At 39.8% G+C, this 144,179-nt stretch overlaps 7 protein-coding genes, 2 long non-coding RNA genes and 1 other non-coding gene across 11 annotated transcripts; 5 read left to right on the top strand and 5 right to left on the bottom strand.

Moving 5' to 3' along the window:
* Positions 1–10,723: 10,723 nt before the first annotated feature.
* Positions 10,724–13,116, bottom strand: LOC140751011 (uncharacterized). Its single transcript, XR_012103263.1, has 3 exons — positions 12,724–13,116; positions 12,498–12,624; positions 10,724–12,161 (listed from the first exon to the last, which is right to left on the bottom strand). It is a non-coding gene; the product is annotated as an uncharacterized LOC140751011 (long non-coding RNA).
* Positions 13,117–22,875: 9,759 nt separating this feature from the next.
* app (Palmitoyltransferase app) lies at positions 22,876–28,280 on the bottom strand. Its single transcript, XM_073084719.1, has 6 exons — positions 27,955–28,280; positions 24,405–25,201; positions 24,162–24,283; positions 23,931–24,085; positions 23,303–23,404; positions 22,876–23,224 (listed from the first exon to the last, which is right to left on the bottom strand). Exons 2-6 carry the CDS (start codon positions 25,152–25,154, stop codon positions 22,953–22,955), a joined length of 1,401 nt encoding a protein of 466 aa, XP_072940820.1. The 5' UTR covers positions 25,155–25,201; positions 27,955–28,280; the 3' UTR covers positions 22,876–22,952.
* Positions 28,281–28,667: 387 nt separating this feature from the next.
* Positions 28,668–31,073, top strand: TPT (triose-phosphate transporter-like protein). The gene is made up of 2 exons (XM_073084720.1): positions 28,668–29,579; positions 30,137–31,073. The coding sequence occupies exons 1-2, from the start codon at positions 29,258–29,260 to the stop codon at positions 30,766–30,768; spliced, it is 954 nt and encodes a 317-aa protein (XP_072940821.1). The 5' UTR covers positions 28,668–29,257; the 3' UTR covers positions 30,769–31,073.
* A 2,055-nt stretch (positions 31,074–33,128) lies between these two features.
* Gp93 (heat shock protein 90 Gp93) lies at positions 33,129–45,414 on the bottom strand. Its single transcript, XM_073084718.1, has 10 exons — positions 45,029–45,414; positions 44,554–44,631; positions 40,125–40,285; positions 39,707–39,961; positions 37,383–37,579; positions 36,942–37,304; positions 36,195–36,545; positions 35,122–35,290; positions 34,617–34,773; positions 33,129–34,257 (listed from the first exon to the last, which is right to left on the bottom strand). The coding sequence occupies exons 1-10, from the start codon at positions 45,072–45,074 to the stop codon at positions 33,707–33,709; spliced, it is 2,328 nt and encodes a 775-aa protein (XP_072940819.1). The 5' UTR covers positions 45,075–45,414; the 3' UTR covers positions 33,129–33,706.
* Positions 40,293–42,157, top strand: LOC140750956 (uncharacterized). The gene is made up of 3 exons (XM_073084721.1): positions 40,293–40,610; positions 41,095–41,236; positions 41,919–42,157. The coding sequence occupies exons 1-3, from the start codon at positions 40,451–40,453 to the stop codon at positions 42,037–42,039; spliced, it is 423 nt and encodes a 140-aa protein (XP_072940822.1). The 5' UTR covers positions 40,293–40,450; the 3' UTR covers positions 42,040–42,157.
* Positions 45,415–49,470: 4,056 nt separating the features above from the next.
* Positions 49,471–50,454, bottom strand: LOC140750965 (uncharacterized). Its single transcript, XR_012103258.1, has 2 exons — positions 50,264–50,454; positions 49,471–50,092 (listed from the first exon to the last, which is right to left on the bottom strand). It is a non-coding gene; the product is annotated as an uncharacterized LOC140750965 (long non-coding RNA).
* Positions 50,455–52,885: 2,431 nt separating this feature from the next.
* Positions 52,886–55,625, top strand: LOC140750597 (uncharacterized). The gene has a single exon (XM_073084243.1). The coding sequence runs from the start codon at positions 53,165–53,167 to the stop codon at positions 53,567–53,569; it is 405 nt and encodes a 134-aa protein (XP_072940344.1). The 5' UTR covers positions 52,886–53,164; the 3' UTR covers positions 53,570–55,625.
* Positions 55,626–60,074: 4,449 nt separating this feature from the next.
* On the top strand, positions 60,075–62,938 carry LOC140750858 (uncharacterized). The gene is made up of 2 exons (XM_073084581.1): positions 60,075–60,294; positions 60,533–62,938. Exon 2 carries the CDS (start codon positions 60,533–60,535, stop codon positions 62,570–62,572), a length of 2,040 nt encoding a protein of 679 aa, XP_072940682.1. The 5' UTR covers positions 60,075–60,294; the 3' UTR covers positions 62,573–62,938.
* Positions 62,939–65,226: 2,288 nt separating this feature from the next.
* vg (transcription factor vestigial) lies at positions 65,227–119,011 on the top strand. 2 transcript variants are annotated; one of them, XM_073084884.1, is made up of 6 exons: positions 65,227–65,512; positions 74,954–75,151; positions 95,984–96,260; positions 96,981–97,139; positions 107,419–107,742; positions 118,096–118,227. In XM_073084884.1, exons 2-6 carry the CDS (start codon positions 75,044–75,046, stop codon positions 118,143–118,145), a joined length of 918 nt encoding a protein of 305 aa, XP_072940985.1. In that variant the 5' UTR covers positions 65,227–65,512; positions 74,954–75,043; the 3' UTR covers positions 118,146–118,227. The 2 variants fall into 2 exon arrangements, with proteins under 2 accessions (XP_072940985.1, XP_072940984.1); XM_073084883.1 differs by lacking the exon at positions 65,227–65,512 and having other exon boundaries at positions 75,011–75,151; positions 118,096–119,011.
* Positions 119,012–123,156: 4,145 nt separating this feature from the next.
* On the bottom strand, positions 123,157–123,229 carry TRNAK-UUU (transfer RNA lysine (anticodon UUU)). Its single transcript has one exon. It is a non-coding gene; the product is annotated as a tRNA-Lys (tRNA).
* Between the last annotated feature and the right edge of the window lie 20,950 nt (positions 123,230–144,179).

Raw genomic sequence — 144,179 nt, 5'->3', positions numbered from 1 at the left:
CAACCAACCAACCAACCAACCAACCAACCAACCAACCAACCAACCAACCAACCAACCAACCAACCAACCAACCAACCAACCAACCAACCAACCAACCAACCAACCAACCAACCAACCAACCAACCAACCAACCAACCAACCAACCAACCAACCAACCAACCAACCAACCAACCAACCAACCAACCAACCAACCAACCAACCAACCAACCAACCAACCAACCAACCAACCAACCAACCAACCAACCAACCAACCAACCAACCAACCAACCAACCAACCAACCAACCAACCAACCAACCAACCAACCAACCAACCAACCAACCAACCAACCAACCAACCAACCAACCAACCAACCAACCAACCAACCAACCAACCAACCAACCAACCAACCAACCAACCAACCAACCAACCAACCAACCAACCAACCAACCAACCAACCAACCAACCAACCAACCAACCAACCAACCAACCAACCAACCAACCAACCAACCAACCAACCAACCAACCAACCAACCAACCAACCAACCAACCAACCAACCAACCAACCAACCAACCAACCAACCAACCAACCAACCAACCAACCAACCAACCAACCAACCAACCAACCAACCAACCAACCAACCAACCAACCAACCAACCAACCAACCAACCAACCAACCAACCAACCAACCAACCAACCAACCAACCAACCAACCAACCAACCAACCAACCAACCAACCAACCAACCAACCAACCAACCAACCAACCAACCAACCAACCAACCAACCAACCAACCAACCAACCAACCAACCAACCAACCAACCAACCAACCAACCAACCAACCAACCAACCAACCAACCAACCAACCAACCAACCAACCAACCAACCAACCAACCAACCAACCAACCAACCAACCAACCAACCAACCAACCAACCAACCAACCAACCAACCAACCAACCAACCAACCAACCAACCAACCAACCAACCAACCAACCAACCAACCAACCAACCAACCAACCAACCAACCAACCAACCAACCAACCAACCAACCAACCAACCAACCAACCAACCAACCAACCAACCAACCAACCAACCAACCAACCAACCAACCAACCAACCAACCAACCAACCAACCAACCAACCAACCAACCAACCAACCAACCAACCAACCAACCAACCAACCAACCAACCAACCAACCAACCAACCAACCAACCAACCAACCAACCAACCAACCAACCAACCAACCAACCAACCAACCAACCAACCAACCAACCAACCAACCAACCAACCAACCAACCAACCAACCAACCAACCAACCAACCAACCAACCAACCAACCAACCAACCAACCAACCAACCAACCAACCAACCAACCAACCAACCAACCAACCAACCAACCAACCAACCAACCAACCAACCAACCAACCAACCAACCAACCAACCAACCAACCAACCAACCAACCAACCAACCAACCAACCAACCAACCAACCAACCAACCAACCAACCAACCAACCAACCAACCAACCAACCAACCAACCAACCAACCAACCAACCAACCAACCAACCAACCAACCAACCAACCAACCAACCAACCAACCAACCAACCAACCAACCAACCAACCAACCAACCAACCAACCAACCAACCAACCAACCAACCAACCAACCAACCAACCAACCAACCAACCAACCAACCAACCAACCAACCAACCAACCAACCAACCAACCAACCAACCAACCAACCAACCAACCAACCAACCAACCAACCAACCAACCAACCAACCAACCAACCAACCAACCAACCAACCAACCAACCAACCAACCAACCAACCAACCAACCAACCAACCAACCAACCAACCAACCAACCAACCAACCAACCAACCAACCAACCAACCAACCAACCAACCAACCAACCAACCAACCAACCAACCAACCAACCAACCAACCAACCAACCAACCAACCAACCAACCAACCAACCAACCAACCAACCAACCAACCAACCAACCAACCAACCAACCAACCAACCAACCAACCAACCAACCAACCAACCAACCAACCAACCAACCAACCAACCAACCAACCAACCAACCAACCAACCAACCAACCAACCAACCAACCAACCAACCAACCAACCAACCAACCAACCAACCAACCAACCAACCAACCAACCAACCAACCAACCAACCAACCAACCAACCAACCAACCAACCAACCAACCAACCAACCAACCAACCAACCAACCAACCAACCAACCAACCAACCAACCAACCAACCAACCAACCAACCAACCAACCAACCAACCAACCAACCAACCAACCAACCAACCAACCAACCAACCAACCAACCAACCAACCAACCAACCAACCAACCAACCAACCAACCAACCAACCAACCAACCAACCAACCAACCAACCAACCAACCAACCAACCAACCAACCAACCAACCAACCAACCAACCAACCAACCAACCAACCAACCAACCAACCAACCAACCAACCAACCAACCAACCAACCAACCAACCAACCAACCAACCAACCAACCAACCAACCAACCAACCAACCAACCAACCAACCAACCAACCAACCAACCAACCAACCAACCAACCAACCAACCAACCAACCAACCAACCAACCAACCAACCAACCAACCAACCAACCAACCAACCAACCAACCAACCAACCAACCAACCAACCAACCAACCAACCAACCAACCAACCAACCAACCAACCAACCAACCAACCAACCAACCAACCAACCAACCAACCAACCAACCAACCAACCAACCAACCAACCAACCAACCAACCAACCAACCAACCAACCAACCAACCAACCAACCAACCAACCAACCAACCAACCAACCAACCAACCAACCAACCAACCAACCAACCAACCAACCAACCAACCAACCAACCAACCAACCAACCAACCAACCAACCAACCAACCAACCAACCAACCAACCAACCAACCAACCAACCAACCAACCAACCAACCAACCAACCAACCAACCAACCAACCAACCAACCAACCAACCAACCAACCAACCAACCAACCAACCAACCAACCAACCAACCAACCAACCAACCAACCATCCAACCAACCAACCAACCAACCAACCAACCAACCAACCAACCAACCAACCAACCAACCAACCAACCAACCAACCAACCAACCAACCAACCAACCAACCAACCAACCAACCAACCAACCAACCAACCAACCAACCAACCAACCAACCAACCAACCAACCAACCAACCAACCAACCAACCAACCAACCAACCAACCAACCAACCAACCAACCAACCAACCAACCAACCAACCAACCAACCAACCAACCAACCAACCAACCAACCAACCAACCAACCAACCAACCAACCAACCAACCAACCAACCAACCAACCAACCAACCAACCAACCAACCAACCAACCAACCAACCAACCAACCAACCAACCAACCAACCAACCAACCAACCAACCAACCAACCAACCAACCAACCAACCAACCAACCAACCAACCAACCAACCAACCAACCAACCAACCAACCAACCAACCAACCAACCAACCAACCAACCAACCAACCAACCAACCAACCAACCAACCAACCAACCAACCAACCAACCAACCAACCAACCAACCAACCAACCAACCAACCAACCAACCAACCAACCAACCAACCAACCAACCAACCAACCAACCAACCAACCAACCAACCAACCAACCAACCAACCAACCAACCAACCAACCAACCAACCAACCAACCAACCAACCAACCAACCAACCAACCAACCAACCAACCAACCAACCAACCAACCAACCAACCAACCAACCAACCAACCAACCAACCAACCAACCAACCAACCAACCAACCAACCAACCAACCAACCAACCAACCAACCAACCAACCAACCAACCAACCAACCAACCAACCAACCAACCAACCAACCAACCAACCAACCAACCAACCAACCAACCAACCAACCAACCAACCAACCAACCAACCAACCAACCAACCAACCAACCAACCAACCAACCAACCAACCAACCAACCAACCAACCAACCAACCAACCAACCAACCAACCAACCAACCAACCAACCAACCAACCAACCAACCAACCAACCAACCAACCAACCAACCAACCAACCAACCAACCAACCAACCAACCAACCAACCAACCAACCAACCAACCAACCAACCAACCAACCAACCAACCAACCAACCAACCAACCAACCAACCAACCAACCAACCAACCAACCAACCAACCAACCAACCAACCAACCAACCAACCAACCAACCAACCAACCAACCAACCAACCAACCAACCAACCAACCAACCAACCAACCAACCAACCAACCAACCAACCAACCAACCAACCAACCAACCAACCAACCAACCAACCAACCAACCAACCAACCAACCAACCAACCAACCAACCAACCAACCAACCAACCAACCAACCAACCAACCAACCAACCAACCAACCAACCAACCAACCAACCAACCAACCAACCAACCAACCAACCAACCAACCAACCAACCAACCAACCAACCAACCAACCAACCAACCAACCAACCAACCAACCAACCAACCAACCAACCAACCAACCAACCAACCAACCAACCAACCAACCAACCAACCAACCAACCAACCAACCAACCAACCAACCAACCAACCAACCAACCAACCAACCAACCAACCAACCAACCAACCAACCAACCAACCAACCAACCAACCAACCAACCAACCAACCAACCAACCAACCAACCAACCAACCAACCAACCAACCAACCAACCAACCAACCAACCAACCAACCAACCAACCAACCAACCAACCAACCAACCAACCAACCAACCAACCAACCAACCAACCAACCAACCAACCAACCAACCAACCAACCAACCAACCAACCAACCAACCAACCAACCAACCAACCAACCAACCAACCAACCAACCAACCAACCAACCAACCAACCAACCAACCAACCAACCAACCAACCAACCAACCAACCAACCAACCAACCAACCAACCAACCAACCAACCAACCAACCAACCAACCAACCAACCAACCAACCAACCAACCAACCAACCAACCAACCAACCAACCAACCAACCAACCAACCAACCAACCAACCAACCAACCAACCAACCAACCAACCAACCAACCAACCAACCAACCAACCAACCAACCAACCAACCAACCAACCAACCAACCAACCAACCAACCAACCAACCAACCAACCAACCAACCAACCAACCAACCAACCAACCAACCAACCAACCAACCAACCAACCAACCAACCAACCAACCAACCAACCAACCAACCAACCAACCAACCAACCAACCAACCAACCAACCAACCAACCAACCAACCAACCAACCAACCAACCAACCAACCAACCAACCAACCAACCAACCAACCAACCAACCAACCAACCAACCAACCAACCAACCAACCAACCAACCAACCAACCAACCAACCAACCAACCAACCAACCAACCAACCAACCAACCAACCAACCAACCAACCAACCAACCAACCAACCAACCAACCAACCAACCAACCAACCAACCAACCAACCAACCAACCAACCAACCAACCAACCAACCAACCAACCAACCAACCAACCAACCAACCAACCAACCAACCAACCAACCAACCAACCAACCAACCAACCAACCAACCAACCAACCAACCAACCAACCAACCAACCAACCAACCAACCAACCAACCAACCAACCAACCAACCAACCAACCAACCAACCAACCAACCAACCAACCAACCAACCAACCAACCAACCAACCAACCAACCAACCAACCAACCAACCAACCAACCAACCAACCAACCAACCAACCAACCAACCAACCAACCAACCAACCAACCAACCAACCAACCAACCAACCAACCAACCAACCAACCAACCAACCAACCAACCAACCAACCAACCAACCAACCAACCAACCAACCAACCAACCAACCAACCAACCAACCAACCAACCAACCAACCAACCAACCAACCAACCAACCAACCAACCAACCAACCAACCAACCAACCAACCAACCAACCAACCAACCAACCAACCAACCAACCAACCAACCAACCAACCAACCAACCAACCAACCAACCAACCAACCAACCAACCAACCAACCAACCAACCAACCAACCAACCAACCAACCAACCAACCAACCAACCAACCAACCAACCAACCAACCAACCAACCAACCAACCAACCAACCAACCAACCAACCAACCAACCAACCAACCAACCAACCAACCAACCAACCAACCAACCAACCAACCAACCAACCAACCAACCAACCAACCAACCAACCAACCAACCAACCAACCAACCAACCAACCAACCAACCAACCAACCAACCAACCAACCAACCAACCAACCAACCAACCAACCAACCAACCAACCAACCAACCAACCAACCAACCAACCAACCAACCAACCAACCAACCAACCAACCAACCAACCAACCAACCAACCAACCAACCAACCAACCAACCAACCAACCAACCAACCAACCAACCAACCAACCAACCAACCAACCAACCAACCAACCAACCAACCAACCAACCAACCAACCAACCAACCAACCAACCAACCAACCAACCAACCAACCAACCAACCAACCAACCAACCAACCAACCAACCAACCAACCAACCAACCAACCAACCAACCAACCAACCAACCAACCAACCAACCAACCAACCAACCAACCAACCAACCAACCAACCAACCAACCAACCAACCAACCAACCAACCAACCAACCAACCAACCAACCAACCAACCAACCAACCAACCAACCAACCAACCAACCAACCAACCAACCAACCAACCAACCAACCAACCAACCAACCAACCAACCAACCAACCAACCAACCAACCAACCAACCAACCAACCAACCAACCAACCAACCAACCAACCAACCAACCAACCAACCAACCAACCAACCAACCAACCAACCAACCAACCAACCAACCAACCAACCAACCAACCAACCAACCAACCAACCAACCAACCAACCAACCAACCAACCAACCAACCAACCAACCAACCAACCAACCAACCAACCAACCAACCAACCAACCAACCAACCAACCAACCAACCAACCAACCAACCAACCAACCAACCAACCAACCAACCAACCAACCAACCAACCAACCAACCAACCAACCAACCAACCAACCAACCAACCAACCAACCAACCAACCAACCAACCAACCAACCAACCAACCAACCAACCAACCAACCAACCAACCAACCAACCAACCAACCAACCAACCAACCAACCAACCAACCAACCAACCAACCAACCAACCAACCAACCAACCAACCAACCAACCAACCAACCAACCAACCAACCAACCAACCAACCAACCAACCAACCAACCAACCAACCAACCAACCAACCAACCAACCAACCAACCAACCAACCAACCAACCAACCAACCAACCAACCAACCAACCAACCAACCAACCAACCAACCAACCAACCAACCAACCAACCAACCAACCAACCAACCAACCAACCAACCAACCAACCAACCAACCAACCAACCAACCAACCAACCAACCAACCAACCAACCAACCAACCAACCAACCAACCAACCAACCAACCAACCAACCAACCAACCAACCAACCAACCAACCAACCAACCAACCAACCAACCAACCAACCAACCAACCAACCAACCAACCAACCAACCAACCAACCAACCAACCAACCAACCAACCAACCAACCAACCAACCAACCAACCAACCAACCAACCAACCAACCAACCAACCAACCAACCAACCAACCAACCAACCAACCAACCAACCAACCAACCAACCAACCAACCAACCAACCAACCAACCAACCAACCAACCAACCAACCAACCAACCAACCAACCAACCAACCAACCAACCAACCAACCAACCAACCAACCAACCAACCAACCAACCAACCAACCAACCAACCAACCAACCAACCAACCAACCAACCAACCAACCAACCAACCAACCAACCAACCAACCAACCAACCAACCAACCAACCAACCAACCAACCAACCAACCAACCAACCAACCAACCAACCAACCAACCAACCAACCAACCAACCAACCAACCAACCAACCAACCAACCAACCAACCAACCAACCAACCAACCAACCAACCAACCAACCAACCAACCAACCAACCAACCAACCAACCAACCAACCAACCAACCAACCAACCAACCAACCAACCAACCAACCAACCAACCAACCAACCAACCAACCAACCAACCAACCAACCAACCAACCAACCAACCAACCAACCAACCAACCAACCAACCAACCAACCAACCAACCAACCAACCAACCAACCAACCAACCAACCAACCAACCAACCAACCAACCAACCAACCAACCAACCAACCAACCAACCAACCAACCAACCAACCAACCAACCAACCAACCAACCAACCAACCAACCAACCAACCAACCAACCAACCAACCAACCAACCAACCAACCAACCAACCAACCAACCAACCAACCAACCAACCAACCAACCAACCAACCAACCAACCAACCAACCAACCAACCAACCAACCAACCAACCAACCAACCAACCAACCAACCAACCAACCAACCAACCAACCAACCAACCAACCAACCAACCAACCAACCAACCAACCAACCAACCAACCAACCAACCAACCAACCAACCAACCAACCAACCAACCAACCAACCAACCAACCAACCAACCAACCAACCAACCAACCAACCAACCAACCAACCAACCAACCAACCAACCAACCAACCAACCAACCAACCAACCAACCAACCAACCAACCAACCAACCAACCAACCAACCAACCAACCAACCAACCAACCAACCAACCAACCAACCAACCAACCAACCAACCAACCAACCAACCAACCAACCAACCAACCAACCAACCAACCAACCAACCAACCAACCAACCAACCAACCAACCAACCAACCAACCAACCAACCAACCAACCAACCAACCAACCAACCAACCAACCAACCAACCAACCAACCAACCAACCAACCAACCAACCAACCAACCAACCAACCAACCAACCAACCAACCAACCAACCAACCAACCAACCAACCAACCAACCAACCAACCAACCAACCAACCAACCAACCAACCAACCAACCAACCAACCAACCAACCAACCAACCAACCAACCAACCAACCAACCAACCAACCAACCAACCAACCAACCAACCAACCAACCAACCAACCAACCAACCAACCAACCAACCAACCAACCAACCAACCAACCAACCAACCAACCAACCAACCAACCAACCAACCAACCAACCAACCAACCAACCAACCAACCAACCAACCAACCAACCAACCAACCAACCAACCAACCAACCAACCAACCAACCAACCAACCAACCAACCAACCAACCAACCAACCAACCAACCAACCAACCAACCAACCAACCAACCAACCAACCAACCAACCAACCAACCAACCAACCAACCAACCAACCAACCAACCAACCAACCAACCAACCAACCAACCAACCAACCAACCAACCAACCAACCAACCAACCAACCAACCAACCAACCAACCAACCAACCAACCAACCAACCAACCAACCAACCAACCAACCAACCAACCAACCAACCAACCAACCAACCAACCAACCAACCAACCAACCAACCAACCAACCAACCAACCAACCAACCAACCAACCAACCAACCAACCAACCAACCAACCAACCAACCAACCAACCAACCAACCAACCAACCAACCAACCAACCAACCAACCAACCAACCAACCAACCAACCAACCAACCAACCAACCAACCAACCAACCAACCAACCAACCAACCAACCAACCAACCAACCAACCAACCAACCAACCAACCAACCAACCAACCAACCAACCAACCAACCAACCAACCAACCAACCAACCAACCAACCAACCAACCAACCAACCAACCAACCAACCAACCAACCAACCAACCAACCAACCAACCAACCAACCAACCAACCAACCAACCAACCAACCAACCAACCAACCAACCAACCAACCAACCAACCAACCAACCAACCAACCAACCAACCAACCAACCAACCAACCAACCAACCAACCAACCAACCAACCAACCAACCAACCAACCAACCAACCAACCAACCAACCAACCAACCAACCAACCAACCAACCAACCAACCAACCAACCAACCAACCAACCAACCAACCAACCAACCAACCAACCAACCAACCAACCAACCAACCAACCAACCAACCAACCAACCAACCAACCAACCAACCAACCAACCAACCAACCAACCAACCAACCAACCAACCAACCAACCAACCAACCAACCAACCAACCAACCAACCAACCAACCAACCAACCAACCAACCAACCAACCAACCAACCAACCAACCAACCAACCAACCAACCAACCAACCAACCAACCAACCAACCAACCAACCAACCAACCAACCAACCAACCAACCAACCAACCAACCAACCAACCAACCAACCAACCAACCAACCAACCAACCAACCAACCAACCAACCAACCAACCAACCAACCAACCAACCAACCAACCAACCAACCAACCAACCAACCAACCAACCAACCAACCAACCAACCAACCAACCAACCAACCAACCAACCAACCAACCAACCAACCAACCAACCAACCAACCAACCAACCAACCAACCAACCATATCGGCATATCACTTGATATGTTGAAAATGGCATTACCTAACTGCCTTGCTACGATAACAAGCATAATTAACAAGTCGTTTGAAACAAGTGTCTACCCTGACGCATGGAAGCGAGCTCTTGTAAAGCCCATACCAAAAATAAACAATCCAGCTGTCCTATCCGATTTACGACCCATCAGCATCCTTCCATGCCTGTCGAAGGTGATTGAACGTATTGTTTCTAATCAAATAATCCGCTACCTCGAGTTGAACAATATTCTACCTCTCAGGCAGTCTGGATTTAGGAAGAAGCATAGCACCACCACAGCATTAATTGAGGTAGTGGACGATATTTTGACAGCGCAGGACAAAGGCGATGGTACAATTTTGGCCTTATTAGATTTTTCACGTGCTTTTGAAACACTAAATATTTCATTACTGCTTTCTAAGCTTGCGTTTTATGGCATTAGCATTAACACCGTAAAATGGTTTGATAGCTATTTTAGGAATCGGTCTCAGATGGTCGAACTTCGAAAAGGTAGTGATAGTTCAGAAAATCTTTCATCTTCCAAGGATATCAATCAAGGTGTGCCTCAGGGTTCTATATTGGGTCCTCTCCTTTTCATTTTATATAGTGCAGATATAACAGAAAATATAAAGTTCTGCAAATTTCATATGTATGCAGACGACATACAAATATATATATCATTTAAACCGAGTGACACTGATGTTGCAGTGGCGAATCTAAATTCTGACCTTAATTGTATTGCGCAGTGGTCAGAACGGAACGCTTTAATACTAAATCCGAAAAAAACAAAATTTTTGATTATGGGAACACCTACCCAGGTCCGCAAGATTAGTGCAAAAAGTCCGGCTATTATTTTAAATGGAGAAGCAATCGATAGAGTGCCAGAGGCACGTAACCTTGGGGTGGTCATCGATGAACACCTCAGATTCGAGAAGCATAACTTAAACATTGTACGTAATTGCTATTATAGACTAAAAACTTTATACCGCATAAGAAATTACCTAAGTGTAACCTTGCGCATTAACCTTTGTGAAGCCCTTGTTCTTTCTAAGTTCAATTACGCGGATACTCTCATTGGGCCACGGCTTCTTGCACGTACTAAAAAAGTCATCCAACGAGTACAGAATGCCTGCGCACGTTTTTGTTTTAATATCCCACCTCGCTGCCATGTTACTCCGTACATCAATACCGCTAACATATTAAAAATGGACCTCCGCAGGCAATTACACCTTGCCACACTTATATTTGGTATTATAAAAAATAAAGAACCTTTGTATCTATTTAGTAAGCTGGCGTGGGCTAGAGATCACTTAAAAGATGGAACCCGATCAGCTCCGGATAAATTGTGGTACCCGTCCTATTGCTCAGCTGCTTTCAGGGGCAGCTTCAGGTACAGCGCCACGAAGTGTTGGAACAACCTGCCTCCTCCTCTTCGTAGCCTGAAATCATTAGGGAGTTTTAAATATAAACTTAAAAATTTACTACTTAAAGAACAAATAAAATAATATTGACTATTTGGCTTATCTATTAGAAGTACAGTAAAGAACAATAACATTATATATTCACTCACACACACATGCACGTAAATAAAATATCAATACATTCATACATATTTCCCTACATTTCATTTTAGAACTTTTACTTCATTAATTAATTGAGGATACTACTTGTTATTATTGTTTACTTATGTAGGCTATTATTGAACAATACAATGAGACCATATAATTTTTAATATAATTATCTCAAAGCGTAGTCTAATTTATATTTTAACTTACCTATAGATTGTGGCTCATAGACAGGGAGGCAGGGTTCCAATGTTCGACGTGGTACTAGTATGAACTGGCAGCTCATCATGTTATCGTCGATACTGTAGGTACGAGTACATCTGGCTCGATTTGTTTCCTGGAAATAATGATAGGTAGTGTTCCATGACGCCTTGTATAATTTTTCGTTACACACAAATTTAAAATTTACCGTTAATAATAAAATGGAGGTACTTACCGCGATACCTGAGTGTCTCACGTGTCGGAAATACACAGTAAATCGTGTTAATACGGCACCATTAGCAAGCACGCGGACAGCCGTCCGATCAACATTACGCCACGGGGCTAACTGAAAATCAGAGCCAAGACGCAGTCTACCTGCTCATGGCATTCGCTGAGTTTGTCCCCTTTCACGTTTGTTGCAGCACATAGAAGTTTAGTTATGTATTGTATTTTTATTATTGTTATTTTTTTTTACTCTTACATTTTTATAAGGATTCTTTCTTATTTACATACTTATACATATTGTCTTATTTTTAGTAACTAGTTTTATAACCGTGCTTTTTTTAATTATTTTGTCTATTTGCAATTGTACTGTGTGTTGCAATATGCTTGAATAAAGTATTTTCTTTCTTTCTTTCTTTCTTTCTTTCTTCTTTCAACCAACCAACCAACCAACCAACCAACCAACCAACCAACCAACCAACCAACCAACCAACCAACCAACCAACCAACCAACCAACCAACCAACCAACCAACCAACCAACCAACCAACCAACCAACCAACCAACCAACCAACCAACCAACCAACCAACCAACCAACCAACCAACCAACCAACCAACCAACCAACCAACCAACCAACCAACCAACCAACCAACCAACCAACCAACCAACCAACCAACCAACCAACCAACCAACCAACCAACCAACCAACCAACCAACCAACCAACCAACCAACCAACCAACCAACCAACCAACCAACCAACCAACCAACCAACCAACCAACCAACCAACCAACCAACCAACCAACCAACCAACCAACCAACCAACCAACCAACCAACCAACCAACCAACCAACCAACCAACCAACCAACCAACCAACCAACCAACCAACCAACCAACCAACCAACCAACCAACCAACCAACCAACCAACCAACCAACCAACCAACCAACCAACCAACCAACCAACCAACCAACCAACCAACCAACCAACCAACCAACCAACCAACCAACCAACCAACCAACCAACCAACCAACCAACCAACCAACCAACCAACCAACCAACCAACCAACCAACCAACCAACCAACCAACCAACCAACCAACCAACCAACCAACCAACCAACCAACCAACCAACCAACCAACCAACCAACCAACCAACCAACCAACCAACCAACCAACCAACCAACCAACCAACCAACCAACCAACCAACCAACCAACCAACCAACCAACCAACCAACCAACCAACCAACCAACCAACCAACCAACCAACCAACCAACCAACCAACCAACCAACCAACCAACCAACCAACCAACCAACCAACCAACCAACCAACCAACCAACCAACCAACCAACCAACCAACCAACCAACCAACCAACCAACCAACCAACCAACCAACCAACCAACCAACCAACCAACCAACCAACCAACCAACCAACCAACCAACCAACCAACCAACCAACCAACCAACCAACCAACCAACCAACCAACCAACCAACCAACCAACCAACCAACCAACCAACCAACCAACCAACCAACCAACCAACCAACCAACCAACCAACCAACCAACCAACCAACCAACCAACCAACCAACCAACCAACCAACCAACCAACCAACCAACCAACCAACCAACCAACCAACCAACCAACCAACCAACCAACCAACCAACCAACCAACCAACCAACCAACCAACCAACCAACCAACCAACCAACCAACCAACCAACCAACCAACCAACCAACCAACCAACCAACCAACCAACCAACCAACCAACCAACCAACCAACCAACCAACCAACCAACCAACCAACCAACCAACCAACCAACCAACCAACCAACCAACCAACCAACCAACCAACCAACCAACCAACCAACCAACCAACCAACCAACCAACCAACCAACCAACCAACCAACCAACCAACCAACCAACCAACCAACCAACCAACCAACCAACCAACCAACCAACCAACCAACCAACCAACCAACCAACCAACCAACCAACCAACCAACCAACCAACCAACCAACCAACCAACCAACCAACCAACCAACCAACCAACCAACCAACCAACCAACCAACCAACCAACCAACCAACCAACCAACCAACCAACCAACCAACCAACCAACCAACCAACCAACCAACCAACCAACCAACCAACCAACCAACCAACCAACCAACCAACCAACCAACCAACCAACCAACCAACCAACCAACCAACCAACCAACCAACCAACCAACCAACCAACCAACCAACCAACCAACCAACCAACCAACCAACCAACCAACCAACCAACCAACCAACCAACCAACCAACCAACCAACCAACCAACCAACCAACCAACCAACCAACCAACCAACCAACCAACCAACCAACCAACCAACCAACCAACCAACCAACCAACCAACCAACCAACCAACCAACCAACCAACCAACCAACCAACCAACCAACCAACCAACCAACCAACCAACCAACCAACCAACCAACCAACCAACCAACCAACCAACCAACCAACCAACCAACCAACCAACCAACCAACCAACCAACCAACCAACCAACCAACCAACCAACCAACCAACCAACCAACCAACCAACCAACCAACCAACCAACCAACCAACCAACCAACCAACCAACCAACCAACCAACCAACCAACCAACCAACCAACCAACCAACCAACCAACCAACCAACCAACCAACCAACCAACCAACCAACCAACCAACCAACCAACCAACCAACCAACCAACCAACCAACCAACCAACCAACCAACCAACCAACCAACCAACCAACCAACCAACCAACCAACCAACCAACCAACCAACCAACCAACCAACCAACCAACCAACCAACCAACCAACCAACCAACCAACCAACCAACCAACCAACCAACCAACCAACCAACCAACCAACCAACCAACCAACCAACCAACCAACCAACCAACCAACCAACCAACCAACCAACCAACCAACCAACCAACCAACCAACCAACCAACCAACCAACCAACCAACCAACCAACCAACCAACCAACCAACCAACCAACCAACCAACCAACCAACCAACCAACCAACCAACCAACCAACCAACCAACCAACCAACCAACCAACCAACCAACCAACCAACCAACCAACCAACCAACCAACCAACCAACCAACCAACCAACCAACCAACCAACCAACCAACCAACCAACCAACCAACCAACCAACCAACCAACCAACCAACCAACCAACCAACCAACCAACCAACCAACCAACCAACCAACCAACCAACCAACCAACCAACCAACCAACCAACCAACCAACCAACCAACCAACCAACCAACCAACCAACCAACCAACCAACCAACCAACCAACCAACCAACCAACCAACCAACCAACCAACCAACCAACCAACCAACCAACCAACCAACCAACCAACCAACCAACCAACCAACCAACCAACCAACCAACCAACCAACCAACCAACCAACCAACCAACCAACCAACCAACCAACCAACCAACCAACCAACCAACCAACCAACCAACCAACCAACCAACCAACCAACCAACCAACCAACCAACCAACCAACCAACCAACCAACCAACCAACCAACCAACCAACCAACCAACCAACCAACCAACCAACCAACCAACCAACCAACCAACCAACCAACCAACCAACCAACCAACCAACCAACCAACCAACCAACCAACCAACCAACCAACCAACCAACCAACCAACCAACCAACCAACCAACCAACCAACCAACCAACCAACCAACCAACCAACCAACCAACCAACCAACCAACCAACCAACCAACCAACCAACCAACCAACCAACCAACCAACCAACCAACCAACCAACCAACCAACCAACCAACCAACCAACCAACCAACCAACCAACCAACCAACCAACCAACCAACCAACCAACCAACCAACCAACCAACCAACCAACCAACCAACCAACCAACCAACCAACCAACCAACCAACCAACCAACCAACCAACCAACCAACCAACCAACCAACCAACCAACCAACCAACCAACCAACCAACCAACCAACCAACCAACCAACCAACCAACCAACCAACCAACCAACCAACCAACCAACCAACCAACCAACCAACCAACCAACCAACCAACCAACCAACCAACCAACCAACCAACCAACCAACCAACCAACCAACCAACCAACCAACCAACCAACCAACCAACCAACCAACCAACCAACCAACCAACCAACCAACCAACCAACCAACCAACCAACCAACCAACCAACCAACCAACCAACCAACCAACCAACCAACCAACCAACCAACCAACCAACCAACCAACCAACCAACCAACCAACCAACCAACCAACCAACCAACCAACCAACCAACCAACCAACCAACCAACCAACCAACCAACCAACCAACCAACCAACCAACCAACCAACCAACCAACCAACCAACCAACCAACCAACCAACCAACCAACCAACCAACCAACCAACCAACCAACCAACCAACCAACCAACCAACCAACCAACCAACCAACCAACCAACCAACCAACCAACCAACCAACCAACCAACCAACCAACCAACCAACCAACCAACCAACCAACCAACCAACCAACCAACCAACCAACCAACCAACCAACCAACCAACCAACCAACCAACCAACCAACCAACCAACCAACCAACCAACCAACCAACCAACCAACCAACCAACCAACCAACCAACCAACCAACCAACCAACCAACCAACCAACCAACCAACCAACCAACCAACCAACCAACCAACCAACCAACCAACCAACCAACCAACCAACCAACCAACCAACCAACCAACCAACCAACCAACCAACCAACCAACCAACCAACCAACCAACCAACCAACCAACCAACCAACCAACCAACCAACCAACCAACCAACCAACCAACCAACCAACCAACCAACCAACCAACCAACCAACCAACCAACCAACCAACCAACCAACCAACCAACCAACCAACCAACCAACCAACCAACCAACCAACCAACCAACCAACCAACCAACCAACCAACCAACCAACCAACCAACCAACCAACCAACCAACCAACCAACCAACCAACCAACCAACCAACCAACCAACCAACCAACCAACCAACCAACCAACCAACCAACCAACCAACCAACCAACCAACCAACCAACCAACCAACCAACCAACCAACCAACCAACCAACCAACCAACCAACCAACCAACCAACCAACCAACCAACCAACCAACCAACCAACCAACCAACCAACCAACCAACCAACCAACCAACCAACCAACCAACCAACCAACCAACCAACCAACCAACCAACCAACCAACCAACCAACCAACCAACCAACCAACCAACCAACCAACCAACCAACCAACCAACCAACCAACCAACCAACCAACCAACCAACCAACCAACCAACCAACCAACCAACCAACCAACCAACCAACCAACCAACCAACCAACCAACCAACCAACCAACCAACCAACCAACCAACCAACCAACCAACCAACCAACCAACCAACCAACCAACCAACCAACCAACCAACCAACCAACCAACCAACCAACCAACCAACCAACCAACCAACCAACCAACCAACCAACCAACCAACCAACCAACCAACCAACCAACCAACCAACCAACCAACCAACCAACCAACCAACCAACCAACCAACCAACCAACCAACCAACCAACCAACCAACCAACCAACCAACCAACCAACCAACCAACCAACCAACCAACCAACCAACCAACCAACCAACCAACCAACCAACCAACCAACCAACCAACCAACCAACCAACCAACCAACCAACCAACCAACCAACCAACCAACCAACCAACCAACCAACCAACCAACCAACCAACCAACCAACCAACCAACCAACCAACCAACCAACCAACCAACCAACCAACCAACCAACCAACCAACCAACCAACCAACCAACCAACCAACCAACCAACCAACCAACCAACCAACCAACCAACCAACCAACCAACCAACCAACCAACCAACCAACCAACCAACCAACCAACCAACCAACCAACCAACCAACCAACCAACCAACCAACCAACCAACCAACCAACCAACCAACCAACCAACCAACCAACCAACCAACCAACCAACCAACCAACCAACCAACCAACCAACCAACCAACCAACCAACCAACCAACCAACCAACCAACCAACCAACCAACCAACCAACCAACCAACCAACCAACCAACCAACCAACCAACCAACCAACCAACCAACCAACCAACCAACCAACCAACCAACCAACCAACCAACCAACCAACCAACCAACCAACCAACCAACCAACCAACCAACCAACCAACCAACCAACCAACCAACCAACCAACCAACCAACCAACCAACCAACCAACCAACCAACCAACCAACCAACCAACCAACCAACCAACCAACCAACCAACCAACCAACCAACCAACCAACCAACCAACCAACCAACCAACCAACCAACCAACCAACCAACCAACCAACCAACCAACCAACCAACCAACCAACCAACCAACCAACCAACCAACCAACCAACCAACCAACCAACCAACCAACCAACCAACCAACCAACCAACCAACCAACCAACCAACCAACCAACCAACCAACCAACCAACCAACCAACCAACCAACCAACCAACCAACCAACCAACCAACCAACCAACCAACCAACCAACCAACCAACCAACCAACCAACCAACCAACCAACCAACCAACCAACCAACCAACCAACCAACCAACCAACCAACCAACCAACCAACCAACCAACCAACCAACCAACCAACCAACCAACCAACCAACCAACCAACCAACCAACCAACCAACCAACCAACCAACCAACCAACCAACCAACCAACCAACCAACCAACCAACCAACCAACCAACCAACCAACCAACCAACCAACCAACCAACCAACCAACCAACCAACCAACCAACCAACCAACCAACCAACCAACCAACCAACCAACCAACCAACCAACCAACCAACCAACCAACCAACCAACCAACCAACCAACCAACCAACCAACCAACCAACCAACCAACCAACCAACCAACCAACCAACCAACCAACCAACCAACCAACCAACCAACCAACCAACCAACCAACCAACCAACCAACCAACCAACCAACCAACCAACCAACCAACCAACCAACCAACCAACCAACCAACCAACCAACCAACCAACCAACCAACCAACCAACCAACCAACCAACCAACCAACCAACCAACCAACCAACCAACCAACCAACCAACCAACCAACCAACCAACCAACCAACCAACCAACCAACCAACCAACCAACCAACCAACCAACCAACCAACCAACCAACCAACCAACCAACCAACCAACCAACCAACCAACCAACCAACCAACCAACCAACCAACCAACCAACCAACCAACCAACCAACCAACCAACCAACCAACCAACCAACCAACCAACCAACCAACCAACCAACCAACCAACCAACCAACCAACCAACCAACCAACCAACCAACCAACCAACCAACCAACCAACCAACCAACCAACCAACCAACCAACCAACCAACCAACCAACCAACCAACCAACCAACCAACCAACCAACCAACCAACCAACCAACCAACCAACCAACCAACCAACCAACCAACCAACCAACCAACCAACCAACCAACCAACCAACCAACCAACCAACCAACCAACCAACCAACCAACCAACCAACCAACCAACCAACCAACCAACCAACCAACCAACCAACCAACCAACCAACCAACCAACCAACCAACCAACCAACCAACCAACCAACCAACCAACCAACCAACCAACCAACCAACCAACCAACCAACCAACCAACCAACCAACCAACCAACCAACCAACCAACCAACCAACCAACCAACCAACCAACCAACCAACCAACCAACCAACCAACCAACCAACCAACCAACCAACCAACCAACCAACCAACCAACCAACCAACCAACCAACCAACCAACCAACCAACCAACCAACCAACCAACCAACCAACCAACCAACCAACCAACCAACCAACCAACCAACCAACCAACCAACCAACCAACCAACCAACCAACCAACCAACCAACCAACCAACCAACCAACCAACCAACCAACCAACCAACCAACCAACCAACCAACCAACCAACCAACCAACCAACCAACCAACCAACCAACCAACCAACCAACCAACCAACCAACCAACCAACCAACCAACCAACCAACCAACCAACCAACCAACCAACCAACCAACCAACCAACCAACCAACCAACCAACCAACCAACCAACCAACCAACCAACCAACCAACCAACCAACCAACCAACCAACCAACCAACCAACCAACCAACCAACCAACCAACCAACCAACCAACCAACCAACCAACCAACCAACCAACCAACCAACCAACCAACCAACCAACCAACCAACCAACCAACCAACCAACCAACCAACCAACCAACCAACCAACCAACCAACCAACCAACCAACCAACCAACCAACCAACCAACCAACCAACCAACCAACCAACCAACCAACCAACCAACCAACCAACCAACCAACCAACCAACCAACCAACCAACCAACCAACCAACCAACCAACCAACCAACCAACCAACCAACCAACCAACCAACCAACCAACCAACCAACCAACCAACCAACCAACCAACCAACCAACCAACCAACCAACCAACCAACCAACCAACCAACCAACCAACCAACCAACCAACCAACCAACCAACCAACCAACCAACCAACCAACCAACCAACCAACCAACCAACCAACCAACCAACCAACCAACCAACCAACCAACCAACCAACCAACCAACCAACCAACCAACCAACCAACCAACCAACCAACCAACCAACCAACCAACCAACCAACCAACCAACCAACCAACCAACCAACCAACCAACCAACCAACCAACCAACCAACCAACCAACCAACCAACCAACCAACCAACCAACCAACCAACCAACCAACCAACCAACCAACCAACCAACCAACCAACCAACCAACCAACCAACCAACCAACCAACCAACCAACCAACCAACCAACCAACCAACCAACCAACCAACCAACCAACCAACCAACCAACCAACCAACCAACCAACCAACCAACCAACCAACCAACCAACCAACCAACCAACCAACCAACCAACCAACCAACCAACCAACCAACCAACCAACCAACCAACCAACCAACCAACCAACCAACCAACCAACCAACCAACCAACCAACCAACCAACCAACCAACCAACCAACCAACCAACCAACCAACCAACCAACCAACCAACCAACCAACCAACCAACCAACCAACCAACCAACCAACCAACCAACCAACCAACCAACCAACCAACCAACCAACCAACCAACCAACCAACCAACCAACCAACCAACCAACCAACCAACCAACCAACCAACCAACCAACCAACCAACCAACCAACCAACCAACCAACCAACCAACCAACCAACCAACCAACCAACCAACCAACCAACCAACCAACCAACCAACCAACCAACCAACCAACCAACCAACCAACCGTGGGATTACCGGGATAAAAACGATCCTATGTCCTTTCTCGGGTCTCAGACTATCTTTCTACAAAATTTCATTAAAATCGGTTTAGTGGTTTAGGCGTGAAGAAGAGACAACCAGACAGACAGACAGACAGAGTTACTTTCGGATTTATAATATTAGTAAGGATAGTAAGGATTTGCTATCATCATCAACCCATTACTGTCCCATTGCTGGGCACGGGTCTCCTCTCAGAATGAGAAGGATTAGGCCATAGTCCACCGCGCTGGCCAAGTGCGTATTGGTAGACTTCACATACCTTTAAGATTTTTTATAAATCTCTCAGGTATGCAGGTTTCCTCACGATATTTTCCTTCACCGTTTAAGCAAGTGATAATTAATTTCTAATACGCACTATAATAAATACACGCATATATAATTTGAAAATCAGAGGTGCGTGCCTGGGATTTGAACCTCGGACCCCTCGATCGAGAGGCCGCGTTTCTTAACCACTAGGCTATCACTGCTGCTTAAGGATTTGCTAAAATTATTTTAGTTCAATAGATATACACGTAGGTAGATCCGTGAAGTCAGTAAGTAAAGTAAGTCGATAAATGAAAGATATTAATAATCGAAAAGTAATTTATTGCAACGAAAGGCATCAGAGGCTATGTACAAGAGGCACTCGGGGGCGGCGCGGTAACGTCAGAGCGGCGTGGCGTCGCGCAGGTGCGGCGGCGGGTCGGGCTCGTCCAGGTCCAGCGCCGCGTCGATCATGGTGGTGTCGTGCAGCAGCCGCAGCCGCGACGCCGACAGCGCGCCGCCGCCCGCCACCGCCGCGCCGCCCGCCCCCACGCCGACGCCGCCCGCCCCACCGCCCGCCCCGACCGCCGCCGCGCCGCCCGCCCCGACCGCCGCCGCGCCGCCCGCCCCCGCGGCGCCGCACGCCGCGCCGTTGGACCCGCCGATGCAAACTTCTACCGATAATAAAATATGCGATTAACTTATTAATTTCCCAACACAGAAAGTGTAACTCGACAGCGATGCAAACTTACCTTGCAACGGTACGGGGTCGAGGTCGAGGCTGTGATTCATGTACGCGTGGCGCGCGGTCTCGCCACCCTCGAACAGGTTCGTGTAGCTCCCACCCAACACGCCTAAAGGCAAATAGATGTTTTAATAATTTGTGTCTTTGCGACCCGACGAATATTTCATGATCGAAGGAATGAATCGATGAATATTTCAACCCAATTCCTGATAATAAAAATATGTTAAAAAATACACATATATTAAAAATATAAAAGAACATGTGTGTTATATATATTATTATAATATATAAAATAAATTATGAATAAAGAAAATAATGTTTATTCTATACTCAGCACTACAATATAATACAAATTTCAATTTGAATTAAAATATATGTGCTTAGGTAATGAATAGCCACAGTAAATTATTCACATTTTCCTTATTTTTGTCACTTTGCAAATGTACTGCGACTATATTATTAGACTGCTTAAATAATAACTAAGGTAAAATGTAAAGTGTAATACAATTTTGTATTCCAATTTTTCAGCCTTGTTCGTGCACCATTACAGTATGCCAAAAACAGTAACTCAACAACAAATACTTTCTCGTAGATTTACTTCTGCCGTGATAGTTCTACCGTGGAGCTCCACTCACCGTCGCGGTGCGGGCGGCCCGTCGGCGGCTGCAGCGCGCGCGCGGCGGCGGCGGGCGCGGGGGGCGGCGCGCCCGGCGCGGGGGGCGGCCCGCCCAGCGCCGCCGCGAAGCTGGGCGGCAGCTCGTCCTTGCCGTCCGCCGAGAACACGCCGCGCCTGCAACCGACCGCCGGTTAGCGAGGATCCGGGAGCTCGCAGGGAGGTGGGGTCCTCGGTGGGGTCCTCGACTCACCTGTCGATGAGGCTGGGCGCGAGCGGGCCGCACAGGACGTACCAACAGTTGGCGCAAGCGTTGCCGCGCGAGTAGGGATTCGGGTTGGACACGCCGCGTCGCGTCGAAAACGAACCCTTGATCTGAAACGAAAACTCGTTTAGTGTGGTAGAATGAAGCCTGTAACCCGGGGCGGGAATGGTGCGACGATATGTTAAATGCTTAAAACGATCGAACGAATTAAAGAGAGATGAGAGCGCTCACGTCCTCGTTGGTGGTCTGGTCGGTGGAGGCCAGGTAGGTGTGGAAGCCGGCCAGCCCCAGCACGGACCACACGGACAGGAAGCACACGGCCGCCACGACGGCGGAGGCGGGCGACGCGCGCAGCGCCGCCGCCAGCCCCGCGCCGCGCGCCAGCAGCGCCAGGTGCGCCACCGCGCACGCGAACACGAACACCGCCAGGAACGACAGCGACACGACGAACGCGTAGAAGTAGCGATAGTTGCGCTTGCCGACGCAGTTGCCCACCCACGGGCAGTGGTGGTCGAAGCGGTCGACGCAGTTGTCGCAGAGCGAGCAGTGCGAGGCGCGCGGCGGGCGGAACATCTTGCACGTGAAGCAGTACTTGAGCTTGACGGGGCGGCCGCGCACGAGCACCTCGCGCGCGCGCGGCGGCGGGCGGCCCGCGCCGTCGGCCGCGTCGGGCGCGCCCAGCGCCGCCGCCTCGGCCGGCGCCGCGCGCGGGATGATGCCGGGGTCCGACAGCGCCGTGCGCAGCAGCGCCGCCAGCGTGCAGCCGCACAGCGCCGCGCCCGCCGCCGGCACGGCCGCCGACACGCGCGCCGCCAGGAACGGGCAGTCGAACGCGAAGTGCAGCGCGCACGTGCCGCAGATGAGCGCCAGCGTGAGCGCGAACACGCCGGGGTGCGGCGCCGTCATCAGCCGCCCGTCGCACCAGAAGCGGTTGCGGCCCGCGAACACCTCCCACTTGCGCGTCACGCGCCGCGACGCCATCGCCGCATCACCGCGCCCCGCCGCCGCCGCCGCCCTCGCCCCCTCGCCTGTCATTACCAAATTGTTCTTTACATAAAGTTAATTTTATAGCAGATTTAAACCTTTTCTCGGATAGATCGATAATGACCTTTGGTATTTTATTGTAGAAAACGAATACAGTTCCCCATTAAAGAATTACACACCTTGCTTAATCTAAATTGTGGTATGGCCAAATAAAATGTGGTTATCTTTATTTCTAGTGTTATAACTATGCCTATTATATTTTTTTTCCAAAGAAGAATATTTTTGCGAGCATATAAGATATTTTCGTAAATATAATTACTAGGCACTGTCAAAACATTTATAGATTTAAACAGTTCACGTAAGGACTCACGGGGCGAAGACCGTAAATGGCTCTAATTGCACGTTTCTGTAGTATAAAAACGACATCTATGCTTACTACTAGCATTACCCCACAACAGAATATCATAAGACATAATGCTATGAAAATAACTAAAGGAAACGAGCCTAGCAGTACTAATCTTCTTTACGCTATAAGTTGCAGAACTAAGTCTACTACATAACTTTGCTATCTGAGGGCTCCATTGTAGTTTAGAATCAAAATTTATCCCTAAGAAAACTGTTTCATCTACAAATTCGAGGTGTTCATTGTTAAGGGTAACATTCATCGTCAGCTTTTTAACATTAGGCAAAGCAAATCGGAAACATTTACTCTTTATATTATTTAATACAAAATTGTTTGCGCTAAGCCAGTTGAAGATTATGTCAAGTGCTTTATTGACATCGTTGACGTCGTTAGTGTCTTTTAACTTTAAATATTAAGGAAGTTATCGTCAGCAAACAACACAACCTTTGATAAGTCCTACATTACATACGGTAGATCATTAATGTATACCAAAAACAAGAATGGCCCTAAAATAGAGCTTTGTGGGACGGACTTTAACACTGGAACCTAACGATTTGTGTCCCTTAACCTGAACTCGTTGTACTCTATAATCTAAATAAGACCTAAGCAGTTTAAGAGACGCACCGCATATACCATAATATTCCAACTTTAACAAAAAAGTTTAATGTTCTACACAATCAAATAACTTAGAAAGATCAAAGAATACACCTATAGTATTGTGCGCATCTTCCCAAGCGTCAAAAATGTTTTGCATTAATTCAACACCCGCATCAAAGGGGAGTTGGTCGCTCAAGTCCGTAGGCAGATGACCCAAGGTAACCCTACACGTGTTCCCTGGGTGGTGCTAACGAGCGACAATATATCACCTAATAAAGATAGTGTGAAACCAAAGCGGCCATCACAGGCCTAGGAGGTGCTCAGCACTCTCCACAAAGAGTGAACGTATGCCGGCAGCAGGGCATATAGATTGAATGACAATTGTGGTGCGAAAGGAAAGGGGAAGCCATCGCAATATTATTCCCGTGAAAAACTGTAATGGAAAAGTCTCGAAGAAGTGTATATAGTAAGGCCCTTTCATTATACAAGTCAAAAAGAGTTTCTCGACTTATACAAATACCCTGACTTCGTTGAATTTAAAACCAGTTGATTTCTGATAATTTTTAAGTATAAATATTTTTTTAAATTCTGTATTTATTATTTTATTATTATTATAATTTTAAACTATTTAATAGCTGTTGGTTAAACTTTTTTAGACACATTTTGTTATAAGTTTATATTCCAAAAAAACTTTATCATCTGTGTGTTTATTACAGAGAATATGAACACTTTGGCCACTGTGATCTGACTGAATGTATTTTATTATGACTTATCTATAATATTACAGTTACAAAAAATATTGTCAATACATGTAACTGAAGATGTTCTTACCCTTGTAGGTTCACAAAATACATTGTTTAAGTTATATAGATAATTACATTACCGAGATATTTACATTAAAATCTCTACATATTATAATTATATTAATTAATTAATGAATTAATTATAATTATATTAATTAATTAATTAATTAATTATAATTATGTTTACAACATCCTCCATAACAGTTTCAAAACAATAATAGTTACAAGGGGGCCTGTATTAGCAAATCACGATATGTTTCTCCAGCTCAACACAAGACAAAAGAAAATAGTCCTTAGGGGAATCTCTGGTTATAAATGTCCATGGGCAGCCATATCCATTTACTAATAACAATTTCAAGCTTATAAAGAAAATACATCAGTCACCATGAAGTTTATAGGGAATACTCGATACAACAAAATTTCTTAACATGCAACTAATACAAGTAAATATCACTTAATATTGATAATTTTAATACACACAGTATTGATCAATTTAAATGTTATTTAAATTTATTTTACACTTAGTACTAGAGAAAGGTGAGTCATATATGCTCTGAAGTAACGGATAACTAGACCCATATAAGTCACATCACAACCAATTAAATTTAGCAACTGTAATATGTTAAAACACTACTACTATTGAATTTATTATTGGCAAATCATTAAAAAAAATGGAAACCTGCATGGCAAGATTTTATAGGAAAATTTATTTTATTGAATAATAAATAATAAATATTTAATAAAATTATAAGTATGCCTAGTCTATATTTTTTTATTGACACACCAGCCAACTCATACATTAGATTATTTCAGTACATTTTTATGACGAAACCCACGTAATTAAATGGTCAAAATTTAATTGTGAAAAGGGTAGTATACGAAGAAGAAATCCTTTACACCTAGTGATACACAGTGAGTAGCAAAGTCTTTAGTGGCCACGGTTGGCCAGGGACCAGCGCCGGAAACGCCGGGCGCCCGAGGTGTGTGCACTTACTGGTCGCGAGGTTCCAGGTGGCTAGGTGATAACGCGAGCGCTGCGGACATCCATGTAGAAAATGAAGAGATAAGTGACTTCACCACTGATAAATTCGCTACTGACAATTGTATTAAACTTATTTCCTTTAATTTGTACGCAAACTTAACAACCCGTCTTAGCTTCTCTTTCACTTTAGATTCATTAATTTAGATATTACAATATTTGTTTAAGAGTCAAAAAAGTTAACAAAACTTTCTCTGCTTTGCTAAGTTTGACAATTTATTAGTTTGACATCACATCATCCTATCAGATGTCCTATCTGAATGCGAACATTGTTGCCAGATGTCCTGAATGTCGATGTCGATTGTGAACAAAAATAAGATTTTAAAACTTAATATAGTTTTTATTGTAATATTCTAAATAAATATGTATACATTAAAAAGTACTTGGCCAAAAGTCAAAATATATTGATATTAATTTATAAATGTGGAGGATGTTAACTAGAAATTTTGTAGATCATTACTAATCATGCTGTAGATAAAATCAATCATAGACATTTAATTTTTATAGCAGAAAGCACAAATGATTAATAAAGTAATGATCGGTACATTATTATAATATACTCTGCATTTTTTAAATATACTTTTGTGATAATAAATTGGTATATTTTATTTATTAGGAAATGGTTTTATGTCAAGCTCCATAAACCATTGCATCTATAATAAATAAATAATATTGCTATCTTGGCAATTTTATACTTTTTTACATGCATAATGCATATTGCCTACTGTCATAAGTTACATAAAATGATAGACGTATCATGTAGACGTCAGTTAAACAGTCTTACTGTTCCAATAGAAATAGAAATAGAAAGTAAAATATTTTGCTATAGTGACTAGAGTAAAGTGATTATAGTTCACTGTGACCTCGGCCCTAAATAAATTATAACCTCATGGGAATACCAAAAAACATTGATTAATGTTTTAAATTTAAGAGTTAATTTGAATATTCTCCTTAGTGGTCAAGTTTCATAAGTATTATTTAGGTACTGTGATAAACGTATAATTGCTTTGAAAATATTGCCATCTGTTCTCTGGTCGGCCTCGGAATTTCATAATCTTTACGATTTACGTTAAAAATTGACTTCGAATCAAGATTTTCACGGTACAATTCTTATCGTCACTAGTAATTCCTCGATCGAAGGAAAATCGCACCATCGGCCGCGCCGTCGACAGACGAAGTAGGGAAGAAAGGCGTAAAATGACAGGACTCAGGCGAAAGAAATGAGCATAGAGGGAGACAACTCGGCGAGAGAGTCGAAATGCGCGCAGGGTCGCGGCGCGAGGCGGCGGCGGTGGCGGCGCTGTGCGCGGCGTGGTACGCGCTGAGCTCGGCCAGCAACGTGGTGGGCAAGCTGGCGCTGGGCCAGCTGCCGCTGCCGCTGACGCTGACGCTGGTGCAGCTGCTGAGCACGGCGGCGCTGAGCGCGCCCGCCTTCGCGCTGGCCGGCGTGCGGCGCGCGCCCGCCTTCCCGCGCCGCTACTACTGGCGCACGCTGGCGCCGCTCGCGCTCGCCAAGTTTTTCACTACCATGTTCTCGCAAGTCTCCATCTGGAAGGTGCCCATCTCCTATGCCCACACAGGTTTCTGTTCCCTATATACCTGTGGACTTGCCACTTTATACTTTACTTGCATTCAATTTCATATCTTTTGTATAATTTATTAAATTTTACAGCATATACAGTGGCCCCCCGATAATCCGGCGCCCCCTGTAATCCGACATGACTTTGAATATGTATTACAGATGTATTTGACAATTTTGGTACATATGTATGTGTATTTATGCTTAATTTTATAATAAAACGTAAGCTCTCTATTGTTATTTAATTTATTAAATTCGAAATACATAAATTCAGTATGATTTGTACTTCAAATTATGTACATATGTACATATAACATAGAGAATCTTATCATTGGATATGTAGTTTGTCAGATTACAAGGTACTCTTTTGTAAAAAAATCTGGACGATAGGGGGTCTTAGGCAGTGCTCTATAATCCGACAAATTAGATAGTCCGACACTGCCCTGGATAATGTTTGTTGGATTACCGGAGGTCCACTGTATTTTTTCCATATTATAGTTAAGTATTTTATAAATATTCAGAAATAAGAGTGAAATAAAAGGGATATCGACTGTGCAGTGAAGGCGACGACCCCGCTGTGGACGGCGGCGCTGGCTTGGGCGCTGTTCGGCGAGCGCGTGTCGCGGCGCGTGGCGCTCGCGCTGCTGGTGATCGCGGCCGGCGTGGGCGTGGCCTCCGCCACCGAGCTGCACTTCGACACGCTGGGGCTGGGCGCCGCGCTGGCCGCCGCCGCGCTGCTGTCGCTGCAGCACATCTTCTCGAAGCGCGTGATGCGCGACACGGGCGTGCACCACCTGCGGCTGCTGCAGCGGCTGAGCGGCATGGCGCTGGCGCTGGTGGCGCCGGCGTGGCTGGCGCTGGAGGCGCGCGCGCTGGCGGCGGCGCGGCCGGCGGACGGCTGGGCGCGCGCGGCGGCGCTGCTGGCGGCGGACGGCGCGCTGGCGTGGCTGCAGGCCGTGGCCGCCTTCAGCGTGCTGTCGCGCGTGTCGCCGCTGGCGTACGCCGTGGCGTCGGCGGCCAAGCGCGCGGCCGTGGTGGCGGCGTCGCTGCTGCTGCTGCGCAACCCCGCGCCGCCGCTCAACCTGGCGGGCATGGCGCTGGCGGCGCTGGGCGTGCTGCTGTACAACCGCGCCAAGCTGGCCGACCGCGACGCGCGCGCCGCCGCCGAGCGCCCGCTGCTGCCCGTCTGACGCCCGCGCGTTGCTAGTTGTTTTTCCTATAGACTTTGCCTAGTTTGATTTAATTTAAAAAAGGATCGTAGTCGTTAATCTACTACACATTAATCCCTGCCGAGAAACGGTTCAACGAGTGAGTGAAGTTAAGAAATAAGGGCGAGCTGTGATAATGTTGTCCTTCTAATGTTATAGAAACACCTGAAATAACCTTTACCTTGTATTATATTATAAAATAATAATATAATTATAGTACAATATCCAGCCAAGCTGGATTAGTAAAATTGTATTTTTTTTTATCTAAATATATTTTTCTATTTGTACATGTTGTTTTCTATTATGCTATGTAATTTAGTAGTGCCTTGACCCATTTAAAAAGCAATGGTAAGTTATAATAAAGGCCACTTATCCCCCAAGGCTGGCCACCAATGGGCTACTGTTGTTTGAGGAACTGGTTGCTTTAGCGTTTTCCCTGTATTAATAACGAATCTATTCAATGTTGGCCTACGAAAGATCAAAATTCTAGTAGGTAGGAACTGTCACAGTCTCACAGTAGTTGGAAAGCAAATAAATTTGTAAATTTATCACTTATTAATAGTGGGGCCAGAAAGTCTTCATATGACTATCAAAACTGCTATCAAACTGATTGGTGACTAGTGACTACACTATTACAGTAGCATCTGTACGGACGCATAAACAATCGACTCCTCACAGATTAAAATATATTTTGATAAAATCAAATCCCAACTAGTGTTGTGTATATGTGTGTGTCTGTGAGTTGGTAAATGTTAAGATTTGCCGGCAAATAGCACGATTTACCCAACTTCTGACTTTTACAGTATCCTGTATACTATACGTGTAAAAGTCGGTGAGTTTTTCAAGTAGGCATTTAAGGCCAAATCCGAAGTTGTATAGATTAGCGAAAATTTCTGAAAGGAGTACGAGGCCGATTTTGATAAAAATTAAAACTGCCACATTCGATTAAAAAAAAAACTATTTCCCTATCCAGGAATCGAACGAGTTCTGCTTGGAAAAAAGAACAGCCTGTATTATTCCACCATTGAATAGTGTCGCTTGTCAGGATTTTTTTATTTTTTATACTTTAACCTAACGATTAGGCAGACGTGCTACCTGATGGAAAGTAGTCAACGCCGCCCATGGACATTTGCAACACCAAAGGAGTCGCCAATGCATCGCCGGCTTTGTATGAGAGCTCTTTTTGCACCTTTTTTGAAGAGCCTTAAAGCCTTTTTAGAGGCCTTGGGGCAACAAAGGAGTGGAGGCCCCTGGCCCCAAATTATTTTCGGAATAAAATGAAAAATTTTTTCAGTTGAGTTTTTCAATAAATATTTTATTGTGAAACGCAGATAGATTCTTCTAGTATTAATGTTAGTACAAAGTACTGTAGATAAAAGTAAAACAGCAAAAAAATATATCAAAGGAAATATTTTTTTGTTAGTATTTTTTTTAGTAGTGTTTACTAGTCAGAATAAAAAAAAATCCGACGTCTCTATTGTGGAGGCCCCGGTTGTCCTCCCTTAAATCCGGCCCTGCGTCTGCGGCAAGAACGTCCGTGCAAACCGAACCGTGGAGGACCGCCACGAGTCCAGTTGGTGTGGATGGAACTTCATCCTTCGGCGAGTGGTGCGATGGAGGAATGGTGACGTAGGCACCAGGTCAAATAGTTCCTCGAAACATTGTTGTAAGGAATAAAATAATTAATCAGACATTTGTTATAATATGCGATATGTTTAAATTTCTAAATGGCGGGAACTTAGCTGCCAGCGTAATATGAAAATATGAATTTTCTTAAAATGAGCCTTTTCTTTAGTTTCGCCTTCCCAAAACTTGATAACCCTATAAGCGACACTATCCGATGGTGGAATAATACAGACTGTGTTTTGTTAGTTATGTATTTTTTTTCAAAATAAACTCATTCGATTCCATGGTGTGGAATAGGTGCTACCATGAAACAGGGTGCTACTATCCGGTATCCGGCCGGATAGTGTTTAGGTCGCCGGAAACCGGATAGTTGCCGGATATTCGTTGCATCACTAGTCCCAACTACTTAAGACGCCCGATCTGCAGTGTCTCACCAACTCTCTTCAAGTTTCGCAACTATCCCTCCAGGTAGAATGTCTTGACCTTCACTAAAATAGTTTTAAATAATTACACAAAATATGTCATTTCGCTAATCCTTAGTTTTAAATTTGGCCCTGAAGGTCCATTTGAAAAATTTACCTTGCAGGGATGTATATTTTTTCAAAACTTGAGGCTACCTTCTGAGGTTTCAGAGATACAATTGTATTAGATTATAAATTATAATTATATTTATGCTTATATTTACTTGAACAAGGTTATTAATAAAACAAATACAATAATATTAATAAATATTAAAATTTATTTACATTCACTTGTCATGCACTTATGGTTCATGTACACCAAATATAAAAATAACAGTCTTTTATGTTCGTCATTCATGCTCGCGGCAAACCGCTTCGTAAAGCGATCCTTCACACACACAGTACCGACTGCAGTTCTATAGTACCGTAATAAAACTTAGTTCATTCTGTAAGCAAAAAAAAAAGACTATGGATACTATTTTATCAGGCGGTAGAACAAGGAAATCTTAGTAGCGGTGAAGATATTATAATGACCAACTTACTCAATTGTGACACATGGCAGCTATTGCACTGCGCTACTGTCTTAGAACTTACTTTAAGTAACGAAATAGACTCCTACTGAAAGACAATTTCTGATATTCTCACTTAAACAAAAAACAAAAGCAACTCGTTCCAAAATATCGTAGGTCCTCTCGGATTATCTTTCCGGTTAAAACATAGAAACACCGGAGAAACAACATCGGCCGCTCGGCAAACATGAACATATTAACATGCGGGAGATTAAGTTCCGTCCGGCGAGAAACGATCGCTCATCAGGAGTCTACCCGGGCGGCCTACAGCTCCTCGTGGTCCTCGGCGGGCACGTCCTCCTCGTCGGCCTCGGGCGCGGCGTCGTCGAGCGCGAAGTCCTCCTCCTCGGGCGCGGCGTCGGCCGGCAGCCCCAGCGCCTGCTGCAGCATGCCCTCCACGGCCTCCGCGAACTCGACCGCCTGCCCCTCCTGCAGCAGGAAGCCGGAGCGCAGCGCGGCGGTGCGGTGCAGCGCGAGCGCCGCGCGCGCCGCCGCCGGGTCGTCGGGGTCCTCGCGCACGCGGCGCAGCAGCTCGCGCACGACGGGGTGCCGCGGGTTGATCTCGAGCATCTTCTTCTGCGACAGGTGGTGCTTGCGCTGCGCGTCGTCCGCCTTCTGGTGCGCGTTGGACAGCGCGAGGCGCTCCATGTTGCCGGTCCAGCCGAACACGGTGGCCACGAGCGCGGCGGGCGAGCGCGCCAGGCGGCGCGACACGGCCGCGCGCGTGATCCAGGCGCCGAGCTTGTCGCCGAGCCAGCGCGTCAGCGGCTCGAACTCCTTCTTGTACGCCTCCAGCCGCTCCTTGCTCGCCTCGCCTGCGAACCGCCCGCCCGTTACTTTCCGTCTATACATTCTATCTCCCTCTAACTAATTATCGAAACGAACGTCCATTTCTGATAACTCGTAATATATTTTATACATACATTAGGGCCTCGTGGTTCTTGTATACATAATATTATAACCGTAATTTCATATATAGATTTACTTATAATAATTGAGTTAAGTTTCCCCGTTTAGTTAACTTATAAATGATGTGCCAGGAGCCTGTCGTTGTCCCTTCTATACTTACTTAAACGGAAAGCAAATATAGCACTCAAAATATATAACATTTAAATATAAAATCTTATATGAAATTAAGACAAACAATGAAATGCAAAAACAAACAGATACTTACTCTCATCGAGGTCGAAGATCTCCTTAGCGACGTTCTGGAACTTCTTGCCGTCGTACTCGGGCAGCGAGGACAGGCAGTACTCGTCCACGGCCTCCGTGAGGTACAGCACCTCGTAGCCCGCGCGCACCAGCCGCTCCACGAACGGAGACTTCTCCACCTGCACACCAGGGTTAAGCAGTTAATAACGCCTGATACAAGGCGTTACTTTGCGGAAATCCATGCTATTAAGTTAAGATTAAAACTACTTCGCAACAATCCGCTACAAACGCTCTTTATTCCGCTTTTTTCTACACTTACAGCTCCACACTAGGATTCCCCGTGTCGTGGGTGCCATGGACACACAGAGACAAATACACAAACACCCTGACCCAGAAACAGAAATCTAAATTCATTATTTAGATATCTGTCTGGCCGGGGATCGAACCCGGGACCCTTTGCGCGTCTGACCGGTATGGTGACCGCTCCGCCACGCGGGTCGTCACCCAAATAACAATGAAACACCAACCTCGGCGCGGCTGGAGCCGGCGATGTAGTAGATGTGTGTCTGCTTGGGCTTCATGCGCGCCACGTAGTCCGCCAGGAACGTCATCTGCTCCGAGCGCGACGAGTGGAAGCGCAGCAGCTTGGCCAGCCGCGAGCGGTTGGACGGGTCCTCCATCACGCCCAGCTTCACGCTGCCGACACCGACACGGTTAACACACATCCCCGACTATACACCCGGAGAGGATGTTTCGTATTTGTTAAACCTTTTTTTATGACTTAGGAGTCGCAGACGAGCATGCAGTCCACCTGATGATAAGTGGCTACTGCCACCCATGGATATCTGTAGACAACCCCAGATAGGATATTCCTACCTAAGGTCGGCCACAGATGCGCCGCTACCCGTAAGGACTAAGCTGGAACACCTCGGTAGAGTATGTCTCCTTTATCACACCCTTCAAAACGGAACACAGCAGCGCCTAACACTACTGTTATAAGGCAGAAAAAGGTGTAGCGGTGATGCCGCTGGAGACCTTAGGTGTCCAAAATGTAAACAAAGGTGTTCGAGAAAATACGTTTCACATGGTAGCTTCTTATTTTTGACGATATTAAAGTAATCTAAATAAATTAAGATCAATTCACATTTTCTAATATTTATATTACTTTAATTTCGTTCAATACAGTAATAATAATAAAAAATAAGGTTTATGGTAGAAAATTAAAATGTGATATTGGTTACACAATCGGGATCCAAAACATTTTTTATGCCGCCATTTATATGTTTCGTAGCTGATGTTATATATTTTCGTGAATCGTGAACTCGAATGTTTTTTCGATTTCATAGGGCCTTTGTTAAATTGTGTGTAATTTATATTTTTTTTGAGTTTGTTAAAGTTTTTGTTTCATGTTGATTTGGGTAAGGTTTACAATACCTGTAATCGTATTTTGACAATTACATTTCTTTCTTTACATTTTGGACACCTCATTATGAATCAGAATATAGTTGTACGACTGAAACACATCAATGTCTCGTTGCATTGCATCGGTTCGGTCTCCGCATTACGCGGGGACGATCGAAATATACGAAATCGTACTCACTTGGTGGAGTACTCCTTCCAGAAGTGCTCGTACTCGTCGTCGGGGATCTTCTTGAGCATGTCGAGCGCCTTGCGCACGAGCTTCTTCTTGATGATCTTGATGAGCTTGTGCTGCTGGAGCGTCTCGCGGCTGACGTTGAGCGGCAGGTCGTCGGAGTCGACGATGCCCTGGATGAAGGCGAGGTAGTTGGGCATGAGGTCGTTGAACTCGTCGGTGATGAAGACGCGGCGCACGTAGAGCTTGATGTGGTCGGTCTTGGTGCCGTAGCGGTTGAAGCTGTCGGCCGGCTGCACGCGCGGCACGAACAGCAGCGCGCGGAACGTCACCTCGCCCTCCGCCACGAAGTGCGCCCTGCGACCGTACATACGTTTTTATCCTACGATCTACACATGTCGCAAGTAGCAGTTGAAGCTTGGATCGAAACCGTCTCTAATTTTTTTCATCCCTAATGACATGAAAGTTTATTTATTTTGATTAAAAACGATAATAAATGTATAAGATATCAGAAATATGGCTATCATATTTGGAATGCAACATTCCAAATACCCATTGTTACATATTCATAAGAAGTTGTGTATAGTACATTTACAAGTGAATAACCGTTATATTTGTACCGGCTGTATTTTCTTATGCATTATCCTCAAGATCTCACCTATCTATCGAAAAATTACAACTACTACTATATTGATTTTATCCAGAACCGTGCAGGGTACAATATTCTCGGGACGTGTAATCGATCGAACTCACTTGGCGAGAGGTGCAGTGGTGTCCTTGGTGAGACTCTTGTAGAACTGCGTGTACTCATCGTCGGCGACCTCGTTGGGCTTGCGCGTCCAGATGGGCTTGTTGTCGTTCATGAGCTCCCAGTCCCACACGGTCTTCTCGGTCTTCTTGGGCTCGCGCTTGTCGTCGGCGGCGTCCTCCACCTGCGCGTCCTCGTCCTCGGGCCGGTCCGCCGCCGCCTCCGCGTCCGCGTCGCTCTCCTCCACCGTCTCGGTGCGCGACGCCCACAGGTAGATGGGGAAGTTGATGAACTGAGAATATTTCTGCACCAACGCGCGGATGGTGTCCGGCTGCAGAAAGTCGGCCGCCTCCTCCTTCATGTGCAACCTGTGCAGAAATGGAATGCCGATGAGCGTGCATGTTATCATATTTTATTCGCTCGAGAGACGTGTGTGTGTGGCTCACGTGATGTGCGTGCCGCGGCGCAGCGTGTCGCCGCGCGGGTCGGGCGCGACGCTGAAGGCGCTGGCGTCGGACTCCCACACGTGCTGCACGTCGTCGTTGTGCTTGGACGCCACGGTCACGCGGTCCGCCACCAGGAACGCCGAGTAGAAGCCCACGCCGAACTGCCCGATCATGTCGTTCATCTCCTGCGCGTTTTCCTGCCGATCCGAACGTTTATGTAGATAGGTATTACGAGATTTGTCCCTGTAGTTCCGGGACTAGAATAGGGATACGGTATCCCCTGCCTGTCGTGAAGAGTAGGAGCTCGAACCGTCCAGTGAGCGACCCCGGGAAGGACGGCGGTATGTGTGGTCGCATACCGTCGTGAACACCAGATGGTTTGGGAGTAGCGAAAACTGCTCTCCCAGGGCAGAGCCCTATCGGGGCATCGCGCTTGGAGGACTCCGGTTGTGTTCCGTCGGAGATCCCGGAGTTCTCCAAAAGCGATGAGGACGGCCACCAGGGGGGTTTTAGTGCGGTAAAAAACCCACATAACTCGACGTCGCTCCCACGTCGACGGGTACCTTTTGAAGTTTTCCCTCTCGTTACGAGACTATTAATGAATAGTTGAACACGATCTTTAAAACATATTTATATTTAAACTTATTTGAATTTGAATTTGACTCTCAAAAATTACCCAGTTTAAAAGGAAACTTTAATATTTATTATATTTTCAATAAAACCTATATATAAAAGAAAGTCGTATTAGTTACACTATTTATAACTCAAGAACGGCTGAATCAATTTGGCTGAAAATTGGTGGAGAGGTAGGTTTTTATCCTGTTCGACCGCGTTTCCGTGAATAAATAAGTGTTGAAAGTTTGTATTAAAGTCCCCCAGTTTTGATGCAACCTATATGAAAATTGGTATTTGGGTTTTCGATACAAAGTAATTAATTATCTATTTTACGATATTTGGAAAACCAACCCTTAAGTTGGTTAAATAGGGGTTGGAATTTTATTTTTTTTATTTTAAAATCCGTTAATTTGGAAGCAAAGACTAAAAAATTGCATGTGCCTTTCTGATTGGAAATAATAGAACGTTTTTTAACACCATTTATGGAAAACTACCCTTAAGAGGGTAAAATAGGGGTAGAAACTTCGTTTAGAAGTCGGCATATTTTGAAGCAATCTATAAAAATGGTTATCTAGCTTTTTGATTGAAAATAATAGAATATTGAATAATAGATTTTTAAGGTGGTAGAACCCTCTGTGGTTCGAATCCGGCGGCACCACCGCCGCACCTATTTCTACCTAATAACAGCAGTGTTAGGCGCTGCTGTGTTCCGGTTTGAAGGGTGTGGTAAGGGAGACAGACTTTTCCGAGGCGTTCCAGCTTAGTCCTCAGGGGTAGCGGCGCATCTGTGCCCGACCTCAGGTAGGAATATCTAATCCTATCTGGGGTTGATTACAGATGTCCATGGGCGGCAGTAGCCACTTACCATCAGGTGGACTGCATGCTCGTCTGCTACTCCAATATTATAAAAAAAAACCTATTTCACCGTTTTTGGAAAATCAACCCTTAGGGTCGTTTAATAGGGTAAGGAACTTTATTTTAAAATCCGTTAATTTGGAACACTAAGAAAATTATCATAAGACATAAGGAAGCATCTGAGTCACTGTTTGTTTTTTTAGATCAACCCTTAAGACTGTTATAAACGGCCTTTCTATTTACAAATCTGTTTCAGCATTTTTAGCTACTCAACAATCAACCCTATTAGAGTACTAGAAGTAAAGAAAGTTTCTTCAAAAAACCGTTATTGAAGTTATAGGTATTTCTTTTCGCGTGTTTGGAAAAATAGCAGTATTAATTGTATTTTTTATTTTTCTGTTCTCCTGTGGCCATTTCCTAACATTTACCTGTAGTTTATGGACATAATACATAAATTACACGAGTGAAACCACAGGGTACAGATAGTCACTTATAATTAGGTGGTACGAAGTTCACCAGGTCATCTAGTAAAAGTATAAAATACTGCAGTCGGCCATCTTGTCTGAAAAGCTAATCGGGGTGTATGACGTCATTTTCAAGGTGTGTCACTGAATTGCTCGAACTTTTGTATGGGATGTCCTGATGTGACGTCATCAACGAACGCCATGACACTCGCGAGCATTTTCGCGCTTAATTCAAAATGGCTATAAAAATGCTGTTATTTTCGTTAATACTCAATTTACTGCTCAAATAATACCATTTTTGGAATCAGTAGACATGTACCTACGTTACAGAAGGAGTTTTCCAAATTTGTCATCATGCCCATTGTAGTGATAATAAGATTGAAGATGTACCTTTTCGGAATCCTGCATCTTGGAGAGGAAGTCCGCGGTGCCAGACTTGGCGATGGTGCCGAGGTTGTTGACTAGGTCGCTGCGCGTCATGCCGATGCCGGAGTCGATGATGTGCAGTTGGCGGTTCTCGGCGTCGGCCTTGATGCGGATGCTGAGGTCCGAGTTGGCGTCCAGCACGTCGCGCTCCGTCAGCGACAGCAGCCGGATCTTGTCCAATGCGTCGGATCCGTTCGAGATCAGCTCTCGCAAGAAGATCTATAAATTTTTAATATTCCAATGAAATGTAGGTAGGTATAAATGAGGATCTTAAATGTATGAGAAAGAGTAGGCATTCAAGCTTATGCTTTTTAATACTTTTAAAATGTTCATTGGAGTCTGCAGATACGCATTAAAAGCATAAATCGAATAAAGAACGAACCTCCTTATTCCTGTAGAGCGAATTGATGATCAGCTTCATCATGCGGTTAACCTCAGTCTGGAAAGTGAAGTTCTGCGCTCGCTCGCGCATCTCGCGCTGCTGCGCCACGCTCAGCCCGTCGGGGGAGATGGCCTCCTCCTCGCGCAGCACCGCCTCGGCATCTGAACAACGACAGGGTCTACCTCAAGTTAAGCCTTCACATGTATCGTTCCGAACGACCTCAACGCGCAGTCGCACTCTCGTATCCAAGGACACAAACGTGACCGTTGGCAACGGACGACCGGCATCGACCGGTGCACTAGTGAGCTCCGGGCGCGGCGTGCGGCATGTCGAGCGCGCACTCGGAGCAGTCGGCGCGGCCGGGGCGCGCGGCGGGCGCGGCGGGCGAGGCGGCGCCGCTGCACGCGCGCTCCTTCAAGCTGCGGTTCGCCGCGCAGTGCGAGCTGGGCCGCTCGCACATCTCCGCCGTTAAGCCGCTCGCTTTGCGTAAGTTCGTGTGCGAATAATTATGGTACCGCTGCAGGATTTAGGGAATATTTTGTAGGCAATGGAAATTTCGTTCTCATGGACATTTTTGTTTACTATAAATTGAAGAACTCTTATTGAGTTTTGACACTAAGCGTACGAGTACTACGGTCACATTATACTTATATTTTATTTTTATCATTGGCATAGTTATAAATAATACGTATTATTTTCGTGTACATGACAACATGACTCGTGATACTTAGTAACGCGATGCTGCTAGGTTAGGTTAAGTTAAAGGGAAGTCAAGTTGAAATTTGTCTGTAATCAGATAGAAAATAAAAATATACTTTTATATTAAAACTATTGTTCTCAGTAATAATGTGAGAAATAACATATTACAATGAAAAATATCTATTAAATTTGTTAAAATAAAGTTTTACATAAAATGTGAACATATGAAGGGTAATTGATAATTTGTCAAGGTGTCGCGTGTCGGTTACAGCGGCGACGGTGACCGACAAGTTCTACCGGCGCTCGCGCTCGCCGGCCGCGCCCGACGCGCCGCAGCGGCTGCAGCGCGTGCAGGACATGTTCCGCCGCGGCCCGCGCGACAAGTACGACGCGCCCGTTACCACGTCGCAAGAGTACTCATCCTCATGTCCTACGTTTACATTAACTTTCTAAATTTCAAACGAATCGTAACATTTCCCGGCGCCGTCTTGCGCCCGTTATTAATAATCAATTATAGTTTGTTACTAGAAAATGTTTATTACCATTTTTTGGGAAGCAAAGGTCTGATAGTACGATTAATAACGGACGATAAATAACGGGAATTCATTTTCCCGTTGTCATCATCGATCCGTGCAAGTATAGTTAAGATTGATTAAATTATTTCAATCTACTTTTTTTAATTTATCAATTCATTTATATCTTTGTATAAGTATATTAATATCAACTAATAACTGTTTCAATTGTATGCTCACATATTTCTGAACATTTTATTGATATAAAAATTTCAATTTCATATACAATGTATTTTAATTTATACCTTATTTTGTTTTTTGTTATACTTGTGTTTTTCTTGGTTGCCTTTAAAATTATAATGTAATTAAAATGATATAATTTATTTTTAATGTTAATATTATTTCTCATAATAATTTTTGTATTTAAAAGTGCATTGTTATTCGTTATAGTGTTGTGAATCGTAGTCTGTGCCCATAATTGAGGTGACACTCACCAAGATTTTATTGTACAGCTACGCCTGATATATTATTAGTGTTTACTTCGTTGGCACAACAATTAAATAAATAAAAGTGTGTGTGTCAGGTACGGGTGGTGGCGGGCTTCGGGCGGCGGCGCGCGCGAGCTGCGGCACGGGCTGCGCGACTCCGCCTGGCTCAAGGAGCGCGTGCGCGTGCTGCGCCCCGACGCCGGCTACCGGCGCTGACCGCCGCACCGCTTATGTCACGCAATATATTTAGCAAACAAATAAAATTCACGAATGAGGAACGTACTATTATTATTTATATTTTCACTATTTTATCCACAAAACATTAATTAAAGGAATTTTCACATTCTTGACTTGATTTAATTGTGTTAGAATTAATGACTGAGTATGAGTTGAATACTCAGTCAGAATACTTCCACTCGCATGGAAGGTTCCATGCAACCAAATTTTTTTGTTTTTAATTTTTAGTATTTATTATCATAGCAGCCATAGAAGTGAATGCATTGCGAAAATTTGAACTGTCTATCTTTTCGGTTCAAAAGCTAAAATTAAAAACGATGAACATAGTGGCTTGACATGATATGATTTAGAAGTGTTGTGCACTTTTTGGGTAAAAATTGTTAAACTCGCGTCAAGACACGTGGCCTGAACGAAAATTCGTAAGAGGGCATAGTATCTATCTATTACGGTTCAAGAGATAAAGCCCCATGACAGACATACAGACCGACAGAGAGTAGAGGTTTACTAATATTAATTTATTTACTCATATCTTACATCTAACATTACAGGGTTCCCTAATATGTTAGTGTACTTCACCTAATACCTTAAACAGTTACAATTCTCCGATATTATTAAACATTATTAAATTTAAAATAATTACAAATGGAATGAATTACAAAACCAATTTAAATCCAATGAAATAAATATATTTAAACTTAAATAAATATAGTTCAAAAAACTAAAAAACACGCTTTTAAGATAAAATCAACTAAAAAGTAGAAAATATCATCATATTTAAAATATAAAATATCACGATTTTATCATAAAAGCGTGTTTTTTAGTTTTTTGAAGCATATTTATTTTATTAATTTTTAGTATTTGATGTTATAGCGAGCACCATTATGCATCATTTGTAAAAAAATCAAGAGTCTATCTATTATGGTTTAAGAGATAAAACCCAGTGACACACGAACAGTCAGCGGAGGGTTTCGTTTTACCCTTTGAGTACGGAATCCTAAAAATCATTCTACAAGATGGCATTATAGATATGTTTCAGTACATTTATATATGATTTATAGGGAAATAACATTATTGTTTTTCAAAACTAAAAATCACGCTATAACAGTTACGCCTTATTGAAACTAAAAATTATTTGCAATCTAGTAACTTGGCATTAACTTTTGCTAAGGCGCATGAACAATCTCGCCTCGAAAATCGTTAATCCTGATAAGGACAATGGTACGAAATTACTAAAATTGTGTATTGTCATCGGTTATTGATAATTCTTCAAAATTTTGAATTAAACTGAACGTTCAAAATGGACAGAAATCGGGTTCAAAGATTCCGTTACTTGTTACTTACATACATACCTACATACATACAACCCAAGCTAATAGAAGCGTGTTAAAAATCGAATAGAAAAGTAAAATAAAAATAAAACACACACTACAAATAAAAATAACAAATGAAAAAACAAATTAAATAAATTACAAGTAATAAAATCAAAATAACCTAAAATACTTCTGTGTTTACCCTTTGGGTTTGGAACCCTAAAAAGGAAGGCGTGTAAGTCAAAGGCTTAATGAAATAATGCAGATGATAAGCCAACAATGTACATGAATGTCTATCTAATACATAGGTATCAGCATAATTGATAAAATTAATATTAAGCCATGTGGACCAAAAGCAGATAAAATAATGTAACATCAATACACATGTTTTTATATCCCAGTATGGTAATAATTAAAAATAAATATTAATTCATGTGATGAAAAAAAGAGAGAGCCGGGCCTCGCTTTTCCATATGAATAATGTGAGTGAAATAGTTTTGCTACATTATATGGAGTTATCATAAACAGAATTATATTAAAACATGTTCCTCTGAATACCAAAACAAATAAAAACAGGTGTGAACTAAAAATAACACTTGAATCTTATTTACCTCGAGATTTGAATACCTTGAGAATGACAGTTGAACAACCAAACAAACCTTACGACTTGAACTACGGCATCATAATTGAATATATTCCAAATCTCTTCAACTTTTTGAGATGAGACATAGCAGGTAGGCACTCACTCAAAGCTACAGTGAAAGCAGTAACAGCTATGTATCTATAAATATTGACCTTCCAACTTAAGGGACTGAAATTAATTTTTTCAAGTTAATACCACTTATTGTAAAAGGTATTAAAAATGATTACTTGTTTAGTATGATATTGGAAATGTACAAATCCATACTCAAGTATAGTTCAATTAGAACACATAACCCGAGGTTCTCCTTTGGAATCGAGGGGGGTTTAGGCCATCGATCACCACAATGGCCAAGTACTTTCAGGCAGGCTCACAATGTTATTCCTTTAAGTTATAGCATGTAATAATTAATTTTGACAATGAACATATGGGATGGAATACATTTTTAGATATGAAAGAAAAGGTGGTGACGCAGAGGTGTATGCCTGGGGTTGTACTTCAAGCTATCACATAGTTCAGAACATAAGTATTATGTGTACTCACCAGTGCGGGATCCCTCGCGCGAGGCGCCCAGGTCGGCGTCCAGCTCGGCGGCCGGCGCCGACTGCCCGAGCGCGCCCCCTGCAACACCGACCACACTCATCAAACTGCTGTTCGCCCTGAATACTCAACTCACACAAACTACCTATTGCCACACTATTTTAACACGGTGGCATATTATTGTTAATTTATTTATATATATATATATATATATATATATAATGGATAAATACGTTTTTTACTAGTTTTCACACATGGCCCTCGCCGGATCGCCGGTGTCCAATAATCAGCACCGTGCCATTATAGTAAAATATAAAGTATATTATCATTTGTACAAATGTAATCCTTCTGGATTAATAATGGATCCCGGATTGGACAGACGAAATAAGGAAAAACAATCAGTCTGCAACATTTAGCCGAGATCTTTAAATCTAACTGAGCTGACGTAGACATTATAATAAAAAGTAAAATATATTACCTGAGAGAAACAGGAGGCCCACTCCGAGAAGGAACAAGTACTTCATTGTAAGAACCTTCTAAATACTGTATTAATGGATAATATTGTCAAAAAATACAAAACCGGCAACACGACAAGCGTTACCGAGTGACAAAGCAATGATAGTCAAACTATAACACGACCGCACTTAACTAAAGTGGCAAAGGAAAAACTAAGCTTCTTAAAAACGTAAATAGACCATTTCAATTGGTAAATATTATATCTTAAGATGACTCTGACCAATGAAAATGAAACACGCCAGAAATTTAACAAATAGCAGAGAGTGTAAAATACAAATGTCTTTACTCTATTGGTTCTTTTAAAATTTTTGCGTGAGATAAAGAGATAACAACTAGCGACACCTATGAGCTCAGCCTCTAAGTCTAAGCCAAAAAGTATAGAACCTACACAGCTCTTGATTTATAGTTTTTAAAACCGTGGATACCAGTTATGAGTTAAGTCCAAGATTATAGTAGCCCATATAGGACTCTATGATAGCTATTATAATGAGGTAATGATCAAAGACTATAGTAACCTATGTAATGATGATCAATAAAAAATATGTAGAGGTAAAGTAAGGAGTACAATCTCTATTTATCCAAAAATGTTAGAAGGAAAGTTGGTAAATTGGTGGCGTTAATAGCAAAAGTGTAAAATAAATACTAACGGTATAATTTTCTGTTGTTTTTTTATAATTATGCATTTAATGAAGATGAATCCAATATAGACAAACGTTTGTAAAATTCTTCAGTTATATTTAAATATTTGCATTAATATAAAAAAAATACATATGCATAATTCAAAATTCTCAAACACATATATGGTAATCAAAGAGTATAATACCCTATACGTGAAAAGAGAGCTATCTTACGTCAAAAAATGGACAAATATGCACAGCAACGCTGCCAAGTGGTTGGCGAGCTGCAAATAGTACTTTATGATAGTAAATTAATATGATCGTCGTAATAACTCAATTTAATCTCCACACAGTATAAAAAATTATCACCTATACGAAATACATAGATTATGACAATAATATTATAGGACTATAGGTACTATTAGGTACTGTGCCGAGTTTGTCCCGCCAACCGTTTGACGGCGCTGCTGTGCATGTATACAGGGTGCAAAACCAAAACTATAAGGATTGGCTACTTAACACTAGCGGTGGGTCGTTGAAGTTTTTTCGGTCAACGAAACGTCAACGTTAATTTCCATTGATCAACTACTTGATCAACTAGTTAATTTCGTCAACGAGTTAACGTGTTACTAATTTCAACTTGCATCAATAATAAACGGTTTTTAACTATGCTGCAACGATCAACGCTTCTCTACTGAAGTGCGGTAAATGTTATTTTAGAAACAATTTGACGTAGTGCGTGTTATTAAATATCAATATCAAGAATTGATATAAATATCAATTCTTGATATTTATAATTATAATTATTTATTAGGAAATAATTCGATATGTTCTACATAATTGGAGTTCAAATTATGCTATTATACCGACAATCAAGCTCGTCTGCTACTCGTATATTATAAAAAAAAATTTACGTTAGTTTAATTCTAAACAAAATACAATTTTACGTTGAAAATAACGAAACGATCCGTTTAACGTCGTTGACGTAACGTAGATTCGTTGAACGGTTGATTTAACTTCTTCGTTGATTCAACGACCACCGTTACAAAATACAATTTACGTTGAAAATAACGAAACGTTCCGTTCAACGTCGTTGACGTATTTAACTAGTTAATTGGCTACTTGACACTTTTTGGGAAAGTGTTTTAATGAATTAGTATACGTATTATATATGCCTTTCATTGATCACTTTTTCGAAAAAAGGGCTATTCATTAATAAAAATCGAACTTTCTTTACGGTGAACGGAACGTCGCGTTAAATCAGGCGGTCAAGTGTCATTTTGTGGCGGAACGTCATTACACTGTAAACAAACAACGCTTAGAAGAAAATTGAGAGTTATTTAGCTATTATAACTAAAATTTAAATAAATGACAAGTTATAAGACATGTGCAGTGACGATGTGTACAAGTACGATCGTAACAAATTTGCTTATACAAGTTCCTAAACCCAAATCTCATAAACGTTAAAGAACTTGCAGATTCTTATATGTTTAAATCCTCTGTTTGTAAGCAATGACATTTTATACTATCTATGTGAGAGAAGTATTATTGAAAAAAAGGAATAAATTTAGTAACTCTCGAGTGATTCGTCAATTCCAAATCATTGGAACGGGACGTAATCAAAACAAAACAGCAAGTGGAAGTATTCATATATTTAATATATTATATAGATGTCTATGATAAGAATATAATTATAAGACTTTTATGAGAATTCTATTTTAAGGGCCCATTCTGTAATTAATAGGACACAATTAAAATATTTCATGACTGTGTTATTATTGATGGTGCATGTGCACTGATTAACTTAAAGGACTGTATAATTAAAAATACATGATTTGCTAATATTAGTATTTTATTAACCGATTTCTTTGTTTATTTGGTTTATATGGTTCTACTAGTGAGTACACACAGTAGAACTTTTGTATATATTTATCATATGTTACAGTTACAATAATTACTACAGATCACGTAAGCTAAATTTTTGTGCTGCTTGCGTGTCTGCTTTTCTTCATTACTAAAATTATTTTCCGTAACAAATGGATATATATTTTTATCACTGTCATTTTCAGAATTAAATTGCAATGCAATAATAGGAACTGTATGGTCACTTTTCTTCCTTCATCTTGTTGGGTAGGTTACGCAAGTAAAGAAGTACTATTTCCCGTGTACTTTACTTTATGTATTTCAGACTGGTGCCCACTTTCGAAACTTTTGGCTCCTCACTTCTTCTAGGCAGGACAGTTATCACATTTTCATTTTCATTGATGTACCTTGTGTTCAGGACAACTTTTACTTTTCATGAAACACAAACTTGCCTTCCTCTTAAACTGCACATACTCTATAACGTCGTTACTATACGATTGTCGGAAGATCTGTAAATATAAATATAACCAATTAATAACCTTAAAACAGTTCACATAAGAATGTAAGTATATTTAAAAAAATCTTAATAATTACTTGAAGACAACCTTTCTTCTGTCTGATGTCAGTTAAGAAATGTTTTAATTGTCCGATATGATTAAATGTAAATATAAAGAATATTTTACTTACGTTGTTTATTTGATATTTCCATAGGTTATCTCACGGAAGTTTTTGTATCCATTTTGATCTATTGCACTGCATATATGGATCTTCTTTAAGCAGGTTCACGCTACCAGCTTTAATATAGTATGGCTTCATTTCGGTTCACAACATAAATTCAACCAACTCTAACAGCAAACGATTTAATTATTATTTGTCTTGTTTGGTTTCGATGTAGTGACGTCACATGACATTTGAGGCAGCACTGTCGCCGTTTTGGGATTTAAAATCCACAGATAAAAAATCGAAAATTTCTTTTTAAAAATTAAAATACTTAGAACGTATTAAAAAATAAACGAAATACTGCATAATTTATGTTTACTTATAAGCTATCATATCCAACATATTTCATATTTTATTGTTATAACTGTCAAGTACCCAATTTCTATTGGGTTAACGTTGATTCGTTGAAAGTGAATCAACGGTTGATTTAACTAGTTCGTTGATTCAACGACCACCGCTACTTAACACTTTTTGGGAAACTGTTTTAATGAATTCATATACGTATTATATATGCCTTTCATTGATCATTTTTTCGAAAAAAGGGCTATTTATTAATAAAAAACATATTTTTATTACGGTAAACGGAACGTTACGCCAAAACAGGCGGTCAAGTGTCATTTCGTAGCGTGACGTCAACACATTGAAAATATAGAAATAAACTTCGACGCTACACATACTTCAGGGGAAATCTTGGGAATTATTTAACTTTTATTAGAACCATTGCAAGAATGTCAAATTACAAGGCGTGTGCAGTGACGATGTGTACAAGTACGATCGCTAAATATCCTAATAAATTTGCTTATACAAGTTCCTAAACCCAAATCTCATAAACGTTAAAGAACTTGCAGATTCTTATATGTTTAAATCCTCTGTTTGCAAGCAATGACATTTTATACTATTTATGTAAGAGAAGTATTATAGAGAAAAAGAAATAAATTTAGTAAATCTCGAGTGATTTGTCAATTCCAAATCATTGGAATGGGACGTAATCAAAACAAAACAGCAAGTGGAAGTATTTATATATTTAATATAATATATAGATGTCTATGATAAGAATAGAATTATAAGACGTCTATGAGAATTCTATTTTAAGGGCCCATTCTGTAATTAATAGGACACAATTAAAATATTTCATGACCATGTTATTATTGCTTGTGCATGTGCACTGATTAACTTACAGGATTGTATAATTAAAAATACATGATTTGCTAATATTAGTCTTTTATTTGTTTATTTGGTTTATATGGTTCTGTTGAGTACACACAGTAGAACTTTTGTATATATTTATCGTCATATGTTACAGTTACAATAATTACTACAGATCACCTCAAATCATTCTGAAGCTGTTATTTCCTTCGTTTATATTGAAGCTCTTGCTAAGCTGAATTTGAGTGCTGCTTGCGTTAATGCTTTTCTTAATTCCTAAAATTATTTTCTGTAACAACTGAATATATTTTTTTATCACTGTCATTTTCATAATTAAATCTGTAGTCCAATAACAGCAACTGTATGGTAGTTTTCCTTCCTTCATCTTTTTGGGTAGTTTATGCAAGTAAAGAACTACTGTTTATACACTTTCGAAACTTTTGGTTCCTCACTTCTTTTACAACTCCACATTAAAAATGCTACTGCATGTTTGCAGCATCCTTGGGAGGCAGGACAGTAATCCCATTAAATACTTTCCTTTTCATATACAATCATAGACACTGTGCATGACATTTGATGTACCTTGTGTTCAGGACAACTTTTTCATGAAACACAAGCTTGCCTTCTTCTTAAACTGCACATACCCTATAGCGTCGTCACTATAATGCTGTCGCGAGGATCTGAAATTATAATTATAACCAATAAATAACCTTAAAGCAGTTCACATAACAATATAAGTATAGTTTAAAAAGCTTGATAATCACTTAAACATAACCTTTCTTCTATCGGAAGTCGGCTAAGAAATGTTTTAACTGTCCGAAAAGATTAAATGTAAAGAATATTTTACTTACGTTGTTTATTTGTGATTTCCATAGGTTATTTCGCGGAAGTTTTTGTATTCATTTTTATTTATTGCATTGTATATGTTCTTTCAACACGCTATCAACTTTAATATAGTGTGGATTTATATCGGTTCACAACATAAATTCAACCAACTCTAACAGCAAACGATATAATTATTATTTGTCTTGTTTATTATGCGTGTGGTCATGTGGTGACATCACATGACATTTCAAGCAGCACCGTCCCCGTTTTGGAATTTAAAACCCACAGATAAAAAATCGAAAATTTCTTTTTAGAAATAAAAATACTTATAGTGTATTAAAAATTAAACGAAATATTGCATAATTTATGTTTACTTATAAGCTATCATATCGATCATATTTCATATTTTATTGTTATTAGTGTCAAGTACCCAATTAGCGAAAAATGCTGAAAGAAGTTACGAGGCCGATTTTGATAAAACTAAAACTGCATCATTATTTATAAAATAGCTTTTTCCCTAGCCGGTAATCGAACGAGTTCATTTTGAAAAAAAATACACCCTCTATATTATTCCACTATGTGATAGTGTTGCTTATAAGGATAACATTCAAGGAAGTAATGGTAAATGACAAACTAAAGGAAAAGGGAAATTTTGAAGAAAATACATTTTTTTTTTATCACGAAACATAACTCTATTTTCGTGTATAGGGTACTATATTCTTGGCTCATGACCGCCTTTTTTAGGGTTCTGTACTCAAAGGGTAAAAACGGATCCATGTTACTAGGGCTCTGCCAACCGTCCGACTGTCCTTCTGTCACGGAGCTCTATCTCTGGAACAATATTATTTTACTCTTTGCTCTAAAACCATACTTTTCAGCCGCAAGCGTAATATGCCGTCGCCGCTACGTAAACGGGAAATGGAGGTAGCTTGGCAAACCCATGTTAAATACTTAGGATGTAGCATCGATTGCTCGTTGCGTATGACCTCGCAGGTGGAGCACTCGATCCACCAGGCCTAAGTGGCCCGAGCGATACTCCGACCGGTGCTTACATCCAGGTTACCGTTACGAAAGTAACTAGGTATCTACAAGACCTACATTCGTTCCCGACTCATCTACGCGGTGCCGGCATGGTACGCGTTGGTCTCTAAGTCGAACCGGCAGCGTCTCCAGGCGCAGCAGAACCTTGCCTCGCGAGCGATCGTGGGGGCTGGTCGCTACGTCAGGAACGACGTGTTGGAGCACGACCTTAAAATGCAATCCGTGGGTGTGTTTGTGGTCCGCCTCGCTCGCTCCATGTACGAGCCGGCTGAGGCCGAACCACACTCCCACCTAAAGGGGTATACGCCCCTTTACGATCGACCACCTGAGGGCGGCCGCTTCCGCGGGAGCTCCCAGGATAGGTTTCTTCCTCCGACAATCAGGAGGGGGACTGCCAGCTTGGTAATTTGACTGAGTCCCGTACCCCCCGCTAAACAGAAGGGTTGGAATAATTTTAATGTTGTCCCATTATATTACGATATTATTAATAATATTATATTATTATGAAAAAATGTTAAAAAATCTGGGGGTATTCACCCCCTTGAGAATTGGGTACTTGACAGTTATAACAATAAAATATGTTCGATATGATAGCTTATAAGTAAACATATATTGTACATTATTTAGTTTAATTTTTAATATATTCTAGGTGTTTTAGTTTTTAAAAAGAAATTTTCGATTTTTTATCTGTGGATTTTAAACCCCAAAACGGCGACGGTGCTGCTTGAAATGTCATGTGACGTCACCACACGAAAACCCATAGAGTATTATTATATACATGTTATAGAGTGGCAACTCTACGTATTTTTTGTCACCCCTAAAGCGCCCCTAGTGGCCTGCCCCAGAACTACTCATGGGTTTTACATACATACCTATTATATATTCATTTTTCATTATATGTATTAAAATTAGGTAAATTATAAGTTGTATCTCCAAAACACGAACTATAAATGACTGTGTTCCAAAGATTCACATTTACATTATGCTTTTTTAAAATGTACGAATAAATAACTAATACTGCGTAATTTATGTAATAAATAAATAATTATTTCAAATATTTTAAGGACATTTTAGCACGGAGACGTGGCAAAACTTTTTTACGCAACTATTTCAATTCTCAAAACTGGGTACAATTTCTTGTTAGGAGTAATCTCTACTAATCTATGGCTTTATCTATTGAAGCGTTATAGGTAGATTGTTGGTAGGTAAATTTTCACAATGCATTTACGTCTATAGTTACTATAATAACAAATAAAAAAAAGCAAATGAATACTCGGTAGTCGGTCGGTTTGGAAGCACCCGGAAACAGAGGCCCGTGGCGGACTACCTCTAGCCCCCTATGCTTCCTGAGTCGCCAGTGCTTATTGCAAATATAGGTATTGATGAATAAAATTGCTATTTCTTACATCTTATAGTTTAAACCAACAGACAAACCTATGTTATGATCGCTAGTGACACCACTGTCTGCTCACATATTACTTATTGTTCCGAGTCACACATGCACAAAAGTATGGCAGTTTATAACTTGGTGGCTCTATATCAAATTTATCAAGTCACATTAAAAGTGACAAATGACAATAGTGTCATTGACATAACTATAGAGCCGATTGAGCTGTGCCCATTGTCAATTGTCATTGTCAATGTCGAGTGTCGGATTAGCAAACGAATGAATTGCAATTACATTATTGATTATTTATTTCGATGTGTTTTGCATTAACCGACCTACCGCACATGGATACAAACAGACTCTACATGAGAATAATTCTACAGCTACATAAAGGTTGATTGTTATTCATTTGCTTAAGATTATAACTGTATAATTTTCCTATGCAACGAAAGCCGGTCTCTCATAGAGTCGATTCCGAATTTGAGAGATTCGTGTAATTATGGAGCCGGGCACCTCACCTCGTGTCGTTACAACGAAACGCAAGGTAATATACAGAGAAAGCTCATGGAACGTACACCAGTTCGAGGTGTGGAGCGGCGAGCTGGTGTGCCGGATGGTGGCGCTGAAAATGGAGGAGTCGCTGATGTTGTGGCTGGGCGGCGAGGGCCCCGCGGCGCTGGGCGAGCTGGCGCTGGGCATGCCGGCGGCGGGCGTGGCGCAGGGCGCGCTGGCCACGCGGCTGCTGGCGGGCGGCGGCGACGCGGCGCCGCTGGCGCTGCGCGTGGCGGCGGGGCTGCTGCGGCCCGTGTTCGTGTGCTCGTCGCTGCCGCTCGACCGCTTCTCGGCGCCGCTCGTGGAGCGCGGCCTCGCCATGGAGATTAAGACACGCCCTCAGTGTTTCTAAGCTGTGTTGTGTGCATGTGTGCCTTTGACATATTGTAGTTATTTGACACATACTTCGACGGTCCCTACGTAAAAAGCGACGTCAAAAATTGCAATTTTTTTTATTGCATATTCGGCTTTGGATTGTCCATATGCGTATGCTTATATAAGATTTTTCTTTAAATATGATGTATTTTACTAGATTTACCATTCGTATAAGAGAACAAGTATAACATTTACAGGAAATAGGTGTTGTAAATGCGGATATCTATACTTATCTCTTTGTACGATGTCTTAAAAAGCGCGCCACTCGGCATGAACGCGGTCTAACTTAACATCACGTCTAAAAAGCATATTTTCAGCTATAAATAATAAGTAAGAACACAAAAAAAAATATTGTTATTCTAAGCTACAAAAGTAAATATCAATGTAAAATCTGAGTAAGATATCAATACCGTTTTCATGTTTCCTACATATAAAGTTGTATCTCAGACTTGTCTGGCATACTTTTATTTGCCTTTTCATGTAGAATCAGTCATCTGTCAGTTTTTCTAGTAAATATAAAAAAAAAAACAATATTTAAAAATACTAGTACAAACTTTCGAAAGCTCTAACAACATTATAAAAAAAATAATCTTAGAATTGTATAGAGAATTATTTCTAGAGTGGTTATTACGCTCTCCTGTAAACCTGCATTTTTGACATGTCGCTTTATAAGTATAAACTTGACTTGAGTATGAACTCAAATCATAATAATATATTGGTTGTATAATTTTAGAATCCATTTTCTTTTACATATAATCAGTAATAATTAACATATTATAATTCACAGTTTATAAGTATAATGTATACAATTGCAATTTTTTGGAAATATGCCTGATATCATGGGCAATTGCAGCAATAAGTCATTTGAATTATGGCAAGGCAAGTTCATAAGATTTTTGTCATTGATCAAATTAATTTCCAGTCTAATTAACTGTAGTAGAATTTGCCATCCCTGCTATATACAATTTATAGGCGCATTGCGAATACTTTATAGTTTTTAGGCTCATAGTACACAACAAATCATTTATCTGTCTTTATTTTTTGTATATAATAAGCATGATGATGATTTAAAACAATCAAATAATACATGTTTGTAGTACAAAAAGAACTTAAAAGGATTTAAAAAATGTTGTAATATAATATAAAGTTTAAATTTAATTATAAAAGTATTAAACACCGCTGTTGCTGTGTTAAATGCAAAGCTGAAAGACTGACGTCAGGCCTCACATGCATCACCTTTCCACTTGACTTTTTGTATACAATGTAAAAACATGACATCACCAGAAGATGACATGAATTATGAACATTATAACAGTCTACCTATTACGTTGAATAGATAGAAGCGAAAAACATCGAAAAATAGCGGTTCCTTGTATTTATTATATTTGTAACTTTTTTATTTTTAGCATTTATTGTTATAGCAGCCATTATGCATACTCTGCAAAATTTTCAAATTTCTATCTATTACGGTTCAGGAGATAGAGCTCTGTGACAGATGGACAGACAGTGGAGGCTTAGTAATATGGTTCTGTTTTTACCCTTTAAATAAAAAGGACGCTGCAGCCATGGTTTTTCATACTGAATCCCATCCGATTTATACTTGGTTTATCTTTTATTATTATAATCAATTTTTATTGTCTTTAGAAGACTGCATAGCCCTTGTACAACTGGCTAGAAAAAAGTGTGATATTTAATTACTCATTGTTAAGATTGGAACATTATTTCTGCGGTGCATTTTAAACTCAGAGCCCTCGAATATGAAAATTTCTCGAGTTCCCGGGAATTCCCGGGAAAATGTGGTCGGGAAATCCCGTGGGTCGGGAAAAAAAATATGCCGGGAAAACATTTTGTAAGTTTTCACCATATTGTGCTTTATTAATTACTTATATTTGGTGTAATTGATTGTATATATCAGAACATGCAAATCTTATTCATACAGTTCAATGTGAAGATAGTATGCCTTGCAATATCATTATATCTGTAACAATATTGGTGTATTTATTAAAGGAAACAAATAAAGTATTTAAAAAAAACCTAGGTTTTTACTTTTCACAGTAGGTATATGTTACAATGGAATTTGATAATGAGTTATTCCTACACTTTCGTGTATGTCTCTGATAGTAGCTGACCATTGCCTCAGGAGGTTTACTTTGTTAGGTAACTGGTAACATACCAGTTAACATTGAACTGAACCATTTTTATTTTTATCCAAATTTTAATATAGGTATACGTATACCTATATTAAAATTTGTTTTATTGTCATTATTTGTATTTATTATAATAGCAGTTTTAGTAGTTAATGGATTGCAAAAAATTCAACTGTCTTCTTATTACGGTTCAGCAGTTACCTAGATAGAGCTCTGTGACAGACGGACAGGCAGCGGAGTATTAGTACATAATAGTGTTCCGCTTACACCCTTTCGGTATGCAACCCTAAAAATTGAAATTTATCAAGTATTTTTATCATTTCATAACCCACATTAATTTTCAAGCTTTTTTATAGCGCCCACAATTTATAGGTATGGTAAACGTATACCTCATGATAAATAAGTTTGATCACAAACAAAAACGTGTAAATGAAGATCGATTCAAAACACTTTTTTTTAATAATTGTGTAAGTAAATTATACGTACCAGGATTAACGGGCTTTAAATTTTCATCTGTACTTCGAAAATCACACTCAGAACTTTAATATTGTAGCGTAGGTGTATCTACCTTAAGCAACACTGATCTTCGCACTGACAGTAAACGCTTCGAGAGTCGTTCCTCTCGCGCTGGGCCTAACCCCGCCCTAACCTCTTAACAATGTATCTGTGATTCTACTGTATTTCCTTTAACGCCAGCTGTTGTAGGCTAAGAGAATTTGCAAGTGGCCGGTATTGGATGCCGGCCGGTACTGTGGGACTCTCCCCTATTATGTCTATGGGTATACCTGCATATTCTGGAAATAAAAAAACATAATTATACTCATTTTTATTCTCTACAATCTATATATTTGTCGGAGACTAATCTATGATACCTATTTGTATTAAATGAATATATCGTGAATTATCGTGATATTTTTTCCAGGACAGGACCAGGTATCTCTAAAGTAAAACTTAAAAAATAATTGGCCAAGTCCGAGTTGAACTCGCACATACACATGCTATGAAATGTTAATTATTTTTTTATTTTAAGTATTTAGTAGATACCATAACAGCTATACCTAAGTAATGATAATTAAACAACATATAATAAAATTAAAATTACAATATTAAAATTTGTTTTATTGTCATTATTTGTATTTATTATAATAGCAGCTTTATTAGTTAATGGATTACAAAACATTCAACTGTCTTCTTATTACGGTTCAGCAGTTAGATACCTCGATAGAGCTCTGTGACAGACAGACAGGCAGCCGAGTCTTAGTACATAATAGTGTTCCGCTTACACCCTTTGGGTACGCAACCCTAAAAATTGAAATTTATCAAGTAGTTTTTAATTTGGTAGGTTTAATGCGCGAAGAAAGCAAACAACCATATATTCTTATGTGCCTACCTTCCTAAATTAATGCCCCAGCTGAAAAGTTTGTTTTTAAATAATATATAAAAAAAGAAAAATAAATATCAAAATCGGAGTTGTTTCTCAGGATTACAGAGTAAAATGCTATCTTTAACAAAACCAATTCGGAGTAAAAATCGACGTGAAGATAAAAGGTCCAAAGATATATTATCTACCTACCTAGGTACTTATAAGTACCTAAGTAGGTAAATGCAGGCTATTCATAAGTCGTAAATATATTTTTTTTGTTTACGAGGGGGAGACCTTCAAAAGGTACCTGAACGACGTGGGAGCGACGCCGGTTTATGTGGGATTTTTTTTACCGCACTAAAACCCCCCGGTGGCTGTCCTCATCGCTTGGTGGAGAACTCCGGGATCTCCGATGGAACACAACTGGAGTCCTCCGAACGCGATGCCCCAATGGGGCTCTTCCCTGGGGGAGCAGTTTACGCTCCTGCCACACACCTGGTGTTTACAACGGTATGAGGCCACACAAACCGTCGTCCTTCCCGGGGTTACTTGCTGGACGGTTCGAGCTCCCGCTTCTGCCGCCCACAACCCCAGAAGTCGCCTCTTACGACAGGCAGGGGATACCGTAGCCCTATTCTAGTCCCGAGACTACAGGGACCAAGTCGTAAATACCTACGGTCGGAATCGTCTGAATTATAGAAAACGCAAAAAGGTAGAAAACAACCTTTAAATACCTACACATCAAAATATCTAAATCTAAAAAAATAAAAATATTTAGTTTATTAAAAAAAAACTAAAATGCACACTAAAATTTTAAATTATGAAATTGATGACTCATATAAAGGAAGTAGAGTCTGCGCCAAACTGCTAGTCCGCTCCGAAAATAGAAACGAGTCGCGTGGCAGTAGCAAATTGCTCATACGTATTAGCGGGACGAAAACAGCACGGGACCACCCCGGAACCCTCCGCTGCCCGCTCTCGCCCGCTTAGGTAGGTATCTATCACTTTTATTATGACTATGCTAACACTACATAGCACATAGCACCTATGTAGCTTCGAAAGATTCGTATTCATTAGTCCATTTAAATGTTACGCACATTTGGGTTGTAACTGTCAGAGGACGCAATTTTATTTTTTGGATATCAAGGGGTTAGTGTGAACCTTAATCCTAATTTGTCGGGTTGCAAGTCTTGTCCCTCGGCCGCCATGTTGAAAAGGGTTTTTACGTTCTATCAAGCAAACTATCGTCGCACAAAAGAATGTAAGAACAAATAAAGTCTCAAATCGAATTTTCTGCAACTTAGGTTCTTTAACTTTTTGTTGGAAAACAAAAAAACAACATTTATAACAAAAAGACTTAAATTAATGAGAATATTAAATTAATTAAAAAAAAAGATTCCGCTTCACACAAACCCCGTCTTAATATCCCGAAAAGTAAAATTGTAGATATCTAACCTCTGACTTTTGCTTTTTGAAGAAGCTTTTTGAAGATGGTAGAACCCTTTGTGGTTAGACTCCGTCGACATCACCGCCACTGCTCATGCTGCTATGTTCTGGTTCGTAGGATGAGGGAGACATAGGTACTTTTCCGAGGCGTTCCAGCTTAGTCCTCAGGGGTAGCGGCGCATCAGTGGCTGACCTCAGGTTCCTACCTGTAAATCAACCCCAGATATGATTAGATATTCCTATATCTAATCATATCTGGGGTTGATTTACATATGTCTATGGGCGGGAGTTAGGTGAACCATCAGGTGCACTGCATGCTCATATTGCTCATCTGTTACTCCTATATTATCTGATCTATCTATACTATCTGTTGCGTCAAGTTTGTAGATTACATAAATTAACAAAAAATATCGTCACACTGAAGTGAACTTAATAGTCATTTAAATCTTTCTCACAATTCACTTTTTCTATCGGTGAAAACCGCATATAAATCCATTCGGTACTTTGCATCATCAACTCAGAATGAAAAGGGACACGTTTCTCATTTTTTTTAATTATCCTCATTTACTCTCGCCCCACTCACTACACTGTTCTTTTTTTGCTCTTGTAAAAAAATCAAGGTTATATCTTTAGAGGGTTTGGAGTAATAAAGATTTTAGAGCTCGATAAGGAGAAAAATCATTAATTTTGATTCGTGGACTTATTAAGGTTCGGCACACAAAAATTCTAATTTTCAAGCGCCACTGCCATTGAATAACAACAGGATTTTTTGCCAATAAAACTTGGTGGTCTTCCTTGGCATTATGCGGAGAACTCGCTGATTTCCGATTGGACGCAAACGGAGTCCCCTGAGTGCAGGACTCAGTCGTCCAATACAGCGGAAGCCACTTCCGAACCTCGCATCCTTGGTGTAAAATATTTCACAACAATATATTCGAAAAGTAGTAGGGTCAATGCTTCAAAAAGAAAAATACCACCGCGACACCAATTTCTAGCTTATAGCAGTGCTCTTGCTTCGGCGGGAGAGTTGCCACATATCGGCCGATTTGCATATGAGGCGACCAATTCTGTATCTACTCAGGAGTGGTTACGCGTCTTTGATAGGCTTCAGGTATAACGCCCAATTTATATTCTATATGGAGCTGGTTACTGATCGTTCCGGGCGGCAGTGACCACTTTCCATGTAGGTAGGTATATTGCATACTCGTTTTCTACTTTGATAATTAAGGAAAACAGTCGAAAGTATCCACAATGTTATGGTTATTTTTTATTAAATCGAACGAAAATCACCTTTAGTAATAGCGGGTGCGTCCGTATATATTCATCGCAAAATATTATACTAGGTACTCGTAATAATCCTACTCATAGGATTTTCTAAACTATAAGTCCAATTCACATTCTATATAAAGAGCAAATTTTATCTACATTAAACGCCTGATTTTACACCTGATTAAGGTGTAGGTACAATACTTGTAGAACATGATTTTGATTATCTCGTAGGGTTCAGCCAGCGTTTGCAATGTAGGGGAACGCGGGGTATTGAGAGCGGTCGGGCAATGGGAGCTATGGTGTTTGAACGGAACGCAGCCACAAACGCGCGTTCGTAGGTACTCGGCTACTTCCGTCAACAATCGGCAAACTTCGCCTGACGCGCTCGAACCGTTAGTGCCATTCGTATAGTCACGAGGGACGGTTGTGTGTTTTTCGCTCCACGCTTACAAGAAATTGCAAATTGCCTGGATCAAGGTAAGCATGAAAACATAATCTTATTTTATTGTAGTTATGCTTATTATATCGCCAGATTCGTTAACTAACAAGAGCAAATAGTTGAATTGTGATTGAGAATACAATTACATATTTATGTTATTACTTTTCAAAATGGTCGTCAGCGGCTAATGGTAGCCTAGTTAGGCTCTTATTACCCGACATCGCTCCCATTACCCCATTTAGTTCAGAGATATAAATGCTTATTTTTTTCTTTTAGATGCCACGTAAAAGAACTCGGACAACCACAAAAGCTTCTTGGACAGTGGATTCATTAGAAAATGCGGTATCTATTCTCAAAAGAGGAGGAATTTCGGTGTACAAAGTATCGCAACAAACTGGTATTCCTTATAGCACTCTTAAGAAGCGATACAATTTAGCGAAAGCCGACGACAGTAGCTACAAAAACTCGCCTAAGCTGGGAAGACGTACTGTATTTAATGTTGCCCAAGAAGAAATACTGGCTAACCACCTTCGGACTATGTCAAGCAAATTTTATGGTTTGACAAGAGAACAGTTTCGCAAAGTATGTTATAGTGTAGCTAAGCAACTAGGTATTGAGAAACGGTTTAACCAAGTCAATCAGACTGCAGGAAAAGATTGGCTGGCTGGATTTTTACACCGTCATCAAGATTTGAGTATTAGAAAGCCTGAAGCCATAAGCATCAACCGAATCCTAGGATTTAATAAGACTGAGATAACGCTTTTATTCAATAACTTGGAGAAATTAATGGAGCAACATAACTTCGAACCTCAAATGATTTACAACGTAGACGAGACTGGAATAACGACCGTCCAAGAGACTGAAAAAATTATAGCTCCCAAAGGACAAAAACGCGTCGGGTCTATAACGTCATGGGAAAGAGGTAAGACGGTCACTGTTATATGTGCTGTAAGTGCCTCTGGATCGTTCGTTCCTCCGCTTTTTATATTTCCCCGTCAACGTCACTCACCACAACTCGAGAAAGATGGACCAGTTGGAGCCATTTACACGTGTTCACACAATGGCTGGACTAACGAAAAGATATTTGTTTTATGGCTTCGTCATTTTATTAAACACACCAAGCCTTCTGCTGAAACACCCGTATTGCTAATATTGGACAATCATAACAGTCATGCTACTCTCGAAGCTTGGGAATTGGCAAAAGAGAACCATGTCATAATGCTAACCATTCCTCCACATTCATCCCACCGTCTACAGCCCCTTGACGTTGCGTTTTATTCCCCGCTTAAAACAGCTTATAACAAAGAATGCAACTTGTATATAAAATCAAGAAATTTGGTAAAAATTACTCCTTACGACATTGCTGGACTGTTTAATAAAGCTTATACTAGAGTTGCTTCTATAGAAAAAGGAGTATCGAGCTTTAAAGCAACGGGAATATATCCTCTGAATCCTGGAGTTTTTTGTGATGAAGACTTCATAGATGAGGAATCTAGATCATCTGTGCCAGTTGCTGACGCACAACAGCAGCCAACTAATGTCCCTCATATGCCATCAACATCACATCAAACTGGGCAACCATATGCTTGCCCTGCAACAAGTCCATCTATTTTAAGTGATCTACAATTTGAACCGGAAATTATTGAGAGGGAAGCTGCTGTAACCCCGGTTCCAATTCCATCCACATCATATTCAACACCAGAACTGCCAGCAATTTCGGAGACACATACCGTCACATCTATCGCAACTCCATCTAATATTGACTTTGCTCATGCTGTTTCCATTGTCAGCCCACTGCCTCAACAACTCATATCTCAAAACAAAAGACCGTTGAAGAACAAACAGCATTCTGAAATAATAACAAGCACTCCAATGAAAGCAATATTTGAAGAAAAGAAGAGGAAAAGAACTGAAAAGGAGAATAAGACAAAAGCAATTAAGAAAAATAAAGGAAACTGCGGTAAAGAAAATTGTATCAAGGGAAAATGTACCAAAGGCAAATGTATTAAGAAGAAAAATACCAAAGATAAAGAGCTTAAAAGTAAGAAGATTAAAACCAGAAACACAAGGATAAGAAAGGCAACAAAGTTTTTGTTTCAAAGTGATAATGAAGACTCATCAATTGACGAAAATGCTATATGCGATGATGAGTCAGAATATTCTGAAGAGGATAATTTATGTGCAATTTGTTTAGATACTGGAAAAAGTGGAGAGATGTGGTACCGATGCAGAAGTTGCGGCAACTGGGCCCATAAGGAGTGTTCTGGCAGTGATAGTCCAGATACTTATATTTGTGCATTTTGTTTGGATCCTTAAAATCGGGACTTTTGCTTTCAGTTAATATTTTCATATTTTATCTCCGTTTAGTTTGAATTTGTTTTGTTTTAACTTGTTACCAAGAGTTTTATATTATATTGATTATTGTAATAACTAGATCTCATGCCTAGTACGTTTTGTTATTTTTTTTCTTTAAGAGTAATTATAATGGCTCCCATTTCCCATATGAGCGTTAAATGGGCTCTCATTAGCCGCATTTATCGGGTAATGGGAGCGACTGACTTTTTTAGTAAATCGCTAATTGTAGCTTATTACATGTCTGTAGTTGATTATGACTGTGATTAAAATATCCTCTAATAATGATGGTAAGAGTTTATAATAAAAAAATACAAATATCTCAACTAACGTGATTTTTATTAAAACCTTCCCTTAATAGGCTCTCATTACCCTGTTCTCCCCTACCTAAGCACAAAAATGTGTATATCCACGAAATCTGAAAAATTAGCAGTGTTTTTCTAATATGTTATACATGTATTATACATACAAGCCTTCCTGTTGAATAACTCTGTCTTTTAAAAAAACTGCATCAAAATCCGTTTCGTGGTTGTAAAGATCTAAGCGAACATGGGGACAGACTGCGGGAGTCTACTTTGTTCTATAATATTTAGTGATTAGTTAGGTTCTACTCTATGTATAGTTTTATTACCTATACATTATTGATAAATGCTTAATAGGTAATAGTTAGGTACGCGTACCTAACGTATTATTTTTTAAGAATTATAGATAAAACATATAGGTACGAATAGATATTTTTATTCATTTTGTTTCATGGGGCTTCTGTCCTCCTTGTCATGCTACAGTACCTACCTACCTACCACGTTTCACAGATGATCTTTCAGTTTTAGTTTTTGTTTTTACCTTTTCATGTGTTGCCGCTTGTTCAGCTTTGATTTTTGTCTTGCTTTTGCGATTGGTCTTACCAATATTTTTTAAATTTTAATCAAGCAATCTTAGTCTGGCCGGAATTTGTATATTAGGTACCTTTTTTTTCTCGAGGGGGAAACCTTCAAAAGGTACCCGATGCCGTGGAAGCGACACGGGATTATGTGGAACTTTTACCGCACTAAAACCTTCCCGGTGGCCGTCCTCGGCGCTGCGTAGAGGACTCCGGGATCTCCAAAGGAACGCGACCGGAGTCCTCTCAGCGCACTGCCCCGTCGGGCTCCGCCCTGGTGAGTTTATATCACCACACCGTCTGGTGTAGGTATACGACGGAATGCGACCACACATACCGCCGTCCTTCCCGGGGTCGCTAGCCGGGCGGTTGGAGCTCCCACTCTTGCCGCCCGCAACCCCAAAAGCCCCTTTTCGTCGCATCTTACGACAGGCAGGGGATACCGTAGCCCTATTCTGGTCCCGGAACTACAGGAACGCTGACAGTCACTCGCGGACGAATGTAGCCGTCGTCGGTCGGACGAGAACAATGAGAGAACACGACACATATTGACGCGGTCGCGGGCGCGTCCGCGTCGAATGATAGATTAGGTACCTACCTACCTACTTACTCTCTTCCTGTGGGTGCCGTAAGTGCCGGCTGACCATCTATGCACCAAACGGCGCAGTTTCTAGACACACATAAATGTTATACCTACATTTTGTTTTATTTATTAGGTACATTTTATTACTATTATCTATGTGCGGTTTATTAGATTTGTACCTATAGCATAAAATAAATATTGATCGGTCCATGTGGAACCGCACATACGTCCCAACCTTACATAATTAGGTGTATAGTCTGATTCATAATTAGGTGTCCAAAATGTAAAAAAAGAAATGTCATTGTCAAAATTCGATTACAGGTATTGTAAACCTTAACAAATGAACAAGAAACGAAAAATTTCACAAAATTCAACATAAAACAAAAACTTAATAATTGCACACAATAAAAAAAAAACGCGCTACGAAAACTAGAAAAAATTCGATTTCGATCACGATCACAAAAATGAATAATATCAACTACGAAACTTAAAAATGGCGGCACAAAAAATGTGTTGGATGCCGATTGTGTGACCATTATCACAATTTAATTTTCTCTCATAAATCTTGTTTTTTATTATTATTACTGTATGAAATGGAATTGAGTTAATATAAATATTGGAAAATGTGAATTGATTTTAATTTATTTAGATTATTATTTTATTATCGATGTATTAATACAATATTGTCAAAAATAAGAAACTACATTTGACACATATTTTCTTGATAGGTTAACACCTTTGTTTACATTTTGGACACCTAATTATGAATCGGACTATAGATGGGTAGATAAGTACCTACCTAGCTACTTTGTACATAAAGCAAAAGCGCTGACATCAAATTTAAGTTTGTTTCAATTTTTTTATTGATTCGATACTTCACTAATTAACAAATTTCGATCTTGATAGACGAGAGATGTTTAAGAGTTAAGTTAAGATCGATTCAGTCATTAGCGATTAAAAACAGGAGTGCAGCGGCAGTCGCAATTGTGATCGCTTCTGAGCCTACTCAGCCTACTGGCAGTTCTGGCGTAGTATAATGCGGTGGGCGGGCGAGGGCGGCGCGGGGCGGGTACGACGGGCGGGGGCGGGCGGGGGCGGCGGCGGCGGCCAATGGCGGCGGCGGCGGCGCCAGCAGCGGCCAGTACCGCGCCGCGCGCCGCCTCGCACGCATGTCGCGAGAGTCAGCTCGCCGCGCAGTGCCCAGTGCTCGCAGTGCAGTGCAGTGTAACGGCGCGATGGCCGGCGCGCGCTGACGCCGCCGCAGCCGCGGGACCGCGAGTGTCGTGCAGTGATCCGGCTATATCAGTGTGACACGTACAAAGAATTGCGAGTGTTGTTACCCTGCACATTATTCGAAGGTAGCGTGGACGTCCACTTCGGCCGTTCTATTAAAACACTTCAAGTGTGGCTAAGTGTATCTACTTAAAAACCCTTTTAACGAGTAAGTACCTCGATACTCTTACTTTGATGTGTGAGTGTATACTTATAACACAAAAGTAAATAATCTGTAGGTAATTATTTTTTCTATACCTACTGATCATCAAACAATTTTTTACTTGTTGAGCAAGCACTTCATAATTAGGTATTATATATGTATAATCAACGTACTATATAAAACATAGAATAGACTTCCGTAGAAAGTAAATCACATACAACTAGCAAGTAACACATAAGAATAATCACTGACTCGTTAAATAAGACTCAATTTTTACAATAACAATCTCATATATATATATATATATAAAAGATATATAAGAATTACGTAATACGATCATTTAATTAGAGTTCTATAACGGCTGCATTAGGGGGAAAATTGTAGATATATTTTTTTTTACCTGAAAATTTCTGAACTAATAGGGAATTTGGTAATAGGTACATTTGTGTTGTTTGTACATCTTCTTCAAAAGTTATTGGGGTGTTTTCAACGTAGGTACACGGTTACTTGCATCCTGAACCCGCGGTCGGTAAAATGTTGAACATTTCAGTACACATGCCTCCTCTACATAATTATAGATACGTATTTACTATTGTAGGAAAGAAATAACCGGCAAGGTTCATTATTCTAACATTAAAACACGACGCCAGAGATTTATAATAATCTATGGAAAGGTTTTTGTTACACTGAAATCCATAGTTTTCGGCATTTTTCAGTTTATTTATTGAACCGCCATAAATAGCACGTAACGCTTAGTACGTAGCATGACAATTTTCACAATGATAACAAATAGATAATAAAATAAATCGTTTATAATTAGTTTCTAGGTACCTTCGGAACCTTCTCTGTTTGCTAGTTCGACTCTCAACTTGCTGTCTTCTTATTCTACGTGCGTTAACTTGATCTGTATTTAAGTTAGTAATAGCATAGCCTATGTACCTACAATCAACAATATGTAGGTACCTTTTTTTTCTTTTTCTTAACGAGGGGGAAACCTTCAAAAGGTACCCGACGACGTTGGAGCGACGTCGGGTTATGTGGGATTCTTACCTCACTAAAACCCCCCCTGGTGGCCGTTCTCAACGCTTGTTGGAGAACTCCGGGATCTCCGACGGAGCGCAACCGGAGTCCTCCAAGCGCGATGCCCCGATCGGGGTCTCCCCTGGGGGAGCAGATTTCGCTCCTCCCGCACCATCTGGTGTTCACGACGGTATGCGACCACAGATACCGCCGTCCTTCCCGGGATCGCTTACTAGACGGCTCGAGCTCCCACTCTTGCCGCCCGCAACCCCGAAAGCCCCCTTTTAGTCGCCTCTTACGACAGGCAGGGCATACCGTAGCCCGACTCTAGTCCCGGAACTACAGGGACAAATATATAGGTCCTACAATCATTACAATAGGTATTTACTATTTTAATGATTGTATAATTATGTTTATGTATCAGTAATCAGTACCTAGATATAATAACAGATTCGATGTTATAGAGGGCATTAGGGCACCGTCGGCCTGCGATCGCATGGAGTCCGGCCCGCGAACCAACCTGTCATTCATAAGTAGAGTTGTGCCAAACATCTATTTTTAAGTAACGAACTGTATTGCGATTTGCATATTTTCATTCAATTTTTTAATATCCCGAACTGAATATATTTTGGTTGACATCTAACGACACGAACATCTTAGAACACGATGTCGTGACATAAATTAGCTACATCGTAGATAACTACCCCTACGTCAGTAGGATAATATATCTATGAGCTACATACATCAGCTAGTAACATATATTACCTAATTAGGTAAACATTAAATTCTAAAAAGGTTAATTATTTGAGACAAGAGTACCCTTAGTATGAGTTTTTACATTTTTGCAAAAATGACTGTTGTTTACGTATTTCCCATACATTTCCAACCAGTTCTGTATTCTGATACAGTCCGCTAGGGGCGCTTATTGGAAATGTATGGACAATTATTTTTTGTAAAAACTTAATAACCCGTACTAAGGGTAAAGAAAAAGAAATAGCCGATTTTATGGCAATTAAAGAAAAAAGTTTGTCTGAATTGAAAGGATTTTTTAAATCGAAACGGTTATATTATTAGTTAAAAATTCTTTTAGATATCATGGGACACTCAAATGAAGTAAACTTTATGTTTTGAAAATTGAGAAATTCTTATAGGAAACTCAAATGCAATCTGGAAGCTGCTATCGTTCTTAGGGTTCTCTAGCCAAAATATAAAAACAGAGCTCTGTTACTAAGCCTCAGTTGTCTCTCCGTCAGTCATGGAGTTTTATGTCTTAAACCGTAATAGAGAGACACTTGAAATGTTTACACCGTATGTATAAAGATGGCCGTTATAACAACAAATACTAAAAATTAAAAAGAAAGAAATTATATAGGAGTCGCCAGACAAGGAACCGCCGCGTTTGGCCATTTTTAGCTTTATCTATTAAACCGTAATAGGTAGACAGTTGAAATGTTCACAACACATTTATTTCTATGGCTGATAAGATAATAAATACTAAGAATAAAAAAAAAATGAAATGTTGGTGGTACGGAACCTTCCGCGTGTGAGTTAGACTCGCATTTTGCCAATTATTTCAACTATCCAATCACAAAAAAAAATTGCTGGCCCTTAATAGGTTGCTGGGGCACTTAACTCACTGGCGTTGAAGCAATTTTCTAATAACAAAATTTACCTATTTCGAGAACATGGAAAGCGGCTTTAATTCTATCGCTACCACGATGAAATGAATGTTCAGGAAATTATATTCAATCTCAAAATGTAAAGACGTAGAGCTAAGTAAACTTGTACAGCTGATAAGTTCAAGCTCAGATTCCCATAAATGTCTTGTCTTTTTCAGTCTTTGGCAGAATTCATGGTACCTAATAGATATTGATTTATCCCACTATAATTAGATACTTATTGCTTAACTTTATATTATAAAGTATGTACGTTGCCTGCATTAAAGTTATAATAATGTAAGAATGTGAGCGGCGGCGGTGACGCGGCCGGCGCGCGGCCGAGCGGCGGCGGCGCTGCCGCATGCCGTCGCTATTATACTTTGCACTTATATGGCCTACTGTTTAATATACATCTATTTCGCATTCTCACATTATGATAAGTCCAACACATTCATGCACATGGTAGGTATCTTCTAACCTATTACATTCTAAGTCTATTACCGATTAATTAAACGCAAGGACGTTAAATTCATCGAATCAAATACGAAGGTACTCAATATACATTACTAGACATCGGATTATATGCACTATCAAAATGCTGAAATATGCACTAGAAATTTTTTTTAACAAAAAAATACAACCGTTCTATATATTTCGTTGGATAACGATGTAAACAGCGTGTGTAATATGAGCGCCGACTTCAGAAATATGTACTAAACCAACATTTATTTCAATTATTTTTTACTTTGCAGTGACATAGAAGTCGGTTGTATTTTTTTGTTAAAAATTTTTTTTCACCCTTTTTAGTGATGACATAATAACATTTATATTAATACAATATAAAATTGTATAAACGTGATCATGAATTAAGGTAAGGTCTGAATTTACATTGATTGGAACCGTTTTTATATTGTCTTGTCCGAATTTTTATATTGTCTTATATGTTCCAACCTAACCTAACTAAATAGTCAATGATGAACTGGCTTTGCAATTTCATTAGAACCTACACCAAATATCTTCAAACACAAGTCAATTATTCCCATCGGTTGAGGAGTTACATATTTTGTCTCCGAGCCACATTATCAGATTCTTAAATAGTCAATGATAAACTGGTTTTGCAATTTCATTAGAACCTACACCAAATATCTTCAAACAAAACTCAATTATACCCATCGGTTGAGGAGTTACATATTTTGTCTCCGAGCCACATTATCAGATTCTTAAATAGTCAATGATAAACTGGTTTTGCAATTTCATTAGAACCTACACCAAATATCTTCAAACAAAACTCAATTATACCCATCGGTTGAGGAGTTACATATTTTGTCTCCAGAACCCACTCTGATCCTCATCATATTTAAATGGCACCAACTTGTAGCAATTGTCCACACACGAAATTAAAGGCATTAAAATAGGTTCATAAACGGCGAAGTTATGGCTGTCATATTTACACGGGTGGAGGAGTTCCCCTCATTTTCTCCAGAACCCATCGATGGATCCTAACCATATTTAAGTGTTTAGTTTAATTTAAGTATTAAAATCGGTTCACTAACGGCGGAATAGTTTGTGTACATACATAAAAAAAACCGGCCAAATTGATAACCACCTCCTTTTTGAAGTCGGTTTAAAAGGGCAAAATACCTATTAACTAAAAGGGGAAAATAAGGCCAAAATATGCACTATAAAATTACGATTATTTACCCAAATTGCTATAGTGTATCCAGTCAATGGTGTCCAAAGTCTTTAGTTATTGGCATTACGATCAAGCTTTATGGACAAATCTAGAATTATATTTCATTTTTGTTGAACCATAATAAAATGATAGCCATCTTTTTATGTTACCAAAGTGTGAACATATGAGAACATCTTATAATATCTACCTAAATAAATATTTAGAAGATTTTTTTTTAATAAACTTTGTTTATTAAAGCTTTTCAATTACTTTAACTTTTCGGAATTTCTCAAAAAATCAAGGTCATCTTTATCTAAACATTAGTATTTTGTAACTAGTCGTAATATTTATGGTAAGTTAGAATATGGTATGACTACGACATACATGTTAAGGTACTTTGAATAGGACCCTTACCACTGTTTACTTATTGGACGGGAAATAATATAAATGGGGCATCACACACCTGTCATCTTACAGTTATAATGAACCATAAAGACAGTACGCCAAATGTATAAAAATGCTGATATATGCACTATCAATGAAAAAAATACTAAAATATGCAATAATGCCAAAAAAGTGACGTTTTATGCATTTGCATACAGAAATATGCAATTGCATATAATCCGATGTTTATACAATACTTACAGATATAACACTATATGTTTGAAGACAAACTGTTTATAGACACCTATAGGTATAAATTGTAATTAATATAATGAGTTTCAATTTCCCAAAATATTTCTTTTCATGTATTATAAATTTGTATCATTTTATCGTGTTCAATGGCATTGTTGTTGGCAATGGCAAATCCCACCTATTCAACCTTCAAATGCGCCTGGTGACGGCGCAGATCTATAAAACAAATTTCCCCGCTTGCAGTTCGTATCTTACTATGCTGACTCTGAACTTCGCAACTCTACTCAACAACTCTCAACATTTTTAACTCAGTAGGTGTAGAGTTACTGCGTTAATAATATTTATATGTATAATAAATTTCACGTATACATGTACATGGCGTTATTTACATATTCAAATCAATTAATTAAACTACGCTCTACCACTTTACTACGAGGCTCGTAGTGAGGTGCTGCGTGTGTAGTTGTACATGTGTCATTGAACTTGATACAATTAACTCTTTTGCTATACTCGACGCTTATTATACAGTGCCAGATACTAGATAAGCGGTTTATTAGTTTAGGGCGATCAATTTGATGGCACCGGTCGGAGTATTTACCTAAATACTAAATGCTTTCAACAGTTCAGCGGACATGCGCCTGTTTATATAAAAAGTTATGTTGCCCCGTTGTTTTACTTGCGTTTAAAATGTTTTTTTTAAATAGAAGTAGGCTAAATTATTCCTTATCAGGTAACATCATCATTATTATACATCAGGTTACGGCCGGTGAGTCTCGTTAAATTTGATTCGGGCGTTTCGGAGATTAGCCGGAACAAACAGATAGAAAGACAAAAAAAAATGTTTTTTTTTGTCTTTCTTCTGTTGTACAACTACACACGCAGCTCACTACGAGCCTCGTCGTAAAGTGGTAGAGCGTAGTTTAATTAATTGATTTGAATATGTAAATAACGCCATGTACATGTATACGTGAAATTTATTATACATATAAATATTATTAACGCAGTAACTCTACACCTACTGAGTTAAAAATGTTGAAAGTTGTTGAGTAGAGTTGCGAAGTTCAGAGTCAGCATAGTAAGATACGAACTGCAAGCGGTGAAATTTGTTTTATAGATCTCAGACAAAAAAATATATATTTTTTTTGTTATAAGCTTCTACCGTATATGCTTTATATTATAAGCAATGAATAAAAAGCTGTTATTTTGACATTAAAAACAGATTATCTATAGATTTATGTCACATAAATATAGGTACCTATAAATTCATGTGAGATGTGCGTACGCACTCGCGTGCTTACCTTCTCCTAGCACGCGTAATTACATTTTTTTATTACTAGTATATGGAGGAGCAGACGAGCATGCAGTCCACCTGATGGTAAGTGGCTACTGCCGCCCATGGTCATCTGTAATCGACTCCAGATAGAATTAGATATTCGTACCGGAAGTTGGCCACAGATGCGCCGCTACCCCTGAGGACTAAGCTGGAACGCCTCAGAAAAGTATGTCTCCCTTACCACACCCTTCAAACCATAACACAGCAGCTTAACACTGCTGTTATAGATCAGAAATAGGTGTGGCGGTGGTGCCGCCGGAGTCTAACCACAAAGGGTTCTACCACCCTCAAAACATAGTACCTGTTGTATTGGGCGTAGGGAACCTCGTCCGCTCGCACCACTACACATGCGATAGGTACTTACTTGTAGTACTTAGCTTGTAAGTAAAATTATCCCTTTCTGTGAAAATCCCGACAAAAATGTTTCAGTGGTTCTAGCATCAAGCTTGTTTTAGAGCTTCGTTTTCGGCAACATTCTGTGATCTTAGTATCATCTTATATACATGTTTGCCACTTAAACCGTGAATAAAGGGAAGAATTGAAATTTTATTCATATAATAATATTATGTTTTCTGTAGTTCATGACTCGTTTGGCTATAGCAAATTTTAGGGAACCCAATATATTTGTCTATAAATTGACTCTATATTTAAGGTTACAAAACACTACTAGTTATTCATTAAATATTATTGTACCAAATAGAGACGAAAAGGAACAAAAGCCGAAGGTAAGAGTGAGTGTTATTCAAAAGATGAACCTATATGTTGGTGTTTATGCCGAAGATAAGGTTTCATTGTTAAAGAAATTAAGTCATTTTCTTTAACATAATACCTATAGCTTGACCGTAGGTATTAGTTTAAAGAAAACATTTACGGACAACGTACACCTGTTGAAGTAAATAAATGTTATTTAAATAAAGAATCAAGACAATGAAGGTCTTCCCTTGTTCATATTAATTTTGAATTCTCTTTACGAAGATTTATAAAATAAACCCAAAATGTATTGTAATGATTATTAATTAAATATTCTATTACACTTTATTATCAGCATAACTATGACTGCTTGATCGATAGATGATTTATTTGTTCAAAACTCATTTCACGTTTTAATGCTGAATGTAGGCACAATCGACTACCGCTGTCTACCACTACCACCTACTGTCGATTATTTTTACATATTTATTGGCTTATTTCTAACATTTACATTGGGGGATATCATACCAGTATGAAGGATTGTCACATGTGAAGGTTGTGCATACAGCCCTGACGGCCGCACGCCGCACACCGCAGCCGCGTGCCGCTGCACTCAATAGGCGATGTAGGCGCAATATCTTTGAATGAAACATGTTATCCGTAATAACTTACTTCTTTGCACAAGTAAATATACAGGCTCAAAATACGAAATATTAAATTATACCATCATATAGGTGCTGCGGATGTAACGGATCAGTGTCTTATTTAAATCAGGAATAGACCGAATATTTTTACCTTATCAGTACTTTCCCTACAATAATTATGTTAGGTAACTAAATATATCTTCAGTTGAATAAATTACCGATAAATTGTACTTGGTACAAAGTTAAAATGATTGTATATCAGTAATAGTTAGTAATTTTTGCTACTACACGTTCAAAACACAAAAAAAATCATAAGTCTGATGTAAATATAAATCAGTGTTACATAAAATGCAGTAGGGTAATTTTAGTTAAACACTGTTCTTATAAGTATTAAAAGCGGGATTTACATTTTACATGGAGTCGATTTGCGTAGGGCGGCTACATGCGTGCCAAATCGCGCCATTGGCAAGCCTTGGTCACGTCGCTAGCATTACCAAAATAATAGGTTTCTATAAATCCTCTATAGGTTGACTCCAATTTACTAAAATTATAAGAGATAGATGAACAGATGTTTTTTCATGTTTTGGTTAAATCCATATACAGCAGGCTTCCCTTTAAGCGGTCACGTTCATTTCTTTTGACGTTTCGAGAGGTCTCTCGACGTCATGATCATGGCAATGTATTTTTTAGTCAACACAAAAATGAGTAAGTATGGATATTGCTACATGTATAGTTCTGTGCATATATAGTTGTGCATAGCCGCACCAGCAAGTCGCGCGCCGCGAGCCGCGCGCCGCAAGCCGCGAGCCGCCAGTCGTCCTCAGGCGAGGCAGCTGCATGAGCTCGCAGCCACATTCCTGCATTATTCACCTATGGTTTTCCCACGCTCTTACATTATGCGTGTGTTTTATTGATTTGTGTATTGACTCTACCTTGATCTGTTTTTCTTTACAAATATTTTGTTGTGTTTTTAGTTAACGATTTGTCTCCACAGCCTAATAAATACCTACATTAATAATTAACATTTTGTGATGTCAAAACTCTACGATTATGTGGGTGGTACAAGAGTGACAACCAACTGCTGTTACTTAATATTTAATAGTAACGTGTATGATGGACACGCATGATTACATTTCTTTGATGTAATTTTGAACAAATGTCAATTGTACCAAAAAAAATTATATTAATTTAAGTTAATGCATCCCTAAGTGAATGCTTCGATAATGTTTTATAATAAGATCTGAACTTAGTTAAGCCTTTAACATACCTGTTATACATAATATTATGAAAAAGCTTATTTACCGTTCTTGTGACCGATAATCCGTTTGATATTATTTCGAATTTTCTTGTTTTCGTGTACCTACATTATTTCACATTACGTTATTTTATTCATTCCAATTTAGGTACAGTTATAAGAACTAGATAATGTCACATAAAAATAAATATTACCATTAGCATTAGCAAGCATGCGGACAGCCGTCCGATCAACATCATATTATAGTGTAATAAACAATAAATAAGTTTAGTTATGTATAACTTTTTTAATCTTGAAATTTTTAAGGACTCTAATTCTATTTTTTTTTTGTTTTCTCTAAATTGATTGTTTTCTTATTTATCATTATTTAGTATTGTTGTGTTAACCGAGCAGTTTGTTTATTTATTATATTTTGTCTATTTGTAATTGTACTGTGTGTTGCAATATTCGTAAATAAAGTATTTTCTTTCTTTCTATATTTGGTATTATTAAAAATATGTATATAGTAGTATGTACACAGTGTTTTGTTTGTTGTGCAGACGTAGAGCGGGCGGCAGAGCGGCGGTGGCGGCGGGCTGGCGGCGTGGCGGTGAGCGCGGCGGCATGGGGCGCGCGCGGCGGCGGCCGGCATGGCGGTGAGCTGCCCCGAGGTGATGTACGGCGCCTACTACCCCTACCTGTACGGCCGCGGCGCCGCGCGCTCCTTCCACCACGCGCCGCACTTCCAGTACGAACGGGTTAGTACCACACCTATAACAAGCCTTTGCCCAATTGGGCCAGCCAGTTCCATGCACCATCCACATGTGACAGAAACTATAGGAACAGTTAAAAAACAATAGTTTTTTTATAAGGAACAATACGAAAAGTTACATAACAATTGGTATTTGAGTGAAAAAAAACATCAGTTTTGTTACAGACAAAAATTTAAAAAAATACTGGATTTTCAGGTGATGCTATCGAACAATTAATAATATATAATTATTATAAGTAATAATTATAAGTATGGAAAAATGAACACTACTATTTTATCAATTAATTCTACAAATGTCAAATTATGTATTTTTGAGTACCTAATTCTTGATCGTACATAGTTCGTATGTTCGTTATCGTATCTACAGCATATTACGTATATAGTAGGTTATTGTTTTACATCGCTGTTGTGCATAATTATGATACCTATACTTAACTATATACTGTAGTAGGTATCAAGTCAAACAATATACAGAGAACGAACAGAGACACTGAATAACGGAAAAATAGATAAAATATATAAAGAGAGAGAAAATAAGGATCTCTTAACGAGAACCGCAAACGAGTGTGTCTGGTGGCTCCCCACCCGCCACCGTCCCGCCGCACCAGCCGCACCAGCCGCTTCAGCCGCGGGACAAGCCGTGCATTTTACCTTTTTATAAAGTTGACGCAACGGCAGTTTGACGACGGCGTATTTGCTGTTTATTTATTGATCGTAATTAATTATTACGCGTTGAAACGTGCGCCGGTGCTGGCGATGTCGTCGACTTGAATAAATTACATTAAAATTAACGATATTATCCGTTAAAGTAGCATTATATTTACGTTGAAAACTCAATGAATTTGGAACAAAGGTATAAAATGTCAACTTTGTATATTCCGGTAATTTCGGTAAAATTAATTTGATACCTTTGTTTTTAAAATCAGTTAAGATTGTTCGTGGAAATGTTAGGTTGGAGTTATAAAGAAATGAAAAAATATAGGTATATTGAAGTGTATATTTTCATGTAGCTCGAGTTTACTTCTTAGGTATGTACCTACTCTCCTACTACGAAAATATTTACAAACTTTACAAGTAACAAGTGTAGGTATAACCTAATTGTCGACTTACACCCATTATCAATAATCAATCTACCATCCAGTATTGTTCTACCGAAAATCGAAATTCTAATAGGTAAAAGCTAATTTATTAGGCACGAGCCTTTTCTCTTAGCTTATACCTCCGTAGAAAAATATAATTAGTAAGAGTATATTCGTGCTTTTACCCGCGGCGTCCATCGAGGTCAGAGTTTCATATTTAGGGATATAAAGGTACGGAAACGGTACCTACTTTCTTCGGAATAAAAAGTTACTACTTTACTTGCCTTAGTCATCTTTGTTTCATATTTATTTAACGTTCAAATCAAATCAAATCAAATCAAAATTTTTATTCAAAATAGGTTCTTTACAGATCACTTTTTGAATGTCAAAGCAACTACCACCACTTCACAAGGTGTTTCGTTATGGAGAAGAAGCGGCGAAAGAAACTCCATAACACACATCTTTTAAAAAAAAAAAAAAAAAAAAAAAAAAAAAAAAAAAAAAAAAAAAAATGTTTTTGACAATGTTAACTTAACGTAATGGTACATGTGGAGCTGGAGCTAATTCAGACCACACCGTTTTGTCAGTCAAATAATCACTTACTTTATAGTACGCTTTTTTACATAGCGTTAGTTTAACGACATGTTTAAACTTTTTTTCTGTGAGATTCAAAATGTGGTCGGGTATTTTATTGTAGTAGCGAATACAGTTGCCCACGAAAGATCTAGCCACCTTACATAATCTACGTTTAGGAATTACTAATTTATTTCTATTTCTGGTATTAAAGTTATGGTGGTTACTATTTCTTTCAAACATATCAGTGTGTTTTCTTACATACATAATATTTTCATAAATGTATTGACTATGCACCGTCAATATATTAATAGTGGGAAACAGTTCTCTTAGGGACTCACCACGCCGCAGACTATATATTGACCTTATTGCTCTTTTTTGAATAGTAAATATAGAGTCTATGTCAGCAGCACTGCCCCACAGTAGAATGCCATAAGACATAATGCTGTGAAAGTAACTGAAATAGACAAGTCTGGCAGTGGGTATGTCTGTTAACTGACTAATTCTTCTGACTGCAAAAGCTGCAGTACTAAGTCTGCTGGACAAAGCAGAGATGTGGGGACCCCACTGGAGTTTAGAATCAATGGTAATCCCCAAGAAAACAGTTTCATTGACGAATTGCAAAGTCTCACCATTTAGAGCGACATTCATCCCCGTACTCCTTACATTTGGTAGCATAAATTTAATACATTTAGTTTTATTAGAATTTAAGAGTAGGTTGTTTGCATCAAACCAGTTCTGAATCAAGCAAAGAGTTTCATTAATATCGTTCGTATCCTGTGTTTGTCGTTTTACTCTAAACACCAAGGAAGTGTCATCAGCAAACAAAACAACCTCAGATAAATCCTTTACTACATTTGGCAAATCATTTATATAAACTAAAAATAGAAACGGACCTAGGATGGAGCCCTGAGGTACACCTATTTTAATATTAGAACCTGCTGATAATGCTCCATTTACTTGCACTCGTTGGACTCTATTGTTTAAATAAGAATTTATCAACTTTAGAGAATTTCCCTGAATACCATAATATTGTAATTTTAACAATAAGGTTTTATGATCAACACAATCAAAAGCTTTAGACAAGTCACAAAAAATACCTATAGCATCATGTGCTTGTTCCCAACAATCAAAAATATGTCGCAGCAATTGAACACCAGCATCTGTGGTAGAACGGCCTTTAGTAAAGCCAAATTGCTTTTGATGTAAAAGATTATTTAGTTTAAAATGAAGCAACATTTGCTGTAAGAGGATCTTTTCAAAAATTTTACTTAGAACAGGCAGTACTGAGATGGGTCTATAATTGTTGGGATCTTTAGTATCACCTGCCTTAAACAATGGAATTATTTTGCTATGTTTCATTAAATCAGGAAAACAGCCCTGATCAACACACATATTAAAAATAGTGACTAAGTAGGGAGCTAAAGTTTTAATGATTGATATACAAACTTTTACTGACATTCCCCAAATGTCCTCTGTATTTTTAACAGTTAATTCTTTAAAAGCTTTTAATATGTCATTAATTAAAATATGTCTAAATTTAAATTTAATGTGACACTGACTTAAATTCTCTTTAAGGATGGTCACTGCTTTAATTGGGGATGATTTTAAAAATTTAGTAGTATTAAATGGTATATTCGAGAAAAAAGTTTCAAATTCTTGTGCAATTTCTTTATCTGAGGTAATCTGACCACGTTCAGTAGTAAGAGATACTTTACTGATACTTAATCTGCAAGTTCGTGTTTCGGCATTAATTATTTTCCAGATTGTTTTAATTTTATTATCAGAATTTTTTATTTTATTATGTATGAACTTAGATTTAGCTGTCATACAAACTGATTTAAATATTTTAGAATATTTACGAACATATTCATTGAAGTGAGGGCTACAGTTATTCTCTCTTTCACTATAAAGCTCGAAAAGTTTACTTCTACTTAGACGAATACCTTTAGTAGCCCATTCACAAAAACTAAGTCTAGTACTCTTTTCATACCTAACTTCAGAAAATATTTTTTTAAACTCTGTGTGCACTGTGGAGAAAAATGCAGAATATAAATTATTAACACAAGTGCTATGGTTCAGAACTGACAACTTATTTAGTAGCACTTTATTATATTTTAATAAACGGTGACTTGTAATTGGTCTATGAAGAAACTTTATGTTCCCTTCCTTGGATATGTTATATTGGATATGGACAGACTGCCCCTTGTGATCAGATTTAATCTGATTTATTATAGATTTTTCAACTACAGAGCAGTTACAGAAAATGTTATCGATGCAAGTAGCAGAGGATGAAGTCACCCTGGTTGGCTCAAAAAAACTATATTCTAAGTTATATGATCTAAATAAGGAAAGTAATTTTACTTTCAATGTGGTGTTTTCTAAAATATTCACATTAAAATCACCACAAACAACAACATATTTCTTACATTTGCAAATAATATCCAAAACATTTTCCATTACACCTTCAAATCTAGAAAATGTTTCTATGTTAGGGGGCCTATACACGCTAACCACAATAAGGCTATCCAGCTCGACACATGATAATTCAATAACACGTTCAACCGAGAGCCCCACTATATCCAAGCGTTCTCTTGATTTTAAACCTTTACGAGTTATTATTAATGAGCCACCATGGATAGCTGACTCACGGCTGAACGAACTAGCAATAAAGTGATTTATATAGTTTATTTGTGTTTCACCTTGTTTTAACCAGTGCTCTGTTAAACAAATTATATCATAATTGTTACTCTCTAAAAATAACTCCAGTTCCAGTTCCTTACTTGAAAAACCCTGGATATTCTGGTGCAATATTTTTAGAGATGAAAACTTTTTATTGCTAGTTTTATTATTACTAAATTTACCCATATGAAGACATTTATTTGAAATATGTCTCTTAATTTGCTTATTATTATTATATTTATATGAATTACTTACATAATTATTTATTGATATGTTAATGTTATTAAATGAATTACTATTTGACAATGGTTGTAAATTAAATAATTTGCCAGAGGTGCACTCTGTTGTCCTATCATTTAATTTAAATTTTCCAATGTCAAATTTAAATTATTGGATGTCAATAATTTTAAATTATTATTCTGCTCAATAGAAGCAGGTTTGGTTGCCAAGTTTTTGGCAGAAATGTCAAAATAAAATTCTAGCACAACAGCTATCCGTCTTTTATAAAATCTAGGGAGATAGTAATTATCCCCTGTCAAATAAAAATTCATACTAAACGAGTTAGTATCAATCAAATGAAATTTATTATTATTGCACATTGCAGTGTGCAAAGTCATATTTAACTTATATCTAATATCATTCTCTTCGACTGGCAAACTTTTACTATAGGGGAATGTAAACATTACAATTTCCTTTAAATTAAGTTTTAACAAAGTATCCAAGTAATGTAATAAATGCTTTTTGTTCACATTTCCCCTATTTCCTATAAAGATAACTAAGCTTGTATTATTCTTTAATTCAGTATTACATACATTATGCATAATCTCATGGAAAGATGCATTAGGCATACAATTATTTAATACTGATCGTCCCGAGAGAGAACTTAGTAAACTTCCCATGTCCTTACCAATTTCATCGCAGTATATCATTACATTATCATTTCTGTAGTTAAGGGAACTGTTGTTTACATTTAATGAACTCGAGCTGACACACAGTGATGACTGAGGTTTTATTTGTGTAGAAGATGGAGGTGAAAGCCCACACCCCGGCTGTGACTCGCTGACACATTTGCAACCACATGACAAAAAATCACTTTCCAACAGTTGCAAACGGGCAGCATTAAACTTATTTAATTCTAAGAGGTCGGTCAGAGCCTGAGAGTGCCTCTCGACCAAAGCCTGAGCTTTCTCATACATGCAGGTCATCATCTGCAGTGAGGATTCTAAATTTGTTATTTCGGAATTTAGTGTCTGTGTTTCAGCTTCATATTTTAATCTATTGTTTTCTAATTCAATTGTACATGTATTAAGCTCTTGTAGTAAGTGCAACCTCTTCTTTGTGGTTGGCACAGTTTTAAGGAATTTCTTTTGAGTATTTAACAAAGTTTGGGTTTTATGTATATATCTATTGATTTTTACATATTTTTTTAACTTGTTTTTGCTGCATCGAGTAATCCCCTTCGTAGAGGCAGAATATATTGTATCATTGCCTGTTAAATCTATGACACTTATGTTGTTGGGATTACTAGAAGCAGCAGTAACAGAAACATGGTCACAATTTATTAATTCATCGAACAAGCTTTGGGTTTTTTGTTCCTCGGACTTATGGGTAACTGATTCAAGCCTCATAATTTGTTGGTGGGCTTCATGCAATTGTTTTTCTAACGAGGTTATGGTTTTCAATGCTACCGTTTTGAGAGAAAGTAGTTTATTTATAATACAGGCGAATGCGGATAGAAATACGCCTTGAAATATGCTAGATAGAAATATATAGGTACATATACTATGTAATATTGTGAAATCGCAATAATATTCCTATTCCTATGTGTCAGATATTTCTACTATCTCTTAGTATAATTCGTTTGAATCTATTAAATGTAAAATAGCATAGCTATCTAAATAAAGCAACTACAAGTGAAATAGCACACGCGTTTACGAGAAAATATTTTTTTTGGAAATAATGTATGTATGAGAAATTGTACAAAACTTGTCAAAATGTATTCGCATTTGGTGAGTGCATTTAAGTTTATGTATTAACCGTGTATGTTGATAGTAATAGGAAGATTGTTCTCCCGCTACGTAAGGTCGTAAGCGGCGAGCGGGTTACGCGGCGGCCGCTCCACACCCGCTATGTTAATTAATTGCCTTTAATTATTTCAACTATGATGTTACGATGCCCAATAACCTGTCAGCTGGCCGCTATCAAATTACCGACATAAATACTTGTCGCAGTTGTCGCCCAGCCTTTCCTGTTATCTGCAAATCTCTTCGACATCGCAATCTCTTGCATGTTTTATGTATGAGCGTACCTAGATCACAACTATCACACAGAAAACAGAAAACATTAAAAGCGCGTATTCAAAATGTAACTGTCAAATATTAAATGATCCTGTTCCCTACCCACTAAAAGCACCTACATGACCCGTTTTTGAAAAATGCTCACCTTTACTGCTACGCTCGTCTCTTTAAAAAAGGAATACGTTACAAAACATGTCATCAAACTCAAATGTCTCCATTGAAATTTAGTAATCGGTAGTCCATCATATAACATATTTACTTAATAGGGTGCCTTCCATATTTTTCCGGTTGTTTGGCTCGCGTCGGGGCAGCATCTGGCTCCGCACTGGGTACCTGCGACCAATCAACCGTGACCTCTATTAGGTCGCCTGGCCTCTACTAATCAGCCTGCTTGCCATCTAAACCATGACTCATTCAGAATCGACCCTTTTCTAATATACATGTAGTAGAAATACGAGTTCACCTTAAATTGTTTTTATTACGCTTTCTCAGTGGTCTTATTGATAAGTAGGTGTACTAATGACGCGAGAACAAAGAAGTAAATGAAAAAATCTTAAAAGAAGTGTAGCATTAAAATTAACAATAAAATATCTAGGTTTTTCCTAACGGGAACTGAACTAATACTCATCAAAATAACTCATTGCATCAACGTACTCGTATGTATTTATGCACATCAACAGAAATCGACCTATAAGCCGATTCGTAATTAGGTGTCCAAAAGGTGTTAACCTATCAAGAAAAAACATGTCAAATGGTAGTTTCTTATTTTTGACGATATTAAATTAATACGACGATAATTAAATAATAATCTAAATAAATTAAGATCAATTTACATTTTTCAATACTTATATTAACTCAATTTCGTTTCATACAGTAATAATAATAAAAAACAAGATTTATGGTAGAAAATTAAAATGTGATAATGGTAACACAATCGGGATCAAAAACATTTTTTGTGTCGCATTTTTAAGTTTCCTAGTTGATGTTATTCATTTTTGTGATCGTGGTAGAACTAGAATGTTTTCTCATTTTCATAGCGCGTTTGTTAAATTGTGTGTAGTTATTAAGATTCTGTTTTATGTTGATTTCGTGAAAGTTTCTGTTTCTTGTTACTTTGTTAGGGTTTACAATACCTGTAATCGTATTTTGACAATAACATTGCTTTGTTTACATTTTGGACACCTAATTATGAATCAGACATAGGCATAATGTGTTAATTTAGTACTCTGTAATACTAATAGTACCTAATACTGTGATGCTCAAATAATATTTTTAAATCATAGGCGATAATTTTTTGCTTGTAGTAGTTACTACAAGCAAAAAGGTCGCATGGCGTTGGACCACCATGGGTCTACTCAGACCTACCGCACTCTCTTTGTATTTCTTATTATTATATATTCTAACTTAACTCTACTGCTCTCTAAAGCACGCAACAACTTTTTCTGATAGAAAAGTGATCTAGTAAAAGAAAATCTTTAGCACAACATCGTTAAAATAAATTTATGAGAAGACTATTATTGTCCTTTTTATGAAATAATTATTTTTGATTTTGATTTTAATTTTTGAAAATAATATTTCTGTCCATCAATCTAAACTTCTATGGTGAACAATGATATTAAATAACGATTGCTTGTACTTGTTCATTGATGGATGTGCTAATGTATATATAATTGACACAAATATTAGGTAACGACCTACAGTAGTTACCTAAAATGTTTTTTTTTTTTTCAATTTGGTATTAAAGTAACAATATTAAGCTGGTAGGTTGTTCGGTAGGCTGCAGCTAGTGGCGGTGGTAGCGCCGCGGAATTCCGACATCCAAATTGACTTAGGGCTAGTCCGGCGCCGCGGCTCTACATGGAAAAGCTTTTAATGGGCTTGCATCTCCTGCCAGAGCCTGCCCCCGCGCACCTACCCGGTTGCAACAACTAATTATTTACTGCACCATTTAGAGCTAAATTTAATTTATGTATTTGAAAGCTACTGTGTCCGAACCGTTATATTTATTCGATTTAAATATCTTATATTTTGAACACCAAATAATATTAGGCAAAAAATAAAATGCTCCTGAGTGAATGTCCTATTTTGATCCTATTTTTAATACGCTTTTTGTACATAATCTTATACCTAACATCACAACACTTCCTTAAAATGACAATACGCTGTATTAGTACTCTTAAGCTTTACATTATGGAGGTCAATTTGCTAGACCTTACTAACTTACTTACTAAGACTGAAATACGGAAGAGACTCCGTGCACGTATTAGGAACGGAAGGAATGGATTTTGTATAAATGACGTTAAGATTAAAAAGTTAAAAAGTTTGCGAATCAAAAAATTACTCATGTTCTGAATATTTGTTTTTAGCTAATAACTTTTTTATTTAAAAAAATACCATAATATTTCGTAGCAATTTAGATAGGTAGTGAAATAGGGCTATTATTTTAATAATTTTTACGACACATTCCATACATCCTTTTTATGCAAATTTACGCTGAAGTGGAAATAAAAAGGGTTTTTTATTGGACCCTAGCAAATTGACCTCCATAACGTAAAGTTTAAGAGTACTACTACAGCGTATTGTCATTTTAAGGAAGTGTTGTGATGTTAGGTAGGTATAAGATTATGCACAAAAATAGGATCGAAATAGGACATTCACTTAGGAACATTTTATTTTTTTCCTGAAATCGGTATTTAGAAATAAAGACCCCAAAACTTGAATATCTCAAAAAAAAATCACTATCGGCTAGGGTACTTAATGACAAAATCCATAGCAAATGAGCTCTACTTTTACCCCTCCAAGGGAATGTATCAAATTTTCAGTAACCCTGTATACAATAAAATGAATGTATACAAAGAAAGTAGGTACTATTTATTTAAAAGTCACTTTTATATATTTTACAAAAAAGGTGCTTTTTCGTCGAGAAGCTATTTTGAAGGTGGTAGAACCCTTTGTGGTTCGACTCCGGCAGCACCACCGCCACACCTATTTCTACCTAACAACAGTGTGAGGCGCTGTTGTGTTTCGTTTTGGAGGATTTGGTAAGGGAGACATATTTTTCCGAGGCGTTCCAGCTTGGTCCTCAGGGGTAGCGGCGCATCTGTGGCCGACCTCAGGTAGGAGTATCTAATCCTATCTGGGGTTGATAGATGTCCATGGGCGGCAGTAGCCACTTACTATCAGGTGGACTGCATGCTCGTCTGCTACTCCATATTATAAACATTAAAAAGGTACTGCTTGTAGGTGCTGGTAATAGCAATTATGCCATGGCTAAGTGCGAACTGGTTTACGTAGGTACTTCACACATGTTGAGATTTTTTTTTAAATAACTCACAATTATTGCCTATAATCTTTATCTATAATCTACAGTAGGTAAGATCGGACTCCTCCAGCGCTTCTGCGCAAATCACGGAAGGATAATATAGCAAAGTTAGTCATTCATAGGTATTACACAAGATATCACAGCACCGCGGATAGGACAGATACATTATAAAAGTTTGGTTTACTCTATACTAGTATTTGGTTTACTCCATACTTTACTATTAAGTGATAACTGTAATAACACCATTATTCCAAAATATAATAACGTTAAATTGTTGTGTTATGTTAGAAAGGTATGATGAGTTGATGAGGTATGTTTGAGATCGGTTACACATATCCATGGATGGCAGTGGTCACTTAACATTAGGTGGAGTGGACTTTCGTTTTTAGCTTCAATTAGTCAGCTGAAAATACAGACGTATTATAAACGCAATAAAAATTCGGAACACTTTTTACTTTTGTCTTCGATCGTTTCCGAATTTGTCGAAAACACATTAACGCGTAGAGAGGCATGGCGAAGGGAGAGACGAGCTCCAGGCCTAATTGATTGGCGCTTTAATTAACTCAATAAATCAGAGCTCGTCCGTTTAATGAGAGTACAGCGGTCGGTTATTTGTTTAGTAACAGCTGTACGCGGTGTGAGCCAAGCGCGATGCGCGGTGCGTGGAGCGCGGTGCGTGGAGCGCGGAGCGTGGAGCGTGGAGCGCGGCGCGGATACTTGTTCGCGATGGGTGGCTTTTTTACCACTTCGGAATTTATAAAAGCGGTTCAAACAAGTGGCTCAATGACGTATGCTCGCCTAATGATAATAAATGTGCCGATAATGTACTGTTCTCAGATTTATTTATGGATTATATCAGCTGTAAATTGCAAATGCAGTCGCAACGCAACACACATTATTCATATTATATTTGGTACAGATGGATTGATCGCAGAAGAACTTAAGTTGAAATAAATAATATATAGGAAATAACCAGTGTTGACTGTGGATAGTAGTTATAGACATAAATACTAATAATTTCGTACGATATTAGCTAAGATAATGTTAAATAGGTTACATCGGGTAGGTCGCACATACATACCTACATATGTCACGTAATATCCTGAAAACTGAACAACCTGGTTATTGCGACATTTTACAAATATTCCAACCCGTACTTAATATATAATACAAATTTTTGAATGACTAGGTACATAGAAAGAAGGCATAGGAAGTTCAGATTCGTAATGAGCTCAAGATTTGGGTATATTTAACGAGCGCTACGATCCTATGTGTGCGCAGACAGCAGAGGGAGAGCGCAGAGCAGCTCTGCCGTAGCGCGACAGTTTTTGCGGGCGATGCCACCTCTGCCCGCGGCATGCGTCTACTACTATGAAAGGGAGCCGCGGGGAGTCGGTGCGTCTCAAAACTACTGCCAGTTGAATAATCATAAGATCTGAATAAGGACCTTCGTATCGCTGGATCTTTACCATATCCGTCGAGTAAGGAGAAATCGAGGAAATTTCGAGCAAGAAATGTGAGCAGCCGGCAGATGCGAGCGCCGAGCGCGCGGTGGTTAAGGTGTCTACGAGTGACGATTAGAATTTTCCGTAAGTTGTCGTAAACTGATACGATTGATAGTGCGATAGTGGCTAATTTACATACGCGTTTACTTGCGAGTAATATATTCACCTAGAAAGGTGTGTCGGGTGCAGGACTTAGGTAGGTAATTAATTATACTTAGTTCTACACTACAGCATACAAGTATCTGAATGCTCTGATGCGTGCTAACCGAGTGCTGAGTGCTGAGTGCCAACGCGGCTAAAACATGAGGTTGCGATGTTATTACATCTTATTGCCGGAGAGTATTTGGTGAACGTGGATACGTGATAGTATAGTAGGTATACTACTTAGTTACCTACTCAATTGTTTTAAAATGTACATCTCCTTTTAAAATATAAAGTAAATGTTTGTTTGCTTATTTTTATTGTATGTCTACACAGATTGGTTACCTGCCTGATGATGCCTTCTGCCCACTATATATATATGTAGATTTATCCAGTAGGTATACTACAAAATGGCTACGTATATATTAGGTAAGTACCGCCCGAAAGCCATCGTCTGCAGATCGATATCAGCGCTAAAGTATATTTTTACTTTTTAGGAAACGTAGCTAAATTATTTTAAAAGAAACTTTATTTATATGTACCTATAGTAAGCAGATCGAACAGAAGGATACATCTTGCGAGATCGAGCGCAGGTGAGCACGAATGTTTCAAGTAGAGAGCTCGTTGCCCACGTGGAGGGCCCACGTGGGCAATGTTGTTTTGCGAAGTATTCAATCGCAAGGTCGTCGCTTATATCTCTTTTAAAATTTATGAAAATGTTTGCGTCAAGTCAGAAGTAGTCGTGGCTCGTCGTTCGCGCGCATTGTTGGCATAGCGCTCGCGGGGCGGCGCGCGGCGGCGGGCGGCGACGCGATTGACTCGTCTAGGGCACATAGCTGTCATATTCGTCCGCGCACCGAGACCGAGACCCGCCGGGAGAATCTGGCTTCTCATCGCCACACTTCCTTACGTTAATCATTTACATAACGTGATATGTTAATAACTAATAATAGTTAGTGTTTTGCGGTAGGAGGTGCCTATGCGACGGGAACGGCTAAAACGAGGCATAACTACCTCCGAGAATGCGCACTTGCCGATTCGCTGGCTGTATTCGACAAGTGCCATTTTACCGCGGCATGTGTTTTTCTATGTATGTATGTAATTTATTGTAATCTAATTAGACTGGGCGCCAGCGCTGCCGGTCCGATTTGCACATGAGAGCAGCGCCCGCGCGGAGAGCCGGCGCGGGCTGCGCGGCCGCCGCCGCTTCGCACGCCGCAGTTTTTAATCGCCGTTAATAGTGCTAGTTTTTATGCGCAATGCAGATTTCTTTACTCGATTTACCTTCATCACCGTGCGTAGGCAGTTTTTGTGCCGTACATTATATGGGATCGTTATAAAGTCTCAAGATTTCTACACTTGACTTCAATTATTTCTGTTTATACGAGTAGATATCTTAAAGCAGATAATAATACCTACCTTTATGATGTATAATCCGTAGGTTTTATAGTATGAACAACTTAGATATCTTCAATATATCAGAAATTGATTTTGTACTTAGATATGAAATTTTATTCACTAAAGGAAAATAGGTAATTCTAATTCTAACAATAATGTGTAGAATTATTCTCATACTCATTTAAATAAAAATGATGAACATTAATTAATTATTTCCCATGATCATTTTATGTTCAACTAAACTGGTAAATTATCACTCAATTATGAAGGCATCAACTTGTTAATGCGAATACAACCGGTACACTGAGTGAAATTTAAAGAATACGCAAAATGCCCAAAAACCAGCTTTTATACCATTTATAATCAAAGGTGCGCCGTGTAACTTGTTTCCGAATCCTCCACTCCGGGATGCGCAGACGCGCCCATTGCAAAAGTATCTACAGCAAACGTTCCTGTAGGCGGAAGCGGACAGGCGGTGGTCGCAACGGTGGCGGTGTCCCTACAACCAATGGGTTCTGTAGTTCTGTTTTATTTTATAATCTATTTTCCAAGTAGGCGACGTTGTAATGATAGGTACATTCGTTTAGTACTTAATTATTTATGATGAGTTGTATCAATGTAGGTAGTAAGTTCAAGGTTTCCATGGTAAAGGGCTCATGAATATTTCCCGTCATGTGTGCGAAGTGGTAGTTGTCCGCGATCATGTATTATGTAGTTCTCAAGGAGAGCTGTTCGCCTCATAACCTTTTCCTGCGGTTTTTGCCACCGGCCGCCGCCCCCGCCCCCGCCCCCGCCCTCGCCCCGCGCCGGACAATGAGCGCGTCAGAGTAGCGTCCGGCTGCGTGACGCGCCAGCAGATCTGCTCTAAGTAGCCCTTAGTGTTCCGAGAAATGAGATAATCGATTTTCTGACATAGATTATCATTAATAAGTCGTTTACATGGAGACTTGTCCTTCGCAAATCACTTTACCGTAGGTACTTTGATTCGATATTGTGGTTGGTCACAGATATTTAGTAATATAAGATTAAGGTGTTTAGAAATGTAATTTTCTGATGTTGATATACGTACGTTTTATTCTTAAAAATTGCAGTTATAGTCGTCACAATTTAATAGGCCCAATTTGACACATGTCATCGCTAGGCATTAAGCATGTGATATACAAATCGATAATCGAAGAAACCGAGGACAAATCGATTACAATCCCACATCGTATTGTATAGATTACTTACTTAATATTTTGATTAAACAAAATATTTATTTAATATTTTTCTAAATCATCTAAATATTTAATAAAAAGGAGTAATGAAAGACAAAGTCTTGATTATTAAATTGTTGATATGGTGAAACAGGGATAAATAATTAATTATTGGTAAGTTTAACTTTCGATTATTCGCGTAAACAGCGTTTCTAATATGAGCGCCGACTTCAGAAATATGTAGTAAACCACATCCTTTTTGAAGTCGGTTAAAAATGGGCCTATTAAATTGTGACTACTATAACTTATTATACGACTTATACCTACGACTAAACCTTTAAGATCGTCGAACTTTATACCATTTTTTTTTATTTATTCTCCTTGGAAAGGTACCCAACGACTTGAGAGTAACGTCGGGTTATGTGGCTTGTTAGAGAATTCCGGGATCTCGGTAACGCAACATAACCTGAGTCCTCCAAGCGCGATGAAATCCTTCTTGGTTGGATCAAAAAATAAATTGATAACTTATTGTATTAAAACGACAAATTTTCATTCTACAACGGTATTTCTTCAATTAACCTAAATATATATGAATACAAAATATATTTATTTCTAAAAAGTTCAATTTAACAAAGAAAATAAATTGAAATATTGCAACGGGTTTACAAAAAGAAGCGAGCGGGATTTTCTATTTTATTCATATCAAAATTAATAAATAATCGAGCGTTTAGTTTTAAAATAACACAACGAGAGCATAATCCAAAAAGTAACTACAAAATTAAAGATACGGGGGTGTATTTTCTCGAAAATGGTTTTCAATATTTTAAATACACGGATATGTTGTATAGATACCTGCTAATGCTAAATAAAATGTATGTAATGTAATGTAAATGTCTTTCTACTGAAATTATAAAACAAAAAAAATGAAAACGAAGTTACGAGTTATGACACGAATCTCTTATCAGCAACTAACGACGCGTAGCGCGGCTTAAATAAATTCATGTTATTTACGTATTTAACGGGTCGCTATTAATTAGGTAGATATGTTAAGTTTACTTTAGTTAACATAGGCTTTAGGCGCCGATTTTATACACCGTTAAGAATTTTGTAAAAATTCAGTTGACTGTTGAGTTAGTATTACCGCGGTGATTAACTACCGTCACGTGTCGCGGCCCTTAGTACTCCGTGTTACCTACCTAGGTTTAGAATCAATATTTCTCATAAAGACTTACATGCGAACTTACATGCCTTACATGAGAACAATATTTAATGGATAGCTAAATATCTACTCGGGCTAAGCTTCATAGTCCGGTCAAGTTAGACCAAAACATAAAAGTGAAGATACATTAATGCACATCAAGCTGAAAATAAATATAATTATTCAAACACAATTATAAACAACATTTCAAAATTTCCTATTATTCTTGTAATTTTTACCCAAAAATTTTATTCGAGGTCAAAAGTCAAAAGAATGGATTTTTCGCGATTTTCACTGAAACGGTAAGTTTTAACATAAAATTGCTTCAGACAACAATTATGGATTCTCTATGGAGAAAAATGTTTCTCAAACATTTTTCCGCACATGAAAAGAAGCATTTTTTTTAAACAAAATAAGATGTTATAAAAATGTGAAAGTTTTTCATTAATAAATCATAAATTGTTATGAGTTAAGTTATTTTTTTAATTAAGTTAAGTTCCTTTTATATAAAGGAAGATCTGGAAAGAAGAGGTAATTTACAAGAAATACCCAGAACTCTACCACTATTTACCACTATTTATTACTTAAATTGAACGCCGAAGGGAGGCGTGGCCACCGTTACGGCATGGAGGCTTTACTGGCGAAAACAGTAGGTACCAAATGTACCAATATCTAACGCATGAAATAGTTTGTGGATTAAATATAAATTTTAAAAAACTTTCAAAAAAAAATGTTTATTTTTGCTATATCTTTCTTCCGAATAGTGGTAGTACTTTCATTTTTTATGCCAAATCAGTCGTCTGTGAGTAGTTTTGGGAAACGGCTTTGTCGAAGGTGTAAGCGCTGCCACTTTGAAGTACTGAAGTTCATGATAGTCACATCGACTAATGTATAGCGTCACCGTAACTTTTTGCGAAAGTAGGTTGTTACATAGTTTTAATTCTAGCTGTTTCTTTAGATATCAAAACACCTATTTTTTATTTTCGGTGTAAAAATGACTACTAAACAGTCTTCTAAAATGATGAAAAGTAATGATCGAACGTATTTTACATGAAGAAAACCACAAGACAGACATTGCTGAGGACACTGCGTGCAGAGAAATTGATAATTGTCACGTCAAGACCTACATATAAATAATAGATCAAGTGCGTGTCGAATTCGCACACGAAGGGTTTCGTACCATAAAATTTCTATTTATTTTATATTTTTAGTGTTTGTTATCATAGTAGCCATAGAAGTAAAAAATGTGAAAATTTGAACTGAATCAATAGATAAAGCGAAAAACGCCGAGAAATAGCGGTTACTTGTATCCTTCGCTTATACAGCGGCCATTGTTATAAATACTCTGTAAAAATTTTAAGTGTCTATCTATCATGGTTCAAGAGATAGAGCCGTATGGCAGACGGAGAGACAGGGGAAGCTTAGTAATAGGATTCCGTTTTTACTCTTTGGGTACGGAACCCTAAAAAAGGAAGATATGTGCGTTTTTTACAATGAAAAACATCAGACGACAAAGTCTCGATGTTAAAAAATGTCGAATACCCATATGTGGAGAACACAAAGTTGAAATGTGTGTCAATTGTTACAAAGAGATTTAATTATTTTTTATAATCTATTTTTACAAAGTTTTCTACTTTATTTAATGAAAAAAGTATAAGATTGGTATTTTACATTTATTGGTTACATTCACATAAAATTCAAGATTTTTCAACAATTTTTAAGAGTATATACCAAGATTTCATGAAAAAGCAGGATAACATGTTTTTGTAATTTTTATTAAAAATATCAATTAAATTACATGTTTTTTATTATTTTCATAACATACCAAAAGCACCATAGTCTAAATTAATGAACAAATAATCTTATTTCAAAAACAAAATCTCAATTAACACACTTTTTAAGTTACAGTAGTCGTATCGACTAATGTATAGCATGTATGTATATAATGTATATATACGTTGAAAAAATATCATTAGCTTTCTAGGGTTAAATCGGCTAAATCTATATTGATGGTTCTTCCATCAGGAATGAATATGGCCCCCCTGATTCCATATGTCGTAACTCCCTCATATTCCTATTAGTTTCTAAATGTATGCGAATATTTCCCTTAAGTGTCTAGAAACAGGCAATATATCATTACTAATCGCAGGCATAGTGCATTAATGCATAATTACTAATAATGAAAGCTTGATAAGTGGATAAGTTTTTAAAACATTTTTGGCAAACAGTGAATGCGTGGCCGACGAATGCCACCTCCTCATCATAACTACATTTTCATGACGCCGCTCGCCGCAATGTTTTATGCGGGCGAGTTCTTGTGCGATACGAATTGATCAGATAATGTTGGGAACTGATTTATTATAAAGTTCATGACTCTACATCTACGTGAATGGGCGATTTGAAAGCAAATTGAGGCATTATACGTTAAATTTATAGCTCTCGCTGCGGCGGTTCGTGGCACACCTATGGTTAATGCTTGATCAATAACACGTCAGCCTCCGCTTCGTCCGGTGTCCAGTTCACCTCGATATATTATAATCTTAAGACTGCCAAATCAGAAAAAGACGCCTTCTACGCTTACAGCCCCGCACAAGGTTTCCCTGTGTCATGTGCCATGGACAATGGTCATACACAAAGACGAATACACAAACACCCAGACCCGGAACATAAAACTAAAATCATTTTGAATATCTGCCTCATCAGGGATTGAACCTGTAGGAGTAATAGGATAATATAAAGAAATTTGCAGGATTAATCGCGATATATTACATAGAATCTGTACACTACGTAATACATTCACTTGACGGACAGATTGTATCAAATCTGACACATATATCGAATAAGTAAACTATATTGGTTCAAGGGCTAGTGTGTTACAATGTGTCACTATACACTTTAACAATCTAAATACAACATAAGAATAGACTTTTACAAACAACTAACTTAACCTCTTAACAATTATCTTAAAAAAATATTATATTTTTTTTACAATGGTTTGGTTAATAAATCGGCTAACATTTCCTTAGAGCACAAATATTTGACATCTATAGAACCATCCCAAATGTGTTGCCTAATGAAATGGTGGCAATTATTTATGTGCTTAATTCTAGCATGAAAGACAGTATTCTTACATAGCTTTTGTGCAGTTTGGTTATCATTAAAAATTGTAACTTTACATGACATACCTAATATCTCTTGCAAAAAATTACGAAGAAATATAGCTTCCTTACAAGTGTCAGTAAGACACATGTACTCCGCCTCCGTACTTGACAACGTTACGGTTCTCTGCCCTCTGCTCTCCCAGGAAACTACAGATTTACAGACTCGAAAGATATACCCGGTGTCATAGATGTATTACCTTAAATGTCATTGCCCAGTGTAGGATTTTCTATCAACGTCATTTCTCACCCAATCAGCATAGCCTGTTTTTATCATTCCACTCTTCTCAAAGTTCAAGCATAATTATTTTGCTCCTTTGAGTTAACGAAGTACTCTCTTAGCACATTTCCAATGCGATTCATTGTAGCAATCGTTAAACTGGCTCAGATAGCTGACTGCGTATGCAATATCTGAACGCGATCCTACCGCGATATACATCAGCGATCCTATATACAGGTGTATCCTATACCTATACATAGCGATACAGGTAGAATCCGCTGCGTGTCAGACCTGTTTGGTGATGGCTCTACGATGCGGGAGGCTTAGTAATAGGGTCCCGTAGTTACCTTTTGGGTACGGAACCCCCTATAACGAACAATGACGTGATTGTTGATTTTGAAATTCGATTCAGTCGTTCAAGATTAAACGGATACCTACAGATAATATAGTGTTCATCTCTTTTTATAAATAGGGAAATCTGTCATGGATATGATGAGTTATGTCCCCATTAGTCCCGGCGGCGTAGACCCATTGGAGTTATTCGTCTGTGGAGTGGAGGTGGACCTTATTATTATATATTTCACTTTAATGCTTGCTGATCTTGTTCGAATAATACTAAGGTCCCTACTTTCTATGGGTCTCTGCGTAAAAGGATAAGGGATGCAGATACTAGAAGTCCGTGTACGTGTACTTAATCATTAGATATCGAATTATGTATATGATCTATCAAAAATCCGAAATATGCACTCAAAAGGAGCAAAATATGCACCAAAAGAGCAAAATGTGTCCAAAATATGCATGATAAATATAGGATTTCTAGTCAACTGTGTCAGTCTTTATTTACTGCCATTACGGTCAAGTTTTATGGACAGACCTCGAATATATCATTTTTGTCCAACCACAATAAAATGATAGCCATATTTTTATGTTACGAAGTATGAACATATAAAAACATTTTATAATATCAACCAAATTAAAAAATATATATTTATGAATACATTTTTAATAGGTACGCAACTGAAAACAATTAACAAGTCAAAGATTTTCTGAATATGAAAATATCAAGGTCATCGTCATCTAGACTTTTAGTAGTTACCTACTTCTTAACTAATCGTAATATTTATGTAATTCCTACTTATAGTAAGTTTGAATATAACGTACGATTTATGCTTATTTGAATATGACCTCTACAACTGTTTACTTATAAGACGGGAAATAATCCAAATGGGGCATCACACTATTGACATGTAATTATTGATATTTGCACTATCAACGAAAAAGTACTACAATATGCTATAATGTCAAAAAAGTAGCGTTTTATGTATTTGTACATGTAAGTAGTAGTAACTATCAGGATAAAATGTTTTCTTTCTTTCTTTCAAATATGCAATTGGGTATAATCCGATGTCTAGTGATCATGTTTCGTTTAGCGATCGGGTGCAGTGCAGTAGCCATGCTGCCCACGTCCACAACGTTTAGTGCAAAAGCTTTGCAAACGCTTTTAAACTCTTCTCCTGTTCTATGGTTCAGATATTTTTTTTTGGTCTACCTGTTATCTATTTTTTTTTGTTTTAATCCATTTACGTTCCATTGTTGGACACACCTACTTTATTAGATATCTCTGTTCAATCTAAATGGATGCTGGTTAAAAATAGTGCCTATTTGCAACAATGAAATTTAATTGAGCAGTTGGTTAGGTAGATAGATAGTTTCAATATGGGTCTACCTATGTGGCTTTATAGATTAGTTTTTGGTATAGAAGCGGCAAACAAGCATGCATTCCACCTGACGATAAGTGGTGATGTTCCGCCCATGAACATCGGTAATAAATCCCAGATAAGATACACTTTCTATCTGAGGTTGGCGACAGATGCGTTGCTACTCCTGTGGTCTCAGATGGAATGCCTCGGAGAAGTACGTCTGTTCTCACTTCACACTCACTTCTGTTATTAGTGTTCTTCTGTTATCACCTCGTTCCATGAAGTTCATTCCATCTATCCAGAAAGTTGATCGGTATGCGGTTAAGTATTGATCCATGTTTGTCTGCAGCTGAACGTGCAGAGCGCGAGCAATGCTGGCGGCGAGTACGCGGGGGGCGGCGCGGGCGGCGTCAGCTCGGGCTCGGCGTCGTCGGGCGCGCAGTCGCCGGGCTCCCCGCCGCACGCGCACGCGCTGCCGCTGGCGCACCACGCGCACCTACACCACGCGCACGCGCACCACGCGCACGCGCACGCGCACCACGCGCACCCCGCGCCCGCGCACCACTCGCCGCGCCTGCGCGCCAAGGAGGAGGACCTTTCCGCGCACGGACGAGCCAGTGCTGATGGTACTCATTACACTGTATACTTAACGTAGGCATCTGAAATCAACCGAAGGTAGAATTTGACTTCGTTCTAATGTAGGATTAAGATGCTTCATACCCGAATGCAGCAGCACTGCTGTTATAAAGCGAAAATTAATGTGGCGTCCCTGTAAGTCCAATCACGAAGAAGGGTTGTGAAACTATGTTAAAAACGTAAAACTTAAAAAGATGTTTTATTCTTTCCTACATTAACATGCCAAAATGTAATGCGCGACAATTTGATATGTCAGTTATGTTAAAAATAATTTATTACTGTTACTTAAACCGTTGATGCACAACTTAACCACGTCTTAGCAATCACGTAGGTACGCAGGCAATATTTTAAGAAAGCAGCCCACAGGAAGATGCATTTAAGGCCGGACAGCAAACGAGCTAGCAGTATTACTAGCATTTGGGTTGGAAAGCTTCAAGTGCAGACTGTCAACTCAGAGTGTACCTAATTGGTTATCATGTCACAGATGTGTTGCGCCCCTGAGGACTAAGTTCTAGGGTCTTGACAAAGTATGTTTCCCTTACATCTTCCACACGATTAAAGCCAGCACACAGCAGCGCTTAATATTGCTGAAGTTAGGCACAAATAGGTGTGGCGGCGGCGCCGCCAGAGTCTAACCATAATTCTTCTACTACTTTAATTATTAGCGGGTCCGTACGGCACGATTGCTTGATGGTGTGTGTGTGTGTCAGGCGGCGGGTCGTCGGAGTCGGAGGGCGAGTGCGGCGGCGGCGGGCGGCGCGCGCAGTACGTCAGCGCCAACTGCGTCGTGTTCACGCACTACGCGGGCGACGTGGCCGCCGTCGTCGACGAGCACTTCGCGCGCGCCCTCGCCCTCGACAAACCTAAAGGTAATACACCTCCCTACCTTGTTATCCCATCTACACTATCTGCTCTTACAACTAGGTAAGCGACTCCGGATATAGCAATCCAGATATCTTCAAATAATTCAAAAGAATAGATATTAAACATAACTGTGGGGCAACTTCCCGCAGCTTGTCAGAGATGAACCTACATGATGTGTCAATCTTGATGGTATTTAGGTATATACTCTATATACCTACAAACGCTCCGAAGTAGGACTAGCGGAAGCCTGGCCTGGCGGAATCATTTCCCTAACCCATATCTAACGAGTTTCTTCTTTTGAAGTCTTTGTCTCTCTTGACAGCGCACGCTCATTGTGCACCGAATTCAAATTGATCTTACATTAAAACAACAAGCAATTGTTGCTCATTCTACAAAATTAGAGAAGCTTTCAGTCTCTGAAATTGTATTTTTTGTTTGTCAGTAAGCAGTGTAATATAATCACCGTGAATGTACCAGATGACTAAAGAGATTTCTTACTCTCTTTATAAAAACTAAACATGTATTTTATTCTAGATAAATCTAATCATATATAAATTATTATTCAATTAGAAATACAGAAAGAAGTTAATCTGAAATTTTAGTGTTTTGATGTGTCTTCTGACCACCGTTACTGTCGGTGGTGGTAGCAGCCTCTTATAGAACTCCAGCGGCCGATAAATCTTGTCGTAGTTTCTTACTGCGCTTTAATTGCCTCGCTCGCGGCTTTCCTTTTGCTCCATCGCTTTGATACATCACGCGGCGTGTACCGCGCCGTTCTCAAATAAATCTCTAGCTGTCTATTTCAGTAGCGATTAGTTTCGCCAAACAAGCTATCAAGCTGTCACTGCTTAATGTCAGGAGTTACATCATTACCGCGCGCTCGCCGCCGTCACACTCGCCGTTTGATTTGAGGGTTCCATCCATCTGTCCGTTGACAGCATATCTACATAAATGTATCTCACCGCGTCACCGCTCGGCTCGGTACCATTGTTTTGCTCCGTCCACTGTTCCGTGCGAGATCAATGCCCCATTGATGTGTTTCTACCAGTTGGCAATAAATGACAAATCGGAATATTTCTGCTCCATCTATTTCTGCCCCGTAGCAACCGTGACCATTCAACTACGAGATCGCGCATTTTCTATTAAAATTAACATAAGCATGATCACTGCATACTCGATAGATATAGGTATATCTACCTGTAGTTCTTTTATGACAATTTTGTCAAGCAATGTTTATACATATTTGATTCTGACTAGCGTGCTTAGTGAATATGTATGGCTCTTTGAGAATCTCATTAAATAACTGGAGGTACTCGTACCTACGTAATTAGCTAACAAAGCTAGGTAGTTTCAAGCGCGATTCAGATTCCTAGCACAATAACTTAGCCATTCTTAAACATAGGTAATTCTTTTATCTTACAAAAAATTTATTTCCTTTATATCTCCGGCTAAAAAAAAATATTTAATGGCCTTCACGTACCTATCTAATAAACTTGTAGCCACATGGACTCCTAATTCAATCGACACGTTTTTACAACACAAAATATCCTATGAAAAATCACAGATAAGATTGATAATGGTTTTATTATGTGGTTTTTCCCATTCAATCAACGAGTAGTTGGAATTAATTATTCATTTTTGTTGGGGCCGCCAGGAAGCGTCCGCTCCGCGTGTTTTCCAAGCTTGTTAATATTAAGAAAACGCGCTGGTAAATATTGCGTAACATCGAACTCAAATTTTGTTCAAAATACGAAACCTTACAAAATTAACAGATTTCGTTTATTTCTACTTAATATGACTGTGTGAAGTCCAGCCAATATGCGGTGATCAGTAATTTGAGTTGGAGCTAAAATACCTACTAGTTCACAGGTCAATGGAATCTGTAAATCGATTATAATATTGCCACTTAAATCACTCTCAGGAGAAAATTTAATTAGTGACCACAAATTAATGAGATTTTACCATAATTGCAATCATTTATTTGCTATGATCGGTTATTGTTTTTATAAGTATAATCTACGTGATTTTACTTGATGTGGTCGCATCAGCTTGAGGATTATATTTAGTGTTATCACGATATCAGTGCGCCTGAGACACAGCTGCATATAGATAGGTATTAGGTACACTAAAATAAAATTATTATGTAACTTCCATTATTAACGCATTGCTGTCCTCCTGCTGGCCACTGGTCTCATCTATGAATGAGAAGGATTTGGGGCCATAATCTATATATATGTCGTGGCCTTATCGTAGATTTGCTCACTTCATGAAATGCTCGATAATTTCATAAAATGGTCGCATTTCATGATGTGGGCGACTTAATTTGACCAGATCATTAAATCGTTAATGTTTCACGATTTTGTCATCCACATTTGGCCAGATACATATCCATAAAATATTTCATAAAAATCCGGAATATTTTAAGAACTTGTTTATTATCATTTAAGTCGGTCAATCAGTCGGTTGACACAAACAAAATTAATCAAATTTTGCACGACTCATGATGCGAAGCATCAGAGAGTGCTTTACGATCGAAAAAATTTTTTCGCTTCATTTTGGCGGCTATTTTTATTATTATAGCCTTGATAGTTCACGGAATCAAGATATTTTGCATACTATTGTCGAGATAATTTAATGGAGATTAATTCCATACTTTTTAAAAATTGATTTACTGCAATAGAATTGGAAAAAAACACCAAATAGGTCAAAAAATTTTCCTATCCGTCATGTGTGAAACCTGAAAACACTTTTCACAAGTTACACTTGTGAAAAAATCCATCAATTGAGTTAATTTTTTTTTTAAAAATTCTAATCGACGATTGTAGGTCACTGAATGCGAATGATTAATTAATTCAGTGTCGTTTAATTGCAATTAATAAAAAACGAAAACTACAAGACTGTATATCTATAGATATTATGTACATTTATTCCACCAGGGGCGCTTGTGCAGTACCTTCTTCCTACTACAGCTGTTTTTTCGGCACTTAATTTTGAACGACTTAAGTTTTTTTTTTTATATTTCATAATTAATTGAGCATTATGAGTCGTGCACTTTTGGATTTTCCAAACTTTTAAGTAATAAAATTATACAAACTTGTGTAACATAATTAAATATTTTTTTGTAACAAAATTATACATCTTTTTATTAAAATATAAACGAATATTTAGAAATAAGTAGGTACTTTGGTACAAAGTTACAAAAAGTAATATAAAAATTCACATACAATGCACAATAAATGAATTAACATTTGAAAAGTCAGTCTTACAACCTTTCATGAAACCTTTCAGTCATTTGTTGGCGCATGACAAACTTTGGTGACACTTTGAAGTACGAAGTTTTTGAAACATGTACATCTGTTTGTACGACATTGATTGCTGGCTTGCAAAAGCATTTTTTAAAGCCTTGATCTCCAAATTAAGATTGGAAATTAATAGCTTCCTTCAATGATATTGGCAATTCTGATATATCTTCGCAATAATCTTTAGACGACATCTGTAGGTCCTGAGGAGAAAACCAATTTTTAATTGTCCCGAAACCCGTTCCGATTTTGTATACTCCGTTCCTAAAATCAACTACTTTTCCAACAATATTTTTGGTGTCTAGAGGACCACGGTCAATTTTCGGTACATTCAAAAACACGGAATTCCCAATTTCTAATAAAGGAAGTTTCTTGGCGGTGTTATCGACCATTTTCTCAGCAGCATGTTTAACACCACTATGAGCTTTATCTCTTTCATTAACAATCAACTGTTCCTTTTGGCAAAGAAAACATTGAACTTGAGAACCATAACCTTCTTCTCCACAAGCTACGCCACAAATAGCATGCACAGGTTTGGAACCTAAACTACAAAAATGAGCACAGACAAGACACACAAGACCATCCATCAGCTGACTCTAATTCCATATTATCTATCTCCATTATTTCAATGTTAGACAAACCCTCATCAGCAACTGGTCCATTCACTATTACGTCAACTGACGGCATAACATTAATTATCTCTTTATTCTCTGATGTAGAATCATTCTGACTTATTTGGTCCGTTTCTTGTACCTTTTTAGGGTTCCGTACCCAAAGGGTAAAAACGGAACATGGCTTGCAGCGTCCCTACCGGTAATCAATGTAACTACTTTACGATATGATCAAAATATAATCTTGACCATTTTATGAAAAAGCCGCACGTTTAGTTGCCTATATCGAGAAACGATTTCTTATCATTGATATGCTCAAACCACATCATGATGTGGCCAATAGATGTTAAAACATTTCATGAAATGCGACCATTTCATGAAATTATCGAGCATTTCATAAAGTGAGCAAATCTCCGATAAGGCCAGGACATATAGCTAAATGCGGGTTTATACAGTTCATATGTTATAAAAAAAAACCTACCTACTAGGTGCGTATCGGTTTCCTCTATGGACACGTTTTCCTTCATCGTTAAAGCATGTGATAGATAATTAATTCTTAAGAGGCACATAGGTACCTACCTATTTTTTTTCTTAACGAGGGGAAACCTTCAAAATGTGCCCCACGACGTTGGAGTGACGCCGGATTATGTTCTTACCGCACTAAAAACCCCCCGGTGGCCGTCCTCAACGCTTGTTGGAGAACTCCAGGATCTCCGACGGAACGCAACCGGAGTCCTCCAAGCGCGATGCCCTGGTCGGGCTCTCACCTGCAGTTTCCACACATACCGCCGGAGCAGTTTCCACACATACCGCCGTCCTTCCCGGGATCACTTACTGGACGGCTAAATTTATTTATTTATTTATTTATTTATTTATTTAGTCAATTAGTACGGATTACTCCAATTACACTAATGAACAATGATTGATAAAAATTACAATTTAAATAATAATTAACATAACTACATTAAAATAATAATAATAAAAACTGATCGTAAAATTTAAAACCAAGACAATAATAATTAAAACAATGTCCATGAGAAAACAAAAAACAAAGAAAGAAAGAAAGTAAGTACAGTACCATAGAATAGAAAAGTCGATAAATAATATACAGTACATAAATGTCGAAATTAAACCTATTAACCAAATTCCATGTCCAGTCCAAATTAAACCTATCGAAATATATTATTTTATGTCAGTTTATTATACCATTCATTCATCGCGCATTTGTTTCACAGTAGTGCAGGCATTCTGATAAGATTGTCTTCCATTCATCTGCAAACAAGTCAACATGAGGTTCGGCGTCAAGGAGAGCATTGAGCGCGGCGAGGGAGCGCGGTAAAGCTCCCACTCTAGCCGCCCGCAATCCCGGAAGCACTCTTTTAGTCGAGATGTTATGTTACCTACATATTCCATAATAATTATGAACGTAAAAAGGTAAATCAATCGAAAAGAAAAAAAAAAGGTAATATAACATCTTTGAAGATAAAAAAATATCACTAAATAAGGGAAAGTTGGTGTAATTGTACCGCCGGTTTAATCGTACCGCTCATGTATTTCCTATTAAATGAGCAATTATTTCTCATATAACATACAGAAGTATGTCTCCTTGCAGTTCAACACCATTCCGCTATTTGCAAATGGGATTTATTGCGAACTGATTGTGCCAGCAAAAAAAATTTTTTTTAGTGACACTTGATATAAATTTTCGTCTTCTTTCGTAAGCACATAACTCGTGATAAGAGTAACCTAAAACTGCACAGCTTACATTATTTGCCTTATTTTTTTTTGTAATATTGACGGTGTCTCTTAGTATTGCAGTTATGTCGTGATGTTTATTTTTTTTATAATTAATTTAATTTGGTAAATTGTACACACGTTGTTCGGTAAATTGTACCCATACGATTCACTCGCCCAAATAAAAGGTGCAAAATTCACAAACTACTATTAATATATATGACGGAGTACGGACTATTAAAAATAAAAGAAAACATTATCAGTGAAATTATTAAGTCCTAAATAGAGATCGAAAATGAGTTTCAACGAATATATTTTAAAACATTTCATATCTTGACGTTAAGAAAGTAAGTAGTAGGTAATGTTAGTTTATGAATTTTGTTCGTTTTTGGGGTTCTGTACACAAGGGAAAAATATGGCACCCTAATACTAAGCCTCCGATGTCTGTGCATCTGTCCGTCTGTCACAGGGCACTATTATTGTAGTCGTAATAGATAGATCCATGTTTTTTTAAAGTGTATGAAGAACGGAGGCCACTGTAATAACAAATACTAAAATGCTATTTTTTTTTGCATAATATATTATACTTAGTTGGTATGCTTGTAATAAATAAATGCTTGAAAATTAATAGGGCTTGCCATCCAAGAATCCACTATTTTCTGCTACTTGTCTTGTTTTTCTATTAGCTTAACAGTTAAATTGTTCAAATTTTCACAATGTATTTACCTACTTCTATGGCTGCTGTAATATTAATTACTAAATAAATAAAAAATAATGACACGAGACCTATGTAGGTATGCTACTTTGACTTTCTCTTGGCCAATTATTTCAATTTGTTATTTTTATTGATAGATCTTGTGTGAAATATATGATTTCTTTTATAATTTATATGATTTTTGTTACTCAGCAGTACGATTTACGCCTGTGGTACAATTTAAACTGCTAGTGGTACGATTAAACCGCCTTGTCGGCTAAATCGTGCCGATCGAAGACCTCCGGGAAAATTGATTTTTAAGGATATTGAAACAAAGGTATAGACTTGGTTTTCTTGTAGTCAAGATATGAAGCTATCTTTTAATTGTTATTTCATCATTGTAAACCTCATAGTTAAGTAATTATCGACGCTAAAGTGAAAAGTGCTACGATATAGCCGACTTTCCCCTAACATACATGTAAATGCATGCAAAAATGCATATGCGCCTATAGCATAAGGGGAAAACATGGGGATCTATCGATGTTTCACTTAGAAATGTAATGAGCAATTGATGTCGATTGGATTTAAAAAATATATTATTTGAATATTATAGAAAAAGTATAAACACGTAGCAGAATATAAATAAAATAAATAATAAATAAACATTTCTGAAAATATTTATGGCATAGGTATTTATGTCAATATGCTAAACTGCAAGAAAATAACATTGGAATATTTCAGTAGTAATGTACCTATACATTTATATTTATTTGCGTGTTTAAAGGTGATAATGATAGGTAGGTACGATTATAACAGTAGTTCCTGTTTTTCCGTAATTCATTGATGCATAAATAATACTTATATATTTATTGGATTTACATCTTATTATAAGTTATTACACCAAGCAAAATAAAGTTAAATAGTCATAGTTAATACAATATGTACTTATATGCATACATGGTTTCAATGTTTGAGGTGTTCGAGAAGGCCTCTATAACAGCTTCCGCGTACGCAGCTGCGTCGCGTCCTGCTGGCCGGCGCGGCGGCGGCGGCGCGTTCTTCCGAGATGTACTTCAAACGACTTCAATTGAACGTTCAACCCGTTTCTTTAACGAACCTGATGCCTCTCCCCCCTAGCCCCGCGCCACCTCGCCGGCTCCCCGATACCGCGAACCATGCAAAAAACCTCGCGAGTACTTCGTAGAAGAGCGCCGCCACGATGGTCTCCGACGGGACGAGTAGATAAATCAGCGAAGTGAAGAGCCGCCTTAATTAAACCCAGCGTTAATTACGGACTAGGGCCGTCCCGCTCCCCGCCGCGCGCCCGCGCCGCCCCGCCCGCTGAATTATACTCGACGTACCCGTGGCCCGCAGCTCGCCGGCCCGAATCCGCGCACTTCATTTACCTACCTATTGTTGCTTTATCGAGGAGCTTCCGGCGAGTTATCGAGTGAAGCGTCAGACGCGAGGACGGCGGCGAGCGGCGGAGCGGCGGCGGCGCGGCGGTGACGCAACGCGACCGGTTCCGCGGCCGCGGGTCGCCACCAAAAAGTGGGACGAATTGTGGATTCACGGCGAGGCCGAGCCCCGGGACATAGTTTCGCGGGCGCGATTAGAAGGGAAAAACTGAAGCCATTACTAAAGGAGGGCCGAAAGGAGCCGCGGTGCAAAAACTCATAACGCTCACATTCGGAGCTTTGTGCGGCGAGCGGCGCGCGCGCAAAAACAGCGCCCTAATGCCTCGCTACTAATGACGACGACTTTGCCCGTTTCGTGATAGAATTCAGTGCGAATTCGACCCATTATATATTTTCAAACGACAAACGGTGCCGGTAAATTTCTCGACAGCGATAACTCGTCATATTTATTCCAAATACCTACCGTCTACTGTTATACATTATTCAATCCACTATACTTCTTCTTTAACTCATACTTAGATGATATTTGCAACGATGACGTGATTTAAGTTAAGATGACAAAGGATATGTTTCGCATAAGCACAATGAACGCAGGTATAGTGTTAATGCCGGCGGACGTACTGGCGGGGCTAGGCGGCCGCTCCCACGGGCCGCATTCCGAGAAGCGCACTCCTCTTATTGTGCCTGGAATCGTTCGGCGATAGGTTCCTCCTTTGATCTCTTATCTCCTCTCTTTATGGTGTCAACTCGTTGTGTACCTACTTAATAGTGGTGATTTTATTTTCGTTACAATCGGCCGCGCTCCGCCGTCATTCCTTTGTTGCGAGCTTTTTCCCTGCCTACTTATTTCTCAATTTCTCGACTGCCCTCTGAAGGAGCTCTATCGTTAGGTAAGAGCAAATTTTCCGGATTTATTAGCAATATATTGGAGACGATTTTCGGTGGATTCATTGTGAGTCCGCGTGTTGGAGCGCGTGGTGCGCAACACTGGGCCGAGCAGTTGCGCAAGGGGCAAGGTGGTAACGCGATCCGCGGTCGGTGCGAGCGCGCCGATTAGCATACACGTTAGTAACGAGCGCATTACCATGCCGATATTGTCGATGAACGATATCAATATTCATTACGAGAAATGTGCACTTCTCGGAATTGCGCTGCTACAGCTGTTGCCGGGAAATTGGAATATTCTATCATGTTTCCCTTTCTAAGGGTATCGACTATCGGAATACACTGGTTTTGTGCATAATAAGTTGATAGTAGAGACCATTAAAACACTCACAGCGCATCGATTAGATAAGTTTACAAAAATGAGAGTAATAAAAGCGTTTAAAGATATTTAGCCGATATCTACGTAGGCGTAAGATATCAGTCTTGAGGTAGGAAGGTATAATATAAGTTTCAAACTATCAGGTGTTTACCTATAATTGTTAGTATTTAAACCACAAAATAATTAGTTTTTATTTTGTGTTTAAACACAGTAGTTAGTCGGTTACACGTAGAGGGACATAGGTTCCCTCTACGTGTTCTACCGGCTTTACAATGGTGAGTATTCCGAGGAACTATGTGAACTGGTGCTTACCTCAACATTCCTCCATCGCACCACTCGCCGAAGGATGAAGTTCCATCCACACCAACTGGACTCGTGGCGGTCCTCCCCGCTTCGGTTTGCACGAACGTTCTTGCTACGGACGTGCAAGATTTGGAATGAACTTCCTTTGGAGGTATTCCCGGAACGCTATAACGTGGGGCTCTTCAAAACAGGTGTACAAGAGTTTACCCACAAAGTCGGCAATGCATTAGCGAGTCCTCTGGTCTTGCTAATGTCCATAGGCGACGGTGACCGCTTTCCGTCAGGTAGCCTGTCTGTCTCATCGTCTAGGTATTATTATAAAAAAACAGTAGGTAGGTACAAATATTTTTTTATATTTAACTTTCAAATATTTGAGCGTTGCGTAGCCAGGATAAACAATAAGTTTGTTTTAATTACCCAAATGAAATTCCTGAGTAGGTACGCCACACAATACATTAATAACATATCAATATAAGACCCGAGTGTGATGACGTTAAAGCGGAATGTTTGTAAAATATGAAAGAAAAGATTGTTATCAGATGTGTAATAGACTTTAAGAGATTATTAACAACACTTTAGATAACTTTACTTAAATCTAATTATATGAAGATACTTAATGTAAATTACGAGTGAGGTGTCACATTCCACGCAGGTTTCATGTTATCGCACATTGGTAGAACCCATCTAAGTACTTATTATTGTTGTAAATTAGGAGTTTCAACAACCTATAGGTATTTAACGTTTTTATGAGCCAGGTTTTAGTACTTTTTCGAAACAATATATTTCTTATTAAAGGCACATTAGCTTTTTTGTAAAATTGAAGAAGCCGACGAGCATGTAAAATAAGTGTGCAGTAGATGGATGAGGTATTCTACGAAGCGTGAGTCGTCACCCACGCTTCGTAGAACACCTCGTCCGTCGTCACATAGCGTCGAGGTGTAGCGGTCCCCGTGTTCCGCAGAGGGCGTGCCGATGGCGTCGCGCAACCTGCCCGCGTCGTTCTTCAACGCGGCGGCGGCGGCGGGCGCGGGCGCGGCGGGCGGCGGCGCGTGCGCGCTGGAGCTGTACGAGTACGACCCGTGGCACCAGCACTACGGCGGCTACTCGCGGCACGCGGCCGAGTACGCCAACATGGCGGGCTACCCGCCGCTGCTGCTGGGCCGCTCCTCGCTGCACGCGCAGTACAAGCCGGTGGACTGGCCGGCGCACCACGCGCACGCGCACCACGCGCACCACGCGCAGCTCGACCCCGCCTGCGCGCCCTACTCCTACCCCGCGCCGCCAGGTATGCACACACGCACCACACACCACACACCACACACACCTATAGCAGTCACAAGTTAATACTAAGCATGTGATATACAAGGCGATAACTAAAGAAACCGATTTTTACGGCAAATCGATTACAACCCCACATCGTATTGTGTAGATTACTTAATATTTTGTAAACAGAATGTTTATAAAAACGAGAAAAGAAGAAATTAATTCTAGTGTAATTTCAAAAATGAATTACCTATGTTTAGAAGATAAAAAAAGCATCGCTCGTAAACTGTATTTTTTTTCGTTTTATCATTCACTAAGAAACAAAGTCTTGATTATTTTATTGTTCTTATAATGAAAAAGTGATAAATAATTGATTATTGGTAATTAAAAGTTTCAATTATTTGAAAATTAATCGATTATGGTTTCTTCCGAATGCTTTGAAACTGCAAGCTCTAGCGATCACGTAGTCGGCTGCCTACTAAAAAGTTAGTTTAAAAAATGACATTAGGATGGCATGTGTCAAAATGTGCGTAGGTAACAAGTTGTGACGACTATAAGTACTAGTCTATTTTAAATGTAACCAGTAGCTCATTGATAAAGTTAAATAATACTTTATTATTATATTTTACACGTTTAAAAAGTAACAACGTTACAACAAGTTTACGATTTGCAAGTAAATCGTAAAGTTGTTGCTTTTTAAATGTGTAAAATATAGATAAGTAGAATAGGCATAGAATTACAAAAAAGGTGCAATTTACGTGATGTTAAGTGGTAGGTACGACTTAAAATATACCTAATGTAATGTAGGTAGGTAATGCATAACTTACACTCTGAAAGGAAACGTGTTTTCAGCCATGGGACAATGTTTATCCCATGGGACACAAATGGGTTGACATTGTTGACAACAACAAATAAATATAAATAAAAAAATAATACAGATAAACTGTAAGTACCTACGCGTCACAATCGTCTCTCGGCTCTACCGCAGTATATATATATATATATCCTTATACTGTGGCTCTACGTAGCCATGCCGCAAGTATCTACGAATTGTACGATAGCCATCCACCGCAAGTACTTTAGGTAATTTACCTACTCTCAGTTAATACTAACAAGTAATCTTATTGGCCATATTGTATATTTTACAACTATATATTTTACTAAGGTTGTTTGCGGCAGGCCTAATCATTATAAGCACCTATTTTTTATAACATCTAAAATCATTGGTAGCATAATGTCATGTTCCAGTGTAAAACTTGCTATTACTCCATTTCCACAACATCTCGCGCGCGGGGAGCACCCGGGAAGCTCGTCACTGTGTATTTTAATTTTCAAAGGGATTCCTCCCGACGTAGATATTTTAATTGTGATGATTTAGGCGCTTTATCCGAGTGACAAAACAAAGCGCTCGCTCCGAGCCGCGAGAGCCGCCCCCGCCGCCCCGCCGCCGCGCTACGTGCTACGTTACGTGGAAATTATTAACATACGAATATCAAAGATTGTTACATCGTTGTCAAAATAAAATTCTTTATCTCTTGAACTCAAACGATTTATGAGCCATAACATGTGCCTATGTTGATGTTAACACCATTAATTTATCGAGAAATGTTCGTGACAAAATGATTATTTTTGTAATTGAGGTTAATGATTTATATGTATAAAGTTTTATCTACTACCGTATTTTTCAAGTGTATTATGTTTAGGAGTATTAAATAGTTATAGTAGAGGTACCTGCTATAATGTATAAGTTTTGCTAGGTACCTACCTACCTAAATCAGTGGATACGTATGATCGATCTACTTACCTACCAGCGGCTGTTGAAGCTTTAGTTTCATATTGACAAAAAGTTAATTGACTATTTCCTCGGCAAGTCACTAACTCGAACTAATTCGAGTCAATGTCAGTTTCAACGGAATTCCCTTCCGAGAAGCGAGTTATTCGTATAAGAATCCGCCACCGATCTCGTTAGCGATGATATACCTACCCACGAATAAAATTCGGTCAATTATATCGACAACAGCGGCACGCTTTGAAGATGAACGTTTGCATAGAGAAAAAGTTCGCGTGACGCGAGCCCCTTGCGGCGGCGGCTCTAGCCGGCGCGCGGGCCGGCCGCGCAGGCAGCGCATTATGCCGCGCGGGGAAAAAACTGCGGCGAGTTGAAAGGCGTGCAATGGCGGCTCCATCTAATGACGCCGATTAAAATTAATTTGCGCGGCGAGGGGCGCTGCCAAATTAAATTCCTCATCCCTCCTCCCCTGCCCCTCTCCGTCCGCCCTCTGCCCCGCGCTGCCCGCGCTTGATTGATAACATACGGCAGCGGGCCCGGGTCCGCCGCCCCGCGCGCTAGAGGTCATTGTAGTAGGAATGTTATTATGTACCTACCTACGAGCGCTCGAAAGGATCTACTCGTGACGAAGTTATTAGCTCATTCACTCATGTACGCTATAAATACCTATAGATAGTGAACATACTACACTTTACCTAGATGTACCTTTTTTTTTCTTAACGAGGGGGAAACCTTTAAAAGGTACCCGGAGGAGCGACGCCGGGTTATGTGGGATTTTTACTGCACTAAAACGCCCCCTGTGGCCGTCCTCAACGCTTGTTGGAGAACTCCGGGATCTCCGACGGAACGCAACCGGAGTCCTCCAAGCGCGATGCCCCGATCGGGGTTAGTCGCCTCTTACGACAGGCAGGGGATATCGTAGGCCTAGTCTTGTCCCGGAACTACAGGGACAACCTAGATGTACCTAGAGGTACTTATTTTAGGAGTATGATATAAGCCATTTTCTTACAAGAAAGTTCCAGTTCCATTTTACCCGTCGGGAAATGTGAAAAATGACAAAAGATAGGTACATCGAGTATATGACTACAGGCAGGGTATGACTACAATTCCGATCTACTCGACTACAATTCTGACCGTATCTTTGTTCCTTTGACAAAATCGTCAAATAACTGCAGTTTATTATACTGGACGATAGTATAACACACTATTTAAATATAAAAGTCATACTAAAACATTGTGATTCGTTGATACAGAAGGTGGCTTAGGCGACATCTAGAGAGCTATCATTTTCTATATATGTTTCAAATGTAAGGCACTGTTAATTAAAAACTGCATGTAAATGCGATACATAGGCATATTTTTTCACAACATTTCTCTTTCTGCGTCTTTTGCTTAATGTAGGTACCTGCTAACTAACCTCCTCCCCCTACCAACAAGAGGAAATATCTAACTATAGTCAGTAGTGGATTAATGTAGGGAAATTTATGAATACCTCTACTGTGCAAAGTTTAGGCCTATTTAGACAATGACTTCGCTTTTTTATAATGTTCGCGTTCCCGTCGTGAAACGTTCATGCCGACATGTTTGTAGGATGTGTGACGTCAGCTCTGAACCCCTGTCACTGGGGGCTCGTGTCCCGGCACAGATAGGGTTACCGGGCCGGAGTGTTTGTGCAGTGCGGCGGAGGGGCGCGGACATGTCACGCGAGGGGCGGCTCCGGCGCGGGGGGGGGGGCTGGGAGGGGAGGGGGGGTTGCTTATTGACAAATACCACGCGACACACATCGCACCCCACACTTACGCTGACTACACTCTGACCCAAGCCCTATGATTTCTTCAATCGACTTTCAAATTTCAGAATTCCTTTAAACTAATATATTGTCTGTATCCTGTCTTATACTTTTCAATATACAGGGTGAATTTTTAAAACGGGCCTTCAGGGCCAAATCGGAAACTATAAGGATTAGCGAAAAATGCTGAAAGGAGTTACGAGGCCGATTTTGATAAAAACTAAAACTGCATCATTACTTTTTTAAAATAACTTTTTCCCTAGCCGGGAATCGAACGAGTTCATTTTGAAAGAAAATGCACCCTCTATATTATTCCACTATCGGATAGTGTTGCTTATAAGGATCAAAATCTGGGAAGTAATGATAAATGACAAACTAAAAGAAAAGCCTCAATTTTAAGAAAATACATATTTTTTCATATTAATTTGGCAGTTAAGTTCCCGCCATTCATCAATTTAAACATTTCGTGTATTAACATTTTTTTTGGCTCAATGTTTCTAATCATTCGAAATGGACGTTTTGTTTTCCAAAAATTTATATTTTTATGTCCGACTTAGCTAAGGTTATTTTTAGGACCATTAAAATAGATTTACTTGCTATGGGCGCAGTATCGTTTAATACAGATGTAAAGTTGACAATTCGCGAGAATTACTTTTTAGAGTCAAATCCGAGTGATTACTAAAAAAAGAGATAAAAAATCATATTTAACGTTGTTGAAACGAAGTTGTAATCAACAAACAATAAGAATTTACTATTTAATCAGTTATCTATTTTCATTAAAAAATCAATCCTAAAAATGGCGGTAACTTATTTGCCAAACTATTACTTTCTCATACTAAGCCGTATGTCATAGTCATAACATCGAATAATTAGTTGATTAACCAACAAATTCTTCAATGGTATGACTTATGTCTGTTTCTAAAGAATTATACATAAATCATTTGTTATGTATAATCCTTAAGGATTAGTATACCAATGTATGGAAAAATACGTATTTTCTTCAAAATTTTCCTTTTCCTTTAATTTGTCCCATAACATTACTTCCCAGAATTTGATCCTTATAAGCGACACTATCAGATAGTGGAATAATATAGAGGTGTCATTTTTTTCAAAATTAACTCGTTCGATTCCCGGCTAAGGAAAAAAATATTTTAAAAAACTAATGATGCAGTTTTAGTTTTTATCAAAATCGGCCTCGTAACTCCTTTCAGCATTTTTCGCTAATCCTTATAGTTTCGGATTTGGCCCTGAAGGCCCGTTTTAAAAATTCACCCTGTATACCTAATAGTTACTTGTAGTTTAGTAGGTGGTAGAACCCTTTGTGGTTCGACTCTGGCGGTACCACATCTATTTCTACCTATTAACAGTTAACGCTGCTAATGTTCTGGTTTGAAGGCTGTGATAAGGTAGACATACTTTTCAGAGACGTTCCAGCTTAGTCCTAAGGGATAGCGGCACATCTGTGATCATCCTGAAATAGGAATATCTAATCCTATCTGGTGTTGATTACAGACGTCCATGGGCAGCAGTAGCCACTTACCATGAGGTGGACTGCATGCTCGACTGCTACTCCTATATTATAAATAGTAATAATAATAATACTTGACATCTTTAAAACTTGTGGGTTAGTTACATACCGATCAACGAACAACAACATAAAATACTAAACGAATTAAAATGAAAATAATTGTAAGACATAGTAGGTGCATTGCATCGTTATTAAATACATTGCAAAAAGAATAATATAAATTTATTACCTAATATTGAAATATAAATGACTATTTGAATGGTTTTTTTAAATGTTGTTTTTATATCAAACTTTAAAGAGCATTGGTACACAATAGTACATATCCACATACTTGGTAGAGTCTGAGCCAAGTTCAAGTCAAACGTCCAGATAACCCAGTGTGTAACCACCATGGGTACGGTATTTTCAGGTAGCCTAATTTTTTATAAAGAATAAATAAATGTTTTTTCTCTTTAGACAATTGTATGACTTGAACTTGGGTCTATCTTTACAGTGAAACTGTTTTTGATTGGATACATTATACAAAACAAGTTAGAAAAGAATCAATTATTGTCAGTTCAGTTATATTTAGTTATGAGTTATATTTAGTTATGATTATCAAGATTTAGAAAATCAATTCTAAATCTTGATCGTCTTGAAGTTATAACATAAATTTGAAAAAAAAACGCTCTTTGTTTTATTCCTCGTCTTTATTTAAAAGTTGTTTATTTTTTTTTTCAAATGTTTTTTAAGTACTAAAAATGCTTGAGTAGACATTGCACTAGCAAGTTTATCTTTTCAAGGGTATAAGGGGCCTGGTTAAATAGGAAGAGTGATGATTCCACTCATATTAAGTTGGGATGTTAAAATTACAAAAATGTACAAAAATAAACTAAAAAAAATGTATTAACTAGAAAAAATATATAATAATGTATCCTAAGTTAACTTACTACTTAGCTTTTTTGTAACCAGTTATTTTTTTTTGTATCTCATTGTAAATGAAACTTTGTTTTGTATGAGAATAAAATTCTTTAAACCTAAGTTACAGTTCAAACAGTACTGGGCGCACAGTTGATAAAGCGGTTATATATATCTTGGACCCAAAACATTCGCCAAAGTTAATTTCACCCTCACTAGAGTACGATCTTTGGACGGTGTAGTGATATTTATTTAGATCAAAGAAAATAACCCATATAAAAGAGTAGCCATGGAAGAATTCAGCGATTGAGCGATCGAAACCGAGGAAACAGAGGAAAGCCCATAAAAAATGCCTTCTTATTTAAGGGAAGGTTGCTTAAGTCGTATATCTACTAGCGCTTAAATCGTACCACAGCAATATCTTCAAAAGTATACTAGTTAGTTGTACGAGTAAACAAAAATAACAGGGCACCATGTCGGCACCATTGATTTAAAAATATTTAAAAAAACAAGTTTTGTCGATACTTTCACTAAAATTTTAAGTTTATCAGTAGGTAAGCTATTTCAAGGGAAGTACGATTGTTAAATTAATTTCTGTGATACTTTTCTATTTTTAACGCATTCTACTATTCATTTAGCCATAATAAAATTGTAAAAAACTTAAAGGTTTACCTTTATTTTATTTTTAATTTGAAAATAATATCACTGACTCAAGTTTGAAGTGTTGTTGCTTAAGTCGTACTTGTACGGCTTAGGCATTGTTAGAAATTATTTACATATTTTTCTTCTTCGTGGGCAAAACATATTAGGTATGTTTCTCAAACTAAGATAGTAAGTACCTACCTATGTACGATAGGTACGAAGCTTTATTGAAACATAGAAGTGTGAAATTGGGATTTATTAAATATGAAGTAAATATTATGCAGCAGCAAATTTAGGCACCCGTTCAATCAATTCCGATCAAAATACAATGTAAGCGTTTACAAATGGTTTTGAAACCTTTTAAAGTTATCGCATAAAAAAGGGAAACAACAAATGGGTGCAATTACCAGTGACTTAGGCGACCAGGCCCGAATGTACATTTTGGGAAAACGTTAAATCACTATTTAAATAACATATTTTTATTTTGTTTTAAATATTTTATGATACTTTAATAACTAAAGATTAAGTTTACGCAAAAGATTTTCCTTCATATATATAACCCCAAATAATACAACATTTATTCCCTTACCTACCCCAGGTACGACTTGAGCAACCTTAGCCTAGATCCACACCATTCATTGTTTTTTTTTTTTTTTTTTATCGTATAACCTAACGATTAGGCAGACGTGCTACCTGATGGAAAGTAGTCAACGCCGCCTATGGACATTTGCAACACCAGAGGAGTCGCCAATGCATCGCCGGCTTAAATTTTGGTATTTTGAGCATAATATTTTTTATTTTTTTATAGTTTCTGTATCATCACAATCTACAGAAATACTTAAGTATTGAGTTCTATCGATCTTTTTTACTAAAATTTGTAATAACTAAGATAAAATATATAACTAGTGATTGTAATGATTTACCACCGTAACACGTTAAGAATGCTCCCTAATCGAGCACAAACCCATTATTGAAAACAAAACCGCATCTAAATCGTACCTACTAGGTAGTAGTTTTGGTTTTTGGTAGCTTTCTTATTTACGAAAAAAGCAGTCATTTACATGATTAGGTACCTGATACCTCACTATTTCACCTATTTTATTTCTTTCTTAACATCGATGAATTGACTTAAAGGTAGTTAGGTAGATACTATTAGGTAATTATAGGTATTACTAAATCAAAAAATGATTTAATGTGAGAAAATGTGACAAGATAGAATATCTAAATGTGTCAACACTGTTAGGTTTAAGGAACGTGAGTTTACTGAACGTGAGACTTATTTACCTATATGAATTTCTTTTTAATATTGGAACGAAAGTATTTTAAAGTAGGTACCTATCTATAAGCTGGTGTTATTTTATGCTGGTGTTATAATAAATGAACTAATCGTTCCATGTAGAGTCACATACATGTTAAGAAAACTTTCTCAAAGATGTATGTACTTTAGAATATCTCTCTGCTCGAGTGACATGGCGCGTTCCGTTCCCCGGAATCGGGCACTCGTAGATCTCGCGCGGCCGAGATCGATAGCGGCCAGCGGTCAGCGGCGGTGCGGGGCCCGGGGTGGGGCGGGGGAGGGGGGGTTGCCCGCTGCCGCCGCTGGCCCCGCCCCTCGCGCCGCCCCGCACGCCCTCGCCCCGCCCCGCCCGCCGCCGCCCCCGCCCCCGCCCTCGCCCCGCCGGACACTACATCACGTGCTGTCAATTACGACGCGGACCGCGGGGGCCCGCTAATACTGACCGCCAGACTTGTACACTACAGTGTAGGTACTGTGTCTTAGTAGTGTAGGTACTGGGTCTGTGGTGGAGTCGACTGCAATAGGTACCCATGTAGTGTAGTAGAATAAGATAAACAGTACAATACATAAATTGTAATGTAATAATAGACAATACCCCATTTATTATTTCCTTTTGTATAATACCTACCCATGTAGTTACCACGAAACAGAATAAACTCTGTTCCGTGTAGTTCCGTCAGTTTTAGAGTGGCTGCATTAGAAATTATTGTAGAATGAAATGAAAGTTGAAATTATTCTTGTAGAGTGTTATCTATAGGCAACGACATATACCTACCTACTTTAGAGGCTTTAGAATATTTTCGTTTCTGAAAAAACTGCAGTGTGTTGGACATGAAAGGTTCCTTCGTAATTTTAAAATCGAAAGTGAATTGTTTCGTTCTTTTCTTTGTATAAGTGGGTACACACCGAGCCAGCTGGACGTCAAATTTCAAGATTTTAGGTGAACTGGAAGCGTGGTAGGTTTTTAATAAACACCAAACTCAGCGATGAAAATTTCAAGCCGCCTTTTAAGGATTAAAATTTCAATAACTGTTTTAACTACAATTACGAAATTTGAAATTATAATCAGTTTCAGGGGCTTCAATCAATTAACCAAATTTCAGGTATCTAACTTAAATAGTTACACAAAAGTCATAACTGTAAAAAGTTTTTTCAGCGAGATATGCCCCTTAAAGTGAAAATTGTCACAACTCACCTAGGTCTCCCCTACTCTGTCCCTGTAGTTCCGGGACCAGAATAGGGCTACGGTATCCCCTGTCGTAAGAGGCGACTAAAAAGGGGCTTCCGGGGTTGCGGACGGTAAGAGTGGGAGCTCGAACCGCCCGGCTAGTGACCCCGGGGAGGACGGCGGTATGTGTGGTCGCATACCGTCGTGTATAACAGACGGTGTGGCGAGTGGCATGCTCACCTGGACGGAACCCGACGGGGCAACGCGCTAAGAGGACTCCGGTTGCGTTCCTCTGGAGATCCCGGAGTCCTTTACGCAGCGCCGAGGACGGCCACCGGGGGGGTTTTAGTGCGGTAAGAATCCCACATAACTCTGTGTCGCTCCCACGGCACCGGGTACCTTTCGAAGGTTTCCCCCTCGAAAACAAAAAAAAAAAAGGGCTCCCCTACTCGGGCGACCAGAACGTAGTGTTCCAATATCGATCTTTTTTAAGAAGCCATCACAAAACACCATAGGTACCATGAATGATATTGAACAGAAATAAAATATCTGAATCTAATGATCTACTTATGCGTTGGCTGAGTTAATATAATTATTGTAATAGGTACCTAATTTATGAAAAGTGATTCACTCAATATAACCTCTGTTATTTTAATGTTTAAGTATCTAATTATTAAAAAGCTATCAATATTCGATTATACCTACGATTGTTCATCATCATCATCATCATCAACCCATCATTGTCCCACTGCTGGGCACGGGTCGCCGCATAGTCGCCGCGTAGTCCACCGTGCTGGCCAAGTGCGTATTGGTAGACTTGACATACCTTAAAGATTTTTTAACTCTCAGGTATGCAGGTTTCCTCATGATGTCCTTCACCGTTTAAGCAAGTGATAATTAATAGTAATACGCACATAATTTTGAAAAATCAGAGAGACGTGACCTGGCATTTGAACCTCTGACCACATACGTTTTATTCGATATGTTGGGTCTCACCTCATTTATCGAGGCAGGATCGGCTTGAGTTGGTTAATAAGCTGTTTTCTTACTTTCTAATATCTTCTTAAATTCCATATAAGACTTTTTATATCTGAGGTGGACCTTATAAGCATCGTTACCGGATTGGATTTGTCAACAACAACTTTTAAATGGGAATACAGCAGTTACAGGGTTGCAATAAGCGTAGCGGTGGTGCCGTCTCATGCGAGACTCGTAAAGTCAAACTCTTTACTTGTACAAGAACTGATGCAAATTGTTGCCGGCAGGTCTGGAGGCGCAGGTGCAGGACACGTCCAAGGACCTGTACTGGTTCTGAGAGGCGTTCCGCGCGCGGGCCGCTGCGAGCGCGCGTCGCGGCCCGCGCCGCCAGCGGGCCGCCCGCGCCGTCTCCCCTGCCGGCGCCGCGGCCGCCGCGCACCGCGCCTGCTAGCTGCGGCCGCGCGGCGCGGTCGGACTCCGACACGGCGACGTTGCGGTTCCAAGTGCGGTGCGGAGGCCGGAGCGGTGTGGAGCGGAGCGGAGTGGAGCGGTGCGCGCGACCCGCGTGAACTAAGGCTGTAAAGAAAGACATTGTAGATGTAGTTAGCCGGCGGTGCCTCGCGCGCGACTGCGGACCTCCTACACCTTGTATAGCTGCCAGCCTGAATATTCATGAGTGTTCGTATTAACATTCATTCTCAGTTTTATGCGTCGTGTAATGTCAGCTGCCATTTGTATCAAATTGATTTAATGAATACCAATTCATTTCAATATAAAATGTAGATATCTTAACTATTTGTGTAAATACATTTAAATGTTTTGTAGTTCTGTCAACAGACCCTTTTATGTCACTACTTAAGACTTAAGACTACAAACATCTTGCAAATACGAAATGAAAAGACGTATATTGACTCCATTCAAAGTATCATTTGCTTTGATAGTATTATTTTTGTGCAAACAACTATTTATTGAACGCATACAAAATCGCGTAGTTAACCTACATTTATTTACAATAGATATTTTATTACTTTTACTCGTATAATTGCCATACTAAATGTGTGAAGCGCGATATTCAACGTTTGCTAATAGTTCAGCCGCTGCCATTTACTGTCGGCGGCCGGCGGACATCTCAGCCGGCTCGCCGACCGTGTTGGGAATATCATTCTAGACAGCTGTTTACTCGCGAGGATAATTGTTTAATAACTAATAATAACTATATTATCAATAGCGTGTATGTTGAAGTTATTTGGCAATATTAGTTCAGCTAAGATACTGTCAGAGTGAATTATTTGCGTCATTATCTCTACATACTTGGGCACGCGGAGCGCAGCGCCGGCTGTGCGCGTGCGCCGCGCGCTTCTGCTCGGAACTAAAATATTGCACATTTTAAAGCAACCCCAAAACGATTCGCAATAGATTATGATCATCGACCGCCTCATACATGTAAGTCTCTTACAAAAATTATAAGAATATTTCCAATGAAGTGACTTCTTGGATTCCCACGCCTGAATCCCAGCACATTTTTTTTAGATAAATATAGGTTTACTTGCAGATAGATACTTACGATTTTTCATACCTTGTTTTAATGTGAAAGTTAGTATAATAGATTCATGAGAATTGTAGTTTTGTCGTATCTAATAAAGTAGATATAATAGGTACGACGTAGACAACCCTTCGGGGTAACGGGCCGGATCGCGGCAGGTGGCCAGCTTAAGGCAGCTCTACTCGGTAGGTACCTCTATGTTATGTCGCGAAAAATACTCACTTTAAAGTTTTTTATCGGATTCCTCGCGCGACTATTTTACGGAGGTGTTGATAGGCTACCGAGCGACTGGTAATTTATCGATTACTATATTAATATTCATTTTTAATATTTCATTACGATAGTATCTATTAAAAAACTTCTAAGTATGTCGTCAATCGCACAGTGGCAACTTTTTTGAATTTGTATTAGCGTATCTCAATAAATAGTTAGTTTTTACGGCACTTACCTTCGGTAGGGTCCGTGCACGTGGTCTGCGGCGGTCGCGAGGCGCCGCCCTAGAGTAGGCACAACAGTAATGTAGCTAATAAATACTGCAACGCGTATGTACATATATACCTATACATAGATAGAGTAAACACGTCATGTACGTATGTATTTTAAGGTTAAGGTTAGCGTAGCGCTGTATATAGTTAGGTAGCCGCTGTGAACACGCTTTGGAATTGTGAGATTTCGTTTCTTACGACAACATACCACTTTTACGACCATGGCGAACCGTGGTATTGTAACTTCAAATTACATAATAGACATTTGTCTGGTGCCGGCAAGCGCGTGTCGCGCGCATGCGGCGGGCAGCCGCGGCGGGCCCACCGCGGCGGCTGCCCGCACGAGCTCTCTGCCGCCTGCTCAATTGTTTTTTTTCTGTACCTGTATTAATGATTACATCTATTTATTCATGATTACATCTTTAGAACGTTGTTTTATATCTCCGATGTTAAGGTTCACCAATAAAGACAGTTTTCATTGTGAAATTTAATACGCAAGCGGTTTATTATAATTTTGTGAGGTTATATATCTGTGGTCCAAAATATACCAACTTACCTAATATTGTGTGTTACAAGTCTTATACTTCGGTCGCTGAGCAGGAAGAATTTCGTACAATGACCTTTTGACCAACTGCCAGAGGTTATAAACATTTTCTGTAAAGTACATGTTTATAAAATATTGCAAAGTGGTAGAGTGAGAAAATAGATACTAATTTAAATTATAAGTAATATAAAATCGGTGACCGAAGTTTACAAGTAATATTGCTCATGCTATAGGTACTTATCTACTGGAAGGACATGTTATCAGGTTCCTATTATTTTTTTACGTTTGTACTCATTGGCTAAGAATAGTGCAAAATGTTCTGGAGAATATACAATATTCTATAATTTAATAGTAATATAATAATAAATATTAATTTAATTAATCCATAACTGTTCCAAATTATTTACTTTGTAGCCTACCGATTGTATATTGACATGTATGATAATGTGCAATAATTTTAGAATAGAAACGAATCGCTGAAATATTTGTTTACGATGAGATGGAAATAGTTAAAGGTGATGGACGAGAAGGTATTGTCGTGACCGATGTGCGTACAGCTTCTGATTTCTACCTGTACTATGACTGTACTATGTCGACGAGCACCCTGTTTGTTGTTAAATTATCAAATGTTGAATGTCTACAAACGCTACATGTGTCGCGGGCCGCTCGTGCCTGCGGCTCGCATAATTCGCTCTACATTCTTAGCGATATTCACGATCGCGTTCTGAATCGCTAACGACCCGGCGATAGCGATCGGGCGTCATTAGCCGCTGCGATTGTTTCACACGTGTGTCGACAGCGGCCGGCCGGCGGCGGGAACTGGCCGTCAAACTATTACTGACCAACGTCTCGTAATTGGCCGCCGAGTTTCAAGTTATAAGGGTGGTATGAAGATGAGAATACGTTATTCGTAAATAGACGAGAATAAATTGACGTCTGCGTGCGTCCGCTCGCTCGTCGGCAACCGACACCCCGCACTGGTACCGACGGAAAAACTAATAATAATGTATCTTTATTTAAATTATTAACAGAAATCAGATAAGACCGCCGCGTCATGGTTTATGAATGCGAAATTGCTTTATAATTGGCCACAATATATTCAAAAATATCTCGCCAATTAAAATAAACTGATGTCAACACCCGAGGTGGTGTACGCGTTTGCTCAGTTGTTTTGAAGAGTCCATTTAATTAACGTTTTGTCACAGACGCGCGGGCGGCGGCCGACATTGTAAATGCTGTAACTTATTGTTGACCTACATTCACACATTTTCGTACTCGAGTGTAATTTTGTGATATCGTATTAAATGAGTAGCTTTGAATATAAATCTTAAAATAGTGATTTTTCCATCGTTTCCTTATATTTATATCTGGCGGTTTGGTAATTTGCCAGTGTAATGATTATCACAACATACGGGTAACGAGAATGTGTGGATGAATGCGGACTGTAGCTATAGAATATAGCTGATTCATTATCAACAACAGTGCAGGGCTGTACGGTGTACAGTGTACAAGGGTACACGGTTTGTTAGCATATGATGTGATGTGAACTGCGGACGCGCTCATTGTGTTATGTAAAATGTAGATAAGATGTATTAGGTACTGCAATAGCTTCAAGTCGAGCGGGCTCAATAAATATTAATTTGAAAATTCATTACGGGTTTTATTTTCGTCGTCTTCCTTAAATGTGGTGTTAAAAAAATAAAATGGAGTTCATATGAGGTCGGTATAACAATACTAGGAACGTAGAAAATATATAACAATAAAAAGAAAAGAAACAACGGATGACATGAAATTAAATTATTGAACAATGTTTGAGATGTAGTTAAGTACTAAACTAATCGAAAACTTATCAGAAAGTTCGATTTATAAAATGGCAAATATAAGTAGGTAGGCACCAGTCATTTCAAGCTTTCATTTTCGATCTTTACATATTTCTCCATATGAAGTTCTACACTAGGTACCTATACTATTTTTTATGAGATGAATGTTATTATAATTCATAGATTTCATATGGACATTTGTTTGAACTTGTTCTTATAGTGTAGGTATGTACCTATCTATAACCTTATACCTTATAGGTGTGCGGTCATTTCAATCAATGCCAAAATAGTCTTCGAAATAGCAATATATTTAAATACGTATAAGTAGCAGGTATGTAGTGTACCTCCATATAGAAAATTCCTTATTGCATATAGGTCCTAATGATAAGGGATGAAATAGTAGGTAAGCTATAGATTAATAGTTGGTTGAGAGTAGTCAATTAGCTGAGAGTCCGTCAGTGTTAGAATAGCGTTATGCAGCGGACAATCTTTGATGAAATCTTTGACTGGGGACTGTATTCGCTATTATGATAATATACCAGACCTTGTATAATAATCGCATTTTAAAGTAGGTACGCTTTTTAAAAGCACTTACTTTAAAATGCGATTATTTGACAGATAAAACTGTGTGGCCTGAAGTAGCTAGAGCTACGCATGTTCCATTAGCGTAGGTTTGTCATTGTACACAAAACTTTTTAAGGTGTGTATTAGCTTCGTTCATATGTAGGTTAGGTACACCATGTCTCTGATGTTCATTAAGCATAACAAGCAGATTTAGTACAGCTATATCTATTACGTACTCTAGCGAATAAGAACTTAGTTAGGTACAATTATAGGTTGTGTTTGTATTAGTCTTACAAAATTTTAATAAGTTTTGACAATGCTATTATAAAATGACAATGTAAGATATATCAATTATCTCCCCATTTAACGAAAAAAATTAAAAAAAAAACATTCGCCCGAACAGGGACTTGAACCCTGGACCCTTGGATTAAAAGTCCAATGCTCTACCGACTGAGCTATCCGGGCATGACATTTGTAATTCAAATTAAATATAGATAGATAAATACCCTAATAGGTGAAGGTGGTAGAACCCTTTGTAGTTCGGCTAGTTCGACTCCGGCGGCACCATCGCCACACCTATTTCTACCTAATAACAACAGTGTTAGGCGCTGCTGTGTTCCGTTTTGAAGGGTGTGGTAAGGGAGACAGACTTCCGAGGCGTTCCAGCTTAGTCCTCAGGGGTAGCGGCGCATTTCTGTCCGACCTCAGGTAGGAACATCTAAATCTATCTGGAGTTGATTACTGATGTCCATGGGCGGCAGTAGCCACTTACCATCAGGTGGATTGCATGCTCGTCTGCTACTCCTATATTATAAAAAAATAAAAATAACCTACCCAAGTATATTATTTAAATTTGTAGCAAGTTATCTACCTATAAAAGTCTATTTTTATAAACACTAGGTCTGACCAGAGACAGGCACACAAAAGGAACGCCATTGGTTTTAAATATTTTCCATAACATGATCCCAAGGTTGGTGTGTGAAAATAATCCTTTTCTTTACCAATACAATGCCACCAAAAATGCCATACAAAAATATTATTTACTTTTCAGAATAGGGACCTATGGTACCGGTAAATGTTAAATAATACAATTAAGTATATACCTATTTTTAAGTTTGTTTTGCTATTTTTACTTTTTTTGGAGACTTCGCAACCTATAGCGACGACTCTTTCAAAATGATCGATCGTAGAGATAAAATAAAATAATTTTACGTAGAAAACTCTCAGAATCCACGTTAAGGCCTACCTACTTATAGAATACGGCAAGTTGTCTTATCTCTTACATACCTACTTATCTTAATCTTTGTCGTGGATACAAACAAAACATTGTCTTCTCGTGTATAACACCTACTTACTCTACATGTGAATTATTTGTATATACGAGGTGTTAGGTAATACGAGCGGGTTCCTCTTTGGACAACCATTAATTATATTAATTTATAACTTACGTTATTTTAATAAAATCTTGGACATTATTTTAATATGATTAATTTGTGTCAAGCACAAATACATACCTATTACTAATTGCTTAATCATTTAATCATTTATTTGCCATGAATATTAGTCATAACAGGTCTTACAATATATTAGATACATTTGTATCATATTCAGCTATATTAATTTAATAGCATGCAAATATTACAATTCAATTTCAATATAATTAAATACAATTAATTCAACAAAGATTTAACATTACATTATATATTATTATTACTATATTAAACGCTAACTAATTTATATTAAATGTCATAAATTCACGAATGTCATAAAAGTTATGTTCTTATAAGAATTTTTTAAGTTTTAACTTAAACAATTTTTCCGATTTTATTTATTCCAATTTTTCAGATTTTAGGTTCTTATCATGAGTTACAATGGTTCCGGTGGTTATTCTATGTTTAACCACAAAGTATTTCGGGAAGCGAGAAGCGGCGCGGCGCCCGCGTCGCATTGTCATGAGGCGTTAATCGCCGCATCTAAATAAACAATAGTCCGGCGGCGGGCGGCGGGTGACGGCGGCGGCGGGCGATGGCGGCGGCGGGTGACGGCGGCGGGTGACTGCGGGCGACGGACGGTGCGCGGGCGACGTAAATAGCGCCATTAACGCGCTGTTTGTAAACACACGCTACTCTATTCACAGGTTTTCAACTAATTTAAGAGGCTGCTGTAATAGCACTTAGAATTAAGTGTCATTTACATGTGATTTATATTTCGAATTGGTAACGTAATCTGCTCTTTGGCTTATAACATCTCGCTATACGAAATTGGGCGTTTTAAAGAAACAACGGATCTTTAGTCGTCACATAAATAGTGACTGTAAAAAGTAATATAATAGTTTAGGTTTCACCTCTTATAAATAAATCTCAGCAATATTGCTTCAATAGTCAATACCTTTCTTGCAATAATTGGTGCTAGTGGTTCCTGATGTCTAGATTATTTACGTAGATGCAAGGTACGTAAGTAAGTATAGCCTATTGACTTTCTACAAAATGTTTATTTATGAAAGTTGTTTCCGTTAAATTGAATGCGACTTTAATAAGCATACTATTAAATATATAGGTTAAAACACATCGCATTGTCTCGGCGTAGCGGGCTGGTGGCGGCTGATGGCGACTGGTGTCGCGGCGGCGGGCGGGCGAGCTGCGCGGCCGCAAATAAACCACTTACCGCGCTTTTCGGACACATTCCTCGGTTCCAGCTCTCGCCGGCTTCAATAAATAAATCGTGAAGCGACGCGCGTCAAATTTGTCGCGGCTTATTTATGCTAATGGAGCGCTAACGACGCCGTGCATATTACACATAATTAGTGTATCGTCTCTATTAGCCGCGCGACAGATGCTCTCAGATTAAATTAGATGAATATTGTCTCGTTTCCCGCGGCCGCCGGCTCCCTGCCGACCGCTTGCCAATCGCTCGCTGGCCGCTCGCCGTACGCCAGCTACAAATGTCTCACATCTTGCGATCAATTCATGCAGCATTCCCAACTAATTTAAATATTAACCGGTTATTTTTTAAAAAATCTAAATTAAAACAGATAAGCAATTCCATTTCGTTTTGGTTGTTTACCTATCCAACGGGAATAGTATCTACCTAGATCATTGTTTCACAGAGCAGCTGACTTAAAGTTATCCATCCACAGGTGGCAGCGATTGTAACCTACAACATTAAAAATTAAATCAGGTAATTATTGTTTTTTACTGTTACCCTTTGTCCTAGGTTAATACAAATGAGCATAATTTATATTATTAATTAGAATCTATATTTTTTTACATATTTCAATTTAAAAGAAAGGCATTTTCTTTTTACTTCCCTACCACAGTCATTTTAAAATACATACGTCCTTCAACTTAATTGAACGAAGAGTTAATTAACTGCAGTGTTCTGTTGATCGTTACTTTAATTTATTACAGAATTAGCAGCTATATTTATAATACCTTATACAAAAATAGGTACCTATATTTACAGTTAACCTTTAGGGAGCTAGGTACCGGAAGCAAAGCATGCACAAGAAAACTATAGCTGCACAAGCATCTGGACCTGCGGCGTACGCGCTTCGTGTGATCGGGTGTTGCCTGGGAGGCTTCATAAAACATTAACATTAGTAAAAAAAAACAAATTGATATCTATCTATAACTATTCATGCGTATGGAGCCCTGTGATAAACGGAGCGTCAACGGAAGCTTAGCAGGTACTTATCTAGCAGGGTTCAGTTTTTACAGTTGAGTAATCAGCAAGGAACCCTAAAAAGTCCAAAAAGATAGGTAAAAGCTTTTCAACGTCTATTTATGTTTTATTGTTAAATATTATTCTATTTTACACGAGTAGTAGGGGATCTCAAGAGGGGATCTCTGGAGTGACTGGATCGCGGTAGATGAAAATATATATATCTGAAAACAAAGTGGATAAAAAAATAATGTAGATACATTACATACTATCTGTACTTTTTGACATTAAGTTATTTGCCTATTAGGTATCATTTGCATTGACATAATATTAATATCAAAATGTCACTTAACGATTAACCGTCGTAGAGTCAACTTACCCTGATGATGCTCCGTTTTGGAGCGAAACACGTGTTGGTGGTGGTATGTATGGTGGTGTACCTATATTTTTATTTTTTTTTGCATCTGCATGCATCCTTTGTGGGAGAGAGGGTAGGTAGGTACATACTGCATGGTTTAAAAATATTTTAACAAAACAATAAAACTGACTTCAGAAATAGGTATGTACTAAACCAACATTTATAACAATTATTTTTTACTTAGTAGTGACATAGAAGTCGGTTTTATTTTTTTGTTAAAATATTTTTTTCACCCTTTTTAGTGATGTTTGTATTAGTTTAAATTGTATAAAGGTGATCACTTGCTAAAACGGTGAAGGAAAACATCGTGAGGAATCCTGCATACCTGAGAGATGTATAAAAAAAAATCTCAAAAGTATGTGAAGTCTACCAATACGCACTTGGCCAGCGCGGTGGACTATGGCCTAATCCTTCTCATTATGAGAGGAGACCCGTGCCCAGCAGTGGGACAGTAATGGGTTGATGATGATGTATAAAGGTGATCATGGATAAAGGTAAGGTCTAAATTCATACGGATTGACCCACCCGCTCGCAGGCCGCTACCGCGCCCTTCTCGCTTAGTTTTACATTGTCTTATATGTTCCAACCTAACCTAACCAATTCAATACGAAACACTATAGGCGAGACTATATGAAATATCTACTATATTATTGGCTAGATTAGGTTGGAACAGAAAAGTAAATAAATCAAACTAGGTGGTAAAACTCTTCGAGTGAGTCGGTCCAATTTACCGAATAGTTAAGAAAAACTACAACGTATTCATCAATCATATTTTATATTTGTAAGAAGTAATTGTCAAGTTACTGTGGTTTAGGCCAGCAGTGTCCCTGCGTCACTAGAATTGAAGACTTCAAGTTCAAAGTTATCAGGGTTACGACCTTGAAGGTCAAAATTTTTAATCCTATATGTGTGCTTAGTGACGTTAATACATATATGATGAAAATACAAAATGGCTAAGTCCTATGGTTTAGCTTGGAAGCACACCAGCATTATCAAAGTAAAAGAGTTGAAGGTCATTTATTTCATTACATGTACCTGGTTAGGACCTGTAAAATATGTGTGAAAGCACTAAATGGCTTATTCATGTGGTTTAGGCGGGAGGTACCTCTGCATCATCAAATCTAAGAAGTTGAAGGTCAAATTTTTCATCATATGTCTCTGTCTAGCAACTTCATTACAAAAAATGTCTAATCTATATACTTTACATGGGAGGCACATCTGCATCATCAGGATTGAAGAATTGAAGGTCATTCCTCCATCATATGTCTCTACTCAAAGACCCTTATCATATATTCGTAAGCTCCAAATGCCTAAATTGTATGGTTGAGGCAGGAGGTACTTCATGAGGCAGCATTATCAGGGTTGAAGAGTTGAAGTCCAAATTTTCCATCATATATCTCTACCTATCAACGTCATTGAATATTCATAAGCATCAAATGCCTAACTTGTATGGTTGAGGCAGGATGCACCTCTGCATTATCAGAGTTGAAGAGTAGAAGGTCAAATTTTCCATCATATATCTCCGCTTATCGACTTTATTAAATAGCCATAAGTTCCAAATGCCTAACTTGTATGGTTGAGGCAGGAGGCACTTCTGCATTACCAGGGTTGAAGAGTTGAAGGTTGAATTTTCCATCATATCATGTTAACCTAGATACTCAATGTTAATTTTAAGTTTCGTGAGAAAGGAGTAGGCAGAAGGTAAGTTGTCATAAAATATGTAAAAAGCAGGGGTAGTGATGATGAGTTCCACCCCATAACTTAAATTCTAATCATCAGAGCATACTAATGTTAAGGTAGGAAAGTACCGCAACGAAACACCCTTTCATATGAAAAAAAGAAAATTGAAATTGGTTAAGAAATACTTGAGCTATTGAAGTTTATATGAAATCGGGTTTTTCCAATTTTCCGGGAAAACAAGCGGAAATTTTCAAATTTCGTCGAAATTCGTTTCACAGGGGGTCCTGTGAAACTAGCCGCATACAATGGTGTATGAATCATATGAATCGGTCGCGGCATCGCGAAAAAGTCGCTGAACAAACATAAAAAAAAGCATATATACGGTCGAATTGAGTAACCTCCTCCTTTTTTTAAGTCGATTAAAAATATATATCATCATACAGATTTGTAGTGGATTGTTGCGAAGTAGTTTTAATCTTGACTTAATCCATGACATTTAATATATTTTATATTTGTTTAAAATTTTGGTAATATGTTTAATTGTGATATGTTCTTTTTATTACCATATCGAATTAGGATGTCCTGTAATATTAGTTGAAGTTTGAATTATATTAAATCAATTTTATTACGTGTTCATTAACTATCTTACCTCATTATCTACAGATTCATACTTAAATAACACTTTAATACTAACACTTTTATCGTTTAAATAGGCACAGAATAGCTTAAATGTGGGCCTGCCCAGGGAATTTACCCGCTGGGTATAAGAGCGGTTAGGTGACCGTTATATAATAAATTTAGGAACCTCCAACAAGTTAGTGAGAAGTGTTCCAGGATGCGGAAGCCGTGTGTCCGGGCGGCTCCCCGGGGAGCGCGCCGCCGGGAATACTAAACCGTTAATTGACTCATTGCCACTCTACCTTGTCACGTTGATTCCGATAAACATTCAGAACAATTTGTCTAAAACCCCTGTATTTGTAATGTATGTATTATTAATTATTTAAATTCAATTAGTTAAGCAGATTAACGTAATGTAGTTTATCACTGCAAAGCAACGTATCGATGATTGATGGAACATATCGTTATATAATTTACATCAAAGAGCCGTGGTGAGGAGGAGGTGGTTCAAAGCTCTGAAATAGATTGGTATCATATTAAAATGTACGTAAGTTAGTACAATTACTTTGTTTTCAGATTTTATCTATTTACTTATACTTATACGAGTAGGTACTTTATGATTAAAACTTATTTTCTAGTTCCATGTCGCCACCAAGGTGTTTCACCTACTATTATGAAACTGAGGTATTTATTTTTATGTTTACAAGTTTTATTACCTAATCTAATTATAAAATATTTTGGATTCCATGAAGAGATAAAGTACCTACCTATGACTAAATACCAATACATTCCTAATGCCAATAGCCTAAACAGCGCTGCATCTCATTCATCATGTTTTTTGTTGTCAGGAAACCACATGCTAATTTAAATATCACATTAAGGATTTGGCGACAAAAAGTAGCAAGTTGTCAAACACGGATGCTCGGGCGGCAGATGTGTCCGCTAATAGCTAACGGCAGCAATAATGTTCCCGCGTTCATTAGCCGCTCTCTGAAACCCGAGGCCGCCGCCGCCGCCGCCGCAAACAAACCGTTAAAGCAGCAGAGCGTGACGGTGCTATCACCTAAACCGAGCCGACCTTCGGCTTGCTTCTTTGTAGATGCTATTCTACACCCTATTAGGGTTAGCACCATAGAAATTCTTACCTTCATTGTTTAACTTTATATGTGCAGATGTGTTTGATAAATGTATTGTTTGAAATGACATCAATTTACTTGCGAAGTGCCTCATACAATAAAAGTTCAAGAACGCTTTTATGAAGGTACATATTTGTTTCATGAATGGATATTTGTCTTATTGTGACATATTGGTGGTTGGCACAGGTGCCGTTAGCGTAAGCTAAGAATATATGTACTACACAAAATAAAAACAAATATTTTGTTATGTACTCGTATTAAGAACAGGTCCAGTCCTCAAAACAATAGGTACCTACATATGTGTGCGTTACGTCATGCCCATATAACTTTGTAAGCACATCCAAAATATTTATATTACAAACGAAAACCATGGAATACTTAAGTGTTATTTCATCGAAAATTCATAGGTAGGTATCGTAGCTATGATCAAAATGAGTCGCGTCATATGTGGGTAGATGTTAAAAAATCCACCAGAGTTGACTCTTAATGTCGCTTCTTGCAACCAGTCGTGACCTTGCGCTCGGAAGGAACATTCACACAGCCGTTCTGTATGCCCCCCTGTTTTCCACGTGAACTAGCCGTGCTACCGCGAGTGTCCTGTGAAGTGCATCGAGACTTATCTTATTCAAATTCAAATCTCATTTATTCAAAATGGATTCTTATTAAAAGACAACAAACTGCCACCGCTTCGGAAGGTGTTTCGTTTTGAAGAAGAAGCGGAGAAAGAAACTCCATACGTGTGCAAATTTCATGTTTTAAAAAGTAAATAATATACAATTTTACGCCTTTTCACAGAAAATTAATTTTATAGTAAACTTAAACCTTTTCTCAGATAGGTCGATAATGTCTTTTGGTAATCCTCAGGGAGACCAGGCGGTGCCTACTTCTTTGAACTCGTGACAGCGCCGTGCGCATCATCCCTGACACGATTCGAGTCTGCAGGTCGGCAGGTTAGTCGTTTTATCTACTCATTCGCTGGGACGAGGATTGTGATTCATACATGTTTCAATTCTATACATATCTATACTAGTTCACTATACGGTTAGGCAGGCGTGCGAGGCTTCTGTGTATCGTGCAATCTACTTCTACTATAAAATTTGAATATTTGTCTTGCGTTAAGTTGCGTTACATTACTTTAAATTATAGAATATAGGTTAAAATTAAATGTAGGACTGTGTAATATTTATTAAGCTATTGCATAGCTTTTATCGCGGGCTTTGAGCGCGGCGACCGAATCGAGAAATTCCGTAACGAAAATAAGTAACACCTTTCAACAACTCGGTTGCCTGGAGACTTGATATCCAACTATCAAGTCTCCAGGCAACCGAGTTGTTGACTGTCAATAGAAAAATATGGATATAATTGAATAAAGTATTATTTTACATTCCTTATTATTTTATTTGATATTGGCGACGAGATGTCGAATGAACTAAAAAACAATAAGGAAATACGAGCCACATTACGTGGGTTAATGAAACGAACCGAAAATTACATTTCGGGAATAGAAAAAATTGACATTGAAGAAATAAATGTACGACGGAATTCTTTACAAGAAAATTTGAACAAATTCTACGCGATTCAAGAAAAAATTGAATGGCTTACAGAAGAAGAAAATTTAGAAGAGGAAATAAAATACAGGTACAAATTTGAAGAAATATATACAAAGCTAAAATTTAAATTTTTGAATGTACAAAAAGAAAATAATCGGCTAATACCTGAATGTTCTTTTATATCAGCAAGAGCGGAAGTTTATTTGATAAACTGTTAACTGTCAAGGCACGCTTGAGACGTACACCTAATACAAAAGAGTTATCACCTTATCAGTTAATGTTCGGCAGAGAGGTAAGAACCTATATGCATGCCTTATTTAAGAAATCCGCCCCACTATCCAGATTACATTACAATGCACCGCCAACGCAGGAGTTCGGACAAGGTGATAAGGTACAAGTCCGCAGTTACACCAACCCAAGAGTTAAATGGGAGTTCGGAGTCGTCATCCGAAGATTAGGTAGACTCCATTATGAAGTCAGAACTGAAAATGGCATACTGGTGCGCCGTCACCTTGACCAAATGCTGCCGGCGCCCCTGGTGGTGTAAGTGAAAATAGCGGTGGAGGACTGTTGGATATCAAGTCTCCAGGCAACCGAGTTGTTGACTGTCAATAGAAAAATATGGATATAATTGAATAAAGTATTATTTTACATTCCTTATTATTTTATTTGATAACCTTAATTCGTCAACTTGAACACAGATGGCAGTAATACACATTTTTTTATAATCCGTGCAGAAATCTTAAAATTGCGTGAAGTATATTTTATATTCCCATTATTTATTTATTTATTTATTTATTTATTTATTTATTTATGGATTACCAACATAAGACACAGATGACACAATTATAAGGTGTACATTGAATCTTTTAGGCATAGGTAACTGTTCTTATAATTAAAGGTAATCACAGCATGCTATGTGTTACAAACTATGATTTTTAAATACAATTTATAGTAAAAGATGGTTACAAATGAGTATGAGTATTCGATAGGAGTGATTAGTAATATAAGGCTAAGCTAACGTTGTACAATATATATTATATTTTAAATTGAAAGTACGTCACACTTGACTAGTTTGGATTGAAATTTGGCGCGTCCGTCGAAATTAATGTCGATGTCGGGAATTTTTTTTGTATATTCATTATACAAGCGTGATATGCGAACTACGGGTGAATAATGGCCGAGGTTAGTTTTGCAGGGCTTAGGAATAAAGAGGTTGCATTTGTGACGTGGTGCTCTAGTAGGAACTTTAAATTTAAATTTATTTAGTAGAGATGGACAGTCAATGTCACCATTCAATAATTTATGAAGGAATATAACGTCGAAGTGAGTTCGGCGTGTCGATAGCTCCTGCAGGTGGAAATGCTTCAATCTGTCTTTATATGTCTCAATACTGTTGGAAGTTTTAAAACGGTATGTTAAACTGCGGACTAATTTCTTTTGCACTCTTTCAATTCTTTCTTTATGTACCTTATAATGTGGGTTCCACACTGTACTACAGTATTCCAACTTGCTCCGCACGTAACAATTATAAAGTTTGATGACAGTGCTAGGTTTTTTAAAACCTTTGGTGCTTCTTAATATAAAACCTAAGGATCTATTAGCTTCAGCTATAATTTTATCAATATGTTCCGAAAATCGTAATTTACTGTCTAATTGAATGCCTAGGTCCCGGACAATAGGAACTTCTAGTAGTCTATTTCCGTCAATAAAGTATTCAGATTGTAATTTGGAGCGCTTCCTGGAATATTTAATGTGTTGACATTTGGATATGTTTAGAGACATTTTATTTTTGGTACACCATTGCTGAATGTTGTCGATGTCATTCTGAAGGCATTCTATATCTAGGCCGTTTTTCACTGTCTTTACCAATTTAAGGTCGTCTGCAAAAAGATATACGTCGCTATGTTTTACAACATGCGTTATGTCATTGATAAAGACGTTGAAAAACAGAGGTCCCAGTATAGAGCCCTGCGGGATACCAGAAGGAGCTACAAATGATTGGGATTCTTTACCGTTAACGACAACTCTTAAGGATCGGTTTGTAAGGTAAGATGCACACCACTTCAGCAAATTATCCGTTATTCCAAATGCATACAATTTCTTTACAAGAATTTTATGATTAACTTTATCAAACGCTTTGGAGAAGTCTGTGTAGACTGCATCCACCTGAAAATTTAGGTCTACTGTTTCTTTTAACTCTGACGTAAACAATGTTAGATTGGTATTAGTCGATCTTTTTGCCATGAATCCATGCTGCTTTGTAGTTATGTATTTTTGCACATGTGAGTAGATAACAGTATGTACTAGCGATTCGAATAGTTTAGATATAACAGATATGATAGAAATTGGCCGATAGTTAATTATTTGATCCTTCATTCCACTTTTGAATATTGGCACTACTCTTGCTACCTTCCATGCATCTGGGAAAATTCCTTCTTGGAGTGAATGATTAAACAAATATGCAAGTGGAAAACATAGAATATTAGCGCAGTTAACCAAAAATAGTGGATGTATGTTATCTGGGCCACTGCCTTTTGTGGTGTCCATCTTTCTAAGTAATATTCTTATTTCCTCGGGAGAAAATTGAAAAGTTCCTATGGTATCTAGTGGTTCAGTATATGATATTAAACTGTGAGTGGTGTCATTGCTTTCGTTATCTTTTTCATAAAGTGTGGCGAAATGATTACCGAACATGTTTGGAATATCGTGAGGGTTAGATGATGTATTGTCATTTAATGTCATAGTGTCTGGATAGGACGAGCTATTCCTACGCATGTTTTTTACATGTGTCCAGAATCGTTTCGGATTCTTCAAAAGTTCGTTTTCCAGTCCATGTATATACCTATTATAACAAACTTTACTTAACCTATTACAGTCGTCTCTTAAGTATTCGAACTCAATTACGTCCAGGGGATTTTTATATTTTTTTATTTTTTCGTGATACTTATTCTTCTGCTTAAATAAATATATAAGATGTTGAGAGAACCATGCGGGATATTTTCGGTTTTTTGATTTAGTCATGGGCACATATTGTACGATAGCACGATGTAATATTTCGTAGAATCTCTCTACCATCTCGTTTATACTACGACATGTACTGAATTCTTCCCCCCATGTAATGGATTCTAAATATTCATTTATTGATAGGTAATCGGCTTTATAGAAATTGTGTCGACAGGTGGGTGGTATAATTTTACTGATTTTTCTGAGTTCCAACACAATTTCAAGAGGGGGATGAAACTGATCGATATTTCGTATAGGGTAGGAACATTCAGAAATTTGTAATTTACCTGCATGACAAAGTACCAAATCCAGCACTTTATTTTGCTTGTTAGTTACATTATTAAATTGTTTGAGGTCGTTAAATGTCAAAAAATCTATGAATTTACAAAGTAACTCACGGTTTTCATATCCTGAGGGTTTCATAGAATTTCCAGTTTCATCAATTTCATTTGCGATCCAAGTTATGCCACTCATGTTAAAATCTCCTACAATTAACGAGCACTGACAATCAATGCATGATCCTAGATTTTGACTGGCTTTATCAATAAAAACTTTTAGACTATTATTAGTTACTGGTGGTGGTAAATATACAGCACACAAGTTAATAGAGGAGACTTTTGAACCTAGTCCAGTGCTAACGGTAGCAATTGACACCCAAAGATCTTCACAGTCACTTTCCCACTCTAAGATCCGTTTCGAAAACAGTTTATCGGATACTGCTATTAGCACTCCTCCTCCCCTTGAGAAATTTGAAATAGAAGAAGTCTCGCGATCACGCCTGTATATTGTATAACCCTGTTCAAAAATTTCAGAGTCAAAACATCCGCTATTAAGCCAAGTCTCCGTAAAGACGTAGACATCGTAGTTATTATTAAGAATTTGTTGACGTACCTCAACTGCTTTTGACATTAGACCTCTTACATTCTGGTAGTAAATAGTAATGTTATTCGTTGACATACAAGTAATATAATAATAATAACAAAAATAAATTAAAAGTTAAAAAAAAAAAAAAAGAACAGCTAAACAAAACAAACAACTGCAGATATATTCAGTTCCTATATGAAATTGCAATGTAAATTAGTTAAAATATTAATTTAATCGAGATAAATCTTCACTACTTTTAATTATCCTGTATTCAGATGTTTCGGTTTTGCGCATAAATATCCTACTTCCTTTTACCCAAACAAACCTGTAATTCAGTTCTTTAGCTCTAATTCGTGTTGCTGCGTGTAGGGCCTTTTGTGATGGTGAAAGATGTTCAACGACGAAGATAGGTTTTTTGGGACCACTAATTCCGAGGTGGGATGTGTTCAGCTTTTCAGATGCGGAACTTGCGTTCTTATTGAATCTGCGTGTGGCTGCAAGAAACTCGTCTCTAATTCTTGGCGAGGTGAACTTGATGATTACGGACCTTGGACGCAGGCTATCACTATTTAATTTAGCAACTCTTGTGCACAGATGTATATCAGACTCGTTCAATTTAAAATTTGCAACGGCAGCAACTTTTTTTGTTAAAGTGATTAGATTTTCAGACTTGTTTTCAGGAACGTTTTGTACTTCTAAGTTGCTGGCTCGAGAGTGTTGTTCAATGCGAGCAATTCTTGAATTAAGGTCCGTTACCGTATTTCGCAGGGCTGCGTTTTCGGTCTCTAGCTGTGATATTTGCGATGTGTTAATTTCTTGTTGTTTTTCAATTGCACTTAAGGAATCTGAAACTCTATTAAAACTATCGAGAAGTTCTTTGGTTTGAAGCTCAAACTGTTTAAATATATTACTTTTGAAATCTTCTAGTATATTTTGAAGTTCTTCCCTGACTAATTGACGAATGCTGTCGATTGGCACTTCTGATGTGGAGTTCAGTGCAATGTTACCCCGCCTCCTGGTATTAATGTTAATTAACGACTCTGGCGATTGGTTATGTTCGGCTGATCGGATGGGCGTATTAGTATTATCCGATTTAGGCTGTTTATTATGGCAGCATGGGCACATCCATTGGGACTTAAAATCCTCCGATAAGTCTTTTAATCCTTTCTTAATATTAACACAGTTAAGATGATATTTAAGTTTGCAAAATGCACAGTTAAGGTAGCTTGTCGATGCGGTCTGGCGTTCACAACAACCAAATTTAATTTTCAATTGCGACATAGTAATTCGTGTGATTTGTTAGATAGCAATTTATATCCACTCGCACATAACACGGTTTCAAACGGAGCACGGTGACAGGCAAGTGCACTTGTTCGCTTGAACGCGGCACTTCGTTGCAACGATGACTCATGCACGAGTATCACGTCGGTTGCGCTCGAGCGATTGTTTTGACGATGCTCGTTAATTACTACCGATTTTTGAAATTAAAACACTTGTAACTTTTTAATTATTAAGAGTATGTAAGAACTATTAGCACCAAAAGATAACTCGTATTGTTAGCTACTCGAGGATGTATAGTTTATCACTGTGCACTTGTTTTTGACTACTATTTTACAATTAAATTAGCGGAGCAAAAAGTAACAGGTCACTGTCGTAATGATGCGCGTACGCCACTGAATATAAATATATGTATAAAATTCAAAATTATATTACCATATTATCCAAATAATATGTTTTATCAACATAAGCTATGTTGAATTCTGGATTGATAAAATAACGTAAAAGAGTGTTTGTTATTTTTAAACGTACAATTACAACTGACAGACTTGACAGCACAAAATCAAAACGCCATTATGATTTATGGTACAAATAATTTGTGTACAAAGTGTTTTAAATATGAATAAACAAAGTGCATTTATTAATGAAAAATGCGATGTACCTGTAACATTCGGCCAAATGTCACAGGCACATCGCATTGATCCATTTATATTGCTGGTTGTTGATACTTTATGTCACTTATTAAATACTTTTCTATTTTATATTTTAGAATGTTCAGTCTTGCTTGGAGTTATGAAATGTCAGCTGATATTTGCAATGTCTTATATAATGGAGATATGATAAAATAGTGGATAAAGATGTATTAATGTAAATGTTGATGATTATGGAAGAATATATTGTATTTCTGGAATTCCTTCTGAGCGTTTTCATAGCATAAAAAATGCTATGCAATAGCTTTACCGCGGCAGTCTCCGAGTGCCACACGTATTTTATATTATTCTTGGGTTTACTTGAGTAGTCACTATTGGGTACATAATATGATGGATGTCATAAAGCCACGTGCCCCCGGTGCCCCGGTCCGCGTGGTGGCGGGCCGCACCCCACACGTGCGCGGCGCCACCTCGCCCCGGAACTGCCGTGTCCCACCAACTCATTATCCCACGTCTCATTATGGCTGAACGGTGGGATACAGTAATTTTACAAGTAATAAATAACTATAATTATCGCATCACCTCGTTTATCTGTCGCGTTGTTTGCTACACGTCAAGCACGTGTTGTTTTGGTTCATAACTATCACGATCTAAGCAGACAAAAGGTAGATCCATTTGTCTGCTAATATAGTATTTTTTTATAAACCCTTAGGTATAAGTACCTTGGAGGTTCATTGCTTATTTATAAATTTATCTATTGTACCTATACAGTACCAAAAGTAAAATATTAGGTAAATAAATTTGAATATGACGTAAATTTTAGAAATTGCATTTCTATATCTAAACGGAAGTATCATTAGTGCCCATAAGTAGATATCTACCTATTTGGGGACAATAATAGTAAATAGGTAAAGACATGATTTTGAAGGTGGTAGAACCCTTTGTGGTTCGGCTCCGGCGGCACCACCGCCACACCTACTTCTGCTTAATAACAGTAGTGTTAGGCGCTGCTGTGTTCTGTTTTGGAGGGTGTGGTAAGGGAGACAGACTTTTCCGAGGCGTTCTAGCTTAGTCCTCAGGGGTAGCGGCGCGTCTGTGGCCGACCTCAGGTAGGAATATCCAATCATGTCTGGGGTTGATTACAGATATCCATGGGCGGCAGTAGCCACTTACCATCAGGTGGACTGCATGTTCGTCTGCTACTCCTATATTATATACAAAAAAAAGACATCGAATTGCAAAAAGTGACAGGTAGGTAATTCAAATAATCGTTATATATTAGTTGGAGAGAAACGTAAAAGCCGCTGATCGCAGCGATAAGTGTTTAGTGACGCGAGAACCGCAAGGTAACGGCGCGGCTTATCTGCGATCCGCCGGCGGCCGCGCGCCGCCCGCTGCCGGCCCGCTGCAGGCCCGCTGCACCGCACACTACATAATCATATCTCGACTATTAGAAAGTAGGTTGCAAATAAAGCCACATAAGCAGGTAAGCTATGTAAGATATTTAGGTACCAATTTAATGAAATAATTTTCAGATTATTTGAGACTACTAATTACCGCGGCATAAAGATTTGCGATATAATACCCACCTATTTAAACTCGTGCGTGGGAAATAATGTGCTAAGCAGGTACCTAATTATTAATACAAGGTAGATAATGGTAATAAAAAGACGTTTCCCTAAAAGCCATTGCGCACATGTGAACACAACGTATAAGATAGGAACACTATTATTATGAGGCGCTATAGGTAGATAGTACGTAACACATCAACACTGACAGGGGTACCCAGGTTTGAATAATGTGCTTAGGATTGTGCTTATTAGGTTATTGTGGTTTTCACAGAACTCTGGAGATTGGTCAGATTTTAACAATTCTTTGACTAAACCATGAGCAGGTATCATACTGACCTTGGTAAGGAGGTATGCTATTGTTATAAGATGTACATACTTACCTACTTAGGTACTTTATAACCCAATCGTATATTTTGATCTTTTTATAATTTATCTTTTTGTGTATGAGAATATAAATTATTCATTAGTCAATAGGACTAATGTTAATCCTTATGGATTGACGAAGACTATAACATACTTAGATACCTAGGTACATATGTAGGTATTGTTTGGTTTATTTGGTTTATTTGAAACAGGGTTCACTTACCTACTTAGTTTTTATAAATACTTAAACAGACATGGAAGCCTCGGAGACGGTTATTTATATATAAACATCTGTAGATATCCAATAACAGGCCGATTTGAAAGACTTTTATCAATGGCTTTTATCTACTAAAAATTGGTTACGAAAAACAGTAAGCAATCCGACCTAACGGATGACTTATTCTGGAGAGACTTGTCGTTTCGCTCGGCGTGCGCCGGCGGAGCGCGGAGTCTGCGGAGTGCGCAATTAACTGGAGCGGCTGACGCGCCCGAATAATTGTCAACGCGATAACGCATCGACGCGGCAGCGATCGTATCGCACGCACCGACACCGGATTAACACGTCGAGCGAGCGGCGGCAGCGCGACCAAAACGACCGCCGTATCGTATCGCATCGCGCCTTTGTGACCAATATTTATGTGCCGCTAATGTCGCCGATAGCCGCGTCAACCACCTACCCCCCTCCCCCCTCACCTCCCGCCTCGCCGCTCGCCCCCGCCCGCCGCCCCGCGCAATAGATGCGGTATCGGGATATCATAATTCAACGCAAGATTGCGGAATCGCCGGACAAACGTTTGTGCACAATTTAGCGGCCAGATCGAGATTACGCTCGATCGTGGAATATAAGTATGTCAGCCCCGTAGCGTTTAGAAATTACTCGACATCATGCTCGCGAAATCATTATCGACTCGATTGAGGCCCGCTTCGAGATTTACTTCTTCAAATAGTTTCTAAGCCGCGAGTAGGTACACCATGAACTCCGCAGCACATATAAATCTCGTACAATGGGACAGCGCTATCCGCCAACATCGATAAACATTTCAATGGCGACGGTGGAGCGGCGCGATGTATAAGCGGTGCGCTAACTAGATAAACAATGTCGCGGCCCGCGGCGATAATCCCTTGTAATGAGACGTGGCATTGTACGTAAACAATGGGTCGGGCGGAGGCTGCGGCGGCGGAGGGCGGAGTCTCGGCGCTCGCGAGTGCTCGAGGCATCATTGCCTTGCACCGACTGCATTTATCAACCGTATTGCTGAGGCATTAAAGCAAAAATTCTCAGCTGTTACGGCGGCAAGTACCGAGCGAGACGGCGAGGCCGCCTCGTCGCCTCGTAGCTTATATCACAGTATAAGGATACCTACTGTGCTTATATTGCACACTAACCGACTCTCGCTAAGATTGCAAGTGGCGTGTACCGAGCTATATTCAGCGAGTATTGCCTATGTACTAATCGGGTGAAACTTGTACGTATGAGGCGTATTCCTACATTCCTATATTGCATGGTACATAATGCACCTACTCGTACGTACCCGCCTATGTGTTTAGACTTGCTTTCTATACTGTTCTTCGAGGGACCTGCCTAGAGTTATTTTTAGGATTTCTACGTAGGTAGATAAACATGCACCAATGTGGATTGTATACAATAATGAAATAGTGATTAGGCTAAAAGTAAAAATCTAGTAACAATGTATTTTACTAATTATATCAATAGGATGTTGGGTAGAAGCACCAGCATGTAGGTGAAAACGTTTTAATGGCTAATCCCTTCTTAGTGTGTTCGACATTAAATAAACTAACGTTATTGCTCTCTATTTTTCAAATGAAGAACTTACAAAAGTACCATAAATTAAATTTGTGTAGCTTATCTAACATTGATTTTACGTACGAGTAGTTATTTGTACCGTAACACATAATATGATTGAGCCGTATTGAGTTCACCTGGATTTGGCTCCGCGGCCGGCACGCGCTGGCTCTACCCCCTTATCAGTAGTACAAAACACCCATTAACAACAATGTAGCCACCGTGTACTTATCAGCTCCCCGCAGGCATCCGACACTACACATAATTCCGCACCATTCCAAATATGCGACCACTTTTGTTCGCTTAACGATCGGCAATAGTAGCCACTGGCGCCGCGACCTTCTCGTCTAATATTTTTATTATCCATTCGACTGTTTTGCGGAAATCTACATACCGTGTTTAGTTATGAGGAATGGAGAATAAACGGTGAATTGCCAGGAATGTGCGCGAGCGATAAAGAACTCTGACAATGTGGTCGGTTCAGGAAGCGTCGTTAGTCAGCGTCGGAAGGCAGCGAGTGGTGACCGTGGCAGTGAGCCGCACTGCCGCCACTGCCGCCACTGCCGCTGCAAGCACTGTTGCTGACAGCGGCCTTGCCACAGCCTTGTTTATCTCGAACATGCCGGACATACGTAGTAAAATATATATAAGTATGTACGCGTAATCATTAGTGGTAACAATAAAAACTAAAGTGCAACAATGCAAATAAAAATAAATATAACATTATAAAATAGTATGTATGTAACAAAATAATGTGTAGTGATAGTGGTTAACATTCTTTAGAATTAAATAGAATACAGTAGTATTACCTACCTACGAATATACCTACCTAATTAGTTTAGATTTAAATACTTGGGTACATGTAACGTTATGGCTTTACGTGTAGTAATACAGGTCCAAAACTAGATTAACAGGCTAAGGCTTAAAAATATCTATAGGTACAACCAAGCGTTCATAAGTATTTAAACACAACTAGCACCATAATTACATGAACGTCGTAAAGTTTCAAAAGTAGATGAACACTGCAGTGTCAAAAGTAGCTGAACAATAACATATCATATTAGTGATGTTAGCCATTTTGCATATACGGTGTCCAGCTTCTTTTGACGCGTTAGTGTTTATATATCTAATATTGACACTTTACGATGTTCATCTAATTATGATGCTAGGAGTGTTTAGCTACTAATGACCGTGTATAGGTTATTTTGGAATTTTGATCTTCTCATCTACTAATGAAGCTGACTGTACCTCTAAATTTATTAGTTGAGTAGATCTGCAGTCTGAAGCACAATTATCATAAGCTAGATAAAATGTATAGGAAGGGTCTTACAGCCATATCTATATACGAGTATTTTCTTTCAATGTTACTTAAACTAGAAAGTTACTTGTAATCATAATTTTCGATACGATTTTCGATTTAGATTTTCTAAACATTTTGTTTTAATCGTTGGTAAGCAATATACCTAATGCCACTATAATTTTCCAACTTGTATAGAATTCAATATAAACCTGATTAACATTTACTTAGTGCATGTTAATATAGTAAGCATTTCAGTAATGAATTTACCTAATTTCACATCAGTAGTGTGTTCGGTGAGTTCGTAACTATGAGCACCCTCTGTCCGCAAACCGCACCCCTCGCCGGCGCCGCGGCGCTCGGGTTCATTTGCCGAACATATCCATCAGCCTCCACAGCGCCGCCACGCCGGCACACCGCCTCACATCCACAACGTGACGGTATGAAGCAAATTAATTTACGGCTCATTTGACGAGGACGATGGAATGACGTACATAATGTTATTATATCAAGTCGTGTACAAAAACCACTATTATGTTTAAGATTACCTAAAGTTAGTTAAGGCAGTCGGTCAGTTTAGTGCATGTTTTATAAATATAGCATACTTAGGCATCTATCTTAGCTATTAGCATAGCTGCGGATTGTTGACAAACAGATTTATTTTAACTTTATTAACCTTTGTAATTTTTTTACTTAAGGATGTCTGCTAAAATTGGCGCGGCCGTACGGAGCGGGCGTCCGGCGACAACTCAGGACCCACCGTGGGTTAACCACTATAGAAAGCAAGAAGAATGTCTCGAATTGTTTTCTAAAAGTAATCTTCTACACATACCTCCTTGCATATAAAATTATTATCATCTGTATGATTATCTGTAGATGCCATGTAACTATAAGATATTGGTGTGTCTATTTCGCCGGAATTAAATTGCTAACCTTATTTTACAAGGTTCTCGTAGAATGATAATAATAGGAAAAGTGTCGATTTAGTAGTTAAAAGTACTTCCAAGTATTTGTTATTAGTAGTGTTAGTGTTTCTTATACAATAGTAGGTATCCCCATAACTAAGTAATTACTTTTATTTGTAAATAACCTTCACGCTTGAACAGTGTTAATCCCGGTGCAAGTGTCGGGGGCACGTCTCTAGTCCCGGGATTAGTGAGGGATGCGCGGGGTCACGTGACGACGTGACGACATGACCGCGTGACGCTGTGTTTATGAAGCTGGCGCGGCAGGATTAACAGCCTAACGGGAACTCGAGTTAATCTGCTGCTCCTTGTAGGTTAGCACTTGATTAATATGTGTCGTCGGAGATGAAACTACGTCGGCAGTTACGAAAATAAACGGGCTAACAGCTTAACTAAATAGATTACCAGTATTGTTTAACGCTAAATAAATATAACTGACAATCTGAAACGTTTAAATTTTCTTATGTTATAATAGCTTTGCAGAATTGTTTTGTATGTTGTAGTATCTAAACAACATGGCTAAAAACACACCATTATTACATTCTAATATAGGTA

Source organism: Epargyreus clarus, unplaced genomic scaffold, assembly GCF_041222505.1.
Source record: "Epargyreus clarus isolate Ecla_fem2 unplaced genomic scaffold, WU_Ecla_fem_2.2 ptg000021l, whole genome shotgun sequence".
Classification (NCBI taxonomy): domain Eukaryota; kingdom Metazoa; phylum Arthropoda; class Insecta; order Lepidoptera; family Hesperiidae; genus Epargyreus; species Epargyreus clarus.
The sequence above is the reverse complement of the archived record's forward strand: the minus strand, read 5'-3'. Positions and strand labels throughout refer to the sequence as shown.

What these genes read in the sequence shown, in the direction of transcription:
- vg (XM_073084883.1), top strand. Translation starts at nt 96,006, where the DNA reads ATGCTGGCGGCGAGTACGCGGGGGGCGGCGCGGGCGGCGTCAGCTCGG. An exon ending in CGCCCTCGACAAACCTAAAG is followed by an intron (nt 97,140 to 107,418) that starts GTAATACACCTC and finishes CGTGTTCCGCAG; the next exon opens with AGGGCGTGCCGATGGCGTCG. An exon ending in CTCCTACCCCGCGCCGCCAG is followed by an intron (nt 107,743 to 118,095) that starts GTATGCACACAC and finishes TGTTGCCGGCAG; the next exon opens with GTCTGGAGGCGCAGGTGCAG.
- TPT (XM_073084720.1), top strand. Translation starts at nt 29,258, where the DNA reads ATGCGCGCAGGGTCGCGGCGCGAGGCGGCGGCGGTGGCGGCGCTGTGC. An exon ending in CATCTCCTATGCCCACACAG is followed by an intron (nt 29,580 to 30,136) that starts GTTTCTGTTCCC and finishes TCGACTGTGCAG; the next exon opens with TGAAGGCGACGACCCCGCTG.
- app (XM_073084719.1), bottom strand. Translation starts at nt 25,154, where the DNA reads ATGGCGTCGCGGCGCGTGACGCGCAAGTGGGAGGTGTTCGCGGGCCGC. An exon ending in GCGCCCAGCCTCATCGACAG is followed by an intron (nt 24,086 to 24,161) that starts GTGAGTCGAGGA and finishes GGTCGGTTGCAG; the next exon opens with GCGCGGCGTGTTCTCGGCGG. An exon ending in GGGCCGCCCGCACCGCGACG is followed by an intron (nt 23,405 to 23,930) that starts GTGAGTGGAGCT and finishes ATTTGCCTTTAG; the next exon opens with GCGTGTTGGGTGGGAGCTAC.
- LOC140750597 (XM_073084243.1), top strand. Translation starts at nt 53,165, where the DNA reads ATGGAGCCGGGCACCTCACCTCGTGTCGTTACAACGAAACGCAAGGTA.
- LOC140750956 (XM_073084721.1), top strand. Translation starts at nt 40,451, where the DNA reads ATGTCGAGCGCGCACTCGGAGCAGTCGGCGCGGCCGGGGCGCGCGGCG. An exon ending in CGTTAAGCCGCTCGCTTTGC is followed by an intron (nt 40,611 to 41,094) that starts GTAAGTTCGTGT and finishes TGTCGGTTACAG; the next exon opens with CGGCGACGGTGACCGACAAG. An exon ending in CCCGTTACCACGTCGCAAGA is followed by an intron (nt 41,237 to 41,918) that starts GTACTCATCCTC and finishes TGTGTGTGTCAG; the next exon opens with GTACGGGTGGTGGCGGGCTT.
- Gp93 (XM_073084718.1), bottom strand. Translation starts at nt 45,074, where the DNA reads ATGAAGTACTTGTTCCTTCTCGGAGTGGGCCTCCTGTTTCTCTCAG. An exon ending in ACCACTGCACCTCTCGCCAA is followed by an intron (nt 36,546 to 36,941) that starts GTGAGTTCGATC and finishes GTACGGTCGCAG; the next exon opens with GGCGCACTTCGTGGCGGAGG. An exon ending in GATCTTCGACCTCGATGAGA is followed by an intron (nt 34,258 to 34,616) that starts GTAAGTATCTGT and finishes GGCGGTTCGCAG; the next exon opens with GCGAGGCGAGCAAGGAGCGG.
- LOC140750858 (XM_073084581.1), top strand. Translation starts at nt 60,533, where the DNA reads ATGCCACGTAAAAGAACTCGGACAACCACAAAAGCTTCTTGGACAGTG.